This window comes from Sceloporus occidentalis, unplaced genomic scaffold (assembly GCF_023333645.1).
Source record: "Sceloporus occidentalis isolate IW3139 unplaced genomic scaffold, rSceOcc1.0.p SCAF_46, whole genome shotgun sequence".
NCBI classification, from domain to species: Eukaryota; Metazoa; Chordata; class Lepidosauria; order Squamata; family Phrynosomatidae; genus Sceloporus; species Sceloporus occidentalis.
Window position 1 is genome coordinate 1256898 of NW_028317026.1, and position 144179 is coordinate 1401076.

The 144179-nt window shown below is 39.3% G+C and overlaps 3 protein-coding genes across 4 annotated transcripts; 2 read left to right on the forward strand and 1 right to left on the reverse strand.

Annotated features, from left to right (window-relative positions):
• Nucleotides 1-23514: 23514 nt before the first annotated feature.
• LOC149289304 (rho guanine nucleotide exchange factor 38-like) lies at nt 23515-59166 on the forward strand. The gene is made up of 15 exons (XM_089490719.1): nt 23515-23716; nt 32837-33024; nt 33462-33585; nt 34419-34566; nt 39783-39800; nt 41609-41808; nt 42637-42767; nt 43367-43471; nt 45540-45662; nt 50023-50061; nt 52856-53170; nt 55755-55892; nt 56779-56977; nt 58022-58281; nt 58981-59166. Exons 1-15 carry the CDS (start codon nt 23515-23517, stop codon nt 59164-59166), a joined length of 2376 nt encoding a protein of 791 aa, XP_089346845.1.
• A 5114-nt stretch (nt 59167-64280) lies between these two features.
• LOC149289305 (integrator complex subunit 12-like) lies at nt 64281-68937 on the reverse strand. 2 transcript variants are annotated; one of them, XM_089490792.1, is made up of 6 exons: nt 68782-68937; nt 68323-68463; nt 67702-67889; nt 67341-67500; nt 66278-66433; nt 64281-64871 (listed from the first exon to the last, which is right to left on the reverse strand). In XM_089490792.1, the coding sequence occupies exons 1-6, from the start codon at nt 68935-68937 to the stop codon at nt 64281-64283; spliced, it is 1392 nt and encodes a 463-aa protein (XP_089346918.1). The 2 variants fall into 2 exon arrangements, with proteins under 2 accessions (XP_089346918.1, XP_089346916.1); XM_089490790.1 differs by having other exon boundaries at nt 68323-68465; nt 68757-68937.
• A 10250-nt stretch (nt 68938-79187) lies between these two features.
• On the forward strand, nt 79188-119753 carry LOC149289306 (glutathione S-transferase C-terminal domain-containing protein-like). The gene is made up of 11 exons (XM_089490720.1): nt 79188-79607; nt 81877-82341; nt 88480-88731; nt 89784-89877; nt 106255-106370; nt 108318-108362; nt 110489-110617; nt 114031-114164; nt 116539-116569; nt 119145-119214; nt 119614-119753. The coding sequence occupies exons 1-11, from the start codon at nt 79188-79190 to the stop codon at nt 119751-119753; spliced, it is 1896 nt and encodes a 631-aa protein (XP_089346846.1).
• Nucleotides 119754-144179: the final 24426 nt, after the last annotated feature.

Sequence of the window (144179 nt, forward strand, 5' to 3'; positions counted from 1 at the left end):
AAGCATGCAATCATGATCCTTCTAAATACAATGTGTTGCTATTCAGCAATCATTTTAATTCCACAGTAATTGTTTATGAATAGCTCCACCTAGTGGTAGATAATACTCAAAAGTAAATTATTTTGCTTGCTCAGTATGTAGTTCTAGATATCAATGCTTGAATTTTAATGTACCTGTTGTACCTGCTACCAGCAGTGGCTGTAAGGTTTTTAACACTTTAGGTGAACTACCAGAACTCACATCCAATAGGAACGTTCACATAAACATAATAGAGGAGCTGTCAGTGCTTGGAGCAGTTGGTGGTCACCAATATCGTGAGTTTGGTCTGGCCTGCTACAAGAGTTTCCTCCTTAAGAATAGATGAAGTCTACAGTTTCAGATGCTATGTTGTATTCTGGCAAAAGCTAAGCAGGCCTAGAACAGTGAATTCGGGGGAGGCAGCCTATGTGCAACTTTACCAAGGGCAGATTGCCCTCAGTGGGTCAGTTGGATCAGCTTGCCATTGTAATGGATCCATTTACATTAAGGAGAACTGTGCTTTGGCTGGCACATAACTCTGTAGCATGCCATATGCTGTGCAACCTTCTGAGGAGGAGTGCTGGGATATAAGTCATGTCCAAACTCTCTCCACAAAGAAGACATACAATGTGAGGTGGAAGATCCCCTCCGAAAGGGAGGTCTAGTGGTGGCAGAATAAAAGAATTTGAGAAAAACATATTTATGCTGGGATTCGTGACATATACGCTTCAAAATGATTTATATAACTCTAATAAGATGCAGCTGAAAATCACAAGCAAACTCAGCATTGAAGGTATATAGATCAAATAAATAATGAATTTAAAACCTAAATTAGTGGCATAGATTACAGAAATCCCAAAGGCCAGCCCTGGCACCCAGATTGTACACAGACACAAGAGTTGCCCAGATTGTATCCACAGGACTTCCAAGTACCCAAATTGCACACCTAGGACTTGCTCCAGCACCCAAACTGTACACATAGGCATACCTGGGAAGCTCTCTGACGTCAGCAGGACTTCCTGCCCGCATCCTGCAAGGGGGCTCCAGGTAGCCAAACTGCACACATATGACTTCCCCCAGCACAGTCCAGCCCCCAAAGACGGCCCTGTGTCTCCCTGGACCCTACATTACCGGATAGAGTTTCTCAGCATTACAACCATATTCCATATCACTGGGGTTTTCTGGTAACGCTGGTGGTCATAAGAAATGGGGCGACTAAGGCCTGTACAAATAAGCCATAAAACTTCTCAAACTTCTCCAGAAATGTGGAGGTCAGTTGCATAATTTAAATTTTCATCCAGCCCTTCCTCCCCTACAAGCCGACCAAAAGTAGCCTGGAGTATATTCCTGAACGCATCTGCAACGACTACCAAAGTGTTCTACTGCGCGATAACCGTGTGTGCCAACAGCTGGGGATTATTGTTCTTTTCAATATTGACTAATGTATATAAAGGGAAAAAAAATTACTTTATTTACAATCTACAAGAGTATGTTGGTATCCTTTTGGGACAATGATTTAAGATTAATTTAAATATATGCAATTCTGCAATTGTAAAAATGCTCTGAACTGCCCTAAAACCAGTGCCGCTTTATTGAACATATACAAGCCAGCAAAATTGCCATACGCAGTGGACTGGGAACAAGAGCAATATAATATAGTGAAAATGTATTAATCATATAGAACTAAACAAAATAGTATCCTTGAGGTGGTATTTATCTCCAACTAGACTGCATAAGATGTTTCCCTGGGTGCACCCAGCTTCCTAGAGAAATTGTGACATGGACAGTTCAATGTTGCACATTTGGTTGCAGTTTCCAAATGTACTTTAGGCCTTTGGGGTGGCTGTTTCCTTCACTAGCCTTTGTTTTACCTATTCCTCATTAGTTTGGGGACCAACCCCTACTTAAGATGATTGTCCAATAATTCTGGGTCAATAATGACCTACATTGCCTTCTTGGTTTTGATTGCTAATTAATTCTTTTTCCATTCACATTATGTTCTTCTTTATTGTTTGAAGTTAATTTTCTTCTAGAGCAGTCCCTTTTTTCTCCAGTTCATTTAGTTGTCCACTCAATGTTATTTGTCACCCCAACAGATCTTTACTCTTTTCAGTCTCAAATAATGTACCTTTATCAGAGTATTGCAGATTTGTTCTAATACCTTCCTTATTCTTGCTCAAATTCTACTTAACACAACCTTTTTTGTCTATTGTCATGCTTTCCCAACTCTTGTAGGGTGGCACTATTTCCTAGTCTGCAGAATTTCCTCTTTGTCCTTGGGGAAATTTGGGATTTCCATCTCAGCTACCTGTCTTCTGAAAAATCTGGCGAGAACAGGGACATGTGATGTGGGCGTGCGCACACCTGTTACCGCTGTGGACAAACATTTGCCTGCGGTGATCTTCAGGAGGCTTGCCATCTCCCATTAGCTGTTGATAGGTGGCAATCCTTTTCCCTGGAACAAATGAGGTTTGCAGATTATGGATCCCAGCTCTGGTTATGTTCATTTTAATTATGGCCTCACTTCCCCCTACTACTTTTACTAAGTATAGTAAGCAATACAAATAATATACATGGGAATCACATTGTATTTGAACAGAATAATCCAATACTGAATATTTATTTTTGGTTTGCCTCAGTGAAGCATGCCTAAGTAACCATGAGCCATCTTAACCAGGGGTGTAACTAGAAACCACAGGGCCCTGGTGCGAAAGTTGCCCACTCCCTCCCGCCACTGCTTACCTCTCACTTCTCCAGCTGCTTTATTTCTGGCTGCTCACACTGCGCGAGCAGCCTTCGGTTTCCCGGGGGTCACGTGATGTAATGTGGCCTCAATACATTCCTGTCTCCTCGTGCCAGTTCAAAATAGTTTAGAAAGGGTGTAGCCCAGGTTGGAAGAGCCCTTTGTAAACAATTTTGAACCTGTATGAGGAGACAGGAACAAGGGGTCACACCAAGCCCCCTAGAGGCATGGACCCAGTCACCCCTGTAGTTACGCCACTGATCATAACCGATTACGTGCAATTAAGCGGAGTGAATGGAAATTCAAAAGCTACCTTCTAATGAAGTCCCAAAGAGTAGCCTTTTTTCCATTTCTACTCCAGATATTTTACAATAAATGGAACTAGAAGCTAGTCCCAAGGACTGTTTCCACATAAATATTTATGTGAAACCAAGATGACGTGTAAACATGCACATGCTCTTTGTTGTGTTAATTCATCCTGTTAGGTATGTGCCTTGAATAGAGGACGATAAACAGTCTATGCCTTGCAAAGTTTAACCTGTCAGTCACTATTGCATTTTATTGTCAATAAATAAGATCTTTTTCCATTTAATAAACAAAGCATTGTCTACAACCGACATGGTTACAATTAACGTAAAATCTCATGTATAGTAGTCACACTGTTCCATATTTTAGGACACAGAGAGGGTGTATATATTATACCATCCTCATGAAATAGATAATCAGGGGTGAAATTTATTGTGTGAGTATTTGGCAGTTGAGGAAGTGATAATCAATGTGGAGGCATGCTGAAGACTGAATGAGAGGAGATATCAAATACTGAAGGCGGCCTTGCACCTTTAGGAGAGGGCTGATCTTGGAATTCCAAAATGTGGAAGATAAGCCTAGTTATTACGAAGTCAGGGGTATGGTGTGACGAAGTTGATAAAATTCTATGACTGGACAAGCTGTTGCTTTCAGAAGCATTAAAGATGCTATCAAAGCTCCAGGTATTTAAAATACCTCAAGGCACCGATGCATCTTAGGAGCTGGCCAACAAGCTTTTATTGACTCTTTCCATATACCCCAGGTTCTATTGACACTGACAATAAGTGGCAGACATCATTGTAATTATCTCCCAAAATGTAAACCTACAATTGATTTCACATAAGCAAAATCCAGATACTTGAGTCTCTGGCAAAGATCTGCACATACAGTATGTACTACAGAACAGGAAAAGAAGAGTAATGGGGGAAACGGAAGTTCTGTGTATTTGTAATACTGCTAACAGAATAAATTTACACCAGGAATTCTAGTGTAAATAGCTTATTGAATTTGACATGTTGAGCTAGGATTTGTCCTGACCTCAATACCACTTTCTGCAGTGAACATTTTTCATTTGCTTTTTAGTATATTTAAAACCTAATTGTACAGTGTGGGATACATTTTATGAATAAATAATAACAATAAAATGAGAATTATGAACTGATACAGTATTTTCATAGCACATGAAATGGGGTTCAGCTCATGCGCATTTTCTTGCACTAGGTACAAGTTCCCCAAAAGCCATCATCCAGAAAGGGCATTCTGTGTCTCACAGTAGTCTCATGAAAAACAAAATGAACCAAAAAAAACATAAACTGCGCTGGCATAAAATATTCATGGGTTAAGGTATTCATTTTGTTAACATTTATTTCTACTGCGCCAACACACAGCACATTGGGTATGTGTTGTGTGACATAATACTATGAGTTATGTGACATAATACTGACAGAGACAACCCAATATATAAGGAAAAGAATGCAACATGTACATTACTGCAATGTGCAGGAAAAAAAGCAATCTGAGCCCAAATGTGAGCCTCCTACCCTAGCCGGAAAGCCCATCTGGTCTGCAGGACATCTGCTACCTCCACTGGGCACTGCCATAACCAGGGCATTGGCACAATGGACCACATTAATCCAATCAATAAAGGGTGAGTAAGAAAGTTTACATTGCTGATAGAAAGGATTTGGGCAGCATGCGGTATGTCCTGTACAAAACACTTACTATTCTAGTTGTTTTTATCAAAACAAAATGACAGAGGATCTTAGATTTTCCACCTTTATTTATTAATAGTCAAATGCTGCAATGTAATTATGAACCAAAATGTTGTTATGGTGGATTTTGTGTCTTAAAATTCTAAAATCTGGGTGCTCCGTCTGCACTGCTATAAGCTATTCTTCATCATATGTTTGTCATATAGATCTCAGTTTCCCCGCTTTGTTTCAGTGTCATTATCACTTGCCATCTCACACAGCGATGACCAGTAGCTACCACCCACACTGACAAATGGGCAGAGGGTGCTGGTCAATAGCAGAACAATGATCTGTAAGCATCAGTATGGGAAGGGAGCAGATTGTGCTATACTCTCTTCCTGGAATGCATGAGCATTTAGTTTCCGCTTCTTTTAAGACCTGACATCACCAGCATTAAAAATATGTTTAAATAGATGAAATGGGAAGTTAACATTCATTTGGCTGTGCAAAAATGCTATTTTGATTTATGTAAATGCAAGTATGAATTTGTGTAATTATCTATGTATTTGTGTAACTATATATGTATTTGTGTAATATATATATATATACACATACATATATCATTTCCCAAAAGCTCACCTGAGGACAACCTTAACACAAGGTTGAGGAGAAGGACCAAATCTACTGTTGTAGCGGCAGTGAGGGTAAGTGCGGGGCGCCATTGACAACCTTGCCAGGTGCCTATCAACGTGTATATGTTTGAAAGAATGGGAACAAATACATAAGGAAGTAAGTGCAGAATTGAAGTATGAGGTGAATTAGTGGAAAACCTACCAGCAGACAAAGTTAATACTGGAAGTTAATACAGGAATTTAAAACTGTATTACTGTAAGAAACAACAAGGCACATAACAGTATAGGGTTTGAAATTTTACAGCAGTTAAAAAGAGGGGAATGTTGGCACCATTTAGCTAAGTCCAACCAAACAATATTACTTTCTAAAACACAGGAATGTCAATTCATACTAAAATGCAGAAAAAAACCAAAAAACTAAGCACATAAGGAATTCAGTCAACTAGTAAGTTATGCCTAATGCCCTTGTTACTCTAAAACCCCTAGTGCCTATATCAAAAATTGCAAGGAAAACACACAGAAAAGCACAGAATGTCCCATTTTCACTTGACAACTGAGTAAAAACATAACGGCTAGAAGGGCTGAATATGTAATAGCTGCAGTATTGTTTTGTAAAAAATGGGAAACAACCTAAATCCTGAGTGAATAAACCCCACGTAAAAAACACACCAGTTTTGTATTATGTTGGCAATTAAGTGAGAGTGCATATGTGTGAAAATATGTATACTAACACTAAACTTTAAATAAAAGAAAAGAGTGTTGTCTCTTTAAAGAAAAAAATATTGACAGTGGTACAGGTAGTTCAACATGATTATCAGTCGGAATTACATTTTTAAGCTACTATATGATTTATAATACAGAAAAAAAAACTTGGAGTATAATATTATTATAATAATGATTATTGTATAACTAATCCACATGAAATTAATACATTTGCCTTTTTTTTTTTTTGTTTTTTATTGTTTTATAAACAGTATAAACAGAAGAAAATGTACAAAAAACAAATAAGCTTAAACATACATGCATATAACTTTCAGGAGTGAGTATAGGATAAATGAATTTAATATCACTTATTAATAAGAAAATACCCATCTCATTTCAATCAGGTTCTTATCAATCATATCCAATCAGACTTCTGAGGAGAGATATTAAATAGGGAGAGAGAGCAGAATACAATTTCTAAAAGTAGGGACCACGGAGATATCAAAGTTGTCAAACAAATTCAAACAGTTTCAATGCACAAGGATCAAGTGAGTAAAAGCCATCTGTACCAAATTAGCTTATATTTCTCATCTGCGTTAACTCTCGTATGAAAATATTTTTCAGCGGAACATTGCTGATTGATCTGAGTTTTAATCTCAGACCATAGAGGAAGGGTCGTATTTCTCCAGTTCCTGGCTAGACAGATTTTAAATGCAAGTAAAATGTTTAACTAAAGGGTTAAGTCATTATCATTAATATCTGGTAAGTCTAAATGAAGAAGAAATCCCTGAGGGGAGAGTGTTATATTGAATCCGAATAAATTGAGAAAGAGATTGGTTAGTTGAATTTTAATCTGGTCTAGACACATACAATCCCACTATATATGCTTGTGGGTGCCTATTTCCATATGACATCGCCAGCATAAAGCTCCTTTAGCTAGTTGAAATTTAACAATGCGAGCCGGAACCATATACCATCTATACATGAGTTTGTAATATTGTTCGTGAAGGTTTAAACAATGAGATGATTTCCGAGTAACCTGCCAGGCTCTGTACCAAGTATGTGGGGCAATAGAAAGATTAAAATCTTTCTCCCATTGTTTATGTGCCCTGCTCTTTTCAAAATTTTTATTATCAATAATACATTTGCCATTTAAGGGTAAATGTAATGCACTGAAAACCTTGGGGGTGTGAGATGGTTGTTTCAGGGGATGTCAAGGTTCTCCTAAGCTCATACTGTGAGTAATGCAGATTCTTCTTACCTACTGTTTCCCTAGACACCTACGCATAAATAGATGGAATGTCTCCCATGTGTCCTACTAGCTGTGATATGCCTGCTTGTAGAGTACACAAGAGATTGTAATGAAAAGGAATGGGTTACTTTGGTAACTACTCCCAAAATGCTGAAGACTGAGCATAGCCTCAAGCAGGGAGGTTTTTTATTGCAGTCTGAGAATGTCGTAACTAAACTGCAAGCGCAATGATAAAAAATAACTGTCTATTATTCCTGCTACCAAGCAGGATAACTCTAATTCCTGGATTGGGGCGAGGAGAGTTTTTTTTCAGATACCTGTCCAACATTACTTGCGCTACATATCTGAAAATTAAAAAAATATATATTATAATTACCAAATACATCAGGCTTGAGTAAACCTTAAAGAAGTCACCAATGTTTTTTTTCAAAGAGTAAACAGGTACACAAACAATTAGTAGTAATTTCTACCAATTATGCTACAATAAGCAAGTAACTTCTATTAAGAAATAAGTTTGATTCTGTTGTATTGTATAATGTGTGAACACTAATACTTTCATCAAAGTTAATGTAAAGAAGCTTGCTCTTATCGTCCTTATTTCTACTCTACACCATTCTACTAATGGTTTATTTAACAAGTTTACAATGAGTTCAGAGTGTAGTGCCTACTGATGTCCATTCATCATTTATATCCAAACTCAGGATCCGTGTTATGTTATGTATGATGGCCCTGAGTTTGAAAACAAATATACCATTGAGATAAAAATAAATCAATATATTTAAGTTAATGGCTAAATCTTGAATAAATCTATGGCTGGGTGGCAGTAACAAGAATAATGTGGTTAGCTGAGGCTAATATATTTTGCAAGTAGACATGTATAGACATGTCTACTGTCTTGCTGGTAGGATATCTCCAACAGTGAGATGGTATCAATTATCTACCTAATTGAATAGGTACACCTTCAGACAAAACATATCAGCTGTACTGGGCACCAAATTTCCTGATTGTGTTAACATTCTTATCATATACACAGCAGACTGTTACACTGCAAAATATATAAATGTACAATACATAATAGAAACAATATACAATGACCTGAAACACAGTACAGAACAGCAACAGTAATAATGATACAGCATCAAAAACAGCTCCAGGAGTGAAAAAAGTGATAGTTCAGCAAGAGGGACACCTTACAAATAGTGTGTGGGGGGGTGATAATGGGGGGATAATAAGAGTGAAGTCTAGGGGTCAAGCCTTTTTCTCAAGACTGTCAATGACAGTCAATCAAGCCGAGACAGTCAATCAAGAGGACCACAAAGCATCCCTAAAAGAACACATTACGCCCAAGCTTTTGAGCTTCTTTCCAATGATTTCAACAAAGCCCTATCATGCATAAATGTCCTTGGGGAAAGGCCTTCTTTAGTGGCCATTCATGCCATGTTCTTGTGTCTACTGATCAGCCTGGTTGATGCCACATTAGTCTAAACCAGACCTGGGCAAAGCACGGCCCGCGGGCCACATCCGGCCCGCTGAATAGCTCGGACCGGCCCGCAAAGAGTGTCCTGGTGACTCACCAATGAGTCCGGTGTCCCCCCCCGCCCCGGTCACTTACCTTAAACTCCTGTGTTGGAAGCGTTTGTCTCGGGTGCCGGCGCTTTACGCTGGGCGCCGGCATATGACGTCAGACGCCGGCGATCAGCAGTGAAGCGCCGGCACCCGAGACAAACGCCTCACGCTTCCAACACAGGAGTTTAAGGTAAGTGACCGGGGCGGGGGGGGAGATCCTGAGAAGGGGGGGTTAGGGAGTTAGAGGGGAGATACTGAGAAGGGGGGGTTAGGGAGTTAGAGGGGAGATACTGAGAAGGGGGGTTAGGGAGGGAGGTCTTACTGTGTGTGTGTGTCTTACTGTGTTTGTGTGTGTGTGTCTTACTGTGTGTGTGTGTATCTTACTGTGTCTGTGTGTGTCTCACTGTGTCTGTGTGTGTCTTACTGTGTCTGTGTGTGTCTTACTGTGTCTGTGTGTGTCTCACTGTGTCTGTGTGTGTCTTACTGTGTCTGTGTGTGTCTTACTGTGTCTGTGTGTGTCTTACTGTGTCTGTGTGTGTCTCACTGTGTCTGTGTGTGTCTTACTGTGTCTGTGTGTGTCTCACTGTGTCTGTGTGTGTCTTACTGTGTCTGTGTGTGTCTCACTGTGTCTGTGTGTGTCTCACTGTGTCTGTGTGTGTCTCACTGTGTCTGTGTGTGTCTCACTGTGTCTGTGTGTGTCTCACTGTGTCTGTGTGTGTCTTACTGTGTCTGTGTGTGTCTCACTGTGTCTGTGTGTGTCTTACTGTGTCTGTGTGTGTCTTACTGTGTCTGTGTGTGTCTTACTGCGTGTGTCTTACTGTGTTCATAGCTTATTCAGTTATTGTAATAAATATTTTAGCCCATTTTTTAGCTCAAACTATTTTTTCCTTTTTTTTCTCCTCTAAAATCTAGGTGCGTCTTATCAGCAGGTGCGTCTTATAGAGCGAAAAATACGGTATGCACACCGAAGCCTTGTTCATTTTGTTCACTTCTGTGCTGTGCTAATAGTTATTCAGGCCTTACTTATTCAAGCACCTCTACCAATGACGTAGGCTTGAATAACTTTATTAAACAGCACATAAGTTAACAAAATGGACAAGGCTTCGGAGTTTGTAGTTTGTAGAGGTCTGGCCCTCTAAAACCATTCCAATTTCTCATGTGGCCCCATGGGAAAATTAATTGCCCACCCCTGGTCTAAACTGTGACATGAGGGAGCCCTTCAATTTGTTCCATTATGTTCTTGGCTCAGATGAGCTCATGAGGACCTAACCAAATGCCCCCTAAGATCAAGAGGCAAAAAGAGATCTCTGCTGGCAAAGGCAGAGTGTGCATGTGCTTATCAGCTTTTTTATATCTATGATAGTCAGTGTGAGTTTGTCAATGTATATGAATGTGACCTTATGTGTACACTATATGACCACAAGTATGTGGATAGTCTTCTTAATTATTGAGTTTAGGTATTTCAGCCACACCCATTGCAAACAGATAAATAAAATCAAGCACAAATGCAGCCATCTCCATAGACAAACATTGGCAGTAGGATATGTAAAAGTGTTTATGAGTAACAACATGCTGAAGTGCATAGCTGGTAAGAATCACCTGTTCTCCATATCATCACTCACTACAGAGTTCCAAACTGCGTGTGGAAGCAACATCAGCACAAGCACTGTGTGTGGGTTCGTATGGCTATGCAGCTGGACACAAGCTCACAAGTTTAGTGAGGGAGGGATAATGATCTGGGGCTGTTTTTTGGCCTAGGCTTCGTTCCAGAGAAGGGTAATGTAATCTTACAACATACAAAGATAGTTTAGACAATTGTATTTTCCCAACTTTGTGGGAACAGTTTGGGGAAGGCCCTTTTCTATTCCAGCATGACTGTGTCCCGGGGCCCAAAGACATGGTTTGATGTGAGTTTGGTGTGGAGGAACGCAAGTGGCCTGCAGAGTAACACCTTTGAGATGAACTGGAATGGGGAGTGCGAGCAGGCATTCTTGTCCAACCTTTCCTGACCTAACAAATGGATTGGATGAATGGGCAAACATTCCCACATAAACACTGTTATAATTACAAAGGAGGGGGGTCATATAGTGTGTTTTTGTTCTTCTTGTGTGAGATTGGTACTGCAAACTTGCGTTTGTGCCAACTAGCAAACACTCAAACTTTAGTAAATAGATATCTATGATTCCCAAAAACATGCCAAAATAGAGGTGTTACATTGTGTAAACTGTTAAAATAGGGAAGGTATTTTTATCAAACCTTAAGTTTCTCTTCAGTTACCCATGTTGCCCATGTACATACTGAGCTCAATCAGAAAGACAAAGGTAATTGTAACTGCAGGACATGTATACTAAAAGTAAACCGTGTAAGATGTACTATATTCGTTGAGATTACTTGATTAGTACTATTTCCGTAAAACAGCTTCAGCCATCTTTTTTCAATGATCAGATTGGGATAAAACACCTGTGAGTGATAAGATGTACACTGCATTTAGTAGTAAATAGCAATACTGTACGGTATAATTGAAGTGCCCCAGGACATTTCTTTTTCTGAAAGTGTCAGCTGCATGACCCACATTTCAAGAAGTACTTGTATTACCAGAATCCCAGAAACATTGAAGGGACAGTCTAATGTCCCTGACACTCCCTTGTAAAGAGGAATACAAAAAAAATAATACATATTAAAGTACTATTTGAATACTTTAATATACATTCTTCCTAAATGAAAAAATAAATACAAATAAGGCACCTACTTCACACAAAAGAGAAGTGGCAGCCCTCCTACTCTTGAAGTAGTCAATCAGTGGAAAGAAAGTGCTCCTATTGAAATCAATGGCAGCACATTCCACACATACACATTAGGGTCTGAACAGACCCCGCTGCCAGCTTTCCCCAAGCTTGCACTGAAGCTGACAGGAGGTGAGTATATCACATGCAGGGAGATCGGTTTGGCCAAAAAACACATCTCCTTTAAGACATTTAGCTGGTGGTGTGGAAAGGGGCAAAGGCATATGAGGGGATTCTGTAGAATCCCCCTATGCTTTTGCAAAAGGAAAAACATACATTTTGAGAGGGAACACATAGCTTTCATATTTAGTGGAAAGAGGCAGAGCCTCCACACACATCCTCTTCTGCCCTTTTGAGAAAGTAGTCCGTAAGGCCGAAGAGGACAGAAGAAAGAAGACTGGACAAGAGAAGAAATGGGGCCGCAGAAAAGGAGACAGAGAAAACATAAGAGGACAAGTGAGAGTGTGTTAATAAGAGTGTCAAACAGGATGAGTGAGAGAGCATGAGTGAGAATGTGAGACAGCATGAGTGTGGGAGTCTGGGTGATAGAGCATAAATAAAGAACAGTGAGAGAGTAAGTGTGAGTGGGAAAGCAACAAAGCCAATGAAAATTATGATGATGAGAGATGAGAATTATGATGTACCACCATCAATGTCTGTCTCAGTATATAGTTATGGGATTTATGGTGTACCACCATCAGTGCCTGGCTCAGAATAAAGTGAAGAGAGTTATGCTATACCACAGTCTGTGTGTTGCGTGTTATATAATGATAGGGGTTATACTTTATCACCGTCTGTGTCTGGCTCATTTTATAGGAACACACATAACACATGATCAGGCCAAGACCAGCACAATATGTGAATAAATCACTGGGTTTGTGGAAATTTGTTTTACTCTTTATGTATCTACATTCCTCAAAATAACCTCTGTAGAGGTGGTAAAATTCACCTGTACAGATATAGATGATTTGCTGCAAATGTATTTACTGCATACCAAGGATGTGTGTTAGTGTTGGTGTTGGCAGCTATGAAAGTGATCAATTTGCAACATATCTTTGTGTAAAAAAAAAATCTAATCCTTGCGCCTAATATCGCTCATGGTGGCTATTGGCTCCCTGGATGCTTCCACCCTATTTGGCCTAGGCCAGTATACACCACTTAGGCTGGCAGCTAATTAATTGTTAAATCAGCTTTCCAGCATTACAAAAAATGTAAATTAAATTACAAAAATCATATATATATCTGTATCACTGTATAAATATCTGTATCTATTTCTCTCTGTATTCTTGCAGTATATATATATATATATATGTGTATACAAAATAGGCAACTCAGGCAGTTAAGGGACCTTGTAGACAATAAAAACTTGGTGATTCCTTTCAGAATATAAGGGAGAAACCCAAACTCAGTATTTTCTGAATGAGGCTTATATGTGAGACAGGCAATCCTATATGTGCGACAGGTAATCATATATGTGGGGCAGACAATTATATACGTGGGCCTGTATGTTAGCATTGCGCAATACACCCAAACACTGACTGCCACTCATAGTTTAGAAGGTGGCTCTACCTGTCAACAGAGAGACTGATATATGGTTCTGTGTGTGTGGTTATGGAGAAATTCTTTTTGTTATGTTAATGTGACTACAGTACCTCAGTCACAGCTAAAGTTGTTCAGCTCTCATGGAGATAAGATTACATGACAAGGATTCAATGAATACATATGCAGTGCTTTAAAATCCTGTGTAACCGGAAATAAAGCCACTTTGTACTTTATAGCCCTATTACAATAGGTATCTCTTTAAACGAGTTTTCATTTTTCATTTTAACTGCTTGATTCAAAATATAACAATATTAAATAAAACAGTAATATATTTTTTTTTTATTTTTTTTTTCTCTTTATTCTTTTTTTATCTTTAAAGGACACGTATAACAAACATCCAACACACAAACAAATAAATTAAGTTACATTATACCTAATACAAGACTTAACATAAATGACAAAGCTCTTTGAAAGATGGACCTATTGAAACCCTAAATCTTTAAGGATAGGGGGCAATAGTGTCGCATGGCTAAGTAAAGATGGTTGAACTCTATCCAGACTCAACTACTAAGAAGAATTTCTTAAGATCTGAGTAAAAAATTTTGGTTCCAGCTAGACCAGATCTTATTATAAGAAACTAGATTATTTCGGAAGAGATATCTCTCTGAAGTAGCCTGAGTATTAATTTGATTAAAGATTTCGTCTCGTGATGGAGTGTTCTGCGATTTCCAGCAACGAGCTATACAAATTTTACAAGCCAATACTATGTTAATAAAAAAAACATTATTAGATTTAGATGTATGTGGTAAATCCAGATGAAACATAAAAGTTTGAGGTAACAAACAGGTTCTAATACCTGTATTTGTTAAGAATATAGAACAAACTATTTCTTTAATAAAGTCAAGATTTTGGCATTCCCACCATATATGAAAGTGAGTTCCCATTACTTGGTTACACCTCCAACACAGGCCATTAACTGCGTTAAACATCTTGCTAAGACTATATGGAACCAAATACCAGCGATGTAGTAGTTTGAAATATTGCTCATGTAAGTTTAAGCAGTGAACTGCTTGTCTAGTATGGTTCCAAGCCTTGCACCAATTTTGATACTGAAACTCAATCTTAAGGTCTTTTTCCCATAGTAAAATCGTCTTAGATTTCCCTTGGGATAGGAAATTGACCAGTTGTTTTGCTACCTTCGAAATCTTATTTGGTAGCCGGGGTTCTAAGAAGAGCTCATCCAGTTTATCGCCTTCCCTTATTGGAGTTATAAATAAAAATTGTTTAATACATAGGTATGAGAAAAGGTCTTTATTTGATAAATTATGTCTGATTTGAAGATCTACAAATGGGGTCACTGTTTGATTTTCTATAATATCTGCAATATCAAGTATTCCCCTTTGTTTCCAACTCTGAATGTTTAAGTCTCTAATATTTAAATTCAAGATACCTATAGGGGATAATTCAGATATGGCGGTTGATAGACCATAATTTTCCCGAACTTTAAGTACTACTTTTAGGATATCTTTCATTAAGAGACTTGATATTCCTAGTTTCTTAATCGCTTTCTTATCAAGCCATATTAAGTTAAATGGTTCGACATTATTATTTATACTTTTCTCAATACTATACCAACCTAAATTGTGTTTATTTATTTGTCTCCATGCCATCGCATGGGAAATATGAGAGACTTCGTGGAGTCTATAAAGGTCTGGATAACCTATCCCATCCTGAGAAATACCCCTCCTCAAACTATTTTTTGAGATCCTAGGTCTCTTAGTTGACCATACAAATATTGAAAATAGTTTATCAAAATCCTTCAATATTTTCTTAGGAACTATATAGGGTATCATTCTAAACAAATATAAAATTTTTGGTAGTAAGTATACCTTAAGTATGTTTATCCGACCTAACCAGGATAACTCTATCTTTTTCCATCTAGAGGTTAATACTTTCATTTCTTCTAATAGGGAACTAAAATTTAAAGAAATTATTTCTGATAAATTTTTGGTGATTTTAATGCCCAAATAATCAATTATATGCTGAGTTTTAATTGCATTGGGTCCCTCTATAAGAGATCTTTGTTGATTTTCATTCAAATTTAATGTTATTACTTGTGTTTTTGAGAAATTTATTTTATAATTAGAAAAAGATGAGTATTCCCTTACTACTTCTAGAATAGAAAAATATGAGTGTTCTGGAGAGGATATTGTTAGAAGTACGTCATCTGCATATAATGTAATTTTATGTTCCTGAGAGCCTATTTTTATCCCTGAGATCTCATTTGAGTTTCTTATGGATATTGCTAGAGGCTCCATAACCAATGCATATATCATTGGAGCTAATGGGCAACCTTGACGCGTACCATTCTGGATTTTAAAAGTTTCTGATTCAAATACTGTTCCCTTAATTCTGGCAGTAGGGGAAGAATAAAGTGCGATAATAGATCTTATGAATTTTACATTTAATCCAAATGCATGGAGAGTTGCTTCCATGAATTTCCAGTTAACTCTGTCAAAAGCCTTTTCAGCATCTAATGCTAAAAAGGCTGAAGGAGTTTCCTTTCTATGAATCTCTTCTAAAATATTGAAAAGTCTACGAGTATTATCTTCTCCTGATCTTCCAGATATAAAACCTATTTGGTCTGGGTGAATAAGGTCTGAAATTATCTTTTTAAATCTTTGTGCTAATATTTTAGAGAAAATCTTTATGTCCACATTTATAAGGGAAATCGGCCTATAGTTGGTTACTAATGTCGCGTCTTTCCCCGCTTTTGGTATGAGCGTTATCGATGCTTCCAGCATTTCGGACGGAAATTTACCCAATTCTGCTATTTCATTAAAAAGACGTCTAAGAATTGGATTTATTTCGGTATTCAAGGTTCTAAAAAGTAACGCTGAGAACCCATCGGGGCCTGGTGCTTTCCCTGATGCCAAATTATTTATGACTTCCTCTATTTCTGCGGTGGAGAAAGGTTGGTTCAACACATTTGATTGTTCTCTAGTTATTTGCGGGAGATCTAGTTTATCTAAATAAGAATATATCTGTTCTTCTGTCTTATTCAAACTGTCCAGGTTATAAAGCGATTCATAATAGTCTTTAAAGGCGTCTCCTATTTGAACCGGAGATAAAAAATTTTATTCTTAAAATGTATTTGTTTAATCCTGTAACTTTGATTTTGTATTTTAAGTTTATTTGTTAAGTCCCGAGAAATTCTGTTATTACTAGACTTGGGCACCAGGGGGCTCTTCGTGTTCGTCTTCGTGCTCGTCTTCGGCAAAAAAAAAAACTTCGTATTCCGCGAAAATTCGCCTGGTCCTGTCTTCTCTTCGGGCGAATATTCGCGGACATTCTTCGTGCTCGGGTTTTCTTCGTTTTCCCCGGTTAAGGGGTTAAAACGGGGTTAAAGCCGCTCTGGCGCCAGGAGTTTAAATGTCCGTATGAGCAACTCTATTGGTCGTCAGCAGGGGGCTCGTCTGCCATTGGTTGATGGCAGACGAGCCCCCTGCTGGCGACCAATAGGGTCGCTCGTACAGACTGTTATACTCCTGGTGCCGTAATTGTCCGGCAGATCCCGCTGGTCTCCCTGTTCTATAATTTATTAACTGATAGAACAGGGAGACCAGTGGGATCTGCCGGGTAAGTTACAGCATTGGGGTTTTAAAAGTCTGCACGAGCGACTCTGTTGGTCGCTCGTGCAGACTTTTAAAACCCCAATGCTACAACTTACCCGGCACATCCCACTGGTCTCCCTCCCTGTTCAATTAATTAAATGTCCGTACGAGCGAACAATAAAGTCGCTCGTACGGACATTTAACTCTGTACAGGGAGGGAGACCAGTGGCATCGGCAGGGTAAGTTGCAGCATTGGGGTTTTAAAACCCCAATGCTGCAACTTGCCCTGCCGATGCCACTGGTCTTTAACTAATTGAACAGGGAGGGAGACCGATGCCACTGGTCTCCCTCCCTGTTCAATTAGTTAGTCCGTGCCGGGTTAAATGTCCGTACGAGCGACCAATAAAGTCGCTCGTACGGACATTTAACTCTGTACAGGGAGGGAGACCAGTGGCATCGGCAGGGTAAGTTGCAGCATTGGGGTTTTAAAACCCCAATGCTGCAACTTGCCCTGCCGATGCCACTGGTCTTTAACTAATTGAACAGGGAGGGAGACCGATGCCACTGGTCTCCCTCCCTGTTCAATTAGTTAGTCCGTGCCGGGTTAAATGTCCGTACGAGCGACCAATAAAGTCGCTCGTACGGACATTTAACTCTGTACAGGGAGGGAGACCAGTGGCATCGGCAGGGTAAGTTGCAGCATTGGGGTTTTAAAACCCCAATGCTGCAACTTGCCCTGCCGATGCCACTGGTCTTTAACTAATTGAACAGGGAGGGAGACCGATGCCACTGCTCTCCCTCCCTGTTCAATTAGTTAGTCTGTGCCGGGTTAAATGTCCGTACGAGCGACCAATAAAGTCGCTCGTACGGACATTTAACTAATTGAACAGGGAGGGAGACCAGTGGCATCGGCACTGCCGATGCCACTGGTCTCCCTCCCTGTTCAATTAGTTAGGGGTTAACTTTTTTTTAAAGGGTTAAGGGGCCGTGCAAGTGAACCTATTGGTCGCTTGCACGGCCCTTTAACCTATGGATTTCTGCTCCCGTTAACCCCTTCGATGCTGTGTTAACGCAGCATCGAAGGGGTTAACGGGAGCGGAAATCCATAGGTTCGCTGTCAGGGGCTACAAAGACCGTGCGAGTGAGCCTATTGGTCACCTGCAGGGTCTTTCTCTGGCATCAACCAATTGGTTGATGCCAGAGGAGGTCCCTGTAGGAGACCAATAGGCTCATTCGCACTGCCCTGTAACCCGCGACGGCGAACCTGCGGATTTCCACTTCCGGGAACTGCCGCGATGCCGCGAAGCCGCGAAGACAAGACAAGGTAAGATGAAGGGGGGGAATGGTAGACGAAGACGAAGACAATCACGAAGATCTTCGTGGTGTGTGTCTTCGTCTTCGCCTACGTTTTACCGCCGCCGTCTTCTCTTCGGCGTGTCTTCGGAACGAACACGAAAACGCACTCTTCGTGTTCGTTTCCATGTTCGCCCGAAGACGAATGCACAAGTCTAGTTATTACTGCAGTACCATTTTTGTTTCAGACGAGACATAATTTTATCTGCATTAAGTTGTAATTTGATTAATATGTCCGCTTTAATTAATTTTATCGCTTCGTATTTATCTTGGTTGGGGTTGATCTTATTATCCCTTTCTGCTTTTGTTAGAGCAATATATAGGTCCGCAAGATTTTCCCCTCTAGACTTTTTAATCCAGGAAGCTTTTTTAATTAAGTGACCTCGTAAAAAACATTTCAAAGCGCACCATAGGGTGCTTACTGAAGTATCTCCGGTGTCATTGTTTTCTAAAAATTGTTTAGTTAAATTACAGAGTTCTTTTTTATTCTCGTCTGATTTTATTACTTGCTCATCTAGGCGCCATCTAAAATATTTTTTATAATTTGGGTTGTCTAAAATTTGAATAAAGACTGGTGCATGGTCAGACCAAGTAATGTTACCAATCGAAGAAAAGGAGCATCTCTCTAATGTTAATCCAGACATAAAAATAGCATCTATACGTGAATATGATTTATGGGGAGCTGAATAAAAAGTATAATCTTTTTCTTGGGGATGCATTGTCCGCCAAACATCATACAAGTTATATTTAGATAATGAAGCTGTAAACCGATCGATTTTTTTCCTTAATTTGTTGTCATAAGCTTCCGTTTTCTTTACTGATATTCTGTCTAAATTGAAATCTTGAATGCAATTTAAGTCCCCCCCTATAATTACTAAACCTTTTCCGATTCTTTCTAAGGTTTCCATTGAGTCATTAATAAACTTAGCTGTTGATTCAGAGGGAGCATAAAGGGACATAAATGTATAAAGAATATCGTTAATCTTACAAATTAAAATTAGTCGCCTCCCCTCATTATCAAATTCATGTATAATGTATTCAAATTTATTTTTCTGAGATAATATAATTGCAACTCCTCTTTTCTTTTCCCTAAACATAGAGGATGTATAGATATAAGTATATCTACGGTACTTCCACATTAGAGGTTGTTGTTGTTGCCAATGAGACTCTTGAATAAACGCAATATCTATATTTTCTTTTAACAAGAGATCATAAAGATAAGACCTTTTATGTGGTGAGTTCAGCCCTTGAACATTAATTGTTACCAGATTAAGGGTCATTAAAAAAAGTTTCTACAACAGATTTGTTCTAAATAAAACAGTAATATAAACTGGTAGATTACCTTAAAAATGTAAACTATTCATCAGATGACAAAAGTTAAAATTGGCAAAGGGAAGGGGAAGTTGTTACGGTTAAATCGAATCAGACAATGGATAACAGCAAGTTTTGGGACAAAATAGGGAAGTAGAAATTAAACAGAACTCGATGACAGTTTGTGGATGACATGCAGCTTGTGGGTGCGTTTAATGCACAGAACCTTTACTAATAGAAAATCAATAGCTTTCCTCAGTGCAGACAGAATGCGGTGTGTGTGCTTCTATATGTAAATGGGACATGACATCATCATACTTGTGAAGTCTATGTGTGAAACCCAGGTTCTCTGGAGCGGTGTTCATGGGGAACACCCCATTAAACACAAGCTGGTATCTGTTTTAGTTGGTCCATCCTCACCAGCAGGTGTAACACTGTCTCTGTGTCTTATACATGTTAAATTAAAAGGGAAAAAGAACTGTGAGAAGTGGTGATAATCCCAAGCATAAGATGGTATTCTGTGTGACAAATGCCTTGAGTAAGAAATGTCTTATGCAAGGGTTATCCAACATGCGGCCCACGGGCCAAATGCAGGCCGCCTGACCTCGAGGTGCGGCCCGCGTGGGATCGCAAGGGCCCTGCTGCTTACCTGTGGGAGGGTCTTTTGTACTGAACAGGGGAAGCAGGGTCTTTTGTACTGAACAGGGGAAGCAGAACCCAGCAGAGTCACATGAATATACATCAAATCACATGACTCTGCTCCATTCCTTCTCTCTTTGTGCAGTACAAGAGAAGTTGCTCGCACAGAATGCGAACAACGCAGAGGGAGGGCGCAGCCCCTGCGGAATTCTGTGGGCCGCACCTAGGGAGCTGCAGTTCAGGTAAGGGGGTGGGGGAGGGTGTATGAATAAGTATGCATGATTGAGGGAATTAATCTGTGAATGAATGAGTATATGAATCTGTGTGTGTGTGTGATAGCATGGATGCGTAAGTGGGGGGCATGGCACAGGGTGACTGTAAGTAACACACCCAAATTGGACAAAAAAATACAATAACAATATTAGTTTATATATGATTGTTAACAGCAATCACACTCCTATCATGCCCATGGTTGCCTACCAGTACATGCTGGAATCTGGGTATGCCTGAGATTGCTGTTAACAATTATATATATATATCATATATATATATATATATATACATATTAACATTGTTATTTAATTTTTTGTACAATTTTGGCGTGTTACTTACTTTTATTAGAAGTGTGGTTATTTGTTTTATTTTTAAAGGTGTGGGGAGAGTCATTTTCGTTTTTGGCTAAGTGAACCCTGAGTTTTCGGTTTCGGTCCAGAACTTTAATTTCGTCACTTCAGAAATCCGTGAGAGGAAAAGTAAAGGTTTTGTGTTATTTTCTTTATTTCAATCTGCATATTTTATTAAAGGCCATATTTTCTCTCAGTGAAAAATTAGTGCGACCCTCGCATATAATTCTGATGAAGTGGCCCACTGCAGAAAAAACTTGGACACCCCTGTCTTATGCAATGTGTTTCAATTTGTATTTCAGTGTTTTTCCTGTAATAATTCCATACATATATACAGGCTTTTTTTAAATAAAATATTCTCATAAACGTTTACATTTTTTTTTTACATATTTCTAACAATCCATGTGCTGTATTGATTTTTAGAGTGATATGCCCTGGAAGTAAAGTTGTCTTTTTCCCTTAGTTTACATTTTTATCTCTAATCATATACACTTAAAGCCTGATTAACTGCAGAATGAAGCTTGCAAATCACTAATGATAATATTTCCAAGAAGTAGACAGTTCCTCGTTATTTACAATTAAAGCATACGAACTGCTAAGAACATGACGATATACAATGAATGAGTAAGGTGCTCGCTCATTAAGCTGTTAGTATGTTATAGTGTGTTTATAATACAGAAAATAATAATAATAATAATACGAAAAAAATGTTAGCTCCATGGTTCTGTCTTTATGGCCTAGCTGAATTAGGTTCATTGACATGAATGTGTCTGTTATCTATCTCCATGGCTTCTCGTGCGTGTTCAATAGTGGACTCTTGTGGCATTGTACACAATACAACTTGGTGCATTCCATTACCTTTCGCTTGACCTGTTCAGCCACCACACTGACATATGCAAATGCTGAGAACAAGGACTGTGGTGACCCTATTGTAAGATACTAATATAGGCTGTCACAGCTGGCTTCATTTTCCTTTTCGACCTGTTTTATTCAAGTGAAGAAATGAACATTTTCCCAGAGTTCTAAAGCAACAATTTATTAAGTCAGTTTCTATCATAGAATTAAAAAAGTAAAAGATATCGTTTTTGTGTTTATTACTCTTCAAGTATGTGAGCAGAAAGTACAAAAAAAAAGCAAATATTAAATAAATAAATATACATTTTACATGATGTTTTCATCTTTGTTAGTTTTGGAATCTATTAATCATGTACATTTTTACAAACTGAGATTAAAAAAAATAAATATATGCATATTCTGCCTATCTTACATTTTTACACACACTACAAAATTGTTTTTTTATTAAACATCTGCAAATTAAAATTAAACCAGAAAAACTATTCACATGTTTCTGTTCAAACCTGTTTTTGGTCTACTGAAGAGGTTTAGCTATTTTATTGCAGTGTTTCCCCATACAAATTTTGGGGTCCTACTTCATGACACAAGTAAGCTAGATGTCCCATGTCTCATAGGTCTGCCCACAATACTGCGTGTAGTTGATCTCTTGAGGTAAATCCACGCTCAGTCCGTATTCTGGACAAAATTAATTATCTTGTTGAGAGGTATACTTACAGAGTAGGAAAATACATCCCTTGTTGATGTGAACCAAAGTAGGCAGGCCACAATGGAAATTGGATCCCCAGTCCACAAAAGTCTCCAATGGAGAGTGGAGGCCAAAATAAATTAGCTGAAATACAAGTTGTTGGGGTTTTTTTGCATTAATGAAGATTGGGGGAGGCTTCAATATACATATGTACCTCTTATCTATATTTTAATTACCATATACTATAAATTTGTCAGGTGCAGTTGATGAGATTAAGCAAGATAATATTAAAAATGTAAAAAAAAAACATTGATTGTCTAAAAAAGTTTTCAGACTAATTTTGTTTGTATTGTATTGTTGCAAAAGGGGTAAAAAAAACAACCTGTGATATCCCTGTAAAAATGCAGTGCTTTAGATCTTCCCCATCAGATTCACTGATAGCCCCACATTATACAATGGACACCTACTGATGTGCCGTAATGTGTCTGCCCAGCAGCAAACTGACCCTAGCAACTAAGTTTATGAGAATTCCTTAAACAACCCTTTACCCAGAAGGATAATAATGCTGTGGGGGTTGTGTCAGGGCTTGGTTTGTTAGCTTTAGTCATTAGCCATCCTTTCATCAGGCAAGGAAATTGCATACTATCAACTTGGCAAGGGGCAGCCTTACGTATTACCATACAAAGCTAAAGTGAGAAACTTTTAGAATGAATTTCCAAATAATGAAGTTTAATGCGTTAACAAATATTCTTCAGATCGGCTTCTGCACTAGCTCTAAATGGCTTTTTTTCCCATCTTAACAATAGGAAAAGGGTAACAAAAGCCCTGTGTAGAGACGTATCCTCCCCTCATTACTGAAGGGTCAGGCTATGTGTAGGCTTCCCGATCACTGAAGTAGTTAAAGGAAAGGACACCTCTGCCTCAGGAGGGTAAGTTTAACATGGGTTACAAGCAGCCGGTTTTCCTGTGCCTGCCAGCGCAGCAAGAATCTCAGGTGACAAGCCCTCAGGTACACTGTAACATGACTTCATAGGGGAGGAGCTCGGAGCTGTACAGGTGTCTGTCTTAGCCAGGTTACTAACGCGGCCACAGCTGATCTGTTCAAGGGAGAGCTGAATCATTCCAGTGCTGTGTCCTGGGATTAGAATAATACAACGGTGGGAAACCGAAGAAAATACTTGTATATTGAATGACTTGCTATGGATGCCAAGGAACCAGGAGGAAAAGACACTGTAGGTGTCAAGAAGAAGAATCTGACCTTTCTGAAGAGCAGATTGTACATGTTAGAGAGGAGGAAGACGGACACCATCGTGGAGCCCACCACCAATGGGGACTCTGGAACCACTGGCACACTGCGCAGGAGTCAGTCTGATAGGACAGAGTATAACCAGAAACTGAAAGGTGAGTGCAATTGGACATGAAACACAAATTTGTCTTGAGCTTGCAGAAGTTTATTTTGTGTTGCACACTAGGGGCCGTTAATTCAGAAGTATTAATAAGGTTCCAAAGGTATTCTCCACTTCACACTTAAAATTCTTAAAAATTGATGTGAAGCAATCCGTATTTAGCGCTCTGCCTCGGAATTACCCCAGCCTTGCTTTGATAAATATGGTCCTCTTCATAAAATTTTAAAATATTCTTCAGAAAGGCTATGTGGCCTTGGCTTATGCAGGACCCTTAAGACACATTTTTTAGCTTATAGATCCTTTGCTGGAAGACTGTCCAATCAATCCATTACCCCTTAAGAACGAAGGCGCACAAATATTATTTCCCATCACTGAATTATCTCTTGTAAAACTTCCATATTCTTCCCATTTTTACATATATTATCCTGTGCATATTGTAGTCCTCAAAACCTAACCTTGAACACATTGTTATTGACTAAAGGATATATATATATATAAAGCCAAACTGGTAATATGGTAGAAAAGGTCTTATCCTTGGTAATTATTATACTTTATAATACTTTATACTAGTAATCATTTTCTTTTTTTCTGCTGCTTAATTGAAAAAAAAACAACACTCTTTAGTTCATATAGAAAAACACAGTTTTTCAGCTTTGTAGATTAGCCCATCCACTGACAAGGAAACTGAATGCTTAAGGCTCAGTATTCTAGTACTCACACATTCATTCACACTGATCTTGCCAGAAGATGATGTCATAGTAGGAGAGACATTGAAGCAATATTTTACCTTTGTTATAGTAACATTACTTTGCACAGTTATGTATCCGTAACACTTAAAAATAACCGAAAGCTGTTGTTGAGTGACATTTCCTATAATTCTCTGGAAGTACCATGGTGGCGAAAGGCTAGATGATGATAATGAAAGCTGTAATTAATCAACATTTGTAGAGCCTACATGTTGGGTACCCACATTTAACATAACTGTTCTTTTGGTTTGATAGGAGTACTTGTGGGCACATTGTAAAAGGGACTTGTATACAAGTAGTGGAAGCCTAAGAACAAAAATAAAAAAACACTTAAATATACTTTTAAACATCCATGATCTTCCTATATACCTTTTTTTTTTGATTTACCCATGAAATGACGTGAAAGTATATGTACGTTTGCTGATGTTTCCATTGCTTTTCTTTAGTTTATCTACTGACTATGTGAAAGGGTTAATCTAAGTTTCATAGATAAATATTTCCTAAACATGTGCTGGATCTTTTCCCTAGCTTTTTTTTTTTATTAACAATTACTGTGTTAGGTGGCCTTTTTTTGTAGGCAAGTTTCCATGTCAGAAAACCAACACGTTTTCACGTTTGTGCAGTAATAGGATTGCTGATCAGACCCAACTAGAGGGCTGGGTAGCTTTTCCTGCTGCAAATTACACATAACCACTGTAAGATAGCCGAAGTCTGGCTTGTTTTTCCTACTTAGTAACAGATCTAAGCTCAGGTGGCTTCAACAGACTCATGGCAACAGAATAGTGTAAGTTCAATTACTAAACAAAGTGAATGTACAGCCCAGGAGACAAAATAGTAGAGACGGTGAATTGGAATAAAATTACTAAATTGAAATTATAATTAAGATTGGGTTATATAATGTAATATATCAAATTTTTTAACGTAAAGAGTGTAATAAAATGCGCTCTAAATGCTTGTTACATGCGTCTCTTGTAGGCATTGTTACTAGTGTGGGAGCACATTGGTAACTGTTCCTTATTCTTCATTCTAAAGGCTTCTTCGGGATGCCCCAACAGTAGGCAGTCTAATCTACTTAGTCACTGGGGTCGATACTAAGATTAACCCTCTACCTCTTCTCCCATAACATTAACCTTGCCTTCAACTCACATTGCAGTAAGCAGAACTAGGCAAAGCTAGAACGAGCCTGCAAAAATAGAGGCATTGGAGGTCGGAATGATCTGATATGTCTAGTGACTAAATGTGATGATTTGCATGATGTGCTGGTTATCGGAGGAATATGGAAATTATACACAGATAGACTTCTGCTCGCTTTAAAGCTCATGACAATTTTGAAAAAATAAATACATCGATCATTGTGGTGAACGTACATACTTGGTGCATATATATATATATATATATATATATATATATATATATCAGTCTTGTACAACACTGTAATAGGAAGCATTTCTATAATGTATACCAGTCCTCCTCTGTTTTCATCCTTTCCTGATGTGCATGGGATGGCATGCTGTCTTCGTCACAGTGTAGTGTTTTCCTGAAAGGCTCCTTTGCCTGTCAAGCTATTTGTTAAGATGTTAGCCATTGCAGAGGGCTAGAGAGATCTATGCCACCGCAGGGGGTCAGGGATACAGAATGGTGTCAGTAATTGCTCCTGGTTATCTTGTGATTTTTACCTTTTATCAACCCCTTTAATTTCTTGACCTAGACCATGAAAAAAAACATTTGACTTCCTTTTCTCTTGATCTGCAGTATCATTCATCCCATTATCTTGATTATCTGCTCTATTGTTAAAATGCTCATTGTTGTTGATCGGTTCAAACAGCGTAAGAGTTAGATGAGGAGAAAGAAGACAACTTTAGGACAGGTAATTGATTACACATCGCTGGCGCTGCCACTCCGGGATTCATATCTTCCATAAAGTCGAATAAACCCGTACTTTTAAATTAGATATCTACAAGACAAATACACTGACTGTCAAACAAAAATCCTAAATAAATAATAAATTTTAATTTTTAAATGGGTTGAGAAAAGACATAAAGCCCATCAGGCCCAACCCTTCGACGTATTTAGATGTACTTAGTGCTTTGCTGTTTATAGTATAATGAACGGAAGGTTACAATATGTGCAGTCATATAATACTACATATTAAGTCTGTTAAATAACATGAATACATATCCACAGCCCAATAAAGCTTACAGTCTAAGACACGTCCATGGGTTCATTTACAGAATTTTCCTTTTATTTCCAGAATTTAATTTCTATGCAATTAACGAAACCACTGGGTCATGGTCTACAGCTTTATATTATTGAATTCCTCCTATCCATGAAATTTATGATGTTGCTTAGCGCCTTATGGAACTATGCCTTTATGGCTGTTGGCAGACTTGCGTCACTGCCATAAACCACACTTTATCTCCCATATTTTGTGTAATGTTACCTATGGCTCTTTTTACAGCAGTTTGCCTGAATGAGCATTATCATTCATGATTTACTGATTTTTATTACCTACCCGCTAAATAATAAAATGCTGACGCTGCACAGAGCTGATATGTTTTACATTCTCAGGGTACTTTTAATACCTGCTTTGCATTGCTATTAATCATGTGTATTTAGAGAAAATGTGTGTGTCCGCTTTGTATTATTTTGCATTTGTAAAGCCATATAACAGAGGTGAATAAGTACAAGAAGTGTCCAGGACAAGGTTTGTGGAAGTCCCTGATGAATATATGGAATTAAGTGAAGGAGATCCCTTGTCCTGCCAGGGGGCTTCCCGGGAATAAAGCTTTGGAAGTCATCCATTAAGTTTGCAAACTATGAGGTGCAGAAATGCTGTTGTAAAAAATGGGATAGGACATGAGTGGCACCAGAGGGTGGAAATGGGCAAAACCTTAAGTTAAACTATCAAACCTTTTAGCACAACTAAATGAATGCATTAAAACCAGGGCTGTAATGCAAAGCAAAATGGGCAGCTGCCCTGGCTCACGTCTACCTTTGGGTCCCTACCTTTTTTCAGGTGTACATAAGGCTGGCAGATAACATTGTGTCTGGTGGTCAGGCATGTTCTCCTCCTACGCTGTTCACATACGTACTACTTCGAGGAAGGAAATCAGTAATCAATGTGGGTCACAGGAAAGAGGGACGATTAGGATTCTGGTCCAAAATAAGTCCATGTCCCTTCTAAACAGTGGGAGCCTGGTTTAGACTAGACAATAGCAGACTGGGCCCCTGAGGCAAAAACCCTTAGTGTTGTTAGGAACAGTAATGTCCCCCGGTTGCCTTTTCCTCAATGGTCAGTGTCCAAAGTACAATAAAATGCACTGTCCGCCTTTAATTAATGAGGCCCGAGATATGACGTCAATGAAGTCTATGGAGGCTGTACTGAGCTGGCTCAGCTTCTATAGTATAAATAGGCCGGTTGGGTAAGTCAAAGATCTCCCCTGTAACCAGTCTATTGTTCAACAGGACACTGGGGATTTGATCACCCTAGAGGGTGATCTGCCCCCTAGTTTTGTACCAGGGGGACTGCCCCCCCCCAGGACCTGCTGCCCTAGGCTTGGCAGGGATACATCACTAGTCAGGTATAATTACCGCAAACAGCAGTCTTAATGTACTATCTATAGAGTATCATTCCCAAGAAGAGCAATTGCATCCTCCATGGGTATTTTACTAGAGCAAATATATCAGGGATCTCATTTAAATTACAGGGCTATGGTGGAATTGCCTTACCTTATTCCTTCCTGTTTCTGAATAACAGGAACAAACATGTAGAGTGATTTGTTTATAGGCCAATTGTGGAAGTCCCATAAGGTCATTGCACCCGATAAGTGAATTTCTACATATATTATAATTGATACAGTCTTCTTTAATGAGGCTGTCGGGGACAGTAAACGGTCCCTTTAATGTCTGTAGGAACCTATGATACAAGCATTCGTACCCTATGCTTCTTAGATCGGTGCGACAGCCCAAATCTGGGACTTGGGTCCTGTAGTACCAACACTTCCTAGGTCACTAAAGTTTTTAAGACTACCAAAAAGGATTTCATAATGAGTGCCACCTTTTTCCTTCCCTTAATTAATGCTTTATATCAAACAAATCGTCTCTGTTTAGGGCCAGTAAAGAAAAGCGCAGGTCATCAGTGTCATGTTATCATATATTTGCACTGGTTGCAAACTAAATATTAACATTGCAGCATAGTGACATCACAGCTTCAAAGTTTGCCAGCTTTCTTGGGACTTTTTTTTTTTAATAGATACTGTTCCCTCAACAGAAATCTAGGCCTAAAATCAATAAAAGCTCATTGTAGCCACATAATAAAAAAAAAAGAACTGCATTTCACTGAAAAGTACCAATCCAAAAAGTTGCTATTAAATGGTATGTTTAGATCTTGTGCTATTATTGAATCATTGTTGTGGTAATTGTGTATTAAACACATTTATTTGTATGACACCCAACATAGCCTGGCACACGGGTAGAACACCATCAGTTCAATAAGGTGTAAATGTTGACTTCTTAGTAAAAGCTGCGCATGCACGAGGCTTCTACTGTGATGAAGTAATACTGAAGACCTTTGGGAGGTGTAGTACAACCTGTTAACGCCTTCAGTCCCAAAGCAGATTATGTTTGTAACGCATTGCTTACCCACTAGCGTAAAGGGTTAAATGTCTTTCTCCGGCTGATCTGGATGTTCCCTGCTTTATTTGTTTGGCATTTCTGGGTGTGTTTTGAGATCAAACAAAAGATAAAGCCTCGGAATCTTTGAATCTACCTGTGGCTCTAAAAGAGATATCTGGAGCTTCTTGAAAAAATTTAAATGATTGCCCTTTATGTTCAAAAAGCTTTCAATATAGATGTCTTTCTTTATGTATGTACTTAGCGCTGAATACCAATTTCCTTTGATAACTTGATATTGACATCCAATTTTTTAAACATGTACGGCACAGTCTTGTCTTTGAAATTAGATTTTTTTTCAGCTGCAGTTATACGTACCCCTGCTTAATGAGTGAAAGGTTCCCACTATATATATATATATATATATATATATATATATATATATATATATATATATATATGTACAATATATATATATATATAATTTTCTAACAATTCAATATAAATCATATGAGCTCATCTTATTCTATAGGTCTATAATATCATATAATTGACACTAATTTTGTTTCATCTCAAATATCTCATAGGTCTTTCTTTCTTGCAATACATTATATCCTGTAATCTTGTTTCTTTTTTTTTAACGTGAAGATTTTCGCTGCCCAGATTCATCCATCATCCCTCTTATCTCTGCCAGTCATGCTTCCATCCTGCCTCATTACTCCCAGCCCAGTTTATTGGCAGAAAGCAGCCTCTTTGGAAACTCTGTTTTGACTTGAAACAGAATGATGAGCGTGATGATGTCAGAGTTGGCACACATAAGTGAACTTTTGAAAGCAGATCAGCCACTTTTCCCAAATCCTACATTTTATAGTTCAGGACACTAAATAAGTAAAGTAGACATTTATTTTCACTTAAATAAAACACTAAATGTAAAGCTATCCCAGTTGACCAGAGTGGTTAGTGTATCCATATTAATGACATATTTAATGTTGTTCATTGTACCGTATCGCTATTACTTTCTTTTAATTAAATGATTCTTTTATTTGACTTTTTGGTTGGTTGTTTATCCAGCTCCTGTCGTTCTCTTTACTATATCTTACTACTATCAACACCTCTTTCCTTACCCTATCCATTCTGTTCCAGTCCAGGCCTCTTGGCTTTATGGTCCATTAATGTGGAACAATGGTTGTATGAAAACATTAACATATACACCCCCAAGACAAAGGCTATAGTTATACATTGTGGACTACATATAGAAAGGTGTAGATTAACATGTTAAAGTAGGCTCTAAAATGAATAAAAAGTCAATAAAAAATATTTAGAAAATGTATGAAAGAAATGTAAAAACACCCTTGAGTCCTTTCCAACAATATGCACCAATATTATGCTTTAGAATACGTGTCTCTTCTCACTGGGTACATACCTGGATTGTAGAGGTTATAATGATGAATTGCTACTTATATAAGGTGCCACATCTTTGGTCCACAACATTTGCTCATCCTCTAAAACAAAATTGATTTGGAGCAGTTATTCATTTCCCTACTGCGTTCACGACTTGCTCACTTATGTCTTATCCACACTAATGGTTTAATGCATTCTGAATAGCACACTTGAATCTCTTGTAGGGTTTCATGGAAAGACACAAATGTTTTTCAACCTCAGCCCATGCCAGGTTGTCTGTAAAAGAATTATGGTTAGCAACAGGATTAAAATAGGTCCTGTGACTTTAAGGCCAGTGGGCGATCATTTATCTATGTGCAGCTGCCTGCACGTGGCTACAGTGGCTGTGCATCTAACCAGCAGCTTCACACTAAAGGAAGGGTCTGCTGCGCCAGTGGCAATGAAGGTAAGTAAGCAGTGCCCAGTTTACCCAATGGCACGTTTGGGCCTGGTTACTAACCTTTCATGACCCTACTGAAAATCAGCCCTGGTCCAGCCTGTTCAATAAAGAATGGTTTAGGTGGCAACCCTAGCTTTAGCTTTGTCTCCAAGCTACAATTATCCCTTTTACTAGGCCTCAGGTGTTTTTAGCAAATTACCTACCAGCGCCATATATTTATAATGCAAATCTCTTATTGTGAAGGAGGTGTGAAATTTGAATGTACAGCTCTTCATCAAGCAACCTAATATTAAACCATTGTTTTTAAGGGGTATTTACTGAGGCATATTACTACTAATAGCCATTTCTGGATTAAATCTTGTGGATCTAAAATCCCCCTGTACGGTATTATTTAGCACATAGCATGCAAAAATAAATAGGTGTTTAAGATGTCACCGTTTGGAATATGTTTTAATGATCCATAAGCTAGCGAAAGACAATCATAAAACTGGTTAAACAGTTAACGCTGGTAAACATGTCCTTTGTAGTGCGGTGGCCTTACAGCAATTACTGTATATTGGCCTAAAGCCTTAGGGACTTTTTGGTTGGTTTGTTTTTCGCGGTGTAATGTCAAATATGATACGGTGTAATGTCAAATATTAGCAGAAGCAGGAAAATACAGAGAGGTTATGTATAAAAAGTAATTCTGGTACAAAGCTTTAAAATTGTTTTTATCGTCTTTACAAAAATGGAATGCTTTTTGTGGTTTGCCCCATTGATGTATCCTGGCCTAGACCGACTAGGTCCCCATGCTACAAAACCAGGGGGGGGGGTTTGGCACATCGCAGGCCTCCCGGTATCCCACTGCTCAATGGGTCGGTTACAGGGGAGATCTTTTTAAGATTTACACCAACATCGTGTTTGATAGGCAACTGGAACTGCTTCTAGGTCATTCTATCCATGAAACATGCATACCTGGGAACTCTCCAAGTCAGTTTCTTCATTCCCCTCCCAGGGGAGTAGTGTTTGTCCGAACCCATATTCCCCCTTCTTCTCACTCGCAGCCTGCCTCCAGATGAGGGGGGCTCTGAGTAGTGTAACCTTGGAATTATATTCTTTAATTTCAGTATATACTGGGCACAATAACGTTAAACATGAGGTTAACAGGAATTAGGCTCACCATGGACCTCAAGTGCGTCTTTCACTTTGTAGAGAACAGCTGACAACCGTGTTTTGTGTCCATGAAGAGATTGTTTTCATTGAGAACAGATGGGTTGACTTATTACTGTGACTTTACTATTCACAGAAAACAAGGAGAAGCATGCTCTAAGCATCGTATCAGAACATGATCAGTGAAGATATCACCATCTACGATGATAATTTGGTGGCTCTTTATGTGGTGTTCCTACTCCACTAATTAACTTTCCATGATTCAAGTCTGCAGTGAACTGCAGCTTCTCTCTCATTTTTAGCTGGTTCTTGTTATCAGAATAACTGTTTGTTTTGCATGGTTACCAAAATAACAAACATACTAGGTGAATTGTACTTTGTAGGAAACCTTACCTCACCTGACCTGAAGGTATACTTCTCAGCTCTGTATAATATGTGACTTCCACACTCAATGTGATATGGAGTTCTATGCTGCCAGATCTATTTCTAGGCCTAGGCTTGAGGCTACTAGCTTTATAATCTCTGTAAACTAATAAACTTTTACTTTTGAAATATTTTACTAGAAAGGGCAGCTATGCTTATTTTTTTTCCATGATAAATGAATCAAAACTTGCTTGCTTCAACAATCTGTGTTCCAATGAGAACCAAGTAACATTTAGTCAATATTCTCTCTCCCCTAAAAATGAGGGTGCTCGGTATGCTTACATATTTTCCTTGTTTCCCCGTACATTTTCCCCTTGTAACACATTTTCTCTATGACTTTGAATAGAAAAGATGGCCCCAAATGTTTCAGCATCAGTCCCGACATCGCCAACGCAAGACACAGAAGAGCTAAGGACTAGAAAAATGACTAAGCGGGCAAAGATTATTAGTGAGCTCATCCAGACTGAAAAAGATTTTCTAAATGACCTGGAGCTCTGCATTAGAGAAGTTGTCCAGCCACTTCGAAACCATCATGTAAGTTATTAAACTATATTATTTTCTACAAATGGTGGTTACTAAAAACAGTTGTTTCCTGTATAAGTTAAAGGTGCTGGTCTACTTAGACAAACAATTCAATGAAGATTTGTAAAAAAAACCTGTTTAATACAAAACATAGAACATAGAAACGTTTCAATGGCACAACCTGGCTTTTGTGTCACATTACAGTGAAGTTTTGCCAGCACGCAATTAATAATGAAATTTAATTTGCATAATTAAAGAATTATTGCTGCTATGGTGGTAGATTCAGCATAAAGTGGAAGAGCGCCTATGAAAAGATATACAAAATATTAGTTATGCTCTACTAATTAATGTTTTTTGTGATTTTTGCAACCTTTAACAAAACATCTAGTGTAACACATATTCCATTAGTTTGCTTTTCTTATATTTTTCTTTACTTATATTTTCCTCAGTCTGAACGAATTGATGTGGATGCGTTATTTATCAACATTGAGTCTGTCTGTCAGATATCGGCGAAGGTGGTGTCCTTGTTGGAAGAAGCCACAACAGATGTTGACCAAGAGCACCAGGTTATAGGTAGGTACGATGTTTGATATTTATCAGTGACGAGGCTGCCCTATGAAAACTCATACAAAGCATTTTCCAATGTATATAAAACCTCACAATCCAATAGGTCTTGGGTTGAATGTGGTCCTATATGTACCTGCAATTTGATCACAAGGCTAAATAATCATGAGTAGTTCTGTAATTGCTCTTCCAATTGTCCTCTAATTTCAAATGGCTTGTTAGGACTATAACGCCCAGTGTACCGCCAATAAAAACAATGACTGTTCTCTATGGTATACGTGTTATATATGCATTTTAGGTAGTGTAGGCAGAATATGGACCACTTTAAGAGGGGAAGTTTGTTTGTAATGGCAGAGTTAGCAAATTTGTGGAAAAGGGGAAATGTTATTATATATAAGTGAGTTGAAACTTGTCATTTGTAAAATTAAAAACATTAACTGATTAATCATTTTACCATAGATACGTTAGAAAGTTTGCTCTTACTATCCCACAAGTCGCCTGGTTAACATGATACACCAGTCTTTATGTAGTTACCAAATCTAGAAAAGACAAAGAATTGTATACTTTGCAAAGGACTTTAGCATAGGTGGAGAGCCTAGAATGCACTGGGTTTGTAGAAGTCCTTAGAGGCCAAAGTACACAATAATGCCATGACTGTGGCCTGTACGTGATTCAGTTATAAACCGTGCCATAGTAACACTACTGTATATTCTTCTTAATTAATATTTTGTGTGAATTCAGCAGCTGACTGCTGCAGGAGAGCTAAGCTGGCAGGCGCAAAAGTATTAGTTTCATCAGAGCTGCTATTGTCTGCAATAAAGTATTTATCTTTCTGTTTGTAGGGGAATTGTTCCTGGAGATAAAGTGCCCTCTGGAAGATGTATATAAAATCTACTGTTATCACCACGATGAGGCGCACACTGTGTTGGAGTTGTATGAAAAGGACCAAGAGCTGAAACAGTATTTAAAACAATATACCCAAGCCTTAAAGTAAGTAAAGTAGATCTCTTTCCCCTCATGTTTTTACATGATGATCTAGCACACAAGTTGCTCGGAGGTGAAAAAGTAAAAAATCTTCTGTGCTGTTTGGGAGTCATTGGGTTAAAGCAACTTCCCTTCCCTTGTTTAAGGGTAAAGGAGATTAGAACTAGAATTAGAGTTCTGTTATCTATGGATGACATGTTCACGCTAAGTGACACCAGCTGATTGTGAGTAGATAAAAGGAAGGACTATTAGTTGATCTTATACCAAGACCAAGGAGATGCTCTCTGCACTATGCGGCTCAGGATACAATATACAATCATATCCAAGTTGCCAATAGTTATGGAATTTGATGTGTACATAAATTAACTGGAGTTAAGTATAATTTGAAAGTCATCGAACAACAACCAATGTAATTGTCAAGCAGGAACATTTAAATGAGTGATAAGACCATGTTTCAAGCTTTGTTCCAGAATCATTTTTTTATATAAAACCTCTCACTATTTATTTGGAACTATTCTACTTAAGAAAGTTAAAACATTGCAATAAAACTATGGCACATTATTATTATTATTATTATTATTTATGATTTTCTTGTAACGTGAGAATATGTCACACCAGGTTTTTTCTGTTTTAATCATATAGCATTGGATAAAGTCTCATTGAAGTACGTTCAGTTTCAGAGGATCATTAAATGCACTGAATACAATCCAGGGAAAGATAAATGGGGAATTTATAATATGCCTCTGACAAATTTATTTTCATATAAACTGCTCCAGAGACTCGTACGGGTTTATGCCATTTATTGCCTGATTAATAAACAAATTTAACCCATATTAAGTAGATTTATGATATCCTTCATATTTCACATTAATTTCTGACAGTGATTTATTTGTTAAAGTCATATAATGTTTTATTTTTAGTGTTATGCACTACTAGTGCATACACAGGCTAAAATTAACCATTTTTATGACAATGCAGTGACCCATAGATATTAGAGAAATGTCAAAAATAAAGCAGCTCGGAAGTGCATGATGGCGTAGGCCTAGAGCCTTTGAGTCCACCAACCCCTTCAGCCACCTACCCTGACCGACACAAGACATTATTGTGGGCAAAGACATTGGCCACAGCTTTATTACATTCGCATGCCAACATTACCATATAACTATAACCATAAACAACTTGGCAGCTGCTGAGCCCAACACGGGGTTCTCACCATGGCAAACGATAAATCCTGGTCCAGCAGTTACCATGAACCACCCGCTGGACTAGCCTCCCCAACCCTGTTCAGGCACAGCCTCCAATGTATAGACCATTAAACTTTGGCCAAGGGGGGACTCCTTCACTTCAATGACTGCAAAGAGATAACAGAACAAAAATAAAATCAGCAAACAACACCGTACTTCCCAAATCAAAATAAGAGAAGAATAGAGAAGGTGGGAGGGTGGTTAATTACTGCCCAGAAGTAGCTGGGTGGGAAAAAGGTAAATCCCTCCCTTCACCCAAAACACTAGAATTGCAACGTTGTTGCCCCCCCCCACACCAAGTGACAGAACTACTGGGATGCCCATAACTCTTGCCAGCTGCCATATTCTCCCTTCCCACCATGGGGTTAAGGGGGTCCCTGTTTTGCTTAATAATCAGACCTTATCTGAGATACAATTTGAAATATCATTATCAAGAAATATTGGTGTCCTTTTGGTAAATGTGATCTTTGTGAAAGATATTATATGTTATTTTTATGCTCCGACTTGAAACTAAAATCAGTAGTAATGAGACACCTGGATGCGTACAGTGGCAATAGGTTTGAGTGGAAAATATAAGGAAAATTAATCGTTGGTCAGTTTGTTAATATAAATAAGTAGACTTCTTGCAAATATACCCACATAAGTAAAAACATTAGTAGGCAAAACAAGCCCATGGCCCCACCAAAGCCACTCTATGCCATGGTAGAGGCTTCAAAACCTGGTAGGCATTTATAACAAAATCCACCTCTTCAGGATAAACATAGATACAGTTTGTATTTAAATGTAGTCTTTCTCATCCCTTTAAGATGGTGGCTAATTATCATTCCAATTAAACGGAGAAAGAATTGATTCATTTATATGCTTGTAGGGGGTTTAAATAATGACCTTCACTTCAAAACTCACACAGTTTTTGTATTTCCTGCAAGGACAACACACAGACACCTTGGCGTGTTTTGATGTACAACTTCCCTATGTTTATCAGAAAACACGCTGATCAGCAGCCCGCCTGCACAGATCTTCCCTTAGCAAACAATCTGCTAATTCCAGCCACATCACAAGAGTCGCCCTGGCTTTCTCACACGCTAAAAATTGTCTTTCTCTTTTGTGAATATCAAGGTGCCTCTCTCTCTGACACCGCAGGCCAGCTGGTATTGGAATCAAAGAATACGAGAGCATTAATGATATTGAATGTGGCTTTGTGCAGTCTGTTCAACAGATGCTAAAAATGGTTATACAGGATAGAATGTTTTAGGGTTTTTAAGGGTTTTAGGGCTTTTTAAGCCGTGATTGAAGATAAGTCAAAGGAGTTTATGGGAATGTCTATTGGTATTTTATTCCTAGGAAAAGCAAAGAAATATATGATATGATTTAGTAAACTACAATTAAGACATCTGAAGATTATTGTTTTCATCAGAACAAGCAATAGACCTTCCCAAGCTTAGAATAAACAGGTGTCCCCATTTTGAGGACATTTGTCCCAGGTTCGTTTTTTTCCCCTAGACTTGAATTGTATTTCAAAATCAGCTTTCTTTTTCCTTTAAATCACTTTAAATAGATTTACCATAGTGACTGGTAACATAACCCCCCCCAGCAGCCTATTTATTATAATACTACACTTTAAAATAACATCAGTGATACTGTATAGGGGCAAAAAAGATAAAAGATTTAAATAACTTTTATATCTCAGATATTACAAGTTTTTTTTTTTATTTTTTTTTTTTTAATTATGGATATATTTATTTTTCTTTCCTCAAAATACATTGAGTTTACCCAAGCTACTATGTTCTGTTTTACATAATAATTTGTTCTACCATCCAGAAACCATATTGGGCTTCTTAAGTGCTTTTATTACATTGGGATTTGTTTTCTTAGTTCATGCAATTTTCCAGTATTTCATTTTGTTATACTGTATCCCCTCCTTTGAGCCACTTATTACTTTCATTATGAGGCATAACCACAATATTCACATTTTATTTTCTGTTATGTGACTACAACACGTGTCACGGGATGCCGTGTCATTCTTTTTCTAACTATACGTTTTATTATCTTTTTAAATACTTCTAATTTCTTCTGCAGCCTGGGAGAAGTCAGACATCAGATAGGCTAAGATGTTTTCCTTTTCTTAATGGGCTCCATTCCAGTTGATTCCAAATAAAAACCTTTACAAAAGGTTACATTTACAAGTAACAATAAGAGAATGTAGGTTACATTTATCACCAGCGATATTACAATATATGCTCTAAAGGGATCCATATATAAAGTGGATATAGAGGCAAAAAAGTGATCATTGTTAACCTTGCTTGCCTATGCCTGCCCAGTATTCCTTGCAGTGGTGGTAGAACTACGAGACTTCTATGGGAAGAGCAAGTCTTCTGGCTTGTATGGTGAATGTAGATAAGTGTTTAATAATGCCTACTATTACCTATATATATAAATATATATTACCATCGAAAAGTTTGGGGTCCTTTAGAGATGTCCTTGTTTGAAAGAGAAGCAAATTATGCCAATTATAATAACATCGAATGGACCAGAAATACAGTAGACGTTATTAATGTTGTTAACCATGATTGTAGATCGAAACGGCTGATTTCTAACGGAATATCTTCATAGGCGTACAGAAGCCCTTTATCACTCCCATCACTTCAGTGTTCCAATGGCACGTTGTCTTCGAATTGATCGTTAGAAAACAGGTTTACAATTATGTTAGTGCAGCTACAAAGTGACCCCAAACTTTTCAATGGTAGTGTTTATATATGAACAACCTCAACTGATTACATTTCAAAAATATGGTGAGCGTGGTCTAAGGTCTTTGTCTTGTTTATGTGGTGTTGATACATGTTCTAAAAATGTTAGGGTTATAGCTGTCTTTAAATGGGGAGCATAGGAAATACGTTACCCTAATAAGCTTGTTGTGGCTTTGGGCATTTACTACTTGGCAGGTTAGTCCAGTACCTAATGTTGCCAGGCCTCCAATGTATTATCTTACATACAGTAATGCTGATGTATACCTACCATATGTTTATCTTCAATTCTTAATGAAACCCACTGACATATCTATGCATTTTAAACTTGGAATTACTTGTGATGTTGGAGGCTGTAAGATTCGGCTCCAGACAAACTCTTCCAAACAATTAATGGAAAATAAACAACGTATCACCAAACTATAATGGGCTCAGGTGCAATGGTTAGTAGGTGATTCAACTGAGCTGTCTGAGTAGCCCTGTTTACATACCGACCCTGTCATTTTATGTTTGTATTTGCACTAACATATCATTACATTTCTTCAATTTCTAACATTCACAAACATATTGTATTCCTAAGAACAATTAGGGACCCCTTACCAAATTGGTCAGGTGCAGCTAAAACGGTGCCATGTGGGTATAATTTAACTTTCTCCTACAAAATATTCCGTTGCATTTGAGCGGGAATGTATTAAAAGTGCATATGATGACTGGCCCTGGCACTTTAATGTATGGCCGATATCCGGATATGTATGGCTGCACACTACATTTTTATGGACATGTAGCGTGCAGGCTTGAATGGCAAATCGGGTGAGTGTGTTACGCTGCTGGCCAGGGGCCCGCTAGGCATTTGCCGGTGTGTCAGATGGCTAGTCCAGGCCTGATGGCTGGAGTGTCCTTCTTTCCTTTTAATGTCACCATATAGTTTAACGTGTTGTTCATCATCATCATCACCACCCCCACAGTATTAATATACCCCAAAAGTATTATTTTTTTTATATTATATGAAGGTGAACGTATTCAGATATACTCTGAATACACTAATTTATGTGCAGGGTTATATAACATTTACAGTTTTCTGATTGCAGACTATAAAATACAATTATATTGTTTATGATTTCATATCTGTCATAACACTCAAGTTTAATTACAATTGTTTGTTCATGTAGTTACAAGGCTTTGTCGTCTGTTCTGTTCATTCACTCATCTCCCTTTTTTGTTTTTTCCCCCATCACAGAAAAATATATGAAGATCAGTAAGTATTATTTTCATTTTATGTGTTTGCTTTTTACTGATATTTGATCATTTTTGCTGGCTGCCCTTTATACAACCTTTTGGTTAAGCGAAACACTTATTTTCCTGGGTACAGTTTACCCCAGATTTTTTTTTAGGACTGTAAAAATCTTTGTCACATCAATAACCTGCTTACTTCCACTAAGGGAGGTGGTCTCTTGTTTTTGGTAAAATAATATTTAAACTAAATTAACTGATGTACCCAAGAGTCTTGGGAAGTTTAAAATCCGTAAACATCCTTATGTTACATGATGTCTCACGTAGACAGCAATGGATTATCCATTAGACTCGCTAAGCAAGTGCCTAGTGACCTATGAGCTCTGAGGGCCCCAAGTGTTTTAGTGGATAATAGAGCCATTGCAGCACCCAGCATCATTAGGAGGTGCATGTGGGAAGTAGATGCTCAAGAGGGGCCATGGGACCCTGAACTACCAGCATTCAGCTCACATGTCATTTGAGTGGCACACTGGGCAATGTATCCAGGATGTGGGCTATCGCATGATACAAAGTTACATGACCCTGAACTACTAGCATGGCTGTTCCCATCTCATAAGGGAGGGAGTGTACCCAGCGCCTGACAGTTATTATGCACTATGTTTAGGAAGTTGCAATTCCCCCTGAACACTTAATAAAAAACATGTCTGTCCGTTAAACTTTTTTTCTAATCATACACCCACCCTAAAGTCCATCCAGCTCCAAAGGTCCTACAAGACAACTTAAAGCAGATCCACGGTATACTGTATATTCTTCCATTAGTGCAGGATACTTAAAATGAGGTGTGGTAGCCTTAGATTTTCACTGGGATTTTGTGCTATTGAGACACCTGTTGACCTTTCACCCACTCAGATTACTCACCCTTGAGTTTACATAAAACTCCTTTATACCTTGTAAACTAAATTCCCTGTGGTTATACCAGACTAATGCTAAGTCCAGTTGAATTGATTTGTATCTAGGGAAATTCTGTAATCATATAACAAATATCTGTGTCCATGAAGTAATCTTCTTCTGTATTATAAATCTAAGATAATACACCAGCAAGACTTCATAAATCATTAGATAAATGATCAGAACAGTAGCAATCCTTGCATTTGTTTTACTTATTTTTCTTAATATGGTTTTATTTGAGTGTGAAGGAATAAGACCCTTCAAACAAATATTCATTATGTTCAGATCAGTTAAGGTTGTATTTAGTTTGTATGTTTGCCCAGTAGAAAAGCAACCTGTTCAGGAAATAGCCTTGTTTGCTAACCCTTCATAAGGTCTATCCTGTGTATTGTTCCATTAGCAAGCAGGAGCCTGGAGAACTCAAAGAGTCTGGAGACACCAAGTGGTGGTGGCTTACACCTACTGGCGACATACAAACGCACATACTTGCTGAACAAGCTCTGTGCTGGTCTCTATCTAAAGAGTCTTGAACGTTTCTGATCTATTATATTTACCCAATTAGAGAATAAAGTTACCATCTTTACCAAAGTTGCTCCTGATCTTTCGTTAAAATGTTTTCTCCTAGTCTACATCTAAAAAATCAAGACAAGGTGATTTTTGATGTAATATATATATATATATATATATATATATATATATATATACCACATTTTTTACTGGCGTCAGAGACTAAATATATTTGAAATGAACCCGTCAAAAAAAAAAAAAGTATTTTTTACCCCCTTTTTAGACTATGTGATGTAAATTGAGATTTTAATTACTATTATTGGTGTAAACCTATTTAACAATGTCCACAGTACAGTGTTTGTTATCTGTGCCTTCCAGAGGGAAACCAAACCTGTTGGACATGGGTTCGCTGATGATTAAGCCAATTCAAAGAGTGATGAAATACCCTTTGTTGCTATGCGAGCTGCTAAACTCCACTCCTCCATGTCACCCGGACTACAGGACACTACAAGATGCCTACAACGCGGTCAAAGAGATTAATGTCAACATCAATGAACTGAAAAGGCGGAAAGATCTAGGTACTGGTATACAGGATGCAACTAGAAACTTATATTTATTGAAATGGAATTATTTGATTAACTCGATGGCATTGAAAGGATTATATTATGAAAACACACAATTCACGATAGTGTCATTTACCTCTTGGATACAACAGTTTATTGTAGGCGATTTATGTTTTTTAGAGGGATGGCACTTCACCAACTTAAAGGGTATAGTAGTCTAGAATGAACAAAAACCTTTTGTTCCAATAAACTTCCTTTATCTGCAGACTTGGAGGCTGCAATTGTTGGCAGTCATGTGATATTTTGTGTGACGTCCCCTGCTCTACAGTAACACCACACTGAGCCGATTCTTTATGGCAATGTTTTGGAGTCCGTTCCTCCATAGACTTTAATTAGTCAGTGACCAGCTTGCTGATAAATACTGAGCAGTTGTATTGTTTACCACAGGCAGTATGATAACAGTCAGGGTGTTTTTCTGGGAGATCGGACTAAGATAACAGAGCTAGAACACAAACAAATGGCTAACATGCCATAAACATTATGTTATACAAAAACTAGAACTAATTTTAGAAAAAGAAAACAAATAAATATATAACAAAAAAAGATTAACACAAGCATAGTCATGTTTACGTCGACAGAGTTGTAAATCATAAATGTATGAATGCCTAAATAGAGCTTCATTATTGCATTTCCAGCCCGTTCACAAGTCTATCAATCAATTATTAATTGATGAATGATTATCTGCAAAGTTCAATCTCAGCTTTGGCAGGATGTCAATATAGCATTACAAATACAGTTTGCCCCTTAACAGCAATCTGCTAATATCATTTGATTTCTTTTTAGTTCTGAAGTATAGGAGGGCAGATGAAGAAGAATCATTAAAATATAAGCTCTCCAAACTCAATATTCACTCAATAAGCAAGAAATCCAAGAGAGTGACCAGCCACTTGCAGATTCTGACCGGAGGAGAACAGGTATTATACCTTATTTACTATATATAGATTTTATTTAATACTCAAGTGGTCAATTTCATGTTGACATTAGGAGACACAAAAATCTAGGGGTTTCCAATCCATTGTTTTTGGAACCAACTACTTTAACCTCTTACATACAATCTATATACAACCCAAACAAATGCCTCCTTGCATACTATGCACACACACCTCTTGCAACTCCTGTTTCTCAACAAAATGCATTCTCCCATGTTCTTGTTCTCATTGAATTTGGATATGGGAAGGATGATGTTTTTTGTCCCCTTTGTACCCTTAGTAGCATCTTTATCCTACGAGGATCACAGAAGGGGGCTGGAAAAACATTAGTTGGCTAGGTTGGCATGCCTTGTGCAATGAGAATATGGCATACCATGTGATATCACAGTCTCTATACGTGAAATTATTAATATGCCATTATTGTATATGCACATTTTATCACTGTAAATTTAAATTTTTACTTTTTTTTAATCAATCTTTTATGCCACTCAAGTAGAAGAAAAGACCACTTTTAAAAAAGACAGTCTGCAGAATAGATGCTAAAAAATGTAGCAAATGTGGTAATCTCTTGAAATGTATTATAGGTGAAAGACCAAATATTTAACAAGGAAGAAAAAATATTCAGAAATCTGGAAAAGACTGTGAGACTTTGTGTTAAGAATATTTCATGCACCCTTCAGCATATACAGGTGAGCTCTTCAAATATAGAGATATTTCTTTGAGTTAAGCCTTAGACTAGCAATGTTGGTCATATTATGCATTATTTTTACCTTTTAAATGTTCTTCTTAAACATATATCTACACTTGCATGCTGTTTTTTTTTATTCAGACCATCTCTTGCGTTAACAACATATTTTAACACCTGTGACATAAACAGACATAACTAATTCTATTTGTTTCAAAATCTGCAAAAGTATCACTTAACTGACTTCTGAGAGGGCGGGAACTGCAAAGTAAAATATAGTTTATAAAATATTTATTTTGGTCAGTTCATGACATTAAAATAATATCCTAATATTTACTCGCTTTACAATGCTCTGTGGATGGCAAACTCCAGTGAATTTGTTCTGCCCATAGATTAGATGCTAATGCGACACGGATAATATACATAGTTAATGCATAATAATAGGGTTGGCTCAGTCCTTCTCGCAGGAGAAGCTCACTGGGGTTGGTCCTTTATAATGCATAATGAGGTCACCACCCCTCAGATTAGTGAATAAACCCTTCTGAGACACCAATAAAGATACTATATGAAATAGGGTGGTAGAACACTGTCTGCCTTGAATATAAAACATTTTATTTTTCGGGGGGGGAAAAATTATGCCTTCCTTTAGGCCAACAGTCAATCTGTTTGCTTTCCCATTGAGGGGTGTCACCTTCCGGGTAACACTCTCACATCTGCACAAATTTACAAACTCATGCTAACCAATGCCAGATTAAGGAGCTTTGGGCCTTGGAACAATTATAATAAAGGGCCCCTTGTCTGGCTTTCCTGGCTTTAGCAATCTGTTACCACCTCTTTTTCTCCCTGCTATCCGCCTCTTGCTGTCTTTTTTCTATTCCTGTTCTATCCTTTCCTCACTCTTTGGCAATTTACTTTGCCCAATCCCTTTTTTCCACCTCATTTTCTGACATAATTCCCTCACTTTTTCTATCTTACGTTCTATTCAACACACATATACATATACACATACCTATACACAGGGTGGGCCAATGATCCTACTATAGTATTGTAGAAGACTGGATGCCCAAGCTGGGTTTTCAGGATCCAGTGCAAGACTTTGATGAAGCCTACATCAGGGCATGAAAACCCCTGGAGCCTGACGATCAGGGCAAATGTGGATGGAAGACAAAGTTTCCCTGTGCTCACAAAGCAAGGAGAGGCACTAAAGACAAGCCCTGAGCCAAGGGTGGACCTGATCCTATCGGCCTGGACCAACTGGGTTAGTTGGGTCTGGCAGGGAGATATCGTTATTGGGTGGTTAGGCTGGTCAGTCTGGACCAGCAAATTATAGCCAGAGAGGGCTGCAATTAGGAGCTAGGATTTTCTTTTATGATTTTGTTTTGGGGTGTTTGATTTGTGCACCAGCAAATAAATAACACAGTTTGCTACAAATCGGTGTTCCTTAGCCTTATTGCCCTAGAGGACTGTGCTTAGGATCTCTGATCCCTAAAAGTGACAGGGTTTGTCACGACACACATTCAAATATACACACATACACATACATACACGTATTCACACATACATATACACATACATACACAGACATATATATATATACACACACTCATATACACAGGAATTACACAGGACGGCAGTCATCTTGCCTCACTGACACTGCATGCCGAGATGTGATGTCGGCAGTGTCAATGAGGGAAGATGATTGACACACTTCATTGGACAGTTGAGAGTTATGGACCCACAAGAATGCTCACATAAACACTTACACATGCATGCTATTGCTAACACACAAACACACATTCATGCTAACACACACTTGCTAACACACACTTACACCCACACATACACGTTCATAATCAGACTCACTTAGCTTTCCGCTATTAAGAACATGACCTTAATTGTATATACTTAACAATGAGAACTATCATAAATGGTAAAATCATGTAAAGATGGCCATTTAAGAAGAATTTAGAAATAAATTTTACTGCATGTCGAATGTTTCAATACTGTATATACCCCAGAGAGAGGGTAATAGAATATGAAAAGTAATTATTGTTATTTTCCTCTTTTTTCAGGATGCCATGCCATTGGCAGCAGTAGGCATGGAGGAGTTACACGATATTTTGCATGACAACAACCAGAAAAGCAATGGATATCTAAATATGCAAACCAGCATGGTAGAACAATATGAGCATTATGTAAGTGAGCTTCTGTATGCATCTTGTTTTCAGTAGAGCTAACCATGGCTAAAGTAAAATTACACAGAAGTCTTATTTTCTAACTCCCATTACTGTAATACATCAAAGAGGCAATCAATGTAAATTATATTACCTAGAACAAAAAAGGTAGGTAGATATGGGTTCGGTGGGTATATCTTCGCGCAGAAAATAACAATATGCTGCCATACTGCTTATAGTTGGGGCAAAATAGAGTTCTCAGGGATTGCTTTTATTGAAACCCAAGGTACATGACTCCAGGAAAACATTGGGGTGTCATGCTTGTAATCAAGCCCAGTGTCCCTGTCCACCACCCCCTTAAAAAAAGATTGGGGCTGTAGGTCCTCATCTAGTACTGATATCTTTGAGGGAGATAGGAATTACTACACCACCATTAGTTTATCAGTATGTTTGGGGGGGAAAACTGCAAAACGCATACAAAAAAAGTAGTCTACTATAGAAATGAGATAGAAACCTGAAATAATACGTATTATTTTATGACAACCTTTACAAAGACAAATTCATGAGTAGCTTAATATTCCTTAAACCTAAGTGTAATAAACACAGATTAATTAGAAGTTATGTAGGATTTCCAGCAACATGTCGTTTTGAATTAATGAAGGCAATTATAAATGAAAAAGTAGAAAGAACAGAGACTGAAATTCCAAGTGATCGTGATTAAAAACTGACCTGCCCAAGCACTGAATTTTGCATGTGTATTTAGAATTTAATGAGAAAGCAGATATAAGATTAGAGTATTAGAAAAAAAAATCCACCATAGCTCAGAAAACAATTTTCAAAGTCATTTTGGTATCTTTTGACATGTGAGCGGCAAATATCAGTTTCTGTGTAAGGGTTAACGGCTTGGTGACAAGTAAATGCACAAAAAGTGATACTAAAAATGGGTGCTATCACCATGGTTACACTTTATTTATTGAAGTGGTTGCTATGGTGAAAAGGCAACTTTTATATACTTTCCACCTAAGTTATATTGTGTATGTAAGCCCCAGTTTAATTGGAGCCACCAATAGGTGGGCCCAAAAGTATTCCTTTATTGTGGAGCCTAAAACTAACCATGCAAACCCCTCTTAGCTCAGTCGCCTCCTTTGCCAATCTAAAAACAAACAAGAAGAAGTGTTAATTGAGTGTGGTAGAGGTAAAAATTGCCAGATTTTACTAAATTATGACGTAAAGTCATGATTTATAAAGACACGGAGGCGAGCATTATGCTTAACTCTTTTCTTTATTCCCTCAGCAGCAAAGAATATTTTTAGAACAAAAAAAATAACAAGGAAAAAAGACCAATCAACATATGCATTAGGTATCCAATAAGGGCTCATCACGGATACCCCTCCTCCTATATAAGTGCTTAGAACCATCTAACTTCCTCTTTTCTTTGAACTGGAACCGAAGACATCACAACCAGGAAAACAGCCCAGACAGACAACAGCTGGTAACTGAAAAAACACATGGAATAGACGACATCCAACGATAGACCTCCAGGACGACACTTCAAGCTGAAAGAAAAAAGAAAATGAAGTAACGCAAATCAGAATGATTGATAAACCAACGATCACTCCACGAGAATAGAATAACGTATACATAACAGTACGTAATAACGCATACATATAGAATGGACGAATTCGCCATGAAAAAGAAAAACACATATATAATACAATAAAAGAAACGCAAATATATACAGATGCGCCACGAAGAAAAACGACAAGGAACACATGGGTGGGCATACAAGTCTTTTATTGAAGTAGAAAAAACAGAAAGAAAAAAGGGAAAAAACGCGGGTGGGAATAATGCTCGCCTCCGTGTCTTTATAAATCATGACTTTACGTCATAATTTAGTAAAATCTGGCAATTTATAAAGACACGGAGGCTCCCATTATGCTAGTTCAAAGCTGCGCAATCACAGCAGAAGAAAAATGTGTCACAGGCTTAAAATAAAATTCCCGGAACGTCGATTCTCTCGACCAATCCGCCGCTTTTAGGAGATCCTCCAACCTACAACCCTGAGATGCGGCTTTGGAAGCCATAGCACCCCTAGTCGAATGAGGGCCGAAAATGGAAACATCAACGCCAGCAGAGGCCATCAGCCACTTGACCCATCGTGCCAAGGTGGGAGTAGTCACAGGTAAGTGAGGATGACGGAGAGACAAAAACAGTTCAGGATGGGACGGATTCCTGAAAAAAGACGTTCTATCCTCATACATCTTGAGACAAGCCACAGGACAAAGTTGTGGCTGGAGAGGAAAAACGGGATAGAACACAGAGGTAATAGACGTCTTAGTACGTCTAGAAATGTCGAAACGTACACCCTCAGGTGTAAAAGACCTCGCAGAAATATCCAGGGCTCGAACATCAGAAACCCGTTTACATGAAATTAAACAAAATAACATGACCAACTTAGCCGACAACTGTTTCAGCGACAAGGAAGCATTATCAGGCCAGAGAGCCAAGAAACGAAGAACTACAGAGACATCCCACAGGCCAGAGTAGCGGGGCCTGGGAGGACGAGTCAATCGCACGCCCTTCAATAATCGACAGACAACGACCTGTTTACTAATCGGTACGCCGCTAACACCAGCATGACCAGCGGAAATAGCTGATCGGTACACGTTGATGGTGCGATACGCCAAACCAGCGTCATACAACTCCGTCAGAAAACGTAACACAACCGTTACAGAAGCAGAAACGGGATCCACACCCCGTTCCAGGCACCAACGTTGCCATGCGTTCCAGGCATGATCATAGGCCCTCCGTGTTCCCGGAGCCCAAGCTCCCGCCAAGAGATGCAAAGTCGATCCCGAAACTCCCGGGACAAACCAGGGTCCCCCGAAACCCTCCAGGCCAGTAGAGGCAACTGGTCCTGAAGAAGTGGATGAGGGGACCCCTCCAGATCCACCACCAAATCCAAGCTGGACGGAAGGAGCCGTGGAAAATCCACCAACATCTCCAAAAGCGTAGGGAACCACGGCTGCGTGTTCCATAGCGGAGCAACGAGTACCAAAAGAGTGTTGCACCGGCGAAGATGGAGTAACGTGCGAGCTACAAGGCAAAACGGAGGAAAAGCATAACTCCTTCGAAATGACCAATCCTGGAGAAAAGCGTCGGACGCCAACGCTTCCGGATCTGGACGCCAACTGAAAAAGGCTGGAAGGTGGGTGTTGAGGCGAGAGGCAAACAGATCTACTTCCAGAGGCCCCCAAACATCCGCAATCTTGACGAACACGCTGTGAAGGAGACGCCAATCGCCTGGATCCCTGAGATATCTCGAATTCCAATCGGCGACAGAATTGGTTAACCCGGGAATATGCTCCGCCTGGACCGCTATGTTGTGAGCCAGGCAGAACTGCCAAAACTCCGTCGCCAGATGTGAGAGATCCTGAGATCTCGTGCCACCCAGGTGATTTATGTACCTCACCGCCGACACGTTGTCCAGTCGCAGGAGTACGGAGCAATTGGAGGAATTTCGCAAAAAACTTCTGAGGGCGAAAGAACTTGCCAATAGCTCCAGACAATTTATGTGGAGCTTCTTCTCCGTCTGCGACCACTTGCCTCCCGTGGATGAATCTCCGCATCGCGCACCCCAACCCGTGAGGCAGGCATCGGACTCTATGACTAGATCCGGGGCAGTACCGAAAATCGCCCTGCCATTCCAGGCGTTGATATGGTGAAGCCACCAGGAGAGCTCCTCCTCCGCTTCGCAGTCGATCGGGATCTCCTGATCGTATGAGAGACCTTGGCGCAGAGACCGATTCTTCAAACGCTGCAACGCCCGATAATGTAGAGGTCCGGGAAAAATGGCCTGAATGGAGGCCGACAACATCCCTATGACTCGTGCCAGATGTCGAACGGTGATCACCGGACGATTCAACACTCTCCTGATCTCCTTCTTGATCGACTTCACCTTGGAGCTCGGAAGATGCATAGACCCGTGGATGGAATTGATCACAAACCCTAGGAATTCCATGGACTGAGAAGGGACGAGATCCGATTTCGTCCAATTGATCAGGAATCCCAGGTTTTGCAGAAGAGACGTAGTCCACGACAGATGAAGCTGGAGAGAGGCTATGTCTTGAGACATAATGAGCAAATCGTCTAAGTAGATAATAAGACGTACACCTTTCTCGCGCAACTTGCCCACCACTGGTTTCAGGAGCTTCGTGAAGCACCACGGGGCGGATGAGAGGCCGAACGGCAGGCAAGTGAATTTCCACGTCTGAGAGGTCCAACGAAACTGAAGGAAATCCTGATGTTCTTGCGCTATCGGCACCGTCAGGTAGGCATCCTGTAGATCTAGCTTGACCATCCAATCCCCTATCTGCAACAGGTCCCGCAGACAATGGATGCCTTCCATCTTGAAGTGATGGTAAGTAACGAAGGCATTCAGGGGACGAAGATTGATGACCGGTCGGACGCCGCCGCCTTTCTTGGCTACTAAGAAAAGGTTGCTCAAGAAACCTGGAGTGTTGGAAGGAATGGGGGTTATAGCACCCTTGTCGTACAACACCTGAACCTCTGCGGAGACCAAAGCCATGTCCGCATCTGAAAACCGAATCCCTCCGGGAAGTCGAGACTGAACCGGAGTAGACAGAAAATCTATTTTGTAACCCGAGACGGTTTGTAGGACCCAATGGTCCGAGGTTAGTGACCTCCAAGCATCGAAATGAAACAGCAGTCGTCCCCCCACCTGACCATCTGGAAGGAAGCGTGTTAGAAACGTACTTACCATAAGGTCGTCTGCCCTGGTAGGATCCCCTAGCTCCCCTGTTCTGCCATGGACGAGAACGTTGTGGGAAGAATGGCGTTGGCGCAGGCTTACGCTCCTGGAACTGGGACCTGGACAAACCGGAGCCTCGAGATCCGATGACTGGACCCCTAGAGTAGCGGCCTGGCAGACGGCCCCTGTGTCTACCGGCCTCTCCAAAAACCTTACCGCGGAAAACCTTACGCATATTGGACTGGGCCTTGTCCAGCGCGGTAAAAGTATGAACATAATTGCCCAAATCTTTGACGAACGAGTCGCCAAATAAAAGACCTTTTGCCTGCGGGCCAGGCTCAGACACCGCCATATTGACCAGCTTGGGCTCAATCTTTAGTAGAATGGCCTTGCGTCTTTCAGAGGCCAGAGCCGTATTAGCGTTGCCGACCAGACATATAATACGTTGTACCCAACCACGCAAAGTCATAAGGTCCACCTGGGAATCTGTGGAAATAGCATTCTCAATAGATTCAAAAAGTTTCGTGGCTGGGCCCAAAATGTCTAAAATTTTATCTTGACAGTTCCTAAGAGAGAACTCAAGCCCCTTCTTAGACTTCCAACCAGTTTTTCCCAAGAATTGGGCGATCTTCGGATCCACGTCCGGAGTAGTACACACGTCATCAGGCAAAGAGGGCCTAGGGCATTCCGCCCTCAAATTATTCCTGGCCGCCTTAGTCAGCGGTTTGCGGACTCGCGAGGCCACGTATTGAGCCACATGAGGCACGGGAGACCATTCAGCCGATCTGGGATTAGACAACTCGTCAGGGTCAAAGAGAGGTTCACCACGGGGGTCCAGAAGGGTATCCCCAGAAACCTGGGCAAAAGAGAGATCGGGTCGGTCGGCATTGTCAGGTGTCTTATAATCGTAATCAGAGAACCCACTCTGGTCGGTATCCACCGACACGTCAGAAACCTCCTCAGATGCCGACTCAGAGTCGGATGAATCAGATAAGGTCTTAGCCTTTTTCCATCTGCGCACCGATTTTGCCCGATGCTGGGCTCTTTTCCGTGGTGTAACCACAGCCTCTGAGACAGGACGTACCGTGTCCGACATACGGGTTTTGGAGGTCACATGTTTACCATGCCCAGATTTAGATGAAGCCTTACAGGAGGCCCCTGAGGGTCCCTGTTGAGGCAAATCACCAGCAGGAGCCAGGGCAGACAACTGGGAAGCCTTAATGGCAGAAGAAATCGACTGGGAGATGTTAGAAGACATCATCCCCATAACTGAATGCAGGGCCTGGGTCACAGATTTAGTCATGGTAGCATCCAGTAAGGAATGGAACTCTTCAGAGTTCATAATATCACCCTGTGGGTCATCCACTTCTCCACCAACAGCCCCTTTAGCTAGAGGAGGCTGACCAGAAGGACCAGGGAGGGGAGGTGGAAGGGAATCTCTGTCAGAAAACATAGTATATGCCCACAGAGTGACAGACACGGCAAACACACAGTAAAAAACCGATAGGAATCGGCACAGTACACCAAAAAGATGGCCGCCGGAACGAACTGGCGCCAAAACAAAGCAAACTCGGGACGGACAAAAGGTATAATGTCCGCCGAGGTATACCGGAGGAAAGGAGAGGCAGACACCTCAGAGAAACGTGGAAACGAGCCGAAACGAGCACCGCCAAGCCGGGACGAAACGGAACAAGTCCGGGGTGCACGTTGCAAGCAGGAACACAGGAAAAATGGCCGCCGCGTGTGAAAACGCGCATGCGCGCGGCCAGAGAAAGTACCAGTGACGCGGCAAATAAAATAAACGGTAAGAAACAGAAACAACGCCGCGGCAGAGCAAACGAAGAGAGAGAAAACGGGGAGGAAGGCACAACCGCCTTCCAGCTAAATGGTAGGACAAAGATATATATGCAAATATAGCTATAGGCAAACACACATCAATAGAATATAGTATACTTATCTCCTGAGGGAGCAGCAAAGAAAAGAGGAAGTTAGATGGTTCTAAGCACTTATATAGGAGGAGGGGTATCCGTGATGAGCCCTTATTGGATACCTAATGCATATGTTGATTGGTCTTTTTTCCTTGTTATTTTTTTTGTTCTAAAAATATTCTTTGCTGCTGAGGGAATAAAGAAAAGAGTTAAGCATAATGGGAGCCTCCGTGTCTTTATAAATTGACTGATGAAACTTGTGAGGATGCAGCAGAGCTAAACTTTCATGACGGAGTAAAAGATGAAGCAGACACCATGGTACATGTTGAAATAATCTTAAAAAGTTGCAGACAATGATTTTTTTGGTTAATCTCTCACCAAATAGAACTATGGTGCAGAACACAGCAGCCCATGTCATAAAACATGTGTTGTTGTGTTCCCATGACCCATGTCCTCATATACACGTCCAGCCTGCATTTATGTATTTTAGTCTTTTATTGCTCTTTGGTCGGCAGGTTTGTGAACTGGACCGAATAGTCTATGCCCCACTGTGTGCCCTACACTCCATGTTTCCAGCACCTCAGAAGCTGATCCAGAAACGTTACGATAAACTGCTAGACTACCACAGTTGCCTTCAGAGAGCAGGTGATGGTCGGCTAGAGCAAGCTCGCAGGGACTATGAGGCCCTCAATGCCCCTCTTGTGGAAGAGCTCCAGGTGTTTAACAAGGCTGCACGGGACATTGTCTTCAACTGCCTGTACTTTTTCTTCAATCTCATGAAGCAGCTGATATCCATTTCTAAGACCTTGAACTTTGTGGCCTTTTCCCCGGTAAGGCATAAATATCTTTCTCTGGTAAATGTATATATTTGTATTAGATTATACCATTTCCTTTTAATGTGCTGGGGTAATTGGACATCATAAACAAAATGATCATTCTTAATATTTGGTTAAAACACCCTTTTCAGTGAATGACTGCCTAAAGTCTGGAACCCATAGACATCACCAAATTCTGTGTTGATTGACTCGGTCATTGAATAATATTTCACTTCTTTGCCTTGAGAAGCATTTTGGTTGCTTGACCAGTATGTTTTGGGTCATTGTCCATCTATACTGTGAAGCATCCGTCTACTGTCAGCAGTCATCAATAGTGACCCAGTTCTATTGACAGCCATGTATATGCCATAATACTGTCCCCACCATGTTTCACAGATAATGTGGTATGTTTCACAGATTATATGGTATGCTTCAGATCATGAGCCGTACCTTTCCTTCTTCATAATCTTCTCCAATAGTCCTGGTAGTTTTTTTATATGTTTTCTGGCATTCCGATTCCTGAGGCTTACAGTGGGTTGCACTTTGTCATAAACTTATGAAGTCTTCTCTTGATTATAGACTTTGACAATGATACAGCTATCTCCTGGAGGATGATCTTGATGTGGCTAGATGTTGTTAAGGGGTTTATCTTAAACAAGGAAATAATTATGCAATCATCTATTACAGTTGTGTTCTGTGGATGTCCATGCCTTTTGGTCTGGATGAGCTCTCCAAAGCATTCCTTCTTTTCCGGAATTTACCGAACTGTTGATTTACCCACTCCGAATATTTCTGCTATCTCTTTGATGGGTTTGTTCTTCCAGCCGAATGATGGTCTGCTTTACTTCTATTCACAGCGCTTAATGCCTCATATTAGGAGTTCACAGCAACAGCTTCCAAATGCAAATTCCACATTTGGAATCAACTCCAGACCTATTAACTGCTTAATTGTTAATGAAATAATGAGGGAGCAGCCCACACCTGGCCATGATAGAGCTTGTCCAATTGTCCAATTACGTTTCGTCTCTTGAAAAAGAGGAGGCTACATATAACTAGTGCTGTAATTCCTAATTTGAATGCAAATACCATCAAATTAAAGCAGAAAGTCTGCATTTCATTTGCGTCCTGGTTGCTTCATATCAAATTCATTGTGGTGGCGTACAGAGCCAAAATTATAAAAATTTGGTCACTGTCCAAATATTTATGAACATAACGGTAAATTTATGACATTTTATCATATATTTCGACATATTCTATACATTTTTTTGCCCCTCTATCATGAGAGCACAGACTTCTCTATTCAACGTCAGAGAAATCTACACGGTATGGATTAACACTTCCCCTACCTAGTTTAGGTCCTGCCAGTGACCATCATGTAGAAATAAAAAGCAGTACCTTCCTTTATAACTCTTTTGGCCACTTTAATCCATATTGTAAAGAAGAAGGTATAGCATATAGGAACATTATGAGTGAGTGCATACTATCATCTAGAGCCAACACTCTAGATCTTGAACTACAAGTCTCATGGTTCTGAACCAACACCTTAACAACAAAGTTTAGTGTTTAAGAACACTGCCCACTGCAACACTGCCCAATCCTAATTTATGTAGCGTGAATGTAAAGTTATGTATATATATATATATATATATATATATATATATATATATATATATATACTGTATATCCAATATAGATAGCCATATAGCCATCTTTGAATCATATAGGCATGCAATGCATTGCTTCTATAGTGGGGAATTTACAGAGTTAAAATCCTAGCAAAAAATATGTCTTAGTTGTGACATTGAAAAAGAAGAAAAGAACAATAAACCCGTGTAGACGGCCTTTTTTTTCTGAAAGGCAGGTAGCGTTTCTCGTCTTCTGCAGGCTGGCCATCCCCTGCATCTTTCAGTATGCTCACATCTGTTGGTTTATGGCCTCCTATTAACTCCTAGCTTCCCAGAGAACAAAGAAGACGGATGATAATTAGGACAACAATGCCTTCTGCGGCTTTGTATTAGCGAGGGAGATAAACAATAGGATGCAATAGGTATCAGCAGTCACATGGGCTTTAGTATAACGATAAGCCACAAAAAGAAGGGGCTTATCTGTGTTGTGCCTCAAGCTTATCAGCTTCCAGTTTATATCCTGTTCAATCCTCACACCGCTGAGCTGAATTCCAAACATCTGCGTATCCTCTCGGCCGCAGCCAATCACCTTCTCACGTATCGCCTTTCCATATACCAGGATTCCTTTTAATTTTCCTTGACATTTATTCGCCGAGACATTATCAAAAAAACACCTTCATATAGTATTTACCTTTTAATATTTGATTAACCCATGTGGATTCGGTGTTGCTGGTTAATTAAATATAATTAAAATGTATTTGTGAAGGATCACTGTGTTCATTACCCTCGCAGTGAAATAAAGGGGTTCAGTAACTAAGGTGTTGGTGAAACATTTTGTCTAATTGCATTAAAGTGTATTCACTTTGTAAGTATGCTTATCGCTGACATGTGTTATGAATAGCAATGAGTATTTCTGTACATACATGATCATGTGCACTGTCTAATATCAAACTATATTTTATTATTGATAACAGCTCGCTGCAAATGTGAATGAAGCTCAGAACCGCATCATTGAAGAACTACAGGACCTTAACTTTGTTAAAGATAATAACAGTGGCACATTTATCGAGAGAAAATTGAGTTTTGAGAGGAAAAAAGCCTTGTCGCCCTTGGTAAGTAGCAATGTCATAGCTAGGGGTTCTGAGCTGGAACTCATACAAAGTTACCTCTCTTGAGAATTTGTCACCGTCTTGAGCTCTCTGAAGCTGAAAACAACTTTCTATGTGCTAGTTTTATTTCAATTAAGTTACGATAGATAAGAGTTGTGTTTATAGACCTCATAGAATTCCTGGGCACAAGTGGCCCCTACAGACTCTCCCAGCTGCAGCTTCAGGATGGCCACACAACCTTTAATTGGACCTTAATTCATTTAATCCGACCATTACAAAATAAGGCAACGAGGAACATGTTATTTGGGTTTTTTCTGACATACCACCTTCATGTTTCCTACAACACACAGGACCGTTAAGTGGGCCCATAATACTGCCACTGCCACCAATAACGTCATGTATTTAAATATTACCACACATATACAAGATGTCCATCCATCCAAACTGGCCATTTTACACATCCTCACCAGAAAATGAATGCCGTGAAATGTAGCCTTTCATCGATGTTTGCAGGCGGGCCCCATTATCTTGTTCTAGGCCAATTTTGCCATTCAACTCATTGTCCAACAATATGTTTCTAATTGAACTTGATGCTATAGGCATCTGCTTCACTTTAATTGTTACACATTAACAAACATTTCCCTAAAAAAATGATGACACTAAATGCAGATCAGATGTTTAACGTGGCTACATTATCCCAAATGCATCATAGAATCGACATCAACTAAAAACAGGATTATGGGCAGGCCTCAGCACATAAGAGGTTAACCATCAAATCCGCTATACCTTTTCAGCTTCATGGTTAAAGATTCCATTTATCGTTAGCGTTGTTTTCTTTATGACTTTAAACACAGCGATCGATAGTGTTGCTTTTTGTTTTTCCATTAAGCCTGAACTTCCTCGTCAGACCGAAAGCCACAGGTGCAAGTTATTGTCTACCTATGGTGCGGATAAACTTTACCAGGCAAAACGCAAGTGCAATGCCTCCCAGGAATGTGATATAGATCTGTATGAAGGAGAGGTGGTAGCTATTGTGGAGCACAAGGACCCCTTTGGGAGCACCAGCAGGTGGTTTGTGGACACAGGATGTAAGTAACAGAATACTCAATCAAATATTGACTTTCTTTTGTGCGAAATCTGCCTGGTCTACTCTGTGAACACAGCGGTTCACTTCTTGCTAAGCAACTACAGAATTGGCTTCTAATTGTAGTGTATTAACCACCCTCTGGTGTCCTGCAGTTCCTTGCAGCTCATGTCACTAGAGGCAGAATTACAGAAAAGAGGCTGCAAGAAAAACTAAACCATTTTTACTCATGTTTATACTATATTTTCTACCATGGAAATGAGGACTAAAACTACAATTTGGGAGGATTACAAATAGCAATACAGTTTTGTGGACTAGACTGTTCCTGTAGGGCAGTGCTGAATTTTAATATAAAATAATATAGAATGCTTGTCATCTAGTGGCCCATATTGTTTTGACCCGTGAAAACTTTAGTGTCTAGAATAAACAAGAAATAATTGTACACACTCTATTAATAAAAACAAAGTATTTGGCAATTGTATAATGAAGGACCAACATTTTGACCATCAATGGCCTTAATATTGGCCAGTAAAAAAACAGGCACATTTAATATTCTCTATGAGCTTGTGTGATTTCTTTGTGTGCATTTCTTCATCAACATACCTGGGAACTCCTAGGGTAGGCTGCCTGGATGTCTCCTTCTTCTGGGGAAGTCACTTTGTGAAAAGTGTAGTGCTAGCCATGCATATGGATAAGGCTAGCCATAGACAGCCTTTAGTGGGTGGGCTGTGCCCCTGCCTGGAGGAAGACGAAACAGAAGACGCAGGAGAGTCCCCAGCTATGTTCATCAATGACCAGGCCTTAACCTGGAAAACATAAATATGTCACCAGTATTTTCTGTGATGCTTTCAACTTTTCTAACACTAGAGTGCTCTGATGTTGCTATTGGTACTATGAAGGGCCAAACCCCGGTGGGCTTCTTCTGCAAAAATGGCTGAAATAACCCAGTATAATAATCCATAATTAAATCAGTGCATTAAATGTATGCATTAAAGAATTGTTTTGTTGGATATATCACCAGTAAGCTTATTTTTGTCTCTCTCTTTAGTCGTCCAGGGCTATGTCTACTCTTCCTTCCTGAAGCCATACAACCCTGGAAAGCCTCAGAAGGATTCAGCAGATAGCCCATTTTGTGATGATGACTTTGATAACATCAGTCTTTTTGTCTCCGGACGGACTTCCCGTGACAGAAACAGTCGCGCTTCAGCTGGGAGTGCCAGTGACAGCAGTCCATCCATAAACGGAGATGACGACAAACATATGAATGGATCTGAAGAGGACACTTTTCAGAATAGCGAGGAATTCCATGTAACTATTGTTTTCTTAGCATTTCTTTTATATATAATGTTTCTTCTGTCTGTAATTTCATCCAAATCAGAAAAAAACAACACACTTTAAATATATGGAAAGAAGTAATAGATTCCATGCTACATTTTTTTAAAGGTACTCAGTAGTACCTCAGTAGAGACCAATAATCTAAAGAGATTGCATATGTGTACCCATTCCATAATGTGGCTGAAACTAAATGCAGTATCGTTTAGCACATTACCGGTATCTAGTTATTGGTCTTAATAATATAAGTTGCATCTTAAAAAGAACTAGAGTATACTAGCCAGTCTGACCTCTTCAACCGTCCTCAGCCTAGGGCTCCCTCATCTGGTCAGGGACATCAATTCCTTAACCTCGTGGATGACAGGAGCAAGGCTAGTTTGGGACACATTAAGATATTTCATTTTTTACATTGATTGATTAGTTGAAAAGTGTCCAAGTGTAGGAAGGTTAAAATACTTCTAATGTCAGCAAAATTAATTATACAGGATCAATAAAAAAGTTATATCACCAGGGAGACTGGGTGTTTCTCACAAAGTTTTTTAAAATATCTAATTAATATAAAAGAAGAGAAGAAACAAGAAAATAGGGAAATTAAGATTGCATTTTTTATTCACACAAATTCTAATATTCATCCAGTTTTTATTCACTTTAGATACTTTTGTTCTTCAATTTCAGATTTTCTATGCTGTGTACGCATTTGAGGCTCGGAGTCAACAAGAGCTCAGCTTGGAGGAACATCAGCGAGTGCGGATCCATAAATTCTGTGACTTGAGTGGGAACAAGGAATGGTGGCTTGGAGAAGCGTATGGTCAAAAGGGATATGTTCCAGCTAATTACCTAGGGAAGATGACGTACGCGTAGGAATCATTTCAGTCCTAAGGAATTCGGCCAGCGAAGGAGAAATCGAGATGTTATTTTTGGAATGCCTCTTTTTGGGATACTTAAAGACAGTAATTTGAAATCTTCTTATCTACTTTTATGAAGGTCCAGTTAATTTTGAATTCTTATTTGTTGCATGGTAATGAAGCAACAACATTTAAATATACCGTACTTTGAAGGAAGAAATAGCACTTGGTCTAGCCAGACCACCTTATTGATTGTCAGCTCTTTGGAGCATGGATACCATTTTGTACTGTTTGCACTTACTAATATGATCTTTGTGTAGAGCAGCTAAGTACCATGTACATTAATAGAGGCTCATTTTTAATATGAATTGAAGTTTGTTTTAATGTGTCTTTTGTTTTAGTTTGTTTTATGGTTATCAGTTTAATATGGGTGGTCCCTAAACCCATTGAAAACAATGCATTTTGAGCCCGTACATGTACGGGCTTTGTCATTAAGGGGTTAAGCCTCCTCATGGACTGAACTTGCCTTGTATAATGCATGGTAAATGTGGGGAGATTTCTTGAAGTGATCTTACCAATTTAAGTGAATATGCCTCCAAAGATGCTGTTCCAAGGCCTGTGAGAAGAAAATGCGTTCTTTGCAATGGCATCAGTTTCTGTGGTTGAGATATGATGTCACTACGTATATCCTAGATATAAATATATACAGTATACATAAGACAGAATGACAATTGATGGAAGACTGCGAATGGGGTAGAAATGAGTAGGTATTAAAATATCTGTGGGTGGAACTAGCAGTGAAAACACCCAAAAGTCTGCTTTGTCTTCGGGGAACTGGCATTCTCTATTGGATAGCCGAGTCTCCAGTGTGTCCCGAAGATGAGAAATGTGAGGTTCTGTAAACTTATGTAAATTCCCACCATTTCCTATGTTGGCCCAATAAAAGGGATCAACCTCAACTAAAAAATCCAGGTCAAACTTTGAGAGATCTGAGATATCCTAAGCAACAAATCTTTTTGCAGTATAACTGCTAATAAATGATGTATTTGTATTAAATTCAAAATAGTAATAAGCAAAATTGCATTTTTAAACTGGCAAGATACCACAGATGAGAAATTATAGATGTAGGCTATTATAGATGTGCTGGATATAATAATATGGAATATTTTTAAAATATCTAAAGCATTTCAATGGTATCAGGGAATTTGCACTATATATATATATATATATATATATATATATATATATATATATATATATATATATATATATATATAGAGAGAGAGAGTTTTTTCTTTATTTTGAATTTGGGAGTACTTTCAATGGATGGTATAACTTTCGTACCAAAGTTGAGAAAATATATAAAAAATATATTATATTAGAGTAAACATAGATTGCCTTGCATCGGATTTTTGAATTGTCACTCCTCGGTATTCCATAGAATTATTTTTAGAACACAGGACTGAAACATATAGACCCACTGATTGGCATGTGCTTCTGGAAACACTTTTGAATGTACTTGAGTAGTGATATTATTGGTTTCTGAGGAAGCCAAGATATCACATACCATGTTTTGATGTATACAGTCACCAGGGTGTCTAGGAGTTTTAATACATGAATCGAATGCAAATTGCTGGAGTGTTTTTAATGCAATTTTCCCAACCAGTGTGGTTCTAGACCAGCGGTATGAATCTGTTAGCTCTCCATGTAGTTCAACATGATGTTTTACCAATTGGTCACCTTTATTATAGACCATTGGTAGGCTAAACAGTTCTCCAGTCAAAAATCTATAGACATAAGGAGCCCCACAGCCTACCTTAACCAATATAGACATTATTTCTCAACTAGCATTTTAGGTCCATCTTAAGAATGGCCAAGATAGAGATAGAAATGTTTCTTTTTTCCACTGTGTCCAAATTCTTTATATATATATATATATATATATATATATATACACACATATACACAAGTTATATTTCAAATATTACATATATATGTACACAAGTTATTTAAAGTAGCACAATAATAAAGATCTATGTAGAGAAATCATGAACATACATTAACAATAGGTCAGCCTTTGTCTGTTAAAACCAATGAGAGTAACGGGCATATAGGAAGACATGTAATACGTTTCTTATGGACTAAGCGGTCTCAAGCTACCTAACCAGTTAACTTTTCTAGGGATTCAATAAAGGAGCTGAAATGTAGGAGCACGCAAATAAGGAACAGATCATAGTGGGTTTGCTTTTGAATTTGGGGGGATCCCAGGTTTTAACGGTTTGGTTAACTCCATAGTTAGAAGGCATCTCCCAATCTCTGCATAGGAGGTTAGCACCAAACCCTTGTTCCCTCTCTGCTACACCTTACTAAACAGCGTGTAACAATATTATTAATAATAACGTTAAAGTATTATGCAGCATGTACGTACAAGAAATCTCAAGCTAACATTGAAAGTGAGTTCATGCCTGTCTTTTTGAAGATTGGAATAAATTGCAGGGTCCGGAACGTTTGTCCAAAACATAGGTTGAATTATTACAAATTGTCAAGCTATCCATGCAGCATTGATCCGTTTTTTTCGTTCAGTCGTGCTGCAGATTGTGATTAATTATACATTTTTTGGAAACTTCAGGTCTGGACATCATTTACCAGTGTTACCATGGTCACAGCACGAGCAAAGGCAAAACAAGGTACCCAGCAACATATTAAAGACTTGCAAAGCTGCACTATGTTGCTGAATTTTGCCCGGGTAGTTTTAATAACACTTCTTGAGGCAATATCATGAAGCGGAAGCGGCTATATTATGAGCGGATATATTTTCTTCCTTTTAACCCATCTGATGCCAGAGTAGACTAATGAAGGCCTTTCTGTAAACAGAAGGGTTAAATGTAGTTTATCATAATTTAATGCAAAATTAATCTGATTTCTTTTGTCTTATTGAAAGAATATATATTTATATGTGTTACTCAGGGTGTTCTATGTTCGTATCAGAACAATGTACGAAGGAATGCACTGCACCTCAATTTCAAATTTAAAGGGTTAATCATTGACTGCCACAATGAGGCGCTTTGCGGGTGTATGCTCTAAAGCAGGGGCATCTGCCAGGATAGCAGTTGTGAAACTACAGCTCTTCCGCTGCTTGAATAGCGGTGTGAAGTTAGCTGCATCATGGGAATTGTAGTTCCAAAATAACTTGTGAGCATCCTGTCTGCTACCCCTGCTCTGGAGATTCCGTTTGTATAATATGCTGAGCGGTATGATGTAACCCAACACTTTAATGAAGACATATTCCATTCCACTGGATGAGCTTGTAACCTGTATGATGGAAAATGATATAACCAGGTATGTCTGAGATGGGGATGTAGAGATTATATATATATATAGAATGTACAAATTTAAAAGTGATTTATGCATAGATAATAATGTAATTTAATATATACGCAATAAAAGTTTATATTTACACCATTTGCCTTAGTGATTTTATTTGCGAAAAATAAAAAATAAAGCATAATGCTGCAGCTTCTTCTAGAGGTATTTTTTGGCAGGTTAAATGCATATGGGATTGGAGCATCCAATTTGTAATGGCCTCACTTTATTAACTGTAACTGGTGTACAAAACTGACCTACATTTTCTAGACGAGGCTTAACTAATGCTTTGGGTAGAGAGATAACTTCACATTTGCATTGATAACCAGCATGCCTTAAAGAAAGGCTATTTGGAGCAGCAACACTGTTTAAGCGAAGAAAGCGATCTAAGAACGCTTTCTAAGCTTATTTAATGCCATGAGGCACGTCATTGGTCATTCAGTGACTGTTTTTGTGTGACATGCCTGGCACGCCATTGGTCATAAAGGGGTTAAACAATTTTATGACAGGCCAGTAGCTGTACACAATGCAGAATAGAGAGGGGGAGTACATTAGAATAACATAGGTGATCCACTCCCTAAATTTAGTAGATTTTGTTGCTGAATTTCTTCACCTGCCATATTTGCTCAATTGTAAGTTTAAAAAAAAAAAATCTGGAAAAACAACCTTGTTATCGTTCATCGTTGTTTATTAGGTCTCCGTAAAAGACAACAAACCGTGCCGCAGCACAGCCGACTAAGTCTAGGGGCTTGTCACTCACCCCCCTCAATGTCTTTCCTACCTTCTCCGCCACACAACTTCTGTGATTTCGGAGAAGGGCAGAGTCCCCACGCAAAACCTCTCCCCCAATTCGAGTAACCGGGAAAAGGCTATCCCTGTGGTGCACGTCACGAAAGTGCTCCAAGATGCCAGAATATTCCAGACGGATTCGTAGAGAAAGACGTGCAGAAAAGCTTCTCTTTCTCCGCAAATTCGTCTGCTATATTCTGGCCTCTTGGAGTATTTCAGCAAAAGTGTGTGGCGCCAAGTGGTCCATGCAGACAGCCGCTCCCGTTCCTCTGGGAGGCTCTGCCCTTTTGCAGAGGTACCTGGATAACACAGCCGATAACGACTAGAAGAGGAAAAAAATAAATAAAGAAGATGCAAAAGAAGCAGAGCTGTGGAAAAGGAGACTGGAACACGGAAGTGGTCGGTGGAGAAGATAGGGAGACATTGACAGAGAGTGTGAGGGAATAACAGCAACAACAGCAGTTTGGATTTTATATTCAGGCCTTTTTTCTTTTTCTTTCATTAGGATGCAGAGTTTGGGGTTGACTTATAAAACAAGCAAATACGGTAATCTGCTTAGTGTTTTCTAAAAACACATCATTAATATATCAAAAATCAGGACGACCATCCAATGATACAGTCAAGTTTTTCTTCTATCCTTGGAAAAATCATGAAGCACATAGTATTTACATGTGCTTATGTTAAGTAATAAACACAGGTGTTGTAAAATCATTGTTTGCGGAATGCATTTGAACCCTTCTTTTAAAACTATGCATGACCTACTGTCACCTGAACAGTCCTAGAAATCAGATTGCACTGCTGTTCCAAAGGAGAATCTTATGTTACAACTGTCTCCAACAGGTGCACATTACGAGTAACACAAGAAATGTATTTTTTGTCTTGCATTTAATGTATTTTTGCCCGCTACCCAATGACAAGTGCCCAATGTTGTCAAGCCCAGAGTACCAACCCACAGTATATTGCTCCTTAAGTCTTTTATTATTTCTTTAGCTTTTTCTGTGCAGCTTTCTTTTTTACCATTTGCAGTCGTTTCATGGCATTCAGCTGGGACTCCTGGGATGTGGGGCCTTTTGCTCCAGACTGCTGGCTATTAGGATCTACAGTCGCTTTGCTGTTGTTCCCACTGTTTCCGGCAGCATTGCCTCCTCCGTTTCCACCGCTCATCTGGATGCTAATGCTGCTTCCACTCCCAGACGATGATGCACTTGGACTAGGCAGACTAGCTTTGCTGACATTGTCACTGCTCATGGATCGACTGAGTCCAGTTTTCCCCAGTATGAGAGGTGGCAGGGGTTTAAGTGGGATGGGATTGGAATTGCTACTGCCGGATCCAGTTTTAGACACAGATCCAGTCTTGGAAGTTGCCAGGCTGGATGTGCCTGCAGGTTTCTGCCCGGAAGAAAGGGCAGGAGGTTTTCCACCAACGGCTTGTGATGTGGAACTCAGTTTGGCCGTCGCTGGTACAGCACTAGCAGTCTTTGCTCCAAAGGCAGCCCAGCCTGTGAGGCCACTTGCAGCAGTAGAAGACGCCCCAGAGTTGGAGGAGTTTGACGATACTGTCGCTGAGGCCTTCAAAACAAAAAGTAAACTGATAAATACAATTAAAAACACAATCACATACAATGTTTTTGCATCACATGAGTCAACACAATCTTTCATGGGCTTAATTGTTATAACACATCTCATTTTAACTACGATTTGGATAAGATGTGGGAAGTGCTGTATCTGGGAGATAGAATAATATTGACAAAGACAAAAAAATGTTTACTCAGCACACATCATCTACCTTTCTCCATTGTTATCTCTTCTAAACAAAATATTGCTTGCCAGATGGCACGCTGATCCTTTCACAAATTCAGGAAGAAAGCCGTCTGTTTGAAATAGGATAATTGTTGGCAAGGAAGTGCCTCAAGTCTACACTAACAGCATTCTGCTCCACTAGGAGTTCAATATCGCTTGTCATATTAATTTCTACTTCTTTAATAAAAAAAACACACAAACACACACAGCTTGGTCTTCTCTAAGTGACTCTCCAGCAATTACGCATGAAAGTATTCATTTTGTGAAAGCAAGTTAAACACAGCCTATGTTTTCTTAAGCATACAAGCATGAATCATACAAAAAGATAGGGCACTATGTAAACAACCAATATCTAAACCAGCAGGCTTACCTACAAGAACATCGTTAACCCTTGTAGTTCCAGACAGATGAGAAACGTAATGCTTTTAAATGCACTGCCCACCCCAACAACACTCGGATTTCTAAACACATTAAGGACTTACACCACTAGTCTTTTACTGCATATGGTTTTTGTCACTGTGGCTAACAGAATATCATGGGATTTCTATTTTAACCACAGCAGGAAGGAAGCCTTAAGAGGAATGGTCAGATGCTTTAGCATAACTAAATTAATTCAAAGGAGAACTGTCACAGTGACATAATTAAGTCCATCAACTAACACCACATAAAGCTTGATTGTTTTTTTGCAGATGTTTGCTTTCTGTAACTCAGAGCTGGAATCCATCAATTCCCTGTCCTGAGGCTGCCTAAACCAAGAGCAACAATCGGCAACCCTACAGATCCACTCCAGTTTTATTTTCATGCCAAATGCTTATTGGAATCAAGTTAATTACCTTAAAAAAAAAATCAGTGCAGACATTTAGTTGCTTGAGTTAAAAAAAAAGGATTTCTGACCCACAGTTGCTTCTACTGAGAAAAGGGACCCTTTGTAGTTACATATCTTGCACGCACTGTACTCCCATCGTAGTCAAAGCTTTACAGAGTTCCAGCCCTGCATATAGACTGACTTACTACTATGGATGAGCTCCTATTAAGTACACTTGGTTTTCTCCTTTCATTTTCTGTTTTGCCGTCAATCACAATTATTTGTCCCCAAGCAGCTGAGCCACAGGTCTCACAGAGCCGGAAACATAGTTACCTGTGATTGTATAATGCGAAAACAAACAAAGCCTCACCTTAACTTCTGTTCTTTTGAAAGCTAAAAAGGTGTTAGCAGAATCAGGCTTGGGTTTCAGTTCTGGCTTGTTGACTGATGGGTCCTTCACAACTGGCATGGCGGTAGATGTTGCAGTGGGGACAGGTTTTTGTGAGGGTTTCTGATTCTTTTGTGCCTGGGAAATATAGAAGAAAATATAAAATCAGGTTTGTAAATAACAGAGATGTATTTTTCAAAACTATATTCCATGGTTTTCCAGAACAAATACATTCAAAGCTACAGGCTGTAGCATAAATAGTGACATTCAAATACTTCTAGTTTTATTAGGAGATATATATATATATATATATATATATATATATATATATATATATATATATATATATATATATATATATATAATCACACAAACACGACATGTCCCATTAAGGTCAAAACAGCAGCCCATGACTGGTGGACTGGCTTCTGCACCTCTACCTGCTACAATTTATTTGAAAGCTGTCTAGCACAACAGACATGAGCTTTAAGGGATCCGTGCATAAAGTGGATTCAGATGCAACATGAGGGATTTGTTGTTAAACTGCTGTGCATATACTTATTCAGAATGGAATGCACTCAAGGATTTCTGTGGGAAAAACAGGCTTGCCTGGTAAATGCAAGTCGGTGTGCCAATATATATTAGCCCATTATGTTTAATTAGAAAATATACTCTTATCACTGGCACAAAATGTGGCAGAAAAAAAAAAAGAAAGACGCCTCTGTACTGATGCGAGCCAGAAGTCATGGCATAAACCCATAAACGCAGTCAGTAAAGCCATAGGTCTGGAGGTCAAATATTCTGGTGTGAAGTTTGAAATCTGATTTTACCACCATAGCAACCAATTGAATGTCCCCCTCTTACGGCCTTTTAATGAGTCTTTTAAATGAGCCAAACCAAATAGTTTAAAAGGTTTAATAAGAAACTACACAACCATACCCAGTCACAACCATACCCAAATCAGCAGGGTTAGTCCAATGGTTGCTATGGTGATTTATGTATTCTATGTAAAATAAACGCAAACCGCTTGTGTAGAAAGGCGTACCATTCTCTTCATTTGCCTGGTGCAGCGGAGGCAATACCAAACAAGACGTGGGTCATTCACATCCTTATCTGTGACCTGGGGTTTATGGCAGTCCTGATGGTAGAGATTGTGGCACTCCTGACATTCAACCAACTGGTTGCCGGAGAATACAGTCATCTGTCTAAAAGCATCAAAGGAAAGGAATAATCACATTAGGTATATATTAAAGATTGTGTAAATAAAATTGTGCTGTTACACATTACGCATAACACAAGACATTGCTACAAGCTACAAGGTTAGACATTTTAAATCACAAAGCTAGTCTGGAATTCATAACATTAAATGCACGCTACGATCACTGAACGGAAGAACAAAAACTTACCGACACACAACACAGGCTAGTCCCATCTCCATGGCAAAATCATCAGCATTAGTCTCATCAAAACTGGAAAGATCTGGCATGGGCAAATCCTTGCTGGTCTGCACGGTGATGGGGGACGAGCGTGCTTCCGTCTTTTCTAAACGAGGTTTCTTTGGCAAGTCAATTGAGTCCGAAAGCTCCACCTTCATCTGTGAAGAAGAACAAAACAGACATGGGAATTTCTCTTCCTCTACATTCTTAAGTTACATGGTGCATTAATACAGCAAAATGTAAAGACTACTGCAACCAATGTATTAAAGGGAAAAGAGAACAAAAAATATTTGTGGCTTAATTAAAGTAAAGCATCTATATGACCTCTCCATTACGTGGCATTGTTATTAAGGTTAAATAAGTCACAAAAGTTCATCATGATCATCCCTTCCAAACAGCAATTATCTGGTGGGCCAGAAGAAGACAAAACAAGTCCAGTAAGGTTTATTCATGACAAATGGAGAAAGTGGATGTTTACCAATACTAACCAAATTATTTTGCCAAACAGCAGGTATAGCTCATTTGTTAATATGGTGAACTCCCTTGACTCAAAACTTTCATAGAGATTCAACATGTAGTACATTACTGTACCTTGTCAGAAGATCTCTTTTCTGCTTCCTTCTTCATCTTCTCTGGTGGTAAAGATTTGCTTAGGATGCTGCTCGCTGCAGAACTGCTGGCTTTAACTTCCAGCTTTGGTTTAGAAATTGTCACCTTGGGTTGGTCTATATCCTTAAAACGGAAGTAACATATAATAATTGAATATAGATCACACACACTATAATATATATATATATTAATGTCTATGTTTAATTTGAGTCTTCTAGTACTACCCACACAATAGCTCTTATTTAAACTACTTGTCCCTGCTCTGTCTCATACCTATGCTTCTCCTTGATCTTACATACGGGAAGTAAAGGCAAAAAAACAAAACTTCATTAACAAAGTTCACAGATGCTATACTCTGTCATAAGAAGTAAAGTAATTAATATTTCTGTAGTTCGTTATTTATAGGTGTTGTTCGTCAGAGAACAGAAGCAAACTGCTCACCTTCTGCGGAGGCCGATACCCAGAGTCGATTCCCTTGCAGAGAGACTCATCCAATAAGGCCTTCAATTTCTCTGCTGAGTCTTTGCTTTTGGAATGGAGGTAACCCAGTGCCTTCAGGAAAACTGGATCCAGTTCAGTGTTTACCACGGCTGCCATGATGAGAACCTAAGGCGTATTGAGTACAATGAGTAACTGCCAAGACAGGATAAAATACAGATAACGCTCTATGGCCCACGTCTTCAGGACCGCAAGTGGCGATAGAATGAGAAGACATGTACCAACAACATGGTCATGAATGAAAACTTCCATTCACTTGACATTTACCAAGTTAAAAAAGTTTTGCAGAGTTCCATCCCTGCATATAAACGGACCTGTTATTGACATGGATGAGCTCCTATTAACTTGGTTCTTTCATTTCTGTTTGGTTGCCAATCCTTTGTCAGTTTTCAAACACCGAAGCCCTTATATTTTAATTTCTGATAATACAGTCCTATGATATCACTAAATAGCTGTCTCCTGACCTCAAAAAACATACATAAAAAAAAAGTGCATTTCATGCATACATCCCTTGAGAAGTATTAACATGCATTTTATATACAATCCATAAAAACCCATTCACATCCATATATACCCCTCAAACCCCATTCAATCATCCGTCCTAACAGAGGAAAGTAAATAGGGCATCGCACTCTAGAACCGTAGTATTCCCCAGCGCCACATTTCTTGTTAAATCAAATACATTAACCCATTAGCCCATCACTAAACATATACAAATATATATTTTTCTCTAATACCTAGATAACCGGCAGCCGGTACCAAGAAGTTTATAGCAGCACTTCCGGATGAGAAAGCGGATGTGGTCCGTTGCTCCAATGAAACCAGCAACCACTACATATGGTTCCGCTATTAGTTAGGCAAAACAATAACTATACACGTGTGTCTGGATATTTGGACAGTAACGAGGTATATGAACGTTAGATTTTGGACCGCGAACGAAGCGTGGTAGAGATCGGTGATCCCATACGATACCGTGACGGGAGATATCCGATCACTCGTGGGACGCGGTATGTAGCAGCTCCTTGTGACGAAAAATGAGCCTGAAACGCAAACTTAGACTGTGTGCATCTGTTTAAATGTACCGAAAAATGTAATTATATATGTCAAGGGTTGCCACCTTGACATATACCGGCCATGTTAATTTGCATAATCTGTCATATAGGGAGTTAAAAGGCATATCATGGGACAGAGTGGCATATAGGGGGTATAAGGCATTTCTGGAGGCAGAGTGGCATATAGGGGCCACTCTGCCTCCAGAAATGCCTTATACCCCCTATATGCCAATCTGCCTCCAGAACTGGTTTATATCCCTATATGCCACTCTGGCATTACAGGCTTTGTATTGTGGTACATGCCAACTTTCTTCCAACAGGTTGGGCAGTCCCAACACCAGAGATTACATGACGGCTGCCGACTGTCCCGGCAAATTTATTTGAGATCTAGATTCGATAAGGCACTGTGCATGGGTGATAAAAAGAATGGGTGGACAATGGGGGTCTATGACATGGACCTACCTGAAGATCAAAGACTTAAAAAAAATCTGTGAAAATTACAGAATGTTGATTTGTGAAGTTTATGGGTATAACTGGTTGGAACGAGGTATACAGAAACTGCTCTGAAGGTGGTCAGGAAGACCATCGGAACATCTACAAGGCTTTTATTATTATTATTATTGCATGAAGTGTTTCATCTATACATTCATAAGGCACGCCCAAGTATTTGGACATTCCGATTCTAAGGCTCCTGATACTTAAAACCCTCTTAAATGGCCGTGTTCTGAGGCTCCTTTCCAATTGAGTCGTCTAGAACCACGACTTGACCCGGGTTCTTAAACCTTCGCCGGTTCATCAGCCAGCAGCCAACTTAGGTAGCAGAACTTATTTTCATGTAGTAGATATTGAGTAATAATCCTGTATCAAATACTTGTCGGTGTTGGAACGCTCCTATGTTTTTTGAGGAGGATTTGGGTCCCATCACTCACTGGCAGGTGTCCAGCAGCACATTGGGTCCAACCCAGTTACAACAGGGTACAGACAGTACAAGTCTTTATGACTTATTTTTTATTTTATTTTAGTTTTTTAGAAGAATGTATATTAAAGAGGGGTTATAGGGTACTTTAATACGTGTTGATCTATTAATAGACGGTCCCTTTCATTTTATACAGCATAAAAACCGGAGAAGGAAGCTTGCCGGTGGATATTGTGCGTTATATATTGCTGGTGTGTGATGTGCGTTATATATTGCTGGTGTGTGATGTGCGAAATATATTGCCGGTGTGTGTTGTGCGATATATATTGCCGGCGTGTGTTATGCGATATACACTGCTCAAAATAATAAAGGGAACACTAAGATTACACATCCTAGATCTGAATGAATGAACTAATCGTATGACATACTTACGTCTTTACATAGTTGAATGTGCTGACAACAAAATCACACACAAAACCTCAATGGAAATCAAATGTATCAACCCATGGAGGTCTGGATATGGAGTCACACTCAAAATCAGAATGGAAAACCACACTACAAGCTGATCCAACTTTGATGTAATGTCCTTAAAACAAGTCACAATGAGGCTCAGTAGTGTGTGTGGCCTCCACGTGCCCGTATGACCTCCCTAAAACACCTGGGCATGCTCCTGATGAGGTTGCGGATGGTCTCCTGAGGGATGTCCTCCCAGACCTGGACTAATGCATCCGCCAACTCCTGGACAGTTGTGGTGCAACGTGGCGTTGGTGGATGGAGCGCGACATGATGTCCCAGATGTGCTCAATCGGATTCAGGTCTGGGGAACTGGCGGGCCAGTCCATAGCATCAATGCCTTCCTCTTGCAGGAACTGCTGACACACTCCAGCCACATGAGGTCTAGCTTTGTCTTGCATTAGGAGGAACCCAGGGCCAACCGCACCAGCATATGGTCTCACAAGGGGTCTGAGGATCTCATCTCGGTACCTAATGGCAGTCAGGCTACCTCTGGCAAGCACATGGAGGGCTGTGCGGCCCCCCAAAGAAATGCCACCCCACACCATTACTGACCCACCGCCAAACCGGTCATGCTGAAGGATGTTGCAGGCAGCAGAATGTTCTCCACAGCGTCTCCAGACTCTGTCACGCCTGTCACATGTGCTCAGTGTGAACCTGCTTTCATCTGTGAAGAGCACAGGGCGCCAGTGGCGAATATGCCAATCCTGGTGTTCTCTGGCAAATGCCAAACGTCCTGCACGGTGTTGGGCTGTAAGCACAACCCCCACCTGTGGATGTCGGGCCCTCATACCACCCTCATGGAGTCTGTTTCTGACCATTTGAGTGGACACATGCACATTTGTGGCCTGCTGGAGGTCATTTTGCAGGGCTCTGACAGTGCTCCTCCTGCTCCTCCTTGCACAAAGACGGAGGTAGCGGTCCTGCTGCTGGGTTGTTGCCCTCCTCCACGTCTCCTGATGTACTGGCCTGTCTCCTGGTAGCGCCTCCATGCTCTGGACACTACGCTGACACAGCAAACCTTCTTGCCACAGCTCGCATTGATTTGCCATCCTGGATGAGCTGCACTACCTGAGCCACTTGTGTGGGTTCTAGACTCCGTCTCATGCTACCACTAGAGTGAAGGCACCGCCAGCATTCAAAAGTGACGAAAACATCGACCAGGAAGCATAGGAACTGAGAAGTGGTCTGTGGTCACCACCTGCAGAACTACTCCTTTATTGGGGGTGTCTTGCTAATTGCCTATAATTTCCACCTGTTGTCTGTTCTATTTGCACAACAGCATGTGAAATTGATTATCCATCAGTGTTGCTTCCTGAGTGGACAGTGTGATTTCACAGATGTGTGATTGACTTTGAGTTACATTGTGTTGTTTAAGTGTTCCCTTTATTATTTTGAGCAGTGCATATTGCCGGCGTATATTGTGCGCAATATATTGCCGGCGTATATTGTGCGCAATATATTGCCGGCGTATATTGTGCGCAATATATTGCCGGCGTATATTGTGCGCAATATATTGCCGGCGTATATTGTGTTTTTTAAAGCAGGGAATTCTTGTTTCATGCTTTTCTCTGTCTCTCTCTTATGATCACAGCATTCATTATATCATGGCTTTATCTCACTACCTTCTCTGGCTGCCAAACTTTTGGCCGGCTTATTATTCAGATTGAGCTTTCTGAGCAAGAGTGGCATATAGGGGGTATAAGGCATTTCTGGAGGCAGAGTGGCATAAAGGTGGTTAAAAGGCATATCATGGGGCACTCTGCCTACACAAAAGCCTTATACCCCCCCATATAACACTCAACCCCCCCTTACCACTGGTTCTGACTCCCTGGTGTCTGGTGGGGATAGCGGGTGGAGGCCGGTGTGTACGCACCGCGCCGCCCAATGGCCCTGCCTCAGCTCTTCCTCCCATCCCTTTTAATACGTGGGACGAAGTGCTGAGGCACGACCCTGGCTCTGGACGCTCCCCGTCCTGCCAATCACCCTGCCGGTCTGCACCTGAAAAAAATACAGAGACCGGCAGGGTGCTCTAAATACCGGCCAGGTGGCAACCCTACTTCCAGGTCGTGCGTTTCCTTCAATGGGGGTTCTTTGAAGGCTCGGGGTCACTGAGGTTTGGAGGTAGGGCTCTCTTGCCTCGATGGCGTGTTACCTATATGTATTCTGTTGCTCTTTTTACCTTTTCCCTGCTACTGATTGCTTCCCCCGTAGGTCTGCACTGTAGCATTAAAGGGTCTTAGCAACTAAATAGCGAGCAGCTACCCAGGATATCGGTAACCTTCTGCTCTTCTCTTTTTTCTTATATATAAAATTTTTCATCTTTTTTCACTTTCACCTCCATGGGAACAATCTTTCATTTATCGTTAAGCTACATACCGCTGTTCATTGGTCCAGGTAGCCTTTGTAAGGAGGAGAAGTGAGAGAACTTCCCAGAGCCCGATAAAGTAAAATTTAACTTAAAATAAAAAGGAACAAGACGAGAAAAGAAGAGTTTTACATGCAACATATTTATTGAACAGATATCACCGCCGGTTACATTAACCTGTCGGATCTTCAAATTGTTAAGCTCAGCACAGTCAGTCTGGATCTTCATGGCCAGCTCCATCTTCCTCGTCCCCACCCTTACCGTAGGCTTCCATCATTTCCTTAAAAGGGATCTTGTCTCTGTATTTGTAGAACATGTTCCTTAAGAAGCAGGCGCAGAGGCAGAGACACACGATAAGTATGGCCGCGCTGACCGTCACCCATTTGGCCAGGTTCTTGACATCAATCTTGGGAGAGGACTGCTTCCCGGCGTTTGATGACCTTGCCATCTCTTCTGATTCCTCTGTGCGGCCTTTACGCCGATCGAGAGGGCGGCGCATAGCGCAAACTTCAGTCACCACCAGCAAACAAAGCAAAAGGATCTTCAGCGAAGACATGTTTCTCCTCCAATGGATCAAATCCAAGTGCTGGTCTGGCCTTCTGCTCTGCAGAGTCACCAGCTTAGCCTTTGTGATGTCACTTTGGTGATGTCACGATGCCTGCCCTAAGCCACAGCCAGCACCTGCTCAGCTGAGCTCAAATGCACAAAATGCAGAGTTTTATTTTTTTACAATATAATTTAGTGTTGTTTTTTTCTTTTAATTGAACCGATAGAGGAAAAAATATACTTTCAATATCTTTTATCCTTTAAAATCCTGAGAGTATATAAGATCAAAGTCATGCCTTTCCCGTTCTGATGTTTGTGAATTGTTGATATCAGATAAAATCCTTTATTTCCATGTAACAAATAGACCTTTTAAGAAGGTGGCCCCGGAGGGGACATCTGGGGGCCCTTACCCTGGGTCTGGCCTAGGGCAGCGCCAAATAAAACCACATTGCTGCATCCGGTTATATATATATATATATATATATATATATATAATATATTGTGTCTGTTATTTCTGTTGGCTTTCACAGTAGGGGGATACTTGTAGCGTCATAATACCTGACCTTAACCTGGCGGCTTCTCTATAACGGAAATTTAATAGGCCCTGCAAGACTTGCTCTGGAGTAGAGAATGTGGCTGCTGATTATCCCCTAAGCTTCAGAAACGTTCCTGCACGGTCGGAGATGGAGACCCTACGGTGCCGCCATGAGATGTATGGTTGGCTTATGGGTTCCACGATGCCAACCACAAATCACATTCATGGTCGGGATAAATTTCCCCGTACCATTTTTGCTGGAAGACCGTTCCACTTATCTTCTCAGAAACGGTCTCTACTAAGAGAGCAAAGTTTGTGGTTTTATCGTTCTTCCCAACCAACAATCCATTGCTTGACAATTTATATCGCAGCGATAATTGCCTTAGGATTTTTATTGTACAAAAATAACGAGGGTAACCCAGTCTCTGTTTATACAAAGTTATGTACAAATGAAGCCGCAAAGAACAAAGATATGACTTAATATGCGCGAGGAGCGGGAGAGTTTTGGAATTTTTAGGATTCGTATTAGAGTACACAAAGAATTTGCATAAATCCATCTTTAGGTGGTCCTTTGCAGTCACGGGGTACAGCCAGAGGTAGCGAAAAAGTGAATTAATTTCTGATTCAAGTGTCTTTTCACATGGCCTTATTTAAGAGTATGCAACACCAGTGGTTGAATTACAATGTTTGTGGCCCTAAATAACATAGTAGCTGGTTGGGGTGGAGTGATACATTGTCCTCTAAGGATTTATTTTTGTTTGTTTAGATTTCAAAAATGACTTGAGTTGTGAGATTTAAATGTATGGGAGCTTCCTTTGGTTAACTAGAAAGCTGGAATCAGGGCTGGACACATCTATGCAGAGTTTAATTCGACCGCCAGAGACTATTAAGAACCAGGTAGGGATTGATCCGTGGAAACATGGGTCCTAAAATTTGTTCAGCCTTGATTGCTGAGGTCAAAGAATCATCTTAACTTTCTTAAGTATCGGTAGTTATGAGAAAGGACAGTTAAAGACCATGATTATTGAGGTTATAACGGCAGCGTCTGCAATACGTTGGCCTCTCCGTGTCTTTTTTCTGGAAAATGTCATTTTCCTTTTCACTGTGACTCTGAGGACACAGTACTACCCTTTTTTTTTTTTTTTAAATTGGATTTCTGCCTCACCTTGGAGATTGGGTGCCAGAGTTAATCTGTACCTTAAACTGTGTGGCGTCTTGACAAAATGGAAGCAATTAAATGGACTGCAATCGTTTCTGGTACCTGGCATGTACCAGAGCCCCGTGGAATTGGCAGTCTGCCTCCTTTCAGCATATCGTTCTGTCAGATACTCGTACAACGGCAGTCTGTGGAAAACATATGACAAGGCCAGCATTCTTTAATGGCTGACGATAGCACACGCACAAGGCAAAAGAAAACCTTAGTTGCCATGGTGACTGCTAAACCAGGTAAATCTCTGGCAGTGCGAATCCCATTATTGGTCAGTTGCTGGAAACCATTTTTGCCACCTGCTTGTTAATTAAACAAGACTCCTTCTGCTGTAGTAGCCATAGGGACAATGACAACGATGCTGTGGGAAAAATGCAACAATATAAAAAAATTCGGCCAATAAGTTCAAATGTGAACTAAAATGGGCTTCCTATTCTTCAAGGTGTCCTCGTCTATTGAGTTATGTATTATGCAGGGCCAGCTCAGCTCTTCTTGCTGGAGTATCCTGCTAGTGTTGGCCCTTCATATTGAATACATCAGTGAGGAAGGTAAAACCAAAACTCTTCCTTTAGTGAATAAAACCTTAAGTGGAAAAACTGCAACACCCAAAGTGTCTGTATCACATCCACAATAGGAACTTATATAAAAGCTGGTGATATTGTTCCTGCATATTATGCCGAGCCTATGATGGGAATGCAACACCATTCTGCATATCCTCCCTTGTCTTGTAACTGCCGATGTTATACACAAAGGGGCTACGTATGAAACAAACACACGGCCCTAAAGAAAGGTGTGTTTTATATCGTATTACCCCAATAAACATCCTTTAACTGCAGACCAGGGGGTAATATATGAAACAAAAAAACATGATTGAAGAAAAAAAAAAAAGCTGGCACCTTAATCTTTTGGCTGGCTCCTAGATCAAACCAAACTTTTTTTATTTTTAATTTTTTTTTAAATCAATCTAATCCTCCTTTTGCATTTGTTCTCCCACCCCAGCAGCTATTTTGCTTGTGGGAGATGTGTTTGACAAAACGCATCTTCGGCTCATCACTGCACACATGCTGATACTCCTGCGCTGCCTAGCATGAGCTTTTCAGGGGGTCCAATGAGACCCCCTGTGTGCATGTGCACTCCAACTGATTTAATTGGGAACTCTTTCCTACCAGTGATGGGCTGCTGGAAACAAGGAAAGCAGAAAGCGATTTGAATAGGTAGGGATCGCTTTCGGTGCGGATTCAGTATGTAAAATTGCTGGTACACAGTGCCATCTACTGCTTAGATGTTGCACTTTTGTTGATGCAGTTATGCTGATCTGTAATAACTTACAATGTGTATATAAAAGGTGCTTATTGTCAATGAGTAAAGCTAGAGCAATAGGCTTTCACCATTGAAATTGTTTAATACAAAAGTATTTGACAATCCAAAACCTTAATGCCTAAAGTAAAATGCACTGGAGTTTATGCAAAATGCAATGGCCAAACTCGTCACGTCTTCCTGCCATCAGATTTCGCTGATATTCTTGGTGTATCCATTAGTGAACTATGTTTTAATTGGATATAGAGCCTACAAGTAATTGCCCATATTCTGTGAATCAATTGTTGATTAGCTTTGCTCAATGTCAGCATCTAGTAAGAGAAGTGTGTACTGCGGGGTACAGAGTTATACGTGTGCTAAGTATTGAGGATAACAGGTGGAGCACCCTTCTCCACAGTTGTGAATAAGGTCTACTTTTTCTGTAGACTCTTTCCTTAATTGGGAAAACATCATGAATATATTGGGGGAAACACTGCTCTGGTCCTTATCTGACCCGTCTAGGTCTCCTTCCCATGTTCACGTGTGTAAATAGTCGTAATAAATATTTAGCCCAACTTCTTTGTAGAAATATTTTCTCATGGGTCATAAGGCCTCGCAACCTGATTTTTTTTTTTGTTTTTGTTTTTTTTTTGTTATTGTCAATACCAAGATAAACCACAATTTTTAATAAACTGTAACTCGACAAAGGAAGACCATGTCATACTTTGGAATATTGGGTCAGGAAACCAGTTAAATACAACTTAAGGCCAAAGCCAATGAAGTATACTATATGCCTTCCAAATCAAATGTTCTCATAAATAATGAAATAATGTCTAAAGAATCTCCTGCTACTCATTTCTAAGGGGCGTCTTAGGGACAAAAGCATTAGGCTGCTGTTGATATTGCGTAGAAGCATTACCTGCACTCGTTTTATGATTACCAAGTGCTCTTTGCCTAACTACTGTCGTGAAACTGACGTGACCCTATACAAAACCTTTACACTTGATGCTGGGGTGTTTAAGTATATAAAACTTATTCGTAGTGCTTAATCACACGCAATTCTTTTCGTCGCAATGTCCATGTAGTTTACGCATCTTGTCTGGTGTGTGGTTTAAAAAAAAATAAATAATAATTCCCCAATCAGTTGTAGGCTGAAAGAACCCATTCAAACACTGGCAGAGCAAATTGATTTTTTTTCCTTGTGTACGGCAGTGGCAAGGCTCACATTTAAGAATGTGTGAAAGACATGATTATGTATTCCCAGAAACTGTATCCAATTTTAGATAATCCATAGGACAAAACGGCTGTGATGAGTGCGGCAGTCTTTTTCTATTGATAAGCATGGCTGGAATACATTATTTCGGTGTGGCGGGACTGAAAGACCTTCACGTTTTGCACAATTTTCCAATTTGTTTGACACCCTGTTTTTGTTTTGTCACGATTATGGGTACCTCTGAATCCAGCATTGAAAACCTCATCATCGTTTTAAATGCCCAAGCCCTCCCCAGAAATGATTCTTTAACCATATTTGGCCAGGAACCAGATCATTCTCGCAAAACTTCATATTTAATAATATATATACGTTGACGTATGGTAGAGAGGTGAGAAAATGATGTCCAGTAAAGCAGACAGGTAAGATGACTGATTAATTTTAACCTAATGCCTGGTAGTATTCTTCATTTAAAAAAATGGAATCCTAGCCTATTACTTAAATCAGCAAAATGTACTTTTTTTTTTGGAAATTTGCTTGCAGCGTGTGTCTTTAGCGTTTACTCTGAGCCCATGCAGGGCTCACGCAATAATATTAAGCTAAAAAAAAAAATGTAACGCGCCATAATGTATTTTGTTCACCATTTGTTCTGCGCAGTAGTTTATTTTATTACTTTGTCTGATCTTTCAGATCTTCTAAAACAGATATGAAGGCCAAGCCCAGCACAGATGCTGAAGAAGAGCTTTTCCTAGATGTTGATCCTCGCCACGAGGATGTCCTCCTTCCTCTTCATACCTCAATTTCTTTGTTCTTGATGTCGTATTGTGATTGTAAAGCATTTAGCGTTTTCCTGGTGCTGCCAGAAGGAACTGAAAACTGCTCATACAATCAAGGCTTATTACCCAGCAACGTCGATGTCACAATCCTCTGCAGACGTGACCTCCCGCTGATGGTTCAGGGCTGTCGTTTGCCTGCTATTGTGGAGGCATCTGGATCCTTCTGCAGAGCAGGCCTGGCCGTGGTTCTCAGACACATTATACAGAAAACATGTCTTGCCAAGCCTGACAGAAAGGATGTCAGTGAGTTGCTTGGGTTTAAAAACACTTGTCTAAAAGCCTGCGCAGAAGTAAGTTACATTGTGTTGCGTAATCTGTAATCTGTGTTGTGTTGCGTAATCATGCAATGTAAACCAAGCCTGGGGATGGCAGCTCATTTTGTTGTCAAAATCACCACATAAAGCTTTTCCATAGAATTTAATTAATCTATCCTCATGCAAACAGTCCTCTCCCACTGTTTCACTACCCCCCCCTCAACTACCCACTAGACCAGGGGTGTCCAACCTGCGGCCCTCCAGCAGCTGCTGCAGGACTACATCTCCCATACTCCTCAGCTGGCCCCTTAGCTGAAAGAGCATTATGGGAGATGTCGTCCTGAAGCAGCTAGGGGGGCCGCAGGTTGGACACCCCTGCACTAGACTGTAAGCTCGCAAGAGCAGGGCCCTCTTCTCTTTTTTTACCAGTTTGTTATTGTGTGCGACTTTAAATTATCCCACTGATTGTAACAACGCTATGGAATCTGCTAACTCTATATAAATAAAAGTAATGTAAATTTAATGTATTTAGGTTTTATTCGATTGCTAGGTATCTATATGTGCATACCTGCCAACTGTCCCAGAGTGCTTCCACTGACTACCTGAGTTTTTGCTTAGAAATGTTGGCTATTTCAGTTGACCAGTGTGAGGATGTTACATTTGCGTTCCATGTGTATCTTAACACTTGTTGAATGCCCAAACGTTACCCAGAAATAGTTTATGTAAAATTTTGCCTCGTTCTTACATTTTTATCGGGGACCCTTAATTTTCATGTGATACAAAAACAGGCACTGAAACGTTGTTGCCATAGAAACGTAGAACGTTTCTTAGCTGTTATTCTTTCCCCTATTGATGTAATCACATAACATAGAACCTTTAAAGTTCCTTCAAATATTGCAGTCACTGATTGGCTGCAATCAATGGGAGCACTTTCAGCACATGCACACGGAGGTAAGCATATCATGTGTCAGGAGCTGTGTTCAGCTCGACGCGTCTCCTGCACGCAAAACAGCGGAGGGGCAGGCAAGAGAACCAAATGCATTTGCTACGGGGGCAACACCTGCATTAAAGTGCATGTGATGGCTGAAGTGTCACTTTTAAAGCAGAACAGTAGTACTTGAGAACGCTAATAACGTTAAAAATAGCTTGTAGCAACACAGACCATTTTTTCATGTTTTTAGTTTTCACCCCCCATGCCTTCATGTTTGTAATATTTGCAGTTATATATTTCTAAGCCATAGACTGTTTTCTTCATTATATTTCCACTCTACGGACAATTCTGAAGCTAGCTTGTGTGTTTTTAGGGCATGGATGATTTATTAATGCCGAAAAATGATGTAACAAAAAACGAGCAAACGTTCAAGAAGCTGGGAACGGTTTTTGGAGCCTGCAGGCTATTAATGCCAGTGTGTGGGCTTGGATTTAGCGTGCGTGCAGACTTCGATTTAATATTAATGAAACATTTAGCCGACTATGGATGCCAAGAAGTATAGCCTCTAAGAATACCTTTTTAAATGGCTTTGTCAAAACGGTGATTGATTAAATGAATGCAGTCTCGCGGTTTTGCGTTTATCGGACTGCGTGGTGCCTACCGTTTTAGTAACACTTGACAGTGCGCAGGTATTATCAAGCCAGACAAACATGTTGCAACAGATATAACTTGCATTGTGAATGTCGTACCTTAATTAACCTTTTCTCACGTCTAGTGTAAGCATACTAATTTAGGGTTTGTCTGCTTAATCTCTGCAGATTGAATTTTTTTTTCTTTGACACTTAATAACATAGACTTTGATGGCAGATGAGAACCATTCAGTCTATTAATCTGCTAATTTTTCAGTGACCTACCCCATGCATATTTAGATTCACTTACTGTACTAGCTTCTACCACTTCTGCTGGGAGGATGTTGCTTCTGAGCCTCAGACCTTCTAATTTTAGACTATGGCCATTTCTCCTCCTTTGAAATAAACTTCCCTCTTGTATTTTAAATTATTTTTAAGCACGTCTATCATATCTCCCCTCTCTTTGTTCCTACCAGCTTTACATAGTGACACCCTTTAGTCTTTTCCTACAAATGATTCACCAGAAACTGATCAAGGGTTTGAGAAAAGTAGCTTTTTTGGGGGGACGATGATCGTGGATATTTTGGTTGTTCTTTCATTGAACTATCTGTTTTTTTTATTTTTAATACAAATTTAACAATATATCCTGCTATGATATCACTGAATCTATGTTGTTAATAGTTTTTATCCAGAAATATCATTTGAAATTAAAATAATGTGCTTGGTGTTTTGTTCTGTCTGGCAGGTAAGTCAGTGGACCAGACTTTGTGAGATAAGCATCCCACTGGCTGTAGAGAATTTCCTAAAGGAACCTTCAACAGTTATCCCACCAGAAGTGCTGCAGCTTGAGAAAAAGCTAGGAGAACCAGTCCGGGTTCATAACGATGATAAAATCCGAAGGCAAAAGCTGCAACAGCAGAAGGCGACCAAGGAAAATAGTGCTACAGAAGGTGTCGGCAAAGCTGGAGATGATAGACATGTGCAAATGGCTGTGAGTGATGGCCAGCTCTCTAATCCAGCAAGTTTAGAATTAGGAGCTGCCCTTAGTAAATTGACAATAGGAGGAACTCCAACCAGAACCACAAGGGAGCCTTCCCACATCAGAAAAACCAAGGCTACTGACCTTCCTCCTCTGGAGCATGTGTTTGCCGAAGGCCTCTACTTTACTCTTACTGATGTTGTCCTCTTGCCATGTCTTCATCAGTTTCTGGTAAGAATTTGTGGCATCCTTATTGCCAAACAGATTTTTTAATGTGCTTTTTTGCTCATGTTGTCAAGTTCCGTCGTATACGAAAAACAGTCATTAACATGGTTTGATGTACAGGCCACAACAAAGGTATTAGGGTAACTCATTAGCATACTTTTGCTAACGTGCAAAATCAGATTTTTGCAGATATATATAATATCATATGATAGAGTCTACATTGGTCTCACTGTTTTAAATTTACCTTTATAAAGGTAGGGATTCAATACCACAGAGGTCAGTGGGTCTGCAGATTGTTAAACCATCTCTCCCAGTTACGTGAATACGTGGTGCCGGATTCTGTTGAAACCGTATGACTACTGCGATTTTTATTTTTGATTCTCTTTACATTAAATGTTCATCTTTACTAATAGACACGATAAACTGGAACAAACGTGACTGTGTAATGTAATTTCGGTTCTGTAAAATGCACAGCAGTTGATTTCTTTGGGCCTTTGTAAATCATTGCCAGCACAAGTGGAAACATGTTAATCCATAGACTAGAGCAAATATTGATTTACTTGCTCCTTAGCGAGTAAAACTTCACAGTGTGCCCATATCCATGAAACAATCATTACGATCTTTAGCATGTTAAGTAGAAAAAAACACTTTGTTACATCTGTCAATGTATTCTATACAGGTTTAATCACATAAAAGCAACATGGACATCATGGTGGCATCCTATCAGTGCCTGCTTTTGTGTCATATAGTAATTAAGTGTTCCCGCCAACAATTAAATTAATAAATTGTAATCAATTAAAGTACTAGTAGGCAGAGTAGGTGAAACAGAACCTTTTAAAGGCATTCATAAGCCTGGATGCTTGAATATTGTCTAAAAACTATCCATGCCTGCTTTTGTTTCAAATGATAGTAACTTATTCCATGAAAGAATTATGAATGTAGCAAAGGTTCACTTTATTTTTTCTGAAATGAGTTGGATGATTCATTACTGTGAAAAATTATTTATAGTATTTTATTTAGTCCAAAAGTCTAAAATTCAGTAGAGGCGAGACAATGACTTTAGTACTCCTCTACTGGTTATCACTTGCTTCCATTTGTTTGTTTAGATAAAAACATTTGTCTTCTTTTTTCCACAAGGATGTACAATGACATCATTAAATAAAAGCAGCCATAGTGCATTAGGACATAAAGTAGCGATCAGGCTCTTTTAACAAGCACCGCTGTGTAAGCACTGGTACACCTTTTATTGTTTGAATGTCCAGTAGTATGATCAGGCATTCACTTCCAATATTAACATTGAGTATTTATTTTAAATGACCCAGAATGGTCTGTCCAGATCCTGCTAAAATCTCTGATCACTCCCCTGCTGATTTGTATCTAGCAAATGTATTTATACTTCTGTCTTTTGTTTTCTTAAAAAAAAAAAAGTTAAAACACACCTTTACAAATAGTTGCAATTTCACATTAGATGGTGAAATCTTTAAGGGCAGCTTTTGTTTATCTGTTAACGGGAAGAAGTGATTGGGGGATGCTTAGGTACATCCATAATTACGTCAACATAGGACAACAGCAATTCTTCTTAAACATAATGCGGAAAATAAAGCAAGTCTTAGATAATGGAAGGATTGAATAGAGGAGGTCATTGGCTCTTGTCTGGAATCAGAATCTAGATTTTTATCTGCTTCTCTATGCTACACATATTTGAAGATTTGTTTGTTATGGGTGGGTCATTTGATAACACTAATTTCCTTATATCTTGTTATTTTAGTTAGGTGCGTCTGATTAGTAGACATGCAGTAATTGCATATTAGATACCTATCAAGATGATATCTTGAATAAACATCCGGAAGGTCCTGGTTTCCCGTTTGCTGAAGGAATAATGATAGCATGATCCCTTCATTCCAGCATCTACATTTCTCAACAGTATCCGCTTACAAGATGCACGTGATCAATCTGATTTAACTAGTTTATCTTCCAGGAACATGGGTAGACATGCCTCCGGGTGACTTGAAAGCAAGGGTGGTACAGACTGAGAGGCTCCATAATTACCGATGACACCATTTCTCTTTTCTTATATTTGGCAGCTTATGATATCAAATGTTAAACTTGACGTAAACTATGCACTCGCTGTCACCCACTGTCAGTACCAGATAGTCTGGGCTTTTTGTGAATCTGAAATCATCTGAATTGTGATGTTCCAGGCACCTGTCTTTTTGAATTGATTAAGCAAATTTACTCCTTATGGAAGAAGCACACATAGGACCAGTTCTAGCATTTGCAGGGCTAGATGTAAACTGATACATGCTTCTGGACTCCTGGGTTTTTGTGAACTTGTTCCTTTACCTGCAACTTGGGAATGGAGTGAGACTGGACCCAGTTAGTCTTTGAGATGATAGGAAAAATAAATAGAGATGAGCAGATATGTATTTAAAATTTGGATGTGTTGGATTATGGGAGCAGTTTAGGGCTGCAAAAACTAATCGATAAAATTGATAATAATCGATAATGAAAATCGTTGCCAACGAATTTCATTATCGATTAGTTGAATCGATTTTTATCGATTATAAAATGAGGGTTTTTTCAGAGCAAACGCCTCATTATATAAACCGTTTCAGTGACTCACAGCAGCAGCTCCTACTTACCAGCCCCTCCCTGTAATCACTGTGACAACTGGCCCCGCCCCCTTCCTTCTCCCAGAAGGCCAGAACCACATGGCTGTGACACTCATCTAACTGTAAGTATAAAATTAATATTTGGGCTGCTGAAAGTTAGGGGAGGTGGGGTTTAATTTAGGGGCAGTTATGGTAAGTTATGGTTAATGGGGTGTTTAGGGGCAGCTATGGTTAATGCGGTGTTTAGGGTTAATTTAGGGGCAGCTATGGTTAATGGGGTGTTTAGGGTTAATTTAGGGGCAGTTATGGTTAACGGGGTGTTTAGGGTTAATATAGGAGCAGCTGTGGTTAATGGGGTGTTTGGGGTTAATTTGAGGCAGTTGTGGTTAATGGGGTGTTTAGGGTTAATTTAGGGGCTGTTGTGGTTGATGGGGGTCTTTAGGGTTAATTTAGGGGATGCTGTGGTTAATGGGGTGTTTAGGGTTAATTTAGGGTAGTTGTGTTTGATGGGGTGTTTAGAGTTAATTTAGGGGTAGTTATGGTTAATGGGGTGTTTAGTTTTAATTTAATGATGAGGACTGAGGGTTAATTTAATAAAGTTAACTTAAGGTGCAGTTAGAGGTAAAGGGGGGCAGACTAAGGGGAATCTAAATCCTGGGGGCAGTGAAGATTAACCCAGTACTTATTTATAAAAGTATGGTGTCAGTGTGCTGTGAACGGGTCTGTGACTCTGAGATATCTGGGGGGTATAAGCAGTGGCGGATCTACCGGGGTCGCAGGGGTCGCGACTGCGACCGGGCCCCGGCGGCAGGGGGGCCCAAGCCAATGGGCCGCCCGAAATCTTTTTTAAGTTTTTTTTTTTTAAATAAGACAGGGGCGTCCAACATGCGGCCCGCGGGCCAAATGCGGCCCGCGAGACCTCGAGGTGCGGCCCGCGTAAGATCGGCAGCCAGGGCAACCGATCTTACACGAGCCGCACCTCAAGCCCTGCTACTTACTTGTGGGAGGGTCTTCTGGACAGCACAGAGGAAGCGGAGTTCACGTGACATCCTACTTCCTCTGTGCTTTAGCAGAGAAGGCAGAGGGAGGCCGCGCCCCCTGCTGAAGTCTGTGAGCGGCATCGAAGGGAGATGCAGTGCAGGTAAGGGGGTGGGGAGGGTGTTTGAATGAGTGTGTGTGATTGAGGGAATGAATCTGTGAATTAATGATTATATGAATAAATGAGTGTGTGTGTGTGTGTGTGATAGCATGGATGTGTAAGTGCTGGAACCTAGGCATGATGGGACTGTGATTGCTGTTAGCAATCACACTCCTATCATGCCAAGTCAGCCAGTACATGCTGAAACCTGGCCAGCTGCCCCCCTTGTGTAGTGATGTTGCCAGCAGTATGGGGTCTGCACTTACAGCCACCCTGTACCAGCATGTACTGGCTGACTTGGCATGATAGGAGTGTGATTGCTAACAGCAATCACAGTCCCATAATGCCTAGGTTCCAGCATTTACTGGATGGATGTGTAAGTGCTGGAACCTAGGCATGATGGGACTGTGATTGCTGTTAGCAATCACACTCCTATCATGCCAAGTCAGCCAGTACATGCTGAAACCTGGCCAGCTGCCCCCCTTGTGTAGTGATGCTGCCAGCAGTATGGGGTCTGCACTTACAGCCACCCTGTACCAGCATGTACTGGCTGACTTGGCATGATAGGACTGTGATTGCTGTTAGCAATCACACTCCTATCATGCCAAGTCAGCCAGTACATGCTGAAACCTGGCTAGCTGCCCCCCTTGTGTATTGATGCTGCCAGCAGTATGGGGTCTGCACATCACTTACAGCCATCCTGTACCAGCGTGTATTGGCTGACTTGGCATGATAGGAGTGTGATTGCTAACAGCAATCACAGCGAGCACAGTCCCATCATGCCTAGGTACCAGCATTTACTGGTTGCCTGGGTATGATAGGAGTGTGATTGCTGTTAGCAATCACACTCCTATCATGCCAAGTCATATTGCTAATTTTGTCCAATTGTGTGTTACCTACTTTTATTAAACATGTGAGTTTTTATTATTATTTTTAAAGGTGGGGGTCATTTTCGGTTTTGGCTAAGTGAACCCTGAATGTTTTGGTCCAGAATTTTCATTTTAGTTCATCCCTAGAATAAATCTAGGGAATCCTGAATTTGTAGTCGCAAAACTTTCAAGGCCCAGAAATCAGTGAGAGGAAGAGTAAAGGTTTTGTGTCATTTTACTTTATTTTAATCTGCATATTTTATTAAAGGCCATATTTTTTGTCACAGTGAAAAATGAGTGCGGCCCGCGCACGTATACAATTCTGATGAAGTGGCCCACTGCAGAAAAAACTTGGACACCCCTGGATTATGCCCTTTGTACATGCGCCCCTTTTTCTTTGATTTTTTTACAGATATGATTCAATATGTAAATTGAATTTGTTGAATTAGTTGAAAAATAATTGTTGGGTAAAAATCATGTTTTTTTGGGGGGGTGAGGGGGTTGGGGGGGCCCTTAACAGATTCTCGCACCCGGGCCCTGAGGCGTCTAGTTACGCCCCTGGGTATAAGGCATATCTGGGGAGGATGGAGTTGACATATCTGGGGGTATAAGGCATATACGATATATAAGGCATATGTGGGGAGGGCAGCGTGGCATGTCTGGGAGGCAGTGTGGCATGTCTGGGGAGGATGGAGTGGTGTATCAGGGGGTATAAGGCGTATCAGGCACAGTGGCATATGTTGGGGTAGAGTGGAGTGGAATATGTGGGAGGCAGCGTGGAGTGGCACATGTGGGAGGCAGCGTGGAGTGGCACATGTGGGAGGCAGCGTGGAGTGGCACATGTGGGAGGCAGCGTGGAGTGGCACATGTGGGAGGCAGCGTGGAGTGGCACATGTGGGAGGCAGCGTGGAGTGGCACATGTGGGAGGCAGCGTGGAGTGGCACATGTGGGAGGCAGCGTGGAGCGGTATATGTGGGAGGCAGCGTGGAGCGGTATATGTGGGAGGCAGCGTGGAGCGGTATATGTGGGAGGCAGCGTGGAGTGATATATGTGGGAGGCAGCGTGGAGTGGCATGTCTGGGAGGCAGCGTGGCAAGCCTGTGCTCAAATGTGCATAAATTGGGGGGGCTGGTTGGGAAATAAAGACAAGAAATGCATTTTATCAGTTTATTCTGCTGTTTTTATTTAACATCATTTGTTTATTAAATTATTTTAAATAAATGAAAAATGTACATTCATTTTTTTTATCCGATTAATCGATTAATCGAAAAAATAATCGGCCAACTAATCGATTATGAAAATAATCGTTAGTTGCAGCCCTAGAGCAGTTCTAAAGTTATTATTTCCAAGGTAAAAAGTAATGGGCTGAGTGATAAAATCTGCAGACGTATTTTATCGTATTTTTTCCTGCACAGTATGCGATTGGGGCATACTCCTTTCTCCTCAAACAGTGCTGTGTATGCTATACAGGAGTAAGAAATGCTATGCATATGCTTATGAAATATATATATTTCGTTTCATTTTAGGTTTCTCTTCACAAAATATCAGAAGAAATAGTAACCAAGCTTCCCCTTATCATTGGTTGGTACGAGCGGGTACAGCAGGTACCTGGCATTAGAGCTGCAGCTGGTATGTGTAGTATACATTTTTTAAACTTTCCTGATAGAAGTTCACATCAAGAACCGCAGCCTGCGCCTCCCAAAGCAGAAACTCGGGACCTTGAGACACCCGACTCAGCCTTTATAGGAGGTCCAAGGCCAACCATGACAAAGCTGAAGGTAAGAATTTTATTTTTTTTTCGACTAAAGTGAACATAAACATTTTCAAGACACTGAAAAAATGTTTTGTAGCATTCAAAAATATACCTAAGTAAACCCTGCAACTCTTTTCCAGCTTCCAACTAGCCGCTAATGAAACAATGTGGGGTTCTGCATTCCGTGTTGTGTGTCTGTGTGTCTCTGTGTTACTTGGCTGATGTTTGAAACCCAGTAAAACAAACTTAACAAAAATATAAATACATGTTTGTATCAGATAGGTTTGGCTGGCTGATTTTGTTATTTTGTTACTGCAGGACATGTTGGTAAGTGGAAGTTCTGTTAACAGGCTGCAGATCTCTGATAAAACAAGGAGAAAACAAACTGAAAAGCAAAATGCCAGGATTATTATATTCTGTTCATTTTGGAAACCGTTTGGGAACGTAGCGGTTAGACTGCTTAACCCAAATATCTCAATGCTTAGCTTATTTTTGAATATTTACTGAACAGATCGGGCCGTTCTGTGTTTTAACAAGTAACCTGTGTTTGATTACCAGAGATGAGCATTTGATTTTATTACCCAAGAATGATTAATTCTTAAATCCCATAGCCATCATCTTCACTCAAATTGACTATTTTTTATGCCAAAATTGCTTAAATTTCTGTAACGTATTTTACAACCGGTGCAGAAATTAGGAAATTGCCCGTAGCAGTATGCTTGAAATGCGTTATAAGAAATACCTTTAAAAAATTGTAGGTGACAGGGCACCTAAAGAAATCACTTGGGGAAGAATAACCATAGGCTGCTGTAGGTTGGATGTTATTTTGCTGTTCTATGGATTAAATATTGTTAAGTAGCTAGCTGGTTTCTTTGACACAGCTTCGCTTTTTAATCTCTGACTAATATCATACTGATTCACACTGTATGATCTTAATGATAAAGTATGAATCATACTGGTTTCCAGTAACCCTATTTAATCTATATTTTTAATTACAGACCCTAGGTTTCTCTCAATTGTGGTCTTAAAAGTAGTGAGGCTTAATAAACATTTTTCACTTCTAAACCTTTCTTGCAGAATCATGGTATTGAAGCTCAATTTTCGAGTCACCCGCACCTATCTTGGACTATAGATTGGGAAAGTCTTCCAGCTGCAGCAAGTCCTGCTGAAGGTGGGTTTTAATATTAGTGTTAGCACATGTGCCTGTCATTGAAAATCTGTTTGCCTCTTTCTCGCTCTCTCTCGTTCCCCGTTCTTTCTTGTTCTCTCTCTTGTTTCCCGTTCTTTCTCTCGTTTCCTGTTCTTTTGCGCCCTCTCTCGTTTCCAGTTCTTTCTCTCGTTTCCCGCTCTTTTGCGCCCTCTCTCGTTTCCCGCTCTTTTGCGCCCTCTCTCGTTTCCAGTTCTTTCTCTCGTTTCCCGCTCTTTTGCGCCCTCTCTCGTTTCCCGCTCTTTTGCGCCCTCTCTCGTTTCCCGCTCTTTTGCGTAGGGTTGCTATTTTCGTGCTTTTTTATAGTGATATAGTCATACTACATTATTGTTAACTTGTACAGTGCCTGTCAAATAAATTAAATGCTTTTAATGTACATTGTTACATACGCTGGTTTGCTTTTCTGAGAAAAAGGATTGTATTTGTAGTCTAAAACAACCTGCTATTTGTGTAGCTAAGAAGTAATGAGCAAGTCAATTATATCACTTATCTTCATAGCGAAGGAATCTACCTTTTTCAATGTTCTGACGGCCAAGCCATTTAAATTCTTTACATATTTACTGCTTTTACTAAAATCTATTTTTTCTCTCTCGTTCCCCATTCTTTCTTGTTCTCTCTCTCGTTTCCCGTTCTTTCTCTCGTTTCCTGTTCTTTTGCGCCCTCTCTCGTTTCCCGTTCTTTTGCGCCCTCTCTCGTTTCCCGTTATTTCTCTCGTTTCCTGTTCTTTTGCGCCCTCTCTCGTTTCCAGTTCTTTCTCTTGTTTCCCGTTCTTTTGCGCCCTCTCTCGTTTCCCGTTCTTTTGCGCCCTCTCTCGTTTCCCGTTCTTTTGCACCCTCTCTTCTTTTCCCGCTCTTTTGCGCCCTCTCTTCTTTTCCCGGTCTTTTCCTCTCGGTTCTCGGTCTTTTGTGCCCTCTCTCGGTTCGCGGTCTTTTGTGCGGTTTCCCGTTCTTTCGCGTAGGGTTGCTATTTTCGTGCTTTTTTTATAGTGATATAGTCATACTACATTATTGTTAACTTGTACAGTGCCTGTCAAATAAATTAAATGCTTTTAATGTACATTGTTACATACGCTGGTTTGCTTTTCTGAGAAAAAGGATTGTATTTGTAGTCTGAAACAACCTGCTATTGTGTAGCTAAGAAGTAATGAGCAAGTCAATTATATCACTTATCTTCATAGCAAAGGAATCTACCTTTTTCAATATTCTGACTGCCAAGCCATTTAAATTCTTTACATATTTACTGCTTTTACTAAAATCTATTTTTTCTTATATACTTGCCTTTCTTAAGAAAAATAATTAATCAATTTGCATTTCTAGCCATACTAAAACACGAGAGCTTACACACAAGCCAGGTCATATACTTTTTATTGGAAAGAAACTCAATCACTTTACTTTTTGTTCATCGCTATTAAACCAGCTACAATACTTTTAAACAATATGTCAGGGTCCTACCTCACTCCCCCGTCGGCAGCACAGGTCTCCATCCGATGGTGGAGTCGCGGGACGCCCGGGACTTCGTCCGCGCACCACGCGGCCCCGTTGTACGCGACCGCGAGCCACGCGGTCGCGGCCTACTGCGGCCTACGGTAGGCCGCATCCCCGGACTCCAGTGCGGCGAATGCCGCACAGGAGAAACGCCACACGTGGAGTGATGGCGGGGAGGCGTGGCCGGCGTCTCCAATAATGAATTACTCCTGGTCAGGGGCGGGACGAGTAGTGATGGACAGTCACTACTCCATTGTACATACTGAGGAGGGGAGGGGTCTCTGTTATTGGTGGGGAGGAGCTGATTTCTAGAGGGCTATTTAAACCCACAGCTTCTAGGCCTCATTACTTGATTGTTCAAGTCTCTACCTACCCGTTTTGCTGATACCTGTGTTGAAACCTGTATGCTGTTACCTCTTTACTGGATTTACTGGACTTTTGATCTCGGCTTGTTATTGGACTTTGATATACCTCTCCTACCCTTGATCTCGGCTTGCTTAATGGACTTTGCTACACTTCACCTACCCTTGACCTCAGGATTGCTACACGGTACAGTTTATGCCTTTTTCTATTCTGTGGAATAAACTTGCTGATATTCCTGATATTGCCTGTTTTGACTCTATCACATATCTGGTGTCTCACTGCGCTACGCTCCAAACCCTGCATACCCTACACAATACTTATGTTTTTGCCTGTATGTTATCATATAATTTTGTCTCCCAACGTGTGTCTAATGTAGCAGCACTCACCCCCCATGCCTTTTAAAAATGGACGTCTGCTTCAGTGTAGAGCCCTGCGCGGGACTGCTTTTTTAATCCCGCTCCCGCTGTTTTTAATACCGCTCCCGCAATGTGGGTGTTCCGCTCCCGCCACATCTGTGGCCAATCCCGCCCGCTCCCGCCACATTTGTGGCCAATCACGCCCGCCTTCTTACCTGATTTCCTGCGCAGTCCCGCAAGTTGTTCCCTCACAGTGTCTATTCTCGTGCTCCGCAGGAACAAGGCGGAGTCACAGGAAGTGATGTCACATAGGAGACATTGTTATGGAGCAGCGAGAAGACAGCCTTGCCGGACTGCGCAGGATTACCGGGACCCGCAGGTACAGAGCCTGACCGCCCGCTCCCGCCCGCAACCCCAGCAAGACCGCCCGCTCCCGCAAGTTTTTTGGCGGGACCCCGCCTCCCAATGCAGTCCTCTACTTCAGTGTTCAGCGATATGTAATAGGCGGACTCTTGTTACATTTTATTAAAGGGAAAAGTTTATTAAAGGGAAAGTTGCATATAAACATGATTTTTTTTTTTTGGCGATGAAAGTGCTGTATACAGTAATCTAGGTTAACGATGAAGAAGAAGAAGAAGAAAAAACATCTTAATGTTATACTAGTAATAAAAAAAAACTGATGTGAGAAACATTTAAGAACAATTGAGTTTAGCTTTAATTGGTCAAAATTTTAAAATGTCACAGAACTAACAGCAGCGTGCTCATATATCCCTTCTTTCTTTGTGCAACAGTAACAAAGGCTGGCGATGCCTGTAGGCCTAGAGGACAGATCTGCTGGAGGATCAGGTCCGATTGGGGAGATCATGGATCTTCCTCCAATCCGTCCTCAATAGAAGGAGTTTGGAGACAGAGGCAAGTCCCGCCACCTGGACTTACCTTTTTACCTCTCTAACTTTCAGGAGGAGGCGACATTGCGTGACCCCACGGTGGTAGTGTGGCAGCTCGCAGGGCTTGTCTTGGTATACATGTCTGTGTCTGCACATAGGCGTGCAGAGGCTCTTTATCAGCAGCCACTACTCATGCTTTCAAATGGCAAGTTGTGTTGGCTAATCCATGTGGCAAATTGATCATTAGACAACCCCTTTGCTATTATGTTACACAGCTAGAAAGTGACCTCAAAAGTTTGAACGGCTGTACGTAACCAGTCACTGGTATATTGAAATACAAGGCGAATGCTTACAGCGTTAACCCCTTGTTCGGAATTTCTAAACTGCACCTGCGTATATATCCTGACAAAGACAGCTGAGTTTAAAAGCTTCCGTTTCAAGCAGGCCTACAGGGACATGCTTATGTCTTTGACCTGCGTAAACCACTTCTGTATGTGTTAATCCCTTGTAAAGCTGTGAACTCACAGGTTATTGACTGGGCTGCTGAGTGATTATTGGGACAAGCTGAATTCTAATGAACCCTTCTTGGCAGATGCGTTTCCTTTCTGTTGGCACGGGATCCTCCTTCTAAGGCTCAGACTTTTCATCGTAGCTTAAAGAGGAATTTAGAAGGGGGGTTGAGACGGATCACATGGTTGAGTAAAGAATACGCACCTCACAAGAAATGAAATCCCTCATCACAGAAACAGTGTTTTCTTTCTTAAAAGCATCCATTCTGATGGCATTAAGAGAACAAGAAAGTTTTGTAAAACCTGGGTTGCTTACAATAAGATAAGATTTCCACTGCATTTCAGCTTAAGATGTGAAACCATTCTAGACAAGTCATCTATTGAGAGTTGCTTGTTGGCATAATGTAGTCCATACTCATTGTCAATGTGTCTCATGTGAGCAATATATTCAAAATAGAAAATTGTGTAGTCATTTTATATCCATAGCGCCAACAGATTCAGCTGTGATGTACAATGGTTTATGAAGACAATAACAAATATAATTACAAAGACCCAGAAGGTGTGGAGGGCACTGGCCATTGGCCCTTACGATATATTATTTAGTAATACAAGTAAGTAATTTGGAAGACATGGTGGTTTGTTTCAAGACGCAGTGCTAATGTCTAGAACCACTTCTTTGCTCAAGGCTTTCTGACAAGGATGTATTACAATGTGTCATAGATTGTATTAGATGTAAGTATTGCGGATGTGTAGATGAGCAGAGTGATTAGAACATACAGTGCATGGGGAGACGGGTGCGGTGTTTTGAGCACACTAGGCGGGCCAAATGGTTCTTAAATGCCTTCAAATTCTGTTTTGATGAAATGATTTACTTTATAGTAGTAAACCATTATAGAAAACAAAGACTTTTGAGAATGCTCAGCTTGATATGTACACATGTGAAACTATACGTCCCACAAATGCATCCTTGGTTCAAGCGAAAATGTGGATGGTATGCCTCAGGTGGGTTGAGGGTTAATGAAGTGTTCTTACTGGCCTTATCCAGTTAGTGGGACTCCAGCTAAAATGGACAAATTGTACCAAAAAAAAATGAGATTATGTATAAAGATGAATTATGGTGTAAAGGCTGGAGAAGCAGTCCTGTCACATTATCAGCCACTGGAATGCATTAATCAGCAGAAACAGTCCATTAGTTGCTATGGTGATGATGACCTTTTTAAAGATATACCGTATTTGCTCGATTATAAGACAAGGTTTTTTTCAGAGCAAATGCTCTGAAAAATACCCCTCGTCTTCTAATCGGGGTCGTCTTCTAATCAGACCTCAAATAGAGTCTGATTAGGAGACTAAGATCCAGATCCCCCGCACCGCTGCAGGGGACCTGGATCCTCCTGTCTCACCCCCCCCCCCCATCATACACACACTTACCGGTGCTTCCTGCTGTATTGCCGGGGCAGCGGGTTGACGTCTACGCGATCCGCGTAGACAACGTCCGCTGCAGCCGGAAGGAGGTGTGGCTAGCAGCGGGGGTTGTCTGCGTCCGTCGCGCAAACCTTCCCCGACTGTCAGAGATCAGAGTTCCCCGCACCGGTGTGGGGAACTCTGATCTCTGACAGCCGGGGAAAGTATACGCGACGGACGGATACAAACCCCCGCTGCCAACTCCACCTCCTTCCGGCTGCAGCAGAAGGCGACGTCAACCCGCTGCCCCGGCTGGAAGCACCGGTAAGAGAGGGCTGAGAGGGGAGGGGAGGGGAGAGTGTGTGTGTGTGTGTGTGTGTGTGTTAGTTAAATGGGGGTATAGGGTGTGTGTGTGTGTGTGTGTGTGTGTGTGTGTTAAATGGGGGCATAGGGCATTTCTGGAGTGGCGTTAAGGGGGCATTTAATAGAGCACTCTGCCTCCTGAAATGCCTTATACACCTATATGCCACTCTGCCCCATAATATGCATTTTAACCCCCTAAATGCCAGAATGGGATATAGGGGTATAAGGCATTTCTGGAGGCAGAGTGGCATATAGGGGTATAAGGCATTTCTGGAGGCAGAGTGGCACATAGGGGGTCAAAAGGCATACCATGGGGCACAGTGGCATATAGAGGGTTAAAAGGCATATCATGGGCCACAGTGCCATATTGGAGTGGCAAGCCTGGGGGCAGATGTGCGTAACTGGGGGACAGGTTGGAAAATACAAGAAATAAAAACAAAAAAAATATTTTTCTCAATCATAGCTTTTATTAAAAAAAATAGTTTACATGAATTAACATTTACTGGTAAAACTTTTTTCCTTTGGGGTCGTCTTATATTCAGGCTTTTTCTTTTTTTCCTAAGTTAATATTCAGATTTTGGGGGGTCGTCTTATAATCAGGGTCGTCTTATAATCGAGCAAATACGGTACATTACTCCCATTGTGTGGCATTTTCTCCTATGTACCAGACATGGTAGCCCTTTAAAGGTTCAGATTTACAATTGAGTTTGTAAATAGACATGAAACATTTTTGCCAAATCCACTTGTACAGAATTCTGTAATTCTCAAATGGTACAGAACAGCAAACATTTTTTATTTATTTTTTTTAATGACTTTTTTTGAGCTGAAAGATAGTAAAGTGTCGTGTTGCATGAATAGTTTGTTTTGTAAGTTGTGAAACTGCTTGTGGCCGTGGTTCTAGAACACTAGGGGGCAGCAGGATCAGTTTAGACCAGACCTGGGCAAAGCACGGCCCGCGGGCCACATCCGGCCCGCTGAATAGCTCGGACCGGCCCGCAAAGAGTGTCCTGGTGACTCACCAATGAGTCCGGTGTCCCCCCCCGCCCCGGTCACTTACCTTAAACTCCTGTGTTGGAAGCGTTTGTCTCGGGTGCCGGCGCTTTACGCTGGGCGCCGGCATATGACGTCAGACGCCGGCGATCAGCAGTGAAGCGCCGGCACCCGAGACAAACGCCTCACGCTTCCAACACAGGAGTTTAAGGTAAGTGACCGGGGCGGGGGGGGAGATCCTGAGAAGGAGGGTTAGGGAGTTAGAGGGGAGATACTGAGAAGGGGGGGTTAGGGAGTTAGAGGGGAGATACTGAGAAGGGGGGTTAGGGAGGGAGGTCTTACTGTGTGTGTGTGTCTTACTGTGTTTGTGTGTGTGTGTCTTACTGTGTGTGTGTGTATCTTACTGTGTCTGTGTGTGTCTCACTGTGTCTGTGTGTGTCTTACTGTGTCTGTGTGTGTCTTACTGTGTCTGTGTGTGTCTCACTGTGTCTGTGTGTGTCTCACTGTGTCTGTGTGTGTCTTACTGTGTCTGTGTGTGTCTCACTGTGTCTGTGTGTGTCTTACTGTGTCTGTGTGTGTCTTACTGTGTCTGTGTGTGTCTCACTGTGTCTGTGTGTGTCTTACTGTGTCTGTGTGTGTCTTACTGTGTCTGTGTGTCTTACTGTGTCTGTGTGTGTCTCACTGTGTCTGTGTGTGTCTTACTGTGTCTGTGTGTGTCTCACTGTGTCTGTGTGTATCTTACTGTGTCTGTGTGTGTCTCACTGTGTCTGTGTGTGTCTCACTGTGTCTGTGTGTGTCTTACTGTGTCTGTGTGTGTCTTACTGTGTGTGTCTTACTGTGTTCATAGCTTATTCAGTTATTGTAATAAATATTTTAGCCCATTTTTTAGCTCAAAATATTTTTTCCTTTTTTTTCTCCTCTAAAATCTAGGTGCGTCTTATCAGCAGGTGCGTCTTATAGAGCGAAAAATACGGTATGCACTCCGAAGCCTTGTTCATTTTGTTCACTTCTGTGCTGTGCTAATAGTTATTCAGGCCTTACTTATTCAAGCACCTCTACCAATGACGTAGGCTTGAATAACTTTATTAAACAGCACATAAGTTAACAAAATGGACAAGGCTTCGGAGTTTGTAGTTTGTAGAGGTCTGGCCCTCTAAAACCATTCCAATTTCTCATGTGGCCCCATGGGAAAATTAATTGCCCACCCCTGGTTTAGACTGTGGTTTTCGTGCTGTTGGAAATCTTTTCATATTTTTAATCATTAGGCTTTTTTTGAATATAATGCAGTTGTGACGGTGTTTCACAACACCTTGCCTCCCTTATTTTTTAAGGGGTTTGCTCATGAAAGCCTTCTAAATTGATTGTTTTATTGCTTTATAGCGCCATCATACTACACAGCGCAGTATCATAACTCGTGCTTTAGGCGGGAGCATAACTGCTTCTTGTAGCGGAAGAGATGTCTGTAATATCTTGTTACAGAGCATAAATAATATTTGCCCTATGGGGTAAGTCAGCAAGATTTGAATATCTTTGATAACACGTTTAAAGACTCAGCGTATTAGATCCAGCTTGCGGGGTAGAGGGAGGTGGCATTCTTTGTTACGCCACTGATGTTGGCATGTAATATGCATGATATCAGATGATAGATAGGATCCAATAGTTTTCAAAGAACCTATATTATTTACCTATCTGTCGATCTGCGGGAGCATATAAGGAAACAATTTATTTAAAAAAATGCGATTTTAATTCACTGAAAACATAAAATACTGGCACTTTTACCTATTGTGTAATACACCCTACATCCCTCTAGACTGTAAGCTCATTTGAGCAGGGCCCTCCTCGCCTGTTGTCTCTCTTAGTCAATTTGTTATGTTACATACTACTTGTTATGTCTTATCTACCGATTGTACGGCGCTACGGAATTTGATGGTGCTATATAAATCAAAAAATAATAATAAAATAATACAAGCTTGTTTTAATAAGAACATTTATTATTTTCTAAATTTAGTGAATACAAACGATTCCAATGACTACTTAAGGCTCAAAAGGCTAATTACAGGGTATTTTGGGTAGACCCAAAACCAGCAAACTGAGATATATCAAGCAGGCTGCCATACAAACTTAATTTATCAACCACCTGCCTTAATACCCAGTCCAGCCCTTTCTGCTCCTTTTGGGATAGACATGACATCCTCGATGAGAATTGCGTACTTGAGATATTTGCCTTAATTAGTATAGATCTGACAGTCTGGTTACTGTAAGAATACCATTTATTTTTAGGGAAAGCACTGTATCCATGGCCATACTTTCTGACCATGTCATGAAAGGGAGGGGCATAGTCATTATCCCGTTAAGTGGTAAGGACAACGGATCATTGCATTCTCGTAAGTGCAGGGATGGGGAGGCGTGACCAGCGGCATAACTAGAAACCAAAGGGCCCTGGTGCGGAAATGACCCCAGGGCCCTCCAGCTTCACCAAGTAACATGTCCCATCTTTGCCCCCCAAACAGCTTGTGAGTGCTGCCTTCACCCCAAGCAGCTTATCAGTGCCACCCTAATCCTCCAAAGAGTCTGCCTGTACCATCATTGCCCCCAAACAGCTGGTCTGTGCCCCCCCTATACACATTCATGCTCATCAATACAAACATACATACTCTCGCCCTTGCGCCCTCTTACCTCTTCTGCATATTTAGGACCGGTGCTTGCACAATGTGTCTGCAACCTCGGTTTCTCTGCAGGATCACGTGACATAACGTGACCCCATTGCATTGCTGTCTTCCTGTGGCAGTTCACAATTAGTTAGCACCCTTTCTAAACAATTTTGAACCTGCACAAGGAGATGGGTGCAAGTGGTTTCTGGGGCTGTGGGGCCCCCTAGCGAGATAGGTAGCCAACAAGCGTGAGGCAGCGAGATCATGGAGAATGGCAAGTGAAAATCCGGGGGTGGGCAAGCCTCCTTTTACACCCCCCCCTCCCGCGGATGCCCATGACTGCATTCACAAGCCATATGTACATATATCTGGCCCACTGCCAGTGTTTATCTAATCCAACATACATCTTAAGTCAAATGAATGCAAAGGTACATGAGAAGATGACTGAGAATGGCAGCAAACACTGACATTATTATGATAAGAAGCAGATCTTCACGGCACATTACTTGACAGATAAAAACAAAGGTTTTGCTGTAAATCTGTCATTCTATTGCCTAAGGAATGTTCCAGGTAAGGAGGGGCAGCCCAATAAAATAAATCCTCCCTGTGCCTTCTGATATGGTGTGTTTTACTTTAACTTTTATTTCTCAGTCAGCAAGAGTTTTGAAAGAAAGCTTTGTTAGTTTTTTCCATTAGCAAGCATTTATAAGTTTATTGATGATAACCTTTTGTTTAACCCTTTCAGTGCAGGGAAATTGAGACAATTGTAGGAGATCCCAAGATCCTACACTAAGATTTTAGGCAGGTGGTGCTTCTCCGATCTCAGTGTTTTTTTTATTATTATTGTTTTTTTTCACAGTGAGTAATATGTCGGGGGATATCTAGCAACACTAAAGGTTAAACTATGCTAATTTTAGAAGTACACAGAAGAACATTGCTTCTGTTTTTCTTTAGACTGCAACTTTTATTGTCCTCAGTTCAGTAGCTCTGAGATTTAGGCATCACCTGCCTAGGCAAAGGAGCACATTTGACAATAGCCATCAACTCTGGCTATTGCTGTTTTCTGAAATGAACAACACGTGATGTCCTTCTTATGTTACTGTATATTTTTAACAACACAATGTTGTGTGTGAGAAGGTGGTTTTTAGTATTTAAGAAAAAAATATTATTTTGTGAATGCCCAGTGAGCCCCAGCTGAATTACCCAAATTTATAGTAAATTTGAAACCATCAACCAATAGATTTGGTGCAAATGCAGTTTAAGGAGGTGGATCTTTGATCCATATATTCTGCTAAAATGCATAAACTAAAATATTTACACCAAGGAATGATAGCTTATCTAGTGGTATGGTGCAAAACATAACCACTAGCATTATGCTGATGGAAGTAGTGTGCACGCTGCTCAGTGTTTGGTATAAAATCTTCATGTCCAATTATAGCTTGGCATGTACATTTCATAACATTCTTGTCGGTTCTGTGTTTCATTCATTTTTTTTTTTCTCTGTATCCAAGGGACCAGATTGCGAGAACAGGTAGCTTTAAACTAGTGTCATATAGACCTCATTTTTAATATCAGACGGTGCTCTATCGCTATAATGAAAGATGAATAAGTAGGTGATAAAATGGTAATTGTCCACCTGCCGGCTAAAAAATAAAATAAACGAGAACTATGTGGCACAGGTAAGGTGTTTCTAATAGAATTATGTATGTATTGTTATAATTATAATATTAAATATTTTTTCCTGCATTAATCATGTTTGTGGCGAATTAAATTAGGCTTTCTTAGCAACAAAGCTCTGTGTGCTAAAAACAGATATAACTAGACAATCATGTACAGACATGTACTTGGCAATATGGTTACTGGTTCTTACAAATGAAATTTAATGACATGTTTTCTAAACCAGACAGGACTAACCACAGTGTGCACATCAACAACAAGGAACTAAGTCGTTGGTGAAGCTCCTAATTGCCATCCATACCTCAGTTATTTAAACAAGTACTACTATTTAAACTGGGTTAAGTGTTGAACTTAAATAAATATGTATGTATGTGTGAAATGTGTGTGTGTGTGTATATATACTATTATATTGCCACTGTGTTGCCTCTGGGTAGCAAGAAAGAAACTATGGCCTTCCCATTCTCTGGAGACTGTAGTTATCAGCCAGGATCATGGCTTTTGATGTTTGCAAAAGATCACAGTGGCATCAGTTAAAGAAACAGAGCAAAAAGGGAAGCTTCAATTATTGTGCCATCATATTATTTCCTTGGGGGTGTAACTAGAAACCACAGGTGTGCAAAAATTACCCCAAATCTACCAAGCAACAAGTCTCACAGTGCCACCTTTGCCCCCAAACAGCTTGTGAGTGCCACCTTTGCCTCAAGCAGCTTATCAGTGCCCCTAAGCAGCCTACTTGTGCCACCTTTGCTCCAGCTTGTCAATTCCACAAACAGCTTATCTGTGCCATATTCACTCTCCAAACAGCTTGTATGTTCCATCATTGCCCCTAAACCCCTTCCAACAGACACTCTAGTACACACATGTAAACACACTAACGCACACATACAAACTCTCTCACACCACTTATGCTTACACATATTCAATAAACATGTGAGATTTTGCAAGTTACCTAGAAACATGTGACCTTACCACAAACAATTTTATAGTGGTAAAGGTGTCCAAGACTTTTCTAGGTTAATAAATAGCCTGGTGTACAGGTTACTGATCCACTCAGTGGCTTTCAAAAGGTATGTCCATGGAGCGCTAGGCCACCTCTTATCTTTGGGCAAGATAGTAACACGCGTTTTTATCTCTGGCCTTAAGACGCCTGTCTTAAAACCCTAGTCTGCAACGACTGAAAAGATGCTTTAGGTATGTAAGTTGGAATGGTATGAAATAATTATAACATCCTAGGGATTACTCTTAATGGACTTGAGAAGGTGATTGCAAGGTGAACACAAGCACATGTATAGCCTCCTCCCTAAAACACTTTTCTGCACAGTTTACTACTAATGGTTCGCAGCACAGGCAGATGGGGTGGGGCACTAATACACAGTCACTAACACACAGACTCTCTCTCAATGTATCTTCAATGCAAATTACGCACAGTGCCTTTAATGTGGCGTCACACAACCCAACTGGTCCCCACTCAGCAATTCTATCCCTTACCATACAGCTGTCTTTCTCTTTTTTGGGGGGGGGGGTTTATCAGGAAGTATGTAACCATACCATTAAGTTATATTTCACACATATGAAAGAATAAGTACACATTGTTGAGTGTAACCATTAAATGAAATCTTAGTAACAGGAGATGGTTTTGCTTTCACGGTAATAGATTCTCCTGTTGTGCTAAACTAAACCTTATTCCTCTAGATTGTAAGCTCGTCTGAGCAGGGCCCTCCTCACTTGTCTCTGTAAGCCAAATTGTTATGTTACATACTGCTTGTTATGTCCTGTCCACCCATTGTACAGCGCTACGGAATTTGATGGTGCTATATAAAACAATAAATAATAATAATTTCCTTGAGTTTGAATGGAATATTCTTTCAGAACTATTGTGCTCTACTATTTGAAACATGGGAGAAATGTACTGTATATACTCCTAAATATATTTTGGGATGAGTAATACCTGAAGTAGAATCTTACACTATTTATAACCGATAATGATTTTGTGCTAACGTTTTTTTGTTATATATATATATATAAATTGTTTTAAATTGTATTTTCTTGGGGCAGGTAACCCTAGATGATGTGCTATGATTGCTGGGTGGTAATTGGTATTGGTGATGTGTCTGATTCTGAATGAGGTGCAAGTGCATACAAATTACAGTTGCTGTACCAATTTGTTTAGAGCAGAACCTGAGATATACAGATGAAATAAAATACTTGTCAAATGTTAAGCCCTCTCGGTTAACCCTTACCACCTAAGTAAATACGCTGTACAAATTGTCCCAATGGATACATTGTTCTTTTTCATATCTTTGTTTTCCTAAGAATGAATGAATGAATCTATTTAAAGAAGCTAGTTTCCCAGATAAGATGTTATAAAAAAACAAACAAACAAAAAAAACATTCTGTTGGATTGCCCTTTTGACTAACAAGATAGTATTCTAACACAAAGGCTTGACCTCACCGGTGAGGCAGATAAGTAATCTGATGACTAGGCTCACAGCTTTTAATTCCTACATGTTCTAAAAACAGTGATTTTTAATCAGTGATCGGTGGTGCCAAATATTCAGATGGTGACATCTAAATTTTTTTAGTAACAAAAGTAAATAACTTTACAATAACGCACAAGGCTTTCTAACTGCTGTTCAGCCTCAAAACCTAAAAACAACGAATTGTCTACATATGTTCCCATCTGTCCAGAAAGAAAAATAAGACCGTTTTAGGCTCCTTTTCCTTATCTTTTAATAATGACTGTGTTGAAAGCATGGTGTAAAGCTTTAATATGCAGACATGCTGCGGCTAACAAGCTTTCCGCACAATTTTCTCAACGCGCAATCTATTTTCCTGAAATACCTCACCAGTTAATATCTCTGGTTTATTCAGGGAGAAAGAGGTGAACATGAGGTGGGGAGATCGGGCAAGGTTACAAGTACATGTCAGTTCCTGACTTTTCATGTTTGTATTTACTGTGGGGACCCATCTATCAATTGCATTTGCGTGAATTCACCTCAGGCTGATCGCTTTCCCACAAGCTGACAGGGATAACCGTCACTGAGGTAATTTGCAAAAGGCTGATGAAAACCCTTAGATAATGTTGGATGTATAGTGAATGCTCTTGTGAACCGATACCTTGCAGAAAGTGTTTCTGGTTCAGGGGAAAGTAACTATTTGAAACCCCAAATACAAATGAGTGTAACATAATAAAGTAATCTTTGCTGACTAAAATAATTTGTGCTGGAGAGTTGTGTTTCTGTGATAGTGTGGTTCAGCTGATTTGCCCACAGGCAGCACCAGGGGTGTAACTAGAAACCACAGGGCCTTGGTACGAAAATTCCCCAGGTGCACCCCAACGTCACAAGAAAGTGCCACCTTTGAGCCCAAACAGCTTGTCTGTGCCACCTTTGCGCCCAAACTGCTTGTCTGTGCCACCTCTGCCCCAGACAGCCTGCCTGTCCCATTCCTGTCCCCAAACTCTTATACATTAATTAATTTAGTCACTCACGCCTTACCTCACCTGCAGATATCTCTGATCCAGGGGCCGCGCTGATGTTTATGTTGCCTGATGGCTGCCTGACACAGGCATGCAGCTTACCACTGTGGCACCTGCACAGTGCGTAATGAAATGCTTTCTCCTGCCCGGGGAAAAGAGTTTCCTCGCACAGTGTGCAAGCTTCACAGCGATAAGATGCCATTGGGCCGCATAGACCTCATTTTCGGCCGAGAGTAAACATTTAACTATCTTTGACAACAATGTGTTATTTGTTTAAGGACATTTGACACATATTTATGATGCCCACTTGTGGTGAAATCGATGTGGTTTTCTGATCTCCAAGAGGTTTCCAAGTCATGAGAACTAGCTTCACAAACAGAGGATCATGTGTAGGGGAGTAAAATATAGAAATACATTTATAATATTTAGGGAGCTTTTTAGATAAAGGACGTTAACTAAAGAATATAAAAGTGTAGCGGTTTTTTTTTTCTTTTTTCTTAAATGCCCTGGGAAACCCAGGATCAGTCCTGTGGATAATTTAATGGCACTGCAATTGGTGAATGCATTGGTTAGGTGGTACACAACCGGCACTAAATAATTTTCCCTTCCTGAATGGCATCTGAGCTCCCACAATCTACAAAGCTTGGTTGCTCTCTGCTTTGAAAGTGCCAGAGAGTTTTATCCTGCATTAGCCTTGACTCGTGTTAAAACAGATCGATTGACATCATCTAGTAGCATTTTCCTAAATGCTGGTATTGTATGGGATGACTAAATGTCATACTACGACATTCCTGTTTTAAAAGCCAAAGAACCAGTATTTTATGCTTCTACAAACCTGTCAGTTTTTTTGTCTATGTACAATGAAATAGTTTATGGAATAATCCTTTTAATTCCCAGAATGGGCTGATATTCTTCTGTTTGCAAACACCAGCTAAATAAGATGTACAGTGGGCCAAGACTTTAAAAAAAAGTTGTTTTGTGATTTATTTATTTTTTTCTGTGTATGTGTTGCGCATAACTAAGTGCTCCGCGTTTCTTGCAGAGAATCAAGATTGTTTCACCAGTAGTTCTACTATTGTTTGTATACCTGCATCATTGGCATTGTAAGAGACTTAATTTAATCATGGTGGTTACACCCCTGTTTTAATTTTAATCGTACTATATTGTGGTATTGGTATGAAATTTTATTAACAATCTTATTTTTATGTTAGCTTGCACCAAATAGAGCTGACACTTGATGGGCAAAAGATATTAAGTGTTCTTGCCTGGGATAAATTAGGGGTACTTGATCAGCGTAAAATCTAGAATTTTTTTTTTTTTTTAAAACAAGGTGTGCAAAGAAAAAAATTGTAGAAATATTTGTTTTTTGTCAGATATTGAAGAAAAAAAACATTGGAAAAATGGATACAAAGCACACAAATATGTTTTATAATTGACACACCAGCATTGTATATTAAAAAAATAGATGAAAACCCAGAAATATATATTATTGGAGGGTCTCCCAGTATTTAGGTTAAAACAAATAAAATAAAAACAAAAAAAACAAAAACTTAAATTGTCCTCAACTGGGTCACATCATTCATTGAATAAAGATGGAAGCGACAAAATTCATGGTTAAGTTTGCCATTCCACTTACTTCTATGTATCGGTTATGTAACAAAATGAAGAACAATGTACATCATCCTTATTCTGCTTCACTGTCTAAATCCTTCCAAGAAATCATACTTTATATTCTGTCAAATTCATTTTTTCTCAGGAAAAGTTTAATTCCAGGTGCAGTAATGTAACAAGCAGAAGTCATTGATGTGTTACATTTTGTTTCCATAGCAGCAGACAAAAGCTTTTGAAAAGTCTGCATGTTGCTTTCAGGTGTTTTTGTAAAATCTTAGAGTTTCATTCAGCAGACATGTCTTCTTTATCCGGTATTTAAAGTTGAATAGGATTCTAGATACGCAATCATATTTCCCATACTTTTAGTGTCTGAACAAATCGACATAAACCATAGTACATGAGCATGACCATAATGTTTAAGGTTTGCTGTTGATTTGCATATTCAGTGATACAGGTAATACAGTCAGTCAATTGCTTCTTATTGGGTTTAGAAATGGGGTAAATCCATGGAAGCATAGTTGGTAACTTGATATTAGTAACATTTAATACACATGTTATTTCTTTTCCATAGGGAAAATGTCCAGTGACCGGGCTCTGAGGAAGCAACAGCAACTTAATAATCTGTTATCTGTGGTGACCAATATGGCTAAGCCTGGAGACACTGTTGTGGACTTTTGCAGTGGTGGGGTAATATGTTGCACAAGGCTTTCCCCAAATTCCTTTAAACAGTCTGCCCTACACATTTGAGAAAACAGTAAACTCATTTAAGCTTTACAATGGGGCATCTCATATGGGAAGAGTAAATTACTTGTATAGAAATGTATAAGTTACATTCTATGGTTTTGAATTATATGGTTTTACATATCAGGACATACTCACCTTCATATGTTGCTTAGCAGGCCTAAAAATAAGGTAAATACAACACCGCATGAAATACAGTGTAAGATTTATTCATCAAAAATAAAGCCAAAATGGAGAAGCCATGTGTGGGGAAAAAAGTTTACATCACAGACTATACAGGCCTCAAGTAACATGTTAAATGTTAAAGTTCATGAAAGTACAATTAGATAACGACTGAACACATGTGGTTTGTTTGGAAGTGTTGCTAGGAGAAAGCCTCTTCTCTCTAAAAAGAATATGACAGCACAGCTTAGGTTTGCAAAGTTGCATTTGCAACAAACCAACTGGAGATGTTTGGCCATAATGCCATAAAACCAAACACAGCATATCTGCACAAACACCTCATGCGAACTGTCAAGCCCGGTGGTGGAGGGGTGAAGATGTGAGCTTGTTTTGCAGCCACAGGACCTGGGAACCTTGCAGTTATTGAGTCGACCGTGTACTCCTCTGTATACCAAAATGTAAGATGGCCTTACCAAATGTAAGGCCATCTGTCCGACAGCTAAAGCTTGACCAAAATTTGGCCATGCAACAGGACAAAGATCCCAAGCACACCAGCAAATTTACAACAGAATGACTGAAAGAAAGAATCAAGGTTTTGCAATGGCCCAGTCAAAGTCCAGACCTCCTCCCGATTGAAATACTGCGGCAGGACCTTATGAGAGCTGTGCATAAGCAAATGCTTGTAAACATCAATGAACTGAAGCAACGTTGTAAAGAAGAGTGGGCCGAAATTATTCCACAATTATGAGTTACTTATAAAGTCACGCAGAAAACCGTTATTTCAAGTAATTGCTGCTAAAGATGGTTCTACAAGCTACCTAAATCATAAGGTGTACTTCTCATACACGGTTTGTCCATTTTGGCTTTATTTTTGTTGAACAAATCTTACACGGTGTATGTTATGTGGTGTTGTTCATCTGAGGTTGTATTTACATCATTTTTAGAACTGGGGGACAGATGATTATCATATGCAAGATCATAAAATCCAAAAAAATATATTTTTTACACGACTATATGTTCCCTAAAGACTATCTATTTTCATGCGTAACCAATTAGGTTACAAAAGTAACATTTGTCACCTTTTATTGTTATTGTGAGCTGGAAAATAAATTAGAATATCAAATAACATTGAGGCTGTTCAAAAGACATCGACTGGCTGGATCACATGATCACTTCTATCACTCCCTAGTCTGCTAGACCTTCCCAATATAAAATCTTGATGTCTAGTTACTTTTACTGTTATTTGATTCAGTGGACTAACAGGTCTGCTTGTTTAACATTCATGGTTAGGAGGAGGACACTTACAGAACTTGTGTCCATGAGGAAAAGCTAAACAATTAAGCAGAATATCACTTATCTAAACAGAAGGGCATTTCAATTGCCAGGATATTTTTTTTCATTATTATTACGTTATAATGATGTCGTATACCAGTCACAGACCATTAAAATGCATTAAGGATACCTTAACTTTAAATATGAGATTTTCTAGGGCAAAGCAGTGAGTGCATCTAGAACCCACTTTTTTTTTAAATCTCTTATACTGTTGGAGATTATAATCTATTGAAGCCTAATCAGTACACCATGGTTTGGTGAACAAATACTACTACACATTGGCAAATGTAAAAAGAAGTGTTTTGCATACGTATGAGACCAATTGGTGTAACTGAAACCTAAATACATAGGAAGTTGTAAAGGATTAGTGAGGTTCACTCTTTGCTTTCTCTTTCACAGGGGCACGTTGGAATTGTCTTGGCTCATATGCTGCCATTATGTCAGGTAAAATGTCCTGATTGCATTAAAAAAAGAACACCAGCTTTCCTGTTATTAAGCAAACACTACATTCTATGTATATGGTTGGAGAGGGATTAAGAAAAACAAAAGGCCATCCTTAAAGGTGCACTCATTTTTAATCGGGGTCTGAGTGAGATTATGGTCCCTATAGAATTTTGCTTAATCTCTCATTCACCCTTCAGTCTCACCCTTTCCATTACCCTTAAATAAAGGATCTCCATTGTTGGATGTTGGCTGGACGACGTTTTTGATCAACATTCTTTATTTTAACAAAGAAAGGATTTAGGCAAATGGCAAAATCATACAAATGTTTGGCTTTGCGTAAAAAAAAAAAAAAAAAAAAGATTTCCGCCATTAAGGATATATATCTTAATTGGTATTGTTGTTACCTCTTTGTAGCAACATGCTTTATATTTATCCTCGTACTGGCTGAAATCTATCTTAATTAGAATTGTAGTTACCTCTTTGTAGCAACATAATTTATATTTTTATCTTTGTACTGCGCAGTAATTGTTTCACTCTGCAGTGATACCGGCCAACACAAGACAGCTGTATATACTGTGTACGTGCGTGAATGTATGTATGTTTATGTATATGCGTGTGTGTGTGTGTAAAAGCAATAGATCTTGTTATCACAAACTCTGATTACACATTAGTTCCTATGTTCAATTTTTGTAGCTCTTTTTGGGAAAATAAAATGTTTGCCAGAATTGGTATTATCTGTGGTTATCTGTTCAGGTTTGCTATTTGAATAACCCTTTCAAAGGAAGATTGTGGGCTTTTAATAATACAAAATAGCACAGTATGCCAGCTGTATGAGTGATAGTTGACGGCCTTTGCTGATTTCCCACAGCACAGTAGTGTAAAAAAAAAAAAGATAGAAATTGCGGAAATGTCCTCGCATATTCATCTAACCTCTCATTTCCTGCACGGAGCACAAAAGAAAATCTGTTCTACATGGTAAAGCACAATCTCTAATGCATCAGTGACTGGTGTACGGAAAAAGTGTCGGGAAGCGGTGTAGGAAATTTGGGTTAAATCAAATGTAGGTGATGGATTTCAGTACGTGCGAAGAATACATCCGTTAATTATTATGAGAACTTTTAGCTCCCAAAATGAGACTTGACTTGTAATCCAGTGGTGCCCTCCTGAAATGATATGGAAAAAAGTTTGCAAATCAATGACCAATATAATGGTTTTAAAAGCAAAACCATATCCAGAAATTGCTTGAAAGAGAGGGCGCTAGATTTGTAAATTTGTTTTAGCCATACAGGAGGTTTCTACATATATATATATATATATATATATATATATATATATATATATATATATATATACCATCTTATATTTGAGGCTGTCTTATAATCAGACCTCAAATAGAGGTCTGACTACAAGAGTAAGATCTAGGTCCCCCGATCTAGGATCTTTATAATGATAAATGAAACCTATTGTGAAACTCAATCATAGAATGGGCATTTCGGGCATATTTCTTAGGCATCTTTTATTTCCTTTTTTTGCATTAATATATAGAAAGATTACAGAAGTATTATATGAAGAACCAATTAGGATGAGGAGGGATAATTAACACAGACAATTAGATCAGTAACTGGGAATACAAATGGAAATATTTTTATTGCAATTGCTTTTAAAACTTCCAAATCAGTTTTTATACTCTAAAGAATAAGGTCACCTTTATTATTTTGTGTCTTCTTTTTAGCACCAAAATCCAAACAGTATAGACTAAATAATTATGCAAGATCTTTGCGTTAGCAATGCTTGACTGACTTCATCTTACAGTGAAAGCCGGACTTGATCCAGTCGCATCCTGATCCAGTCTTTTTCCGTCTCATTGAAAAGCTGGTATTTTGATGAAGAGCAATCTGCCCAAATGTTTCATTTTTTTTCTTTTGCTACAGGTCGAAAATGAACCTTCCGGAAGCTTTGCTTTTTTTGTCATGTTATAAAATGTAAATTGTTCAAGGATTTTTTTTTTCTCAAGAAAATGGATTAGGTGCAGTTTGAGTGACTTGTATCTGTGAATTACGACCAATAGAAAATATTGTTGTTGTCTGTATTTTAATAATAATACAAATTTTTGTTTATGAAAACAGGTCATTCTAATAGAAAACAAAGAAGAATCTCTTATGCGTGCTAAGGAAAGAAGTAAAGAACTTGGATTATGTAATATATGGTTCATCCAAGCAAACCTGGACTACTTTATAGGGAATTTCAACATTGGGGTAAATTTTTTTATGAATCGTCCTTAATCAACTTTGAAATGTGTTGGGCCATGTTTCATTTAGACTGAATGGGGGGGCATGGGTTTAAACTAATTATCTAATACAACGCATCTTGTGGTCTCTACAGGCATCATTGGGATCGTAAACAGATCCTTAAGGACCTACATGTTTTGTTTATTTAATTTACTGACTTTTTTACACATTTCATTTGGCAAGTCTGCTTGCATTTATGTGCATTTTGGGGCATGGACATAGAACATATAAAACAACTGGAAGCAGAAATAGGTGGAACAAGTAGTGTAGTTGGGCCAAGGAAGGAAGCTAAACATGAATATTCTTCAATGAGCTGAATTTCTATAATATAAGTGGTCATGTTGACATCATATTAAATATGATAGGTGCACTGTCCCTTTACATGTTGGACGTGTGGTCAGTTTTGCAAATGCCCCATTCCCCAGCTACAGTAGATGCATTCTGTTTAAACCCCAGGACACAGTATGCGTAAAGTCTTCCCGATGATTTGAATGCACTTGTCTGCCACTGATTGGCTGATTCATTAGCGGCAGTGAAGTACTCCCAATGAAATCAGCTTAATCAGCCAAAGTACTTTACTGCCACTAATGAATCAGCCAATCAGTGGCAAGACATTTTGGATCAAAGGACGAAAGGAGATTTTGCAGCATGAACATAACTTCTGTAACAGGTAAGTGTTGTATTTTTTCATTTTTTTTACAAAAGAGTTTTGCATAGTACACAGGGTACGTCCATATTCATTTTTCTATAGTAGCAGTGTCATGGACATTAGACTGTCTCTACATCCTATTTTAATAGTGGGCACAAGCAAAGTTGAATGAAGTGAACAGTGTCTGATGTTAATCACAATGATCTCTTCTCATTTGTCCTAGAAGGTGACTAGGAAGTTACAGTTCCACGTTATTCCAGAAGACAATTACACATTAGTATCTGAATAGCTTTATTGAGAACGGAAAAGCCTTTGTAGCTTACCGTGTAGTAAATCCCTAAAGTTTTTGCTATAGATAGATTTACAACCATATAGGCAGTTTACCCAAGGAAACATATATTTTTTTCAGCACAAGTTAAGCTGTTCACCTTAAGCTGGTTTAAGGTAAAAGTTATCGCATGTTATGGTAAAAATAGATTTTGTTCCCTCCCATGTATGCGAAACCAAATAAAATAAATAACTGGACCTTTTTATTTTTCTTACCGCCCATACCTTCAAAAAGAAAAGTGACACTCCGGACATTAGTAATGTTGGGAGGTATGCAATAAGCATCCTTGGATTTAGTGTAATAGGAATTTGCATCTTACTTCCGAACCCATAGGTGTAGCAGAATATTATTATTATTATTATTATTAACCATGTAGTCCTTGCCAAATGAGTTTATTCTTTACAGCTGTATAGTAATATGGCAAATGTGCAGAGAGAACATAGGCTTTACACAGAGTGGATTATTTACAAATGCATTTGAGAATAACACAACGAAAACCTACCAAATGATCCTGTTTAAGGACTGTACATGTTTGCAGACATGTCATTTAAAAAAATTAAGCTGCATTCCTACCTAATGTTTTAAAAAGTGAAAGAACACAAATTTGCCCAACTAGAATAGTGTGCAACTGTATGTCACTAAGGAATTCTCATTTTTTGAGGCACAACTTGGGTAAACATGGTACCAGATGAGAAAGCTTCATAAAGATGTAGGAAGAATGTGACCTGTAATGTGTTTTTAGCCCAGTGATGAAAGCAAGCTGTCAGGCTCTGCTCTCCCACAATACCACATATAAATGTAATGCAAGGGTGGATTACAATCATCACTTTAGGTTTGACCTTAAGGTACTCCCTCTCCTCCTCAAAATGCTATAACATTAGAGGAAGCTATTATAGTAGGAGATTTGCTAGAGTCACGTGTAATCCTGTGCTACAGACCGTGGCACTCTTTAACTTTATCAACTCATTGAAACAAATGTTCCCTATCTATACATACACCATATAGTTCCCATACACTAGTTATCCAACGCACACGTTTTCTTATGCAATAACCACATATTGTCCTATCATGCCCAACTTCGCAGTTTGGTTTATCCATCAGATTAAGTTTGAGACTTATTTTCCAAACTAGGGCTTACCTTTATTAACCCAGGTCTTACTCTTAACCTCCCATTAGCCTTCCAAAAGCCTCGGGATCAATATGTTAACCTCGCAGAAATACAACGTATTTTATTTCCTCATTAAGTCTACAACAGTAACGTATGACTGAAAGGCATATACTGTCCTTTGGTTTCTTATCACAGCAGGCCACTTTGTCCCATCTTTATAAATTTATCTTACAAGACAAACTGCTGATTATTTATTTGTCACCCATTACGTTGACATTGGATCACGGGCCAATCACTGTGCATTCAAAAGCTGGTGGTATTCCTAGTAAATGGTACGTTTGCCTAGAATGGTTGTTGGGACTGTCCCAGTAAATTCGGTACAGTAATGGGAACGTATATACATAGAAATCCCTTTTCATTAATATACATATATGGTATATTCTACTGGGATTGACCAATTTAGGATGTATTTTAGAAGTTTTCTATTTAAAGGATAAATCTATGATCATTAATGTATATGCAATAAATATTGTTCAGTTGCACTCCAGTAAATGTAATTGAGGCAGCAGCGTTCAGATGTGAGCTCAGCAAGAATGGGAGCATGTGCAAGATGCGTAGTGTGGTATGCTCCCTGCTTTCAACAGAGATATGGGGAGGAAAAAAATGAGGCAGAACTCTAAATTTGTAATGCCAATAACGAGGAAGAAACCTGCACCAATTACATGCAGTAAAATGCTCACAAAAAATGAACGCCAATATTCATTTAACATGGAAATAGGGCTAGAGTGCATGGAACAAGGTGGGAACCCTAAGTTAGCTACAGAATTTTAGGATAGTTGCCTGATTATCTATTCATCAATGCAGTTCAGAGCCTGTCCATATTATTTTCTTTATGCTTTGTAATGATCATGTGTGACAAAAGAAGCCAAAATAACAAGGTAATGTCATAATAACGTCAGTAAAAATCTTGTCATGTGACCTTCTAAAGCTTCAAGGTCGTTTTGGCCTGTTTGACACAATGTAGAAATAGTCAATTACTATTTTGGTTTCTCCATGCCATGAATTTTTTAATACTTATTAAGATAATCTTAGGGTTTTTTTTGTTTAGTTTTTTGCCTTTACCACTGGTGTTACACCTGACCATACTTGCAGATGTTCATTTCGATGTACGTTATCAGACCAGATCGTATATAAAAAAATAAAAATAAAATAAAAAAAAAAAAGCATTGTTTTAATGTTTTTAATGTAATGCATCAACTGCTATATTAACACAGAGGTTCTCCATGACTCTTTAGGTGGCTCTACACGCATGTGGAGTAGCGACTGACATGGTGATTGACCATTGTATCAAAGCTAGGGCAGCTTTCGTCATCTGTCCTTGCTGCTACGGATTTATACAAAACACAGTCAAGACCACCTTTCCCCGAAGGTAAAAAAAACCCCCCAAAATTTAAGTTCATATATATATATACACTGTAACTGTTTGTTGCTGCTGTGACTGTCAATGCCGTGTAAATATACATTTTATTGGAAGGAATTTCTGATTGTGCTGATAAAGGATTTTTGTGTGTTTTGTGATATGTTTGTAGTAATGCTATTGTTTATAAAATATTCTGATGTCTGACATCACTGTAATGTGTTCAAAACCTTTTTAACAATTGAGGTGTTAGAAGATGCTCAACCTAAGTGTATCCTTGTGGCTACCTATAAATATCAAGGACATTGCTCTAGAATTTCCAATTAGCTTCCCATTGATTTCAATGGGGACAACCAGGGGCGTAACTAGACGCCTCAGGGCCCGGGTGCGAGAATCTGTTAAGGGCCCCCCCACCCCCTCACCCCCCCCCAAAAAAAACATGATTTTTACCCAACAATTTTTTTTCAACTAATTCAACAAATTCAATTTACATATTGAATCATATCTGTAAAAAAAATCAAAGAAAAAGGGGCGCATGTACAAAGGGCATAATCCAGGGGTGTCCAAGTTTTTTCTGCAGTGGGCCACTTCATCAGAATTGTATACGTGCGAGGGCCGCACTAATTTTTCACTGTGACAAAAAATATGGCCTTTAATAAAATATGCAGATTAAAATAAAGTAAATAACACAAAACCTTTACTCTTCCTCTCACTGATTTCTGGGCCTTGAAAGTTTTGCGACTACAAATTCAGGATTCCCTAGATTTATTCTAGGGATGAACTAAAATGAAAATTCTGGACCAAAACATTCAGGGTTCACTTAGCCAAAACCGAAAATGACCCCCACCTTTAAAAATAATAATAAAAACTCACATGTTTAATAAAAGTAGGTAACACACAATTGGACAAAATTAGCAATATGACTTGGCATGATAGGAGTGTGATTGCTAACAGCAATCACACTCCTATCATATACAGGCAACCAGTAAATGCTGGTACCTAGGCATGATGGGACTGTGCTCGCTGTTAGCAATCACACTCCTATCATGCCAAGTCAGCCAGTACATGCTGGTACAGGGTGGCTGTAAGTGATGTGCAGACCCCATACTGCTCGCAGCATCAATACACAAGGGGGGCAGCTAGCCAGGTTTCAGCATGTACTGGCTGACTTGGCATGATAGGAGTGTGATTGCTAACAGCAATCACAGTCCCATCATGCCTAGGTTCCAGCACTTACACATCCATGCTATCACACACACACACACACACACTCATTTATTCATATAATCATTAATTCACAGATGCATTCCCTCAATCACACACACTCATTCAAACACCCTCCCCACCCCCTTACCTGCCCTGCAGCTCCTCGATGCCGCTCACAGACTTCAGCAGGGGGCGCGGCCTCCCTCTGCCTTCTCTGCTAAAGCACAGAGGAAGTAGGATGTCACGTGAACTCCGCTTCCTCTGTGCTGTCCAGAAGACCCTCCCACAAGTAAGTAGCAGGGCTTGAGGTGCGGCTCGTGTAAGATCGGTTGCCCTGGCTGCCGATCTTACGCGGGCTGCACCTCGAGGTCTCGCGGGCCGCATGTTGGACGCCCCTGCGCTTATTTAAAAAAAAACAAAAAAACGTAAAAAAGATTTCGGGCGGCCCCTTGGCTTGGGCCCCCCTGCCGCCGGGGCCCGGTCGCAGTCGCGACCCCTGCGACCCCGGTAGTTCCGCCACTGGGGACAACGTTCACAGAAATTGACTTGCCAGGACAGTCCGTGCTTTTTACTGGGACTTTCTGAGATCGGATACATCAAAAGTTAGCTTTTTTTTTGTTTTGTTAGACCTGCAAATTATACATTTCCATCTCTATGCAATTCTCAGGGTAAAACAACCTTTAGGGAATACATAACTATGTCTTGCCTTCATTTCTTCTGATTTTCTGCTTTGGTTAGGGTTGTCTGGCAGCATTAGCAAAGAATCATAGAGTTGCTAATTTATCACAGTGGCAGATGGCTATGGATGTTACTTAAACAAGAAGCTAAAGCACACTGTGTGGACCAGATCTTGAAAGCCAAGATATACTCAGTAGACAAACACTGAAAAGCCCCTAAAGTTTTCTGTGCATCTTCTTTTTAAGTAGATGACTAGGACTCTGCAGATAAAGATTGGGGTTTTCTGGGGGAAGTCCATAGACCCCTGTATTTTGTCATACAACCTAACATGCTTCCAACAAATGTTTACACGTGATTTGCCAGTTTGTTTTTATCACTTTAAGTTTGCCTTCAGGCTTAACATTAATTTTGTTTAAATGCTATCTCTAAACATTGGCCCTTGAAGAAAATTATGGGTTCAGATATTCAGTTGAACTAACTCATTTTCCTTTTAACATTTCAGTCACCGGTTCCAAGAGGTTTTGTCTTACAAGGTATTTTGACGCTCTCTTTGTATATTTATCCCTGTAATCTTGAACTGCATTCTCTCAAATGTAACAAAAACAAATGTGCTTTTACTGGTAGTTACACAGCTAACCAGCCTATGGGAGTAAATTAATTCAAAGTAAAATATGTGCTTTTGTGTAATTTAGTTTAGATATAGTTTAGACAATATATAGTTTGCATATTACAGTATTATATTCCGATAAGCCATAACATTATGACCACTGACAGGTGAAGTGACTAACACTGATAATCTTGTTATCATGCCACCTGTCAGTGGGTGGGATATATTAGGTAGTTTTAATAAATGTATGATTTGATGGGGTAAATCGAATTAGCCAGGTTCAAAGATGTCCCAAAACCAGGACATGGGCACAGACTGACTAGATGTCCAAATCAAAAACAAAACAAATGCACATCTCGCAAAAGTGGCCTTTTACCTGGGGGTATCACTGTACCAAAGAGATGTTGCTGAACACATATTGGGGTGTTGTTTGACATATACCAGGAGCTGTAAATTCATACTTGAAGTACAATTTGTGTGGGGAAAAACCACACAAAAAATACTACTGCAAACATTGTTAAAGGCTGGTGGTAAAAGGTGTGGATGAAAGAAGTTAAAATACCCTGGGGTGTCTCGTTTTCAAACATATGTGGTTTGATGGGGTAAATTGTATTAGCCGGCTTCAAAGATGTCCCAAATAGCACATGGGGCAGAATGACCAGATTTGGAAAAAATGGTTTTGAAATAGCAAAACGTTACTTGTGCTTTTTGGACCATAACTTGGTAATAACAAAATAAAAACATTAGGTATTTCTAAACTCAGGACAAACAGTAGATTATATTTAGCATTTTTTCATTAAAAAGTAAAAGTCAGAAAAAGTCATTTATTTCAAAATTTTTCACCATATATTTGGGATTTTTCATAGTAAATTATTTGATACTTGTGTGCGTTCAGTAAATGAGAAATAAGAAAATTACAGCTAAACACGAGCACTGCAGTAATGTTACGAAGGGTACAAAAAATAAAATCAGCTTTTGTCACGAAAGGGTTAATATTGATTTTTAGTCAGAATTTGTCACAGAACCAATATGTTTCCTCCTGAAACAGAGGCCTTTTTAAATCTTTTTAAGCAGTGTGGGAGGTTTTATTTCTTGGAGGGGTTAGTGACCTTCTAGCTAATTAAATCTGATGTAAAGAACTCTTTAGTCAGTTTAAGGCATTCAGTTGTCACTGGATTATATTCTCACTTTTAACGCTCTCATATGACAATCTTTCTCTTTCACACACATCCTACTTGACCACAAAAATATCTCTGTGTTGCTGATATGCATAACCCTTTTAACCTCTTTGCCTTGATGCTCGACTGCCGTGTTACCTTGCGTATGGAGGATACCTGTATGAAGTATATAAAGGCATCGGAAAATCGTTTTGCCACATGCAATGTTTACCTTAGATTGTAACGTGTTACAATGGTGCCTTTCACCACAATAGGATGATGGAGTATTCTAGTATATTAAATTGATCTCCAAATAATATCATGGATTTGCTTTTTTTCTCCTACACATCCTGATATTGTAATTATCTATCTATCTATCTATTAGATATAGATATAGATATATATGTAACATTATTGGGCAGCTTACTTTTGGGGTACGCACCTATTAATTACCTTCTGGCAGGCAGAGATTTAAAACTGCTGTAGATACGAGTTAGCGTGCAATTTGTAAAGACTGCCGAACTCTTGTCATTTCAATTTTAGTTTTATGGCTGTTCAAGTTCTCAGAGTTTTTTTTTTATTTGAAGAGTTTAGACTGATCGCATTCCTTTTTTTATTCACATAAGTTTCTAAAGCTCTCTAACCAGCACTCTTTTCCAAACAGCAGGCAAATTTGTGTTTGCATAAGCTGAAGAGAGAGAATGCCTGGCGTAAGGGACCGAGGTACACGTAGATATCCGTGGTGCTCTTAATGGGCCTGTTTATAGACTTAGCCAGGATAATTGGCGGAGGGCCCAGCTTTCATTTTGGTAGCCAGACGTTATCTCCTTGAATGGGCGCACAGATTTAGTCAGCTTGCCCATTAATTATTTAAGCTAAATCCTACTTTGATGGATTTAGCAATTTGAAGACTTTTCCCCCCCTTTTTTTCCTTTCATACCCCCTTTCAGATCCCAACTGCAGAGCTTATTCTACTCACCATTAACCAAAAATAAACTTTTGCAAATCCTTAATGAAGTTAAAGCACTTAAGTAAACCTTTAGCTAATGCATAGTTTTTCTGGAGCTAAGATGATTAGTTGATGTACATGAAAAAAAAAAAAAATCTTGCTTTATTTCATGGCAAAATGTGAATGATAACATTTGTGAAATGATCTTTTGTTTAGACATTATAAAAAGAACAATAGAAGTAAATATGAATTTTCACACGCTATACATTAATAAACAGATGCAAAATGTACATATATATTTGCGTATTGAATATGTACATTGTAAATTAAAATAACAAAAAATACTGCAGAGCCTTGAAATAGAAGTACATCAGTTTATTTTTATTTATTTTTAGGAACATATGATCCTTTGTAGATTTGCTGATCAGACAGAGGCGCAGCTTCCTGTTGAGCGGAGGAAGATAGGTATGTGTTTTGCAAGAAGGATTATGTATATATTGAAATCTACAATGTTTTATGTCCTAAAGTTGAAGCTACACTCTAGCGGGGTAATGAAAGGTCAGGTCCTTGTAAGCCCCAATCCCATCCTGTTTTCCTGCAGACACTGTGCCAGCAGTCTTGCTAAAGTTAAAATGTGGAAGGAGAGCCATATCATGAGCTCCGTTAACATCATAATTTTTTTGCTTGTTGCAATTGTATAACAAAAGCAACATATGTCAGAAGATGAGTAGTGTTAAAAAAAAAAATAATAAAAAAATAAAAACACACTTGATACAGGTCATTCTCTCTACTGTCTTTTGTTTTCTTTTTTCTCTCTATTCAGAAAACCAACCACCATTAATATTTTAACATTCTTTTGTGCAGGAAAGCAGTGTATGGGTTTGGTGGACCTTGATCGAGCGTGGGCAGCTGCACAGGTTGCTTACAAAGTAGAGGTGGTGTCCATGGAACCAGAAAGCTGCTCACCAAAGAACAACTTGATTGTCGGTTCCCCAATCTGTTGATATCAAATTGTTCATGCTATCAAAATATTAAACACCTGCAGTTTTAAGTGGAACAGATTACATTAACAATTCTGAACATTGTGTAAAGTTGTCTTACTGTATTGCATTTTAAATAAAATATTCTCTTTTAAGTGACCCTCTTAAATTAATTTGCAAACACATCAAATAAGTACTCGTTTGATTATTAAATCATTTAAGTTGCAAACTAAACATTTTTAAATGTTCACTGAGAATCTATATTTAAGATCCTGGTATTTTTCCATTACTTGCTCTAGTCCTTTCACCTCTTATCATTTTGCATGGAAATTGCTCTGCATACATGCATAATACCCAACATGCCATTTGGGAGGTGACACAGAATTCTGTGTATCGCTTGGACCCTACTGAAACTTACCTTTGTTATTACACCATGTGCACCTACCTAGAAATGTGCATAATTATATTTAATGTTTCTTTAGCATTTTTGTACTTGTGATACCGTCGACTTTTTTGGCACTGATGTAGGATCATCAGAGAACAGTAACTGTCCTATGGTTGATCATTACCTTTTACGTGCATTTGCTAACATCGCTTCTGGAAGTTCAAGTGTAAATATTTCACAGTACACCAAAAGAGCATCTGGTTATATGTGACTGCATCTCTATTACCCTCATATGAACCTTGTTTCTATGCATTATCTTCATTATAATCCAACCTAGGTACTATAAATATATAAAAAAAGATTAAACTTCATTTTAATATTTTCTGGCTTTTAAGTATGCTAAGAAGTAAGTAGCTTTGGGTTCCTCTCGCCTCCGCCTCGGGACAGTATCCGCACCCACATGTAATAATAGAGTCCAAAGCCAAATATTACAAACTTCTGACGTTTTTCCAGATCAGCTGCCTATAAATCAGAAGTATATTTTTGTGATTATTATACAATTTACTAGCTTCAGGCACATAAGATTAAATATTTATAGCTCACATGAGTAACTAGGTTCTCTGACTCCATAAATAAGGTTATGAGTACATCGAGTAAATTTAGCACATTACACATATTAGAAATTTTCTTTATACTAACAAAGCTACAGTAATACTAATAAATACTTTAGATTTTATGCAGGGCTACTCACTCACTGATCACTGCATTGTGGAAGGAATGAAGTGTGGTTTTTTTCTAGGGTTAATGGCATTTAGAACATGCCCCAAAAATATACTTGAATTTTTTATTCGGAAAGTCCTCCAAACTAAGCCCAATCCACACCGAGCAGATTCAATTCACAGAGTGCGTTCTGACCAGGAGGCTCCTCTCTTTTAGAAGTACAATATAGTTCTTTACCTCCACATCATAGGTTTTATTTTAGTAGACCTACCATCTTCCAACTAAACCAAAAAAAGGGATAACAACTCCACTTATTGTATATGAGAAATTAAAATGAAATGGGCCAGCCAACAGGAACATATACCGGTATTATTTCCAAAACGAGACTCAATGCTATAGTGGAATATATCAGGATCTGATGTATCTTCTATAATTTGTTTTGCGCTGGCTGATAACACATGTTAAATTAAACTCCCACGCTATGATGTATGCAGTGCGGATACATTTGGTTGAATGTGGGTGGGGATAATCCTTGAAAACCCTCATGATACATAGAAGGTTATTTATAGAGAAGAATTCAAATTCCAAAGTGGTAAAATTGGCCTTATTGCAATAGCAACAAATGGAGTATTAAAGCCGACCTCTAACAGGGGCTAACTTTTCCAGCCACTTGTGCAACTCACATGAGATTTCACATTCCAGATGGATGTTTTTAGTCTGTTAGTTCTATTCATATTTGTGTTGTAAGGGGATTCATGTTTGTATTTTGCATTTTTTGATTTATTGTTATGAGGTTTCGTAGAAAAGCACTCCATATACCTTTAGTTTTTGTCCTGTGACTGCCTTCCCTTTTGCTCATGCGCCACATGAGCTGCTGCGGAATCACATTTCTTGGGCCCAATGCGCACCTACTAGAGCAGGCCAGTCTGGCTTCAAAGATCATACCGGAGCCACCCTATTTCAAGAAATGGACCAACTCTGCTTTAGGAACTTGGTATGCTGCAGGGGGCAATTGTCCACCAGCTTCCTGGGCTAGCCAAACCACCCTGGAGTACTGAATAAGCCAGAAACAGATGAGATATTTAAGAAGCCTATTACAGTGTCTTGGCTCATTTGTGGATAGTGGAGAAAGGATTACTTTTGTGTTATATAATAAAGCAATGAAGCTAATAACGTCTTCTAAGTAGATCATAAACTATGCATCTAATTTTTGTTTTTTAAGACAACTTTTTACACTGACTTGCTCTCCCTACTGTGGGCACATATGCATGTAATGCTCTATCACTGCCTGTTCAACTAAATTGGTCTTGCAACTGTTAATATAATATTGGATACATTTGGCATCCAAACCCTCCTCTACGTGCAATGACGCAGTAAGATGAAATAACCAGAAGCTTCTGCTGAAAATTGAACAGTATTAAAATCTGATCCCTAATAAACTTTTAATGTAATGTATCTTTTAAAAAAAAATTATGAGATTTTATGGATTACAACTCAGGTGTGCACAGTTACGGGTTGCTAATGACTCTTATTATCGAAGTACAAATGATGGCTGGAGCTTCTATTGAATAAAGTATATTAACATGTGTTTACACTGATATAATATACAATTGGTCAATGTCATTCCATCTGTACTCATGGAATTTAATTTAATAGCTTTCTGTTTAGTGAGCTGAAAGGTATTACTCTTGTCTACACAAGATTTATCGGTAAGATAGAGACAGAAGCTGCAGACATTGCAGGTTGGTGCCTTGGTGTCTGGTATAGACCTAAAGGTATACCTGACATATTTCGTATTATGTGGTTTTACAAATTACTAGGTTTTCACTAAATTCAAACACTGCAATGTTTAAACATTAAAAGGAGCCAGACTAATGCTTTAATGGGTGCGGGAGTCCCTTATATCTCACAAAGAAAATATGTTTTATAGAAGGAATATAAAATGACCAGGTGAACTGATACATTTTATAGTGCGCCAATGTTATTTGCTGAAAGCTTTCTAGGTGAGCCTGGCCCTTCTCATAGTTTACATTCTCCTGTTTTGAACAATGTATCTCTCCTTGCAAAATGTTTATTGCTTTGTAGGAATTTTACGAGGCTACTTTTATCTTTAGATATTTTTTTGGTGTAGCCACTTCTGTTTTACCTGTCGTGCCTCACTTGATTTTATTTTTTGATAAGGCAATCTAAAGTGTGAGCCTGTGACAGCTAATTCCTCCAGCCGATGATGTAATGTCATAGTGTGAAAGTTTAATTTTAGCCTGGGAAGGGAACCCATCCCTATCATAATATTACCAGAATGTACAATGTAATTGTACTCGCTTGTTAATGTGACTTTGACTTTGCCATATAACTGTAGTTTGTTTTGTAAGTTAATACCCTGTGCTGCTTTGTAGTACTTACTAATGTACAGTCATGAGAAAAAGACAGTACACCCTATTTAAATTCTATGGAATTACATATCAGGACATAATAACAATCATCTGTTCCTTAACACCTCTAAAGATTAGGTAAAATGAAGAACAACACATAATATATGACACCATATCATGATGTATTCCACAAAAGTATAGCCAAAATGCAGAAGCCATATGTGAAAAACTAAGTATGCCCTTACTGCTTCCAGAAGAATTAAGATATTCAGTAGAAGACAGGTGCTGCTAATCAAATTTTCATTTGATTAATTGATCTTCAGCAAGTGTGACCACCTCTATAAAAGCCAAAGTTTTAGCAGTTTGATGGTCTGGAGCAGTCAGGTGTGTGTTAACAGAAAGCCAAAGGAGGAAAAACATCAGCAATGTTCTTAGAGAAGCAATTTTTGCTGTCCAGCAATCTGGGAGGGGTTATAAGGCTATTTCCAAACAATTTAAAGTTCATCATTCTGCAGTGAGAAAGATTATTCAAAAGTGGAAAACATTCAGGACAGTTGGCAATCTTCCTAGGAGCGGACGCCCCAGCAAATTCACCCCAAGGTCAGTCCGTGCAATGCTCAGAGAAATTGAGTTATATCTCAGACGCTACAGGCCTCAGCATGTTAAAGTTTATGAAAGTACAATTAGAAAAGACTGAAAAAGTATGCTTTGTTTGGAAGGGTTGCCAGGAAAAAAAGCCTCTTCTCTCTAAAAAGAACATGGCAGCACAGCTTAGGTTTGCAAAGTTGCATCTAAACAAACCACAAGACTTCTGAAACAATGTACTTTGGACAGACGAGTCCAAAGTGGAGATGTTTTGCCATAATGCACAGCGCCATGTTTGGCAAAAACCAAACACAGCATATCAACACGATTACCTCATGCGAACTGTCAAGCATGATAGTGGAGGGGTGATGATTTGGACTTGTTTTGCAGCCATAGGGCCTGGGAACCTCGAAGTCATTGAGTTGACTATGAACTCCTCTGTATACCAAAGTATTCTAGAGTCAAATTTGAGGCCCTCTGTCTGACAGCTAAAGCTTGGCTGAAATTGGGTCATGCAACAGGACAATTATTCCAATCAAACCAGCAAATGCAGAACAGAATGGCTGAACGAAAGAATCACGGTATTGCAATTGCCCAGTCAAAGTACAAACCTCAGCCCGATTGAAATGCTGTGGTGGGACCTTAAGAGAGCTGTGCATAAACAAATGCCCGCAAACCTCAATGAACCGAAGCAACGTTGTAAAGAAGAGTGGGCTAAACTTTCTCCACAATGATGTGAGAGACTGATAAAATCATACAGAAAACCATTTCACGTTATTGCTGCTAAAGGTGGTTCTACAAGCTTTACATTGTTTTTCACACATGGCTTCAAAATTCTGACGTGTATGTTGCATGGTGTAATATGTCAATATGACAGCTGAGGTTCTATTTACCTATTTTTTGCACCTGCTAAGAACAGATGATTGTTATCGTGTCCTGATATGTAAACCCATAGAATTCAAAGAGGGCATACTTTCTGATATATTTTGTGATATTGTATTTTTTATTTTAATAAAAGGGGTCCTGTTTAAAGGGACAGTTAAATGTTCCTGATAGCTTTATGAATGAATAATGCATACTAAACTGAGTTTTTGTCTATATGTTCTTTTACAAAGGTTAACAAATAAATAAAATCACTTACCTAAGCAATAAGCTGCAGCTCCCTGGATTCTCTGTCCAATCAATGTCAGGAAAGTGCTCCTTATTAAAATCAATAGAAGTGCTTTTCTTGCATGCCTGTGGGTAGTCTTGTGACGTCCAGTGCGCCAACACAGAATCTTAATTAACTGACATAAATTTCAAAGTGGTCAATAGACCTCAATGACTTGAAAAATATAATTTTTATTGTAATGTAGCAGGGGCGCTATTTTTTTAAGGTTACAGATGACTACACTCACAAGCCTTCTGGCACTCAAAAAACTTGCAGATTAGTGAATCTGTGATACGTTTTGTGAGAGTGAACGTGTGATGGCATGCCACTGGAGTCGAGTCTGGTCACGTTAACCTTCTGGACTGACCATGCAACTTCTTAGCAAATAGACCTAAACATTAGTAAAGCTTTAAAAGGTATTATTAGTATCTAAGCCAGTATCATGAAACTCCATGACAGATTGTGAGCGGGAGCAAGTTGATTACAAAATAAATGGTAAAGAGTTATTAAAACTGTGTTGAGAGGTGCCATATTTCTTATTTGAGATGTTATGCTACAGGGGTGTCCACTGCCTCACAGGTGGCTAATCGATACCCTGTACATACGTATAAAAAAATAAATCATGTAGGCCCGGACTGTTTTTATATATTTAATTTGAACCATTAATTAACACCATACAGTAATATGCACACAAACACTAACAGCATACACCATAATACAATATGATCTAGCACCATACAATCACACACAGCACATTTTTTAAATGTTACTGATAAAGAAGGCATATGGAAGATAGAGAATGTTCAAGTATTAGGCATTACGGTCCCTTTAAACCAGGCATGTCCAAACTTTTGCCAGATTTGATGAAGTGAACATGTGCGAGGGCCGACCATTTTGCCTGACATTCATTGAACCGTTAAAATTAAATGCAAATTAACTATTTTATGGAAAGTTTATTGAAAACGGCATACTTTTCATTTTGTGACTTGGATGACAAATCTAAACAGGTGTTAGATCACTCTGCCTTTAATATCAAAAACACAGATCTATATTTGGGCAACTTATCTGTGGGGCCTTATCAGTCCGGAACGCGGACCACAATTGGCCCTCGGGACGGACTTTGGACATGCCTGCTTTAAAGCAATATAACTGTGTAGTTATAGCAAGGATTTGTCATTTAACAATGTCTTGCTTTGACAGGAATTTCTGCCGCCTTTGCGTGTATTGGACTGCATGAGATCTTCCAGATGTTTTCAGTTTTAATTATTCATATCATGTAAACCACATTCCTTCAAGCTAAAAGGTTTACATTATCACTGTGAGGCACGGGGATTATATAAAACTCGCATTAGAGTGCATACCTGGGAGGCCAGTTGTTTAAAGTTATTTTCACACCTCCACTTCTTTCACCGCTGCCTTGATCAGCGTATCCCAGAGACAGCTGCTGCTAAACCTACACATGCTACGGAAAAGGCATCAAGCGGTAGGCACTGCGTAGCAGAGCAGCTGGTTCCTGGTCCCATTTGTACAACAGACATAAATCACCAGCTATTTATGTTTACATTCTACTCCGTGTCAAAGGTTAGAGCAGAGACAGTTAATACAGACTGCTGTTTGGCATCATTGAATATCTTTAATTGTTAACTCGATTTGTTTTTTTCTGTCATGACATGTCCTTTAAAGTGCATGATTTAAGATATACCAACCAAAATAGGCTAATGACTTCTCCAAAAGCTAATTTAAGTCAGGAGTCAGCTAACCTGGAGTCCAATCACTGAGACAAGATTGGAGATTCTGATCAGATCTACCCAGCCTTATCAAGAAAACTTTGTGTTTGGTAAGACACATTGTCTACACATGGAGCATCATACAAAGATGACTGCAAGAGCACAGCGCAGAATTCTCAATGATGTTTTGAAGAATCCTAGATTTAGCTAAAGACTCTGGAAAATGCTTTTGTTGACACGTCTACCATAGACAATGCAGTACAATGATCAGGAACACTGCTCATGGGAGGGTGCCATGGAGGAAGCCACTGCTGTGCAAAAATAAACATAGCTGCATGTCTGAAGTTCACATAATTGCACCTGGATGTTCCACAGCATTGCTGGTATAATATTCTGTAGACAGACTAAACCAAGGTTGTTTAGAATGAGCACACAATGCGATGTGTGGAAAAAAAAAGCACACTCCATCATCAACATCAAAACTTCATCCCAGCCGTTAAGTACGGTGGAGGGGGAATCATGGTTTGGGGTCGCTCTGCTGCCTCAGGGCCTGGACAGTTTGCTATCATCAATGGAAAAGTGAATTCCCAAGTTTATCAAGACATTTTGTGGAAAGGTGTAAGGCCATCTATCTACCAATTGAAGCTTAATAGAAGTTGGGTGAATGTTTACACTGTGTTCAAGAAAGACATGATAATGTATAGTTGGTTGTGTGTTTGTTTTATTGTTGTGACTGGGATAAAATCTAGGTAATTCCAAAGGGTTCATGTACTTCTTCCTGCAATATATATCAGTCATGGCTTACCCTGTTCTGCAACTGTTCTTGAAAACAAATGGGCCAAATTGAAAATTTTGTCCAAATATGTCTAATTTACTATGTTGGGCTGTGTGTTTCTTTTCCACTTTGGTTAAAATTTGTACTTTTACATCCTGTGCATACTTTGCCTTATAACTAATGATACAAATATAGATTCGCTTGATTAATGTGTAAGCTATTCATAAGATTTGATTGCAGCCACCGCCTGGATATATGTGGCTGCTCACTGTGAGAGAACAAGAGTGAAGTATACACAATTTGTAGCGTTTTCCCAAACAATAATGGTTAGAAATTGGCAAATATTAATTTCAGCAACCATTGAACGTAAGCCCTGTATTCACAAGGCTTGATAAAACAAGGTATGGAAGGGATTATAAATGTAAAAACCTGACATAAAAAAGGAGATTTGTTCAGAGTAAGCCTGAGCATATATGAGTGGGGCTGACAGTTTTAAGCCATAGTAATTCCATCCATTTTTAAAAACCTAATTAAACATAACATATCAAGATATAACCCACTTTAAATAGAACAGCATATGTACAACAAATGTCAAAATGTTTTATTCTGTTCAGCCCTATATATTGGTATTAATTAGTGTGTAAACATGTATAGTACATACTTCAAGACATCAGAAGTTTACATGTTTTGCTACTTATCTATAATAAAACGTGCCAAATAAATGCGGGAGGATTTTTATTAATTTGCCAAAAACCTTAGAATTTAAACTTGTCACTAACAAGTAAGATTGAAAATATTATTTGAAATGCCCACATATTTTGTAATACATACATAAACATGGCCACAGAAGGACAATACAAGGAGAAGGAAATGTAGACTTTTTAGAAATAATGTATAATTTGTACTCTACAAATTTCTACACCACAGCTATATATTTTAATTACTAAAGAATTATACAAAATACAATTGTTAGAACATTTTGTTACATAAGTTATACTGTAATTTTGAAAAGAAAACATGACGAATACAAAAAGAACAAAAAAGCTGTAAAAATGTAACTTAAATTACATTTAGAAAAGCAATATATAGAATAACACTTTTCATAATGCAGCTGTATTGTGGAAGATAAATAAAAATATATGAATTTCATATATTTTTATAAGTTTGCATAATACTGTCAAATGTAAATAATGTAATATAAAACTGTGGGCATCATAATTTTGCTTTGGGTTTATAGAATGGTGCAGAAAACCATATAGTAAAAACCCCCAAATTTAATATCTAGCGCACTCATAGACTAGACACCAGCAGTCCCATTGAAAAACATTTAAAGCAACATATTTCTACAAGTGGATTATTGCAAGATTTTTTAAATAACCAGTAACAAAACCAGCACATAGTGAGGATTTTGAAAGCAGAAAACCAGAAAGATTAAAATACATATATTCTTGGAATAGAGCCAACATTAGTCTTCAAAGAGATTGGGGATGATTAGCCTTTTCTCTCCCACGTCCCACTCAAAATGCAAGTTGACATAATGACCCCAGTGGATCTAAATGTGAGAGCCGCTATGTTTTTACTGGAAAACCTAAGATGCCAAGGATGTTATTAGTCAAAACAAGCAGTTTATCTACTGATGTAGTTGACATTGTGCATGATGTGATGCATTTCAAACTCATATTAATAATTTTTGAGCTTGACCATTCCATTAAAAAGATTTTTTTTTTTAATTAAACCTGCATATTTGAAACCGTACATTTTGTCAATGGTGACTGCTCGTTAGTGAGTTTATCTATTAACTTAATAATAAAATTCTTACACTCCCTCCACCTTTTCTGATTACCACCTTTTATCCTACAGCAATTCTCTACCAGTCTACTACCTCTTCTCTCCTCCATCTTAATATATACCTGCCTTAACCTAGGTACCTATATCTATACAACTCCATTAATACATCAGCTCTACAACTACAACCTTCTCCAACACTATTCAAGTTCCAGAACTGCGGAAAAAGGTTTCGATCTATGTTAAGCTTCCTGCACCATAAATCTTTGTACCCTCTCCATCATGTGCTCACCCTACCTTGAACTCACGCATGTCTCCATCCTCTTGTACCATTAGTAAGTTCTCTTCAGTTACTCAAAAGGAGATTTCTACTATGCCTGCATCTTAAAAACATTGCTCGCATTTGCCCCTTTCTAACACAAGATGCGCTAAAGTTCTTTTCATATCTAGTTTTGACTACTTCATCTCAATCATAGCTGGTCTTATTGTCCCTCAATCAATATTTTTACTGGCTGCCTGTATGCTTCATGATTCAATTTTCATTCCTGGCATTCACCTACAAATCTTTTCATAGCGTTTTCCCTACCTACATCTCTTGATTTTTTTCCCCAAGTACCCACTAGTTAGTCCCTTTATTCATCTGATGATCTTTATGTTTCCCACCATACCTTTGGCCTATAGATGTCTTTGATAATGTCACAGTCAGCGAGGTTTGGAGACACTGATGCTAGGTAGGACCACAAGGAGCGAGCTATAACAAGGTCAAGGACGAGCCGAGGTTGGGGTGCCAGAAATCAGGGAACAACGAAGGACAAGCCGAGGTCAGGAATCTGGAGGTCAGAATAAACAAGGTCAAGCCGAGGTCAAACACACGGGACTGTAATCAGAACGCGCACTATGAAGCATAGGCAGGACCATCAGAGGGGAAATTCTGATGTCTTCAGAGTGTTTAGAAAGGATAAGTAAAGAACAGGCACCATTTAGGAGTTTTGGTGCCAAAATATTTGAAAAGTTTGACATCACTTCCTGTTCAGGGATTACGGTGGCCATCTTGTGTGTGGCAGGACCATAATCTTTAGGTATAGGAACCAGGATTCCCATGACTTGCCACCAGAAGACGCATGGAGGTGGATGGAGGTCTTCCTCTTCTCCGTGGTAGCTGGCTAACAAATGGGCTTCTCCCTCTCGTCCGTTGCGGCTGCTGTAGCTGTTTACCGGACAAGGGGGGTCTTTCTCTCCTCCGTGGCAGCTGCTGCCACTGCAAGTAGTTGACGGATAACAGGTTTGTCCCTTACATATTCTGTCAAAACGAGTGAAAAAGATTATCCCTTGATCCATCCTGAATACTGTTGGGTAAGTGTGTAGCCAATAAAGGAGTTATGGAAGTTAATGCAACGATCTATATTTTGTGAAAGTTTGAGTAAGCCAGTATTATCCAAAATTCTCAATGATTAAATGACTGCATGGATGTTATTCAATTAATGATGTTATATAATTGAACACTCCATTAGGGACATGGGAAAACACTGAAGATGAGGATAATACAAATCCACAATTAAAAACTTTGGAGACACCAAGTCCACAATTACGTTCTAAAAAACAAAAAGGGTGACATTGGACCACCCAATGGGAACAAATACAGCTTTATAGAACACACTACACGTCTCATTGAATAGAATAACCACTATTTATGCTGCCTAATCGGATATTTCTTTAAGAAATACATTTGCTTAAACATATGTTGAATTTTCCTGTATTTCCTTTTTACTAATGGACAGTTGGACAAAACTATATACTAAATGTCTATATGAAATGGTTTTTAATATGTGTTGCATATAAATACAGGAAGGGCGATATAGTAAAGCTCTGCAATTAGTTTCGCATTTTGAATAAATAACATTTTAAGGTGACAAGATTGCCTCTAGTCATAAGTAAGCATTTTATCAGAAAACAAAAACTCTATTGTCCACTAAAAGGCATGCATTTGTTATATTACTGTTAATTTATAAACCTTCTGGTTAATTTAAAAAGTATATTACATATTTAGTCAAGCATCAATGACTTTTATCTGACTTCTTGACATAATGATTTCCTCGGACATGCATCTAACTTTCAGTGTGTAATATTTCAAATTAAATCCCAACACTGTACACATTAATCCAAGTTACCTTCATCGACCCTTTTATTTGACAACATTTATATGTGCTACTAGACCACCTTAAACCAGCTTCCTACTTGTTAACTGGCTAGAAACTAAGTCAACTAAGATTTTTTTTTTCACAAATGGCTTTTATTATTTAAAGTGTATCTTCCCAAACCAAAACTTTGTTGAAAGCCACATACCAATATACAGCTCCTTATGGAGCAACCAAACCATATGGTGAGATGTGGACTGTCAGTCTCCTAATTGGTCCTCAAAGGGTCAGTCTTCATGAAGACTTCCCACATGTATGTTACAGGTTAAATGTCAGTGATTATTACAGAGACAACAGATGAGGAGGGCCCTGCTCAAACGAGCTTACAGTCTAGAGGGTGTTGGGTTGTATTACACAATAGGTAAAAGTGCCACTGTTAGGGATAGACCAGCCACGCTAGTAAAAGTATTGCAGGAGAGGGAGTAGGAAGGGTAAGCTAAAAGAATATGGGAGTATGGGATGGCCTTAGTGTGGTATGTTGTAAGCAGCCTTAAAGAAGTGGGTCTTGAGGGATTTTTGAAGGAATAAAGGCAGGGGGAAAGACGGATAGACGGGGGGAGGGCATTCCAGAGGATAGGGGCAGCCCTTGAGAAATCTTGTAAGCGGGCATGAGAGCTAGAAATCAGAGGAGAGGATAGAAGGAGATCCTTGGATGAGCAGAGAGACTGGTTAGGAGTGTATTCAGAGATGAGAGAGGAGATATAGGGAGGGGAACCACTGTGAAGGGCTTTGAAAGTAAGAGTGAGGATTTTGAAATGAATCCTGAAGCGCACAGGCAGCCAGTGAAGAGACTGACAGAGGGGAGAGACGTTAGGCGACAGTTTTTAGAGACAGACTGAATATGGGGTGTGAACGAAAGGTCGGAGTCAAGGGTGACACCAAGACAGCGTGCATGAGTAGACGGGGAGATGATGGCACCATTAACATTAAGGGAGATAGATGGGGGAATCTTAGTATTGAAGGGAAGATGAGGAGTTCAGTTTTGGAGAGGTTAAGTTTCAAGAAAGGTTCAGACATCCAGGTAGAGACAGATGCAAGGCACGATCTAAGACAGAGGGAGAGAGATCAGGGGAGGATAGATACATCTGGATGTCATCAGCGTACAGGTGGTATTGAAAGCCAAATGATGAGATCAGTTTGCCAAGGGAGGAAGTGTAAAGAGAGAGAAGGGGTCCTTAAACTGAGCCTTGGGGTACCCCAACTGAGAGAGAGAGGGGAAGTGTTACTGGAGACAGAGACACTGAAGGTACGATCAGAGAGGTAGGAAGTGAGCTATGAGAGAGCAGTATCACGGAGGCCAAGATCATAAAGCTTTTGAGGGCGGTCCACCGTGTCAAAAGCAGCAGAAAGGTCCAGTAGGATTATCATGGAGTAGTGGCCCTTGGATTTAGCAGTGAGTAAGTCATTAGTAACTTTAGTAAGGGTGGTCTCAGTAGAGTGTTGAGGGCGAAAACCAGATTGAAGAGGGTCAAGCAGGAAGTTGGAGTCTAGAAACTTAGTTGTATATAAACAATTCTTTCAAGAAGCTTGGAGGCGAAAGGAAGCAGAGAGATTGGACGGTAGTTGGAGAGACCAGTCGGGTCAAGGGAGGACTTTTTCAAGATAGAAGTAATGGTAGCATGCTTGAAGGACGATGGGACAGATCCAGTAGTGAGGGAGAGGTTGAAGATATGAGTTAGAGTAGGGACAAGGGTAGATGAAAGAGACTGGGTGAGATGGGAAGGGATGGGGTCAAGGGGGCATGTGGTTGGACAAGAGGAAAGAAGAAGAGCATGTACATCCTCTTCAGTGACAGCAGAGAAATTAGTTAATTTAGTCAGGGGAGAAGAGGTCAGTGGGAAGGGGGGGTGTGTAGTCAGAGGGAGGTGACTGTGCAGATATGTCATCTCTGATAGTTTGAATTGTATTATTGAAGAATGTGGCAAAGTCAGATGCATTAAGGTTAGTGGAAGGTGTAGGAGGGATCGGTTGAAGAAGGGAATTCTTTAGTAAGGTTAAGAGCAGAGTAGTAGGAACGCAGCATAAATTTATAGTGCAGAAAGTCGAACATGGAATTAGACTTTCGCCAACTACGTTCGGCAGTGCGGGAACATCGTCGTAGGTGTTGGGTTACAGTCGTGTGCCAGGGTTGGAAATGTGACCGTCGTGAGGAGCGAGTAGTAGCTGGTGCTATATGCTCAAGAGCAAATATGAGAGTGCCGTTATAGACAGAGGTAGTGTTGTTAGGGCATGACATGTTAGAGATTGGAGAGAGGAGAGGGAGTAAATTGATGAGAATATAGCTAAGGTCTCTGGTTAGGCGGGGTTGGGGTGCAAGGGGGAGAGTATGAGGCAAGATTAGAGAGCAGGAAATGAAGTGGTGGTCAGGGAGGGGGAAAGGGGAATTTGAAAGGTTAGTGAGAGAGCACATGCTAGAAAAAATAAGGTCCAGGGTGTTACCATCATCATGAGTAAGGGAGTTAAAATGTTGTTGGAGATCAATGTCAATAGTTTATTTTTATCATTTAACAAAATGTGAAGAGAGTGAGAAGAAAAGTCTAAATCAAATAGTCTAATAGTAGCATATTTGATCAATTATTTTGTCAATAGTTTACGTTCCATGTCCTCAGCCTATACTTACAAGAAGGAATAGAATAATGGTTCAGAATTATCATGCAAAACTAAAGAACAAGAATTTAAGAAAACCTGCCCCATTGTAAACATAAAAGTTTCTAATACATAGATATTGCTATTTTAACCCTTTCTATTCTGAGGGTTTTTCATACCCAGAAACTAAAATCTTTGTTTGCGTTTTCACAATATGTTGGTTCAACCTCAATTCCCCTTTTTAATTTTTACTGTTCCCACACAATTAATATATTGTCTTTTTGAGGACAAAAGTTATAGTGTACTAGATGTATAGTCCAACGTTTAGTGTGATTAATATATTAAAAATGTCACATTGTTGTATGATTTTGCTATGATTATTGTCACTAATGTTGCCGGATTAACCAAAATACCCCAAACTATATTAATATAACACTTTTGGATGTTACAGGGCTCACTGCATAACCCACTCATCTCACTACAACACAGTACACAGCATAGGGCAAGGTTGCCACACAAAAACAAAGAGATCACATAATATACTAAAGAAACACAGTTTACATAAAAGACACATTTCTAAAAATGTGCCAGCATTTTGCCCGTCTGGCGCACCCACTTTTGTGAACTCCCATCAGCCTCATAATCAGCCTGTCTGACTGTGATAGGAGTTATAATTCATCTGCCCACTTATTTGTAAAACAGAAAATATTATGTGTAAAAGTTTTACATGTTTTTTTTTTACTATATTTTTTGTTGGTGCTGATTTACCAGGTATGGGGAGTGTTTTTTGAGCAAAATTGCATTTATTTGCTCCATAATAAGTGTTTGGAGGGGATAACACAGCCTGGAGGATATTCTGTTACACTGTAAAAATCACAAAGTATTTAACAAGCACAAGAATATATTAAAAGGGAACACCCATCATTTTTTCTATCATTAGTATGAAACAAAAAATATTCAAAAATATTGTTTTTAAAACATTTTTAGTTTTTGCATAATATAATGCTTTCTGGAAGCTACATATCAGCCATTTGTATAAGTTCTAGTTGTGTTGTCTTAGAACAGTGTACTAGACAAATGCCTTGACTCCTTATCATACTATCTGTAGTAAAGATGGCTCATTGTCAATCACCCAGAAAGACAATAAGACTACTAGAAGTTGATGGGCTTCATTAGTATTATGAAGAATTAGCTCAGTGTCATGTTTGAACAGGGAAAGTCACCCAAAATAGCAAGACTGACAACAATGGCATTCAGGACCGCCGATAAAATAATTTTATTGGAGCAAAAAAATTTAAATAATAATAATAAAGTCAGGTTTCTGTCAATGCTAATCTAGCAGGACCAAACTGAGCATAACTAAGCGGCCCTGGCACTTAATGACCAGAGGCTGCTGAATGATGTATCCGCAGCTGCCAACTGGATATGCACGACTGCATGCTATGTTTCAATGCAGCAGCTCGCAGCCCCACGTATCCAGCTGGCAGCTGCACACTGTATATTGGGCCTGTAACCTACGTTACTCTATGCAGCATCATATTTTATGTTCAAAGAGAAAAAAAAATTCCTAATGATCACATCTGAGGTCTTTCCTGGAAAGGCAAGTTTTGACTTCCGTGCATGAATGCTTTCTAATAATTTTAGCTTTTTGAATTAAGTCAATTTATTTACATGAAGTGTATTTTTTTTCTATGCCCCATGGGGTATAATAGATGTTTTATTGCCAGGCTATATTTATGTGCTAAATACTTTTGTCTGTATATGACTGAAGTTGTCTTTTTACGTAAATCTTGTATTTCATTCTTGCTTTTTTTTACTAGCTCTTATGTGTGTTGTGCATTTTCTGGGTCTTGATTTGATGAGTGTGGGAATCGTGATGGGTTAAGCTTGTGCTAATGAACATTCCAGCTTCACTACTGGGGCATTAACTAATTAAGGATACAGGAGTGATCCAAAACAATGGTCTTTTGTCCATGCCTAATATTGATGGGCATGAAGGATTACATTTCATTTTCTCATTTGTGCTGATAAGTTAAGTTGATTGACTTAATACATAACTTTGCTACATGATGATTATAATTGGTTACAAAGATTAATTTATTTGTGTAATCAAGGCTGATTGATCGACTTTAATGTAATTGTCTAAAGTTGCAATGCATAATATGAATTATGTGGTGAATAAATGTATGTGCCTATATTCTTAAACCTATCACCATCTAATAAGGGGCACCCAATGTAAAGCTTCACAGTTGGAGCAATGATAGAAACCCTTTCCTCTCCCCGGCATTTATCATTGCCTTGTTGGATTTAATTTACTTTCACAATATTCTTAATGGAAAGTAATAATGATTTGTTTTCATTCTATATACATTTCATATACAATACACATAGCCTTCTCATAACCAATACTCGCTAAAAAGTCTGGATCTGTTGACTAAATAGTGAGTGAATGCAAGTTGGTCGCATGCTCACTACTGCCATCTTGCATTTTCATTAAACGTCCACTAGCATTTACACTAGCATCAAACTATAGTTGACTTATATAAAATAAAAAAGAAACATGAAAAATAATAGCGACTCTAAGATTCACTAATCCCTGAATTGCCAAGTTGGCATCAAGTTGAAATGAAAGTTTTAAATAAATAGCTCAAAAAGAGAAAAATTGTAGGTCTCTTAGGACAACCTATTAAGCAGGCAGCAAGATCTCCCCTTTATATCTCACCCAATGTGCGAGGTAGGAGTCAAAATTTGTCTGGGGGAGGTATGGAGCCTACCTATGCCCCCTCATGCCCTACCGCTATAGCATGAAAGGGGGGTTAATTTTAATGTAAAAAATAAGGATAGACATGGTGCTCAGGGCATGAAAGGGGGGTTAAAATTAATCTAAAAAATAAGGGTAGACATGGTGCCCAATAGCAAGTTGTGTTGCTAGTTGTAGCATGCAAATGAATGTGACTTAAGTTGAGTCACATGAGTCAAGGTAACTCAACTGACAATGCAACATTTTAGTAATTCGATATAATACTGACATTCCAACTTCATAACCTTTAACTTATAAACAGTGAATAAAAATACTTCTGTGGTGGTTTGATAACCTCACTAGTGACTGATGCAGTAGAGCAATATATATACCCCTCTAGCTTTGCAACAACCAGGTCTACGAGAGAAAGTAAAGCACTATCAATAACCACCGAGGTTAGACATATGCTAATAACATTTAATGACATGTTTATAGAATCTAACCATGGAATAAACTCTGATGTGTAACAAGATATGAAGCACTCCCATTCTGAGTGCCATTATACCCTTTCAGCTTGATGAGTATCATCGTTTCAAGAGTCAGTGAAGTATCATAATTGCTTTAAGTATCATTCATACACTAAGACATCTCTGTTATACCAGCTATCATAATCAGATAATTAAAATGTGCTTCCTTTATGCAAGCACATAGAACCTGCATTTGGGATGTCTTTCATAGATAGGCACTATATATATATATATATATATATATATATATATATATATATATATATATATATTGTTCTTAGAATAATGCCACAATAATGTTCAAAATTGAAATTACCGTCAAAATGGCCATGAAGCTCAACCAAGTGACAAAAGATATGTCAAAAATAAATTGAACACAGTGTTCATTAGCACCTAACTGATTAAAATGAGATCTTTCTTACACAGTTAAATATATTTCTAGAGATTAAGTTTTATCGATATGACACACTGTATTGGTACAACTTGTATCACTTTCATATGATCAGGATAATTAATTAAACTGTAAAATAGCTGCTACCTGTATTAGAGGGTTTCCTCCGTGTGACATAATTTTGAGGTAAGTGGAGTGCAGGTGAGTCAGACTACAATTTTACACTTTTGCATTACACTTTATAGACCACTTGCACATTTTGTAGCTCTATTACAACATGAGAGATAATAACAATAAATTGACAATATGTAATTCACCCCGTGCTTTTCCATAACTCACCATGTTTTCACATGTGTCTTGCAACTCACCACCTTGTCATCTTAGAACTTTATTAGAACTGCAATTAATGATTAATTCATGTTCTCTTTTATTACGCACTGTCCTGTGTATATACCAAATATGTATTTCTTGAGACTGTCTACCTAAATGCACATTTGTGCTAAGAACTTTGTATAGAAGTGTCATAAGGCTAGATTGTAAGCTCACGGGCAGGGTGTACATGTTAACTACTTCATATTTAAATGCAGCATTGCAGAATATGTTGACATTTAAAAAAATAAAGCATAACAATTATAATAGTATGCAGAATTAAAAATAACATTTTTAGACATACTGGTACAGAAGAAGAAGAGGGTCCTGTTCTTGCAAGCTTACAATCTAATATGAGGTTAAGGGAGAATGAAACAGAAGGTGAGGGAATGTAACTCCAATGCACAGTTTACGTTAACCCAATGGCACAAGCAGCACCCTTCTAAAAATGAGGTGATAACAGAATCTGCTTAGTTAAATATTTTATGCAGACTATTGTGTGTTTGTCCATAGATTGCTATACCCAGTTTTATTAGATAATGCACACTCCAAGTTAAAGGAAATAAAGGTCAACCTAGAACGCCTGAGTAAAGTCACAAATAGTTAGAGACACCCAAGGGTTAGTATAAAAAAAACCCAAAAAATAAAATAGATGAATCTCTTTATAATAAGCAGGCGTTATAAAGAGCCAACTGGACCATTCACGGGAGAGAAATCTTCTAAGGTTTGTTGCTCCCTCAAGGAATGACAAGACAAATGAACTGAAATCCCCAGTTCTCCAACAGATCAGAAGGCACTTACACGTTTTCCATGTCATTAAATTCATTTTTATTTTTATCATTTTAAAGCCTAGCCTCCAGCTTTTCCATTCTAACACAACTCAAAATTGTGCTAAAAATGACATTAGCCATAAAACAAAATAACAGCACTGACTGAGAAACCCATAATGCAGAAATAATAAAAAGTAAAACGGAAATTTAGCACAGTATCCCTTTCCAATATCAGCTCTGTATCTTACATGAGCTAATGATCTGTAGAGATGTATTTGGAGCCACTAACTTATTTTTGAACTTTTCAGTTCACTTGGCAACGCTGTGCAAAGCATATCTATATATAATATCCCCTATTCTATTTAAAAATGTGTCCATCTGCTGAAGGAATACATGCCACGGACATCTCAAATGTTTGGCAGAATTAGTGGTAATTATTTATTACAGACTTGTTTGGTACCAAAAATAAAAGAACACAGGTGGCTTTTCTATGAAGAAGGGCCATGGATCAAATTTAGCATTTATTGAAATTATTTATTTTTTAATTGAAAGGAACAGAAAAAGAATCAGAAACTTAGTGTCAAGGCTTCATCAGCAAATACATCAACTAGTTTAAACGCTTTAGAGTATAAAACACACTGCCTCTGTGTTATGAGTATAATACTACACATAGTATGCAATAGAAAATATAAATACGATAAGTAGCAATCATCTTATTTTGTTATAATAGAATATACAATAGTAAATGTCTTTTTCTGTTTTTTACTCAAATATTATGATTTTATTACAATAAATTTAACATTATAAAAGTCAAACCCAAGAGAGGGGTGGCAAGTGGGTTGGGGGCATTTATTTTTTATTATTTATTGATTTATATAGCGCCATCAAATTCCGTAGTGCTGTACAATGGGTAGACAGGACATAACAAGTAGTATGTAACATAACAAATTGACCTACAGAGACAACAGGTGAGGAGGGCCCTGCTCAACTATTGAGCTATTTATCAACATGTTAGAATCTGGATAGACATATACCATTTATTTAGTAGGATGGACTGTGTCAAGCCTTTTGCCATTATTGGTATAAAACAATATATTTTATATATTTACAAATTGAAATTCAGGCATAACATGCTAACTGTGACTGCTTTATATTTAGAAATATCTACAGAGATCTAGAATACTTTGGAGAAGAAATAAACCTAGCTAAGGACATTTTACCAAAAAGTCTGAAATATATTTATCAAGCAGATTTTGTATGATAATGATTGAGGCAGACAAATGAAATCTCTAGGAACCAAAATAACTTGGGTTAGGCTGGGCAATCCAACTGTCTGATTTCCAATTCTTACATTATTTTACAATTGTTTTTATTTAAATTGGTGAACAATTAAATTGTTATACACGATGACTATTCTTTAACATTGATCCACGTTCTCATTATTACATTATCTCCTCAAAATACAAGGACATGCCAAAATATATTTTCCATTCTTACTAAAACATTTGACTTGGTGTGGTCATAATTCTACATTTGAATATATTGGCTCTCTAAGGTACATTGAGTATTATTAGTTTTTTTTAATATTTTTGATGTTGCATAAGAACTAAAAAAAAATCAAGGTAAATTTGTGTTTTACATGTAGAGGATTGTGACTAATTACTTCCAAAGTGCCTAGAAAGAAAAATATTAACACTAATTCACGCTTCTGTTTGCAGTCGGCTGTTTGCAAAATACACACGCACTTGCAGCTGTGTTTTACATTCCTTGCATTGCTGGATTAAATAAATATATCTAAAGTCTTCCTTGACACTTTTTAGATCATTACAAACATGATAGCCCAAAGTCACTATAATAACAAACGAGAAAACATAAGGAAATTGTTATTTTCTGACAACCTGCACACCGGTTATATATACAGACACACGTACTTATCCCACCCCACGCATACATTCTCTATCTACATTTCTTAGATATGTAACGCGTAGTAGAATTACATTGTGAATAGATATGTACACTATATGGACAAAAGTATTCGGACATCTGACTATTACACCCACAGGACTTTTATGACATCAAAATTGTAAGCTTGCGCGCAGAGCTCTCTCCACCTAATGTAGCGGTTTGTCTTAGTCTGTCAATTCTCGTCTTGTCATACCCCTAGAATATATGTATTGTATTAAGCGCTGCATAAACTGTTGGCGCTATATAAATATAAGATGATAATAATAATAATATGAAGTTGGTCCCCCCCTTTGCAGCAATATCAGCTGCATTGTCCAAAATGTCTTGGTATGTCTCCTTCAGCATATCAAGACATTTTGGACAATGATATGCTTCCAACTTATTATTATTTATTGTTTTATTTGGCACCATCATATACCGTAGCGCTGTACAATGGGTAGACAGGACGTAACAAGTAGTAAGTAAGTCTGTATCTATGGTAACTGGAGGTATATAGATACCAGGGTTACATATATAACATAACAATTTGATTTACAGAAACAACAAGTCAAGAAGGCCCTGGTCAAACAAGGTTACAATCCAACTGTGTGTGTGAATAGTTTTGTGGAAGGTCTTTTTTTTCCCCCCCAACATGCCTGTGCCCCAGTGCATAAAGCAAGGTCCATAAAGTCATGGTTGGGTGGTTGTGGTTGGGAAGAACATAACTGGCCACACAGAGCCCTGACCTCAACCCCATCGAACACCTTTGGGATGAACTGGAACGGAGGTGGCGAGCCAGGTCTTCTCATCCAACATCAGCGCCTAACCACACAAATGCTCTACTGGATGAATGGGCAAAAATTCCTACAGACACACTCCAAAATCTTGTGGAAAACCTTCCCAGAAGAGTGGAAGCTGCTATAGCTAGAAAGGGGTATCATTTAAATTTTTTTGTTCTTACACACTATGTCTGAGCACTGGGAAATGAGGCCATATTCCGGGACTCACCGTGTTGAGCCTGAGGAAGTGGGGTCCTCAGCGTCAGCCTAGCGGTATGTCTGGGGGGAAGTTGGTGGAGCTGTTTCTAGGGGTCCCGGGGGCATCCTTTACACCAGCGTCCCTATTACAGCGGTATCACCTAATGCATGTTATATGACCCCCCTGGGCGCTTCCCTGCAGCCAACCAGGGGGCCTGGCCGGCCAGGCCCAGTACACTGGTACTGGTCATACACCCCTGATGGTGGTCCTGCTCCCAAATATATTATTAAAATGGGGGAACACAGATCTACCTTTTAACATAAATAAATTAATCTATGAAAGATACCCATGGCTTGTGCTTATTGTTTATAGATCAGTATAATAGTGTTGGACATACTTGGTTTAAAAGTAAGTCATCTGTGATCATATCAATGTTTTTGTTATCCTAGTGTGACCTCCCATTCTAACCCACCATACACCCCTACAAAGGCAGCGAGAACCAGAATAAATTGAACATAAAATATACTGCTGTATAGTGTATAAATTAATGTAGATTAGCTTTTACAAACACCTGGTTTTTGCTTGTCTATCTTGTTTTCTCTGCAGACCCAGAGGCTACCATTGTTGGCAGTTGAGCTCACCTCTCACCACACTCAGCTGATTGTTTTTGGCAATGAAGTCTGCTCCTCCATTAACTTTCATTAAGGAGAATGCCCAGCTTAGCGATTAAGACTGATCAATTCTATTGTTTACCACTGGCATTGTGAACTGTTTTAAAAAAAAAAGTAAAATAAAAGATCACAATATTTTTGAAAACCTCTTTTTAATCTGACACTAGTAATTAACAAAAGGTTCTGAGCTTCCATTTAAGATAGCTGCTGATATTATGTATACATAATGTGATTTTCTAATACACATTTAATACTTTTAATCTGTAAAATCATTACACCACAGTAGACTTTATTGACTAATGAGGGTGTTACAGAGAATAAAAAGATAAACATAAAATAAAATTAAAGAATGTAATACTTGTGATAACAGGTTTACTTAAAACAATGCATTAAAGTGAAATGCATTTAAGTGTATTTTTGTTTCAACCTTCATATATCCTCTGTAGGGGTCCCATAAACCTATGGGGCCTTAAGCTACTGCTTTCAGGATAGCACCACCTCTGGATTTTCATGCCCCAAACTTCATAACTTGTTTTATAAGAAATGCGGAATTCAGGTCAAGAGTAAAGGATTAAACGTGTGCCTCAAGTGCCCATAGGATAAACATAATCATCTGTGTAGCAGAAATTTCTTAAAAATTCCTTAAGAATCTATACGTATTATGGTTAAAATATATATTTCTTTGGTGATGGGTGTTAATAGGATTACACACAATGACCTACATTTAAGAAGTGAGGCTTTGCCACAGGGCAACCACACTGAAAGTCATCATTATTTTGTTAAAGTTCAGCACAGTGCAGGTGCTGTGTACACGTGCACGGTTTTCCACGAAGCAAGAAAAACCATCCCTCATTCCACATAGCAAGATTTTAGACAGACAAGTGGGACAACGGCTATTTGTGGCATGCAGTACATGTTTTATACCAGGGGCAAACTGGGGATTAAAATTTGTCATGGCACTGTATGGCCAATGGCTGATAAAATACCTTATGTGAGACTACCTACTGGATACAAAAAGCCACATGCTACTCTCGGACAGTTTGGAGATGTGGAGCTGTGTGTATCCAGCCAATGGCCGCACCCGAAAGGACTACTACTGCACTAGCAGCAATAAAGGTACATAGGAGGCAACACTGGGCACTACCCAACTGAAAATTTGCCTGATCTGCACAATCCTATGTTTTGGTAGTTATGCTCGTATTCAAATCCAATTTGGCAAAATCATTTGTGCTAGATACAAGCACATCATCTATCTCAAAGTTGTCAACATTTGAAAAAACATTCCAGGGACACTTTGCAGCAGAGCTTGAAAACTTACCTGCCCCAAAGCTCCACTCACTATGCCCAACCCACATAATTAGCATAATTTGGCTCTGCCTAGTTATTATGGCACAGATTGTTCCCACCAACACTACCATACATTCTTGGTATGCAGTAAATACAATTGCAGGGCAGCATCTATATTAGGCAGGTGAATTGTTTTACCCTGACATAGGCTATTTTGATGAAAGTAAATCCCATTACTATGTATTGAACCAGACACTGATGGTTGTACTGCATAACTCCCATTATTATATATTAAGCAAGACAATGACATTGGTACAGCATAACAAATTAAATAGCATACCAGTCATTGGGGGTGGTACAGCATAACTCACATCATTAAATAATATGCCAGTCATTGAGGGTGGTACAGCATAACAATATAACTCCCATAAATATATACTGAGCCTGACAGTGGTACACTACAACTCCCATCATCACACAGATTGTGGTATAG

What these genes read in the sequence shown, in the direction of transcription:
- LOC149289305 (XM_089490790.1), bottom strand. Translation starts at nt 68,937, where the DNA reads ATGGCAGCCGTGGTAAACACTGAACTGGATCCAGTTTTCCTGAAGGCA. An exon ending in CTAGCCTGTGTTGTGTGTCG is followed by an intron (nt 67,501 to 67,701) that starts GTAAGTTTTTGT and finishes TGATGCTTTTAG; the next exon opens with ACAGATGACTGTATTCTCCG. An exon ending in CCAGGCAAATGAAGAGAATG is followed by an intron (nt 66,434 to 67,340) that starts GTACGCCTTTCT and finishes TATATTTCCCAG; the next exon opens with GCACAAAAGAATCAGAAACC.
- LOC149289304 (XM_089490719.1), top strand. Translation starts at nt 23,515, where the DNA reads ATGGATGCCAAGGAACCAGGAGGAAAAGACACTGTAGGTGTCAAGAAG. An exon ending in GCACCCTTCAGCATATACAG is followed by an intron (nt 43,472 to 45,539) that starts GTGAGCTCTTCA and finishes CTCTTTTTTCAG; the next exon opens with GATGCCATGCCATTGGCAGC. An exon ending in GTGGTTTGTGGACACAGGAT is followed by an intron (nt 56,978 to 58,021) that starts GTAAGTAACAGA and finishes CTCTCTCTTTAG; the next exon opens with TCGTCCAGGGCTATGTCTAC.
- LOC149289306 (XM_089490720.1), top strand. Translation starts at nt 79,188, where the DNA reads ATGAAGGCCAAGCCCAGCACAGATGCTGAAGAAGAGCTTTTCCTAGAT. An exon ending in CATGTCTTCATCAGTTTCTG is followed by an intron (nt 82,342 to 88,479) that starts GTAAGAATTTGT and finishes GTTTCATTTTAG; the next exon opens with GTTTCTCTTCACAAAATATC. An exon ending in CAACCATGACAAAGCTGAAG is followed by an intron (nt 88,732 to 89,783) that starts GTAAGAATTTTA and finishes CCTTTCTTGCAG; the next exon opens with AATCATGGTATTGAAGCTCA.